The 107,747-nt window shown below is 53.2% G+C and overlaps 1 protein-coding gene across 1 annotated transcript; it reads left to right on the top strand.

Moving 5' to 3' along the window:
• The first annotated feature begins 7,925 nt into the window (after positions 1-7,925).
• PIK3R5 (phosphoinositide-3-kinase regulatory subunit 5) lies at positions 7,926-79,168 on the top strand. Its single transcript, XM_062216521.1, has 19 exons — positions 7,926-8,006; positions 56,439-56,554; positions 59,097-59,197; positions 62,478-62,546; positions 63,208-63,346; positions 69,871-69,940; positions 72,176-72,350; positions 72,815-72,968; positions 74,192-74,275; positions 74,495-75,218; positions 75,329-75,488; positions 75,748-75,873; positions 76,270-76,398; positions 76,554-76,647; positions 77,311-77,387; positions 77,631-77,724; positions 77,799-77,881; positions 78,596-78,708; positions 78,811-79,168. The coding sequence occupies exons 2-19, from the start codon at positions 56,452-56,454 to the stop codon at positions 78,956-78,958; spliced, it is 2,643 nt and encodes an 880-aa protein (XP_062072505.1). The 5' UTR covers positions 7,926-8,006; positions 56,439-56,451; the 3' UTR covers positions 78,959-79,168.
• The last annotated feature ends 28,579 nt before the right edge of the window (positions 79,169-107,747 follow it).

The following is a 107,747-nucleotide window of genomic DNA, read 5'->3' as shown; positions in this document are numbered from 1 at the left end:
GAAATCTTTTTGGAGTTACATCAAAAAGTTGCAAACGTGGTATCCCGTGAACCTTTTAGCCTCACCCTTTAATTCTAGCATCATACATTATTATTTTACATTATTACATACATATATTATTATACATTATTGAAATCAGGGGATTCCTACCGATATACTACTATTAACTCATCTGTAGATTTCATTCAAGTCTTGCCAATGGCTTCACGAACATCCTGTTTCTGGTCCAGGAGCCAATTGCATTGGCTCATCACACTGAAGTGTCGCACACCAGCATGTGCCTGTGTTTCCCTGATGATTCTGGAGAATGCAGCCCCCTCTGGCTTGGCCTGCAGTGGTCCCCGGGGGGAGGCTGAGGCTGGATCTGCTTGGCAGAAACACCACAGACATGGTGTGCCCTGCCCAATGCGTGCACGCACGGGCTGAATGGTGCGACTACACCGGGCTGGGATGACGGTGACTTTGTCCACGTGGTGAGGGAAGTGCCTGATTTCTATCTGCAGCTTCAATTTTCCTTTGTCACCAGAAAGTCCCTGGTGGGGAGCTACTGGGAGACCAAGCGAATATCCCGTTGGACTTAGCCTACTGGGGATGCTGTAACAAACATACCACATGCTGGGTGGTTTACACACCACAAACTCCACCTTCTGTTGGTGTTGGCAGCTGGGATAACCAAGATGAAGGTGCTGGTGGGTCTGACACATGGTGGGGGCCTGTGTCTCCAAGGTGGTGCCCTCCTGGGTCCTCCCATGGTGAGAGGCCAACCACAGGAGCTCTTTAACCAGGAAACCGATCCCATGCATGACCGGATTGCCCCCCAACACCCCACCTTCTAATGCAGCCACCATGTGGACTAGGTTTCAACGTGGCAGGCACTGTGCCCACAGCCCCGTGTGTCGTTGCTAATTGGGCCAGGGCATTTGGCATCACGGAAGTTCTTGCTGGCAACAAAGATTAGCACAATGTGAGCCAAGTGGTCACTTCCATCATTCCTTCCATGTGTGTTCACTGGAATCCTGCTGTAAGGAAGGTGATCTCCATTTCTCCATGTGTTTATTTACTCACTTATGTCTGTAGGGACTCGTGGTTTTTTTTTTTTTTTTAAGATTTTATTTATCTATTTGAGAGACAGAGTTACAGAGAGAGGAAGAGAGAAAGAAACATCTTCCACTCACTGGTTCACTCCCCAGATGGCTGCAATGACCAGAGCTGGGCCCATCTGAAGCCAGGAGCCAAGACATAAACTGGTGCCCATATGGGATGCCGGCACTGCAGGCAGAGGCTTAGCCTACTACACCACAGCGCCGGCCCTGGATATTTATTCTATAAGCTATAATTTGCCATTATGATTAATTACTGTGTTATTCAGTGTGTTCTGGATTGGAGGCACATTTGAGTTGGTTTCTGTGTCTTCTGACAAGGTTCAGTCATTTTTAAAAAGATGTATTTATTTATTTGAAAGACAGAGAGCATGGGGCTGGCACTGTGGCATAGTGGGTTAACACCCTGGCCTGAAGCACTGGCATCCCATATGGGCACCGGTTCTAGTTCCAGCTGCTCCTCTTCCTACCCAGTTCTCTGCTATGGCCTGGGAAAGCAGTAGAAGATGGCCCAAGTCCTTGGGCCTCTGCACCCACATGGGAGACCTGGAGGAAGCTCCTGGTTCCTGGCTTCAGATCAGCACAGCTCTGGCCATTGTGGCCATCTGGGGAGTGAACCAGCGGATGGAAGGCCCCCCTCCCCATAACTCTGCCTGTCAAATAAATAAAATAAATCTTTAAAAAAAGAAAAACAAAGGCAGAGAGTAGGAGGGAGGAAGAGAGAGGGAGAGGAGAGAGGGAGAGAGAGATCATCCATCTCCTGATTCACTCCCCAAATAGTTGTAACAGCTGGGACTGGTCTAGGCCAAAGCCAGGAGCCTGGAACTCCATCCCAGAGGCCATCATCTGCCACCTTCCCAGGCATGCTAGCCAGGCAGCTGGATCAGAAACAGAACAGCTGGGACCTGAACCAGGACTGATATGGGATGCTGGCATCATAAGCAGTGGCCTAACCCACTGCACCACACCACCAGCCTCAAGCCTCAGCCATTAAAAAGAAATTATTTGCTTATTTGAAAGACTGTGTGTGTGTGTATATATGAGAGAGAGAGAGAGAGAGAGAGAGAGAGAGAGAGAGAGAGAGAGAGAGAGGGAGAGAGGGAGAGAGGGAGAAAGAGAGAGAATATCTTCCACCCTCTGGTTCGCTGCCCAAATGGCCACAACAGCTGGGACTGGGCCAGGCTGAAGCCAGGATCCAGCATCTCCCATGTGGGTGGCAGGGACCCAGATACTTTGGGCCACCATGTGCTGCCTTCCAGGAACTTAGCCAGGGAGCTGAATCGGAAGCAGAGGGGCTGGAACTTGAACCAAGCAGTCTAATATGGGATGCGGGGCCCCCAAGTGGTGGCCTAACCCACTGCACCACAACACCACCCACTGGTCATTTTCTGAGCCCTTCTATCCTTTCCTGCACCACAAGATGCTCTAGATTCATTTGTTCGCCCCCTGACCCAGCCCCTCACCCACCCAATTCTCTAAGGTGCCCTGGCTCCTTTCACCAGTGAATAATTAGAAACCACGATCTGGGAGCTAAGTGTTCTCATTGCTAGTGGGCTATTAGTGTAGGAAGTACACACACACCACTATCTAGGCACCTGGAGATTCCATAGGCTGCCTGTGTCCCACACCATAGTACCAGCTCTGTCTGCTAATTCCAGCTCCTGCCAACGCAGACCCTGGGAGGCAGTGCTGATGGCTCAGGTAGCTGACTCCTTCCCGCGCACTTGGGAAACCTGGGTGGAGCTCTCAGCTCTGGGTTTTGGCCCAAAGAGGCTGTTGCAGGCATTTGGGAAATCTACTAGCAGATGAGAGCTCTCTGTCCCTTGTCTCTCTTCTCTCAAGCAAATGAATTAAAAATAAAAATTACAAACAAACCACAAGTGCATACCAACCCCTCTAATTCAGTCTACTACAATAAGATTAATCCTAGCCTTCCACTTTTCCTTATTTGTAACCGCTTCCACCAAAGCTGAGAAACCTGGCCTTTGCTACTTACAGTGTATTGACTTATTTGCTCAGTTTATGAATTGCTACATCATAGTCCTGTCAGAAACAAACTTGCCAAAATAGAGGGCAGACCCTCTAGCAGCAACACCAACACCAACACCACACATTCCCTTTCATCTTTAGATCTGCAGTAGGAAGTCAAAATAGGGTTTTCTGGGGGGTGGGTGTTCTGCCACCAGCTCAGGATGAGCAGGTTAATCCACCTGTATCCCGTGTCAGAGCGCCTGGGTTCCAGTCTCACCTCTGCTTCTGGGCCAGCCTCCTGCTACTCCATACCCTGGGCAGTAGTAGATGATGGTTCGAGTGCTTGGGCCCCCTGCCACCCATATGGGAGATCTAGATAGAGTTCCTGGCTCCTGGCTTTAACCTGGCCCAACCCTGGCTGTTGTGGGCATTTGGGGAGGGAACCAGCAGGTGGAAGATCTCTGTTTCTCTGCCTTTCAAAAAACAAAACCCAAAGAAATTTAAAAAAAAAAAAGAGGAAAAGAAACAAAATAAGGTTTTCCTAAGAGACTTGAGTTTGTTCTGTTACCACCCTTCTCAGTACTGTTATACCACTCACTTGCAACAGAGTTGGGTTCATTTGTGATGTTTGTCTTTCAGTTTGGGTTCCCACCATATCCTGATGGGTTTTAATGACTTATGTGGGGGGTTGGAGCCCGCTGGTGATATGTGAAACACGATCCTGGGTCTCAGGGTCAGAATTATAGAAAATAAGCACACCCAGAGAATTATCATTTCTCCCTTTCCTTCTGTCTCCACTCCGGTGCCTCCATTCTTTCCATCTCCATTTATCTACTATAGGGGACCAATCTTACTAGTTTTTATAAGTTGAGATATAGAGCTACAGAGCTATAGAGAGATACAGAGAAAGAGACATAGAGACAGATACAAAGAGAGAACTCCTATCCACTGGTTCCCTCCCCAGATGCCTGCATAGCTGAGGCTTGTTGAAGCCAGGAGCCAGGAATGCAATCCAGGTCTCCCACGTGGGTGGCAGGGACCCAATCCTTGAGTCATGGCTGCGGCCTCCCAGGGTCTGCAGCATAGGAAGCTGGAGTCAGGCACCAGGACCAGGCATCAAATCCATGCACTGTGGTTGACATTTCTACTACTCGGCTGAACTCTCGCCTTCTCCTCAATTCATTTATTCCTCCTGTATTTCTTCTTGCCCAAATGAACGAATGCATGCACATTTTCCTTCCGTTCCCTCTTTCTTACACAAAGCCCAACACAGTCTACTCTTCACTGCCGCCAGTTTTTAAAGCATCATGCAATTCTGTCCTCCGAAAATTTGATGGAAGTCATTACGGGCTTGTTCAGATGTGTCTTTTCTGAAGTCAGTTTTGGGTCCCTGACATCTCCCTAGGAAAGTTAAGATTTGAAGTTGTGGCTGGAAATCTGTGTTCAGAAGACAACGTGGGCTGCCACAGGCTTTGTCTCGGTCCCTGTCCTGGGTCTCCATGCTCCGGAGATCACCGCTTTTCCATCTTCCCCCTTTCTCTGAATCCTAGCGCACAATCTCCAGTTGTGCCCTCATTCGCACGCTCAGCTTCCCTCAGCTCCCTCTCCTCTGCTGGCCGTCTCCGTGGAGCTTTACGCTTTGCAAGCCAGAAATGCTGCTTCATCTTAGCTTGTAATTTCTTCTGTAAACAAAGTTGTATTTGCTTATTTGAGAGGCTGAGAGACAGAGAGAGCTCTTCTGTTCCATTGGTTCACACACCCACTGCTCCACCCACTCTTCTGGGTGCTGGGGCTGGGGGGCAAAGCTATGCTTCAGCCCTGCTGGCCAAACCTCACTTTATTCTTGGAGAGTGGCTGTCCTCTGGCCACAGCCATGCACCGGCCAGGGTCTGGGATAGGTCGTGGCTTCAGTTTGCTCTTTGTCGATGCCCGACGGATATTCAGCATCCTTTTGTATGGCTCATTGGCCTTTTGGATGTCTTCTTTTGTGGAGCTCATGGTTTTTGCCTGTTTTATTTATGTATTTATTTGACAGGTAGAGTTACAGACAGTGAGAAAGAGAGACAGAGAGGTCTTTCTTCCGTTGGTTCACTCCCCAAATGGCCACTATGGCCGGTGCTACACCAATCTGAAGCCAGGAGCCAGGTGTTTCCCCCTGGTCTCCCACATGGGTGCAGGGGCACAAGCACCTGGACCATCCTCCACTGCCCTCCCGGGCCACAGCAGAGAGCCAGACTGGCAGAGGAGCAACCGGGACTAGAACCCGGCACTCATATGGGATGCCAGCACCGCAGGTGGAGGATTAACCAAGTGAGCCATAGCGACAGCCCCCTTGCCTATTTTAAAATTACATGGTCTATCTTTATTATTTTAACCTGTAGGAGTTCTTTATTGTGGACATGAGTTCTTTGTATAGCGCATTTCCTAGTGTGAAACTGGGTGGACAGTGCAGCTGCCCACTGAGATAGGGAAGGCAAGAGATCAGATTTAAGGGCAAGGTGAGGAATTCATTTGGGGACCTGGAGAGATTGCGGTGCCTGTGCATTGATGACCCAGAGTTACAGACTTGGGAGGGATCAGCAGGGTGGGAACAGCTGAGATGGCCCAGGGAGAAGAGAAGCAGAAAAGAAAACCAGAAAAAGACAACAAAATCTTGGCCTGCCGGTTCAGCAGGCAAGGGGGGCATTTTCAGGGAAAGGTGAGTCAATGGGAAGGTAAGAAAACAGAACACTCGGGTTGACGTCTGGGGTTTTCCTGGTGACCTTATTTCAGAGCGTTGAGGAACAAACGCACGAGGAGGAAGTGGCGCTGGGGCAGACTTCTCTCTGAAAACATTAGGAGGGGAAAGGAGAATGATGACAGAGAGACGGGCAAACAGAAATCCTAACACAGCAGCAGAGCTGCAGGGCGCGGTGTGGAACAGGTGCCTGATGAGTGACAGGTGCTATGAGTCTTTGGTGCCGCTCTCAGGAGCGTGAGTGCGATCACCGTTGCTGGGAGGCTGTGGCTCTCCGTTCTGGCCAGCAGGTGTCTTGTGCCCATCAGCTCTGCCAATTAGGGTCAGGGAGGCACAGGTGGAGCTGTGCTGGAGGGCAGAATCACATGCAAACTTAACGCAGGCATTTGGCTACTTAAGATGCCAGTTAGGATCCCCCCCCCCCCCTCCCGCCCGCCCTGGAGTACCTGGGTTTGATACCTGGGTTTGATATCCCACTCCAGCTCCTGACTCCAGCTTCCTGCTAATTCAGACCCAAGGAGGCAGCAGGAGATGCCTCAAGTCATTGGTCTCCTGCCACCCACGTGGGACACTCAGCTGGAGTTCCCAGCTCCTGGAGTCAGCCTGGTCCAGTTCTGGCTGTTGCAGGCATTGGGGGGGGGGGGGGGAGTGAAGCAGTGGATGGCAGATCACCCTCGGTGTCTGCCTCTCAAATGAACGGAACACAACAAACATGCCAGCTCAATCTGACACTGCTGGTGGAGAAGGGAATGCCCATCTCTGAGTGGACCAAGCTGGCTCCTGGGATGCTCGGCTCCCTGGGGCTGAGCCACTTCGCTCCAGCAGCGTCTGTTAGCACCACCTGCATTGTTCCCATCTCTCAGTCCTTGACCCCCAACAGCTCCAGCTCTTCCTCCTCCTCTCCTTGGGAAGCCGCCTCTACTTCTCGCCACCCGTGCCAAGTGCTGTGACCTCAGGGGTGTCTCCCAGGACCCTAACTGCTCAGTGGTGGAGTGGGGGAGGGGCATGGTGGAGGACGAGCTGGTGCAGGCCCTGTGCACTCGCCCAGTGCTTTCTGTTTCCACCTTTTTGGAAGTTGCTTTTTCTTGGTACTTAGGAAATCAGGAAAAGAATCATCCGCCAATGCCTCAGGTGGGGCTGCCGCTTCTGCCGACCCCAACTACGATGCCGCGGCTGGTTCTGGCCGTCCCTAACAGGTGACAGTGGGATGGTAAAGGTGGAACTCTCAGCTCTGCCCCCTCGGTAGCCCTAAAACTACCCAGTCTTTCAGCACAAGGCCTGCTTGTGCTGCAATCAACCTTCAGACCCCTGTTTTGCAAGTGGGGAAACTGAGGCACAAGGCCTTCGCTTCTGGGATTCTCTGAGGCGTCTCTCCATTTCTAAGTGTCGGCTAGGAAGGCTGGGAGGGGAGGCAAGAATAGGGCCTCGGCCCTGGAGGCGGGGACCCCACCTGCTTCCCAGGGGAGGAGGGACCCAGCAGGGTGACAGCGAGTCTGGCGCCAGGTCGGACCGGAGGCTGCAGGAGCGGCACTCCCAGGAAGGTTCCTGCTTCAGGGTGAGGTTCAAGGTCCGCTCTGCCCAGCAGGGGTGCAGGCATTTTAAGGGTTAAGAGAACCCAAAGAAAATAGAAGTAGGAGGAGGAAGTGGGGCTCCGAGTCGCAGCGAGAGGAGGAAGCAGCTCGTCGGAGCTTCCCCTTTCTCCTCCTTCCCCGAAGCCCCCACCCCAAGCCTCCCCCGGCTCCGCCCACTCCTCCTGCGGGGGGCCAAAGCCGCGTTTCCGCCCTCACCTCCCACCCCTGCCCGGGAGCCGCTGAACCTCGCTTTATTCTTGGGGCATCGCTGGTGCCCGGCACTGGCGTCCACCGGCCATAGCCCTGCACCTGCCTGGGTCCGACAGGGCTCCGAGCCCGGGGCCGCCTTCCAGATGTTCTGCGGGCTCCGGGGCGGGATTCCTGGCACACCCGGGCGGGCCGGGCACCTGACTGACACGGCCCCTCCACCAGGTGGCGGCAGAGGCCGGAGAGCGACAGACCACGCCTCCTCAAGGCCCCGCCCATGGCGCCTCGCCCCACCCCCGAGCGACGGACGGGACTGATGCTGGGACTGGCCGCGCCGCTCCAGCCGGGGCGCGGTGGTCCCTACCCGAAGCGCAGGGAGTCGTCGCTGGAGAGGGGCTCGGCGCCCGGCGGGCACTGCAGGTGTGTGGGGTCGGGCGGCCGGGCTGGGCGGCGGTGGCAGAGCGGGAGCAGGCTCCGGGCCGTCGGGGAGAAGCCGCGGCAGCAGGTGGCCTGCACAGGTGCTGCTGCCTTCGGGCTCGGTGGATAGGGCCAGCACTAGCAGGTTCTCGGTCAGCCGGGACCCGGAAGGGGCATCCCGGAGACCGTCCATTGCCGTCCAGGTGGCCACTCCCGGACGCCTCTGCGCGGCTGGGCGCTCCCGCAGCCTCCTGCCTGCGTCGTGGGGTCCAGGAGCCAGCCCACCCCCACCCCCAGCTTGGGCTTAGCACCCTCTCCGGGGCGCACCGGAGTCAGAGGTCCTTGGCCACCAGGACGTGGAAGGCTTGGGTTGGAGGGGGGGCATGGAGCCTACTGCCCCTTGCTAGCGAGCCGGTCGTGCACGGTGGGTGCGGCAGGCAGGCTCTGTCCCTGAGGGTGTGGGTCTGCACTCTGGGCGTCCTCACAAGACGGCGCGGCGCGGGCACGTGTGTGCGTGCGCACCCGGAGCCATCCCAAGTCTGGGGGTACACACGCGAGAAATGGGGTTCGTAGGAGAAGGCAGGCGACATGAAAGCTACAGGATGTGGTGTGAAGTGAGCAGACTCCTGCGGGGGGGGGGGGGAGGAGGAGGAGGGTAGGCACAGGAGGAGGAGGAGGAGGAGGAGGAGGAGGAGGTGGTGGTGGTGGTGGTGGTAGTGGGTAGGCACAGGAGGACTTGAAAATAGGCCAAGTCAGTCTGGGAAGTCCCTTCCGATTACCGACCCCTGCCTCCCAGAAAGGGTCTTTGAAGAGGTCTCCGGAAATATGTCTTAGGGAAAAAACTATAAGCATGGATTTCAAAATATTTTTGCATCCAAACAAACCTACCTGATAATTCGGTTTTCTGAAAACGTGGAGGTCTGCTGCACGCTGTCCCTCCTCCTCCGTGGAGACCACCTGGGGCAGCCGGGGCTCCCACAGCTGCCAACACTTGCAGTGTTTGTGAAAACCCACATTCCCTAGGCTCCAGCCCGGCAGCAGTCCGGAATGGTAGTTGGGAGAAGTTTTCCTAGGCTCCTTAAGTGATGACGCCAGAGCCAGCACTTGGGAACCCCGCGTGGTGGGGAGGAGGGATGTGAGTCCCAGCCAGGCCAGGCTGTGTGACGGTCAGTCTCTTACTGCCCCTCTCTCAGCCCCCTGAGCTGTGAGATGGGCTCTGACCTTGCATGGCAAGGTCAATGGATGAGGGTGATGAGGGCAGGTGCACGTGGTGGATGCATGAATAGTTGTAGAACAATAGAGTGGGCATCCAGGGCTCCCTTGCTTCCTGAGCGTGGTGTGGGTCTCCAGTGAGGGGCCTATGGGAGACAAAGAAGACAGTTTTTTTGGGGGGGGATCCATTCGTCTTCCTGCTTTGGGCTACAGGAAGGCTTGAGAGTGCTGTGTGCTGCGGTTGTAAGAACCCCCATCCCCTTGTCTCCAGCTCAGATGGGGGATGCTTGTGGTCTCCCCCCCACCTCCCCTGATGCTGCAGGGGAAGCAGGAGTGCCTCTGCCTCCTCTTCCTCCCTCCCACACAGCACCTTTTGTTTTTTTCAAGAGTAATCCAATGGGCGCCAACCGGAGGTTCTGGGTGATGAGCGCGTTTGGAGTGGAGACTGCTCCTCCATCCCAGGGTAGCCGTGGACCCAAGCTCCTGCTGCAGCCAGAGAAGTGGGCCAGGAGGGCCCGAGTCTTTCCCCTAGGGTAGCGTGGAGTTTGGCAGCCCCAGCATGGGTGCAGCCGAGCGCTGGAGCTGAACCCACTTGGCCTCTGTTGAAAGAGCCTCATCCCAGGGGGCTGAGCCCTCTGGGACCCCTGTGAACCAGAGCCCTTTTTGGTCTCAGTTGATGGGGCTGAAAGCCTGAGTCAGTTTACCGTCAATCGGGAGGGCGGGGAAGAGTGATCCCCAGCAGGTGTGTGGGTGGTGGTGGTGGGGGTGTTTAGTTGGAGCTTCTGGACCAGAGGGGAGGTGGGGGGAGGCAGAAGGAGGAACCCAGCTCACTCTGTCCCAAAGAGAAGAGGATGCACCAGGCTGTTTCGTTGGTTTGGGGATGGATGTGTTCTCAGGTTTTAGGAGCGCTGACACCCAAAGTGTGTCTTACTCTTTCGTCTGACAGTTTGTCATCGGCAACAGTCTTTCCTTAAGGGGTACCTTTCTTTCTTTCTACCTTTTCTTTTCTTTTTTAATTTATTTGAGAGGCAGAATTACAGAGAGAGGGAGAGGCAGAAAGCTCTTCCAATTGCTGGTTCTCTCCCCAGATGGCCACAACGGCCGGAGCTGGGCTGATCGGAAGCCAAGAGCCAGGAGCTTCTTCTGGGTCTCCGACGTGGGTGCAGGGGCCCAAGCCCAAGCACTCGGGCCATCTTTGCTGCTTTCTCAGGCCACAGCAGAAAGCTGGATCGGAAGAGGAGCAGCTGGGATGCAAACCGATGCTGCAGGTGGAGGCTTACCCTACTACGACACAGCGCCAGCTCTTGGGGGCACCTGTCTTGTTGTTGGTGGCCTCTTAGATTCCATTTCACGCCCCGCGTTTCTTTCAGAGTGGGGGTGTGCTCTGGGGGTACACACAGACTGCTTCTGTTCTCATCCTGTGCACGCAGCGTTTTGCCCAGGTCTCGCTGCCAAGCGCTGGAACTTTCTGTCAGATCTGGTTTTAGAGGAGCTCTCTGTGAATTGGGCTGCTGGCCATCATGCACCTGCACCTGGGGTGTGACTGGGCCATCTCCTGACATGTTGGTGATTCTGGCGCGCCTTTGTCTTGTGCACCCTGGCTCTGCTCCAAGGAGATTTTTGGCGCTCTCTCTCATCTTTGTTTTTGGCCTTTTTCTCCCCTTGGCTGTGACTGCACGGTGTTGGGTACTAGGCTGAGAACTTCGTGTCTAATTTCACAGCTACATCAGCCTGCATTTTCAGTGCAAGGAAGCTGAGGGTTGGGGCCACACGGTTGGAAAGTGCTGGAATTGGGTTAACCCCACTTGAAAAAAGTCTCTCTTTTTTTAAAGATTTATTTATTTATTTATTTGAGAGGCAGAATTAGAGAGAGGCAGAGGCAGAGAGAGAGGCCTTCCAACTGCTGGTTCACTCCCCAAATGGCCACAAGGGCTGGAGCTGAGCTGATCTGAAGCCAGGAACTTTTTCTAGGTCTCCCATGTGGGCGCAGAGACCCAAGGACTTGGGCCATCTTCTGCTGCTTTCCCAGGTCATAGCAGAGAGCTGGATAGGAAGTGGAGCAGCCAGGACTCGAACCAGCGCCCATATGGGATATTCACACTGCAGGTGGCAGCTTTACCTGCTATGCCACCTGCCCCCTTCCCCCTCCTCCCCCCCCCCCCCCCGGTGTCTGCTCTTGACCCGAGATGACCAAGTCTAAGCGACAGCCTGCTCAGGTCGAGTGCTTGCCCTGCAGGGCACAGCTCTGGGCGTGAAGTGTGTTATGTGTCTGTTTCTGGACTCTGGATAGTTGAGGGAATCTGGCTTCTAGATAAGTGAGACAGCCACAGCGAGGTACACCCAGGAGGAGGCTGGGGCCAGCGAGGGTGGAGAAGTGGTGACTTTTGGGGCACAGCAGGTCCTCCTGGAGTCTGCCAACTGGGTTGCTAGACTATGGGCTACGGGGCATCCCTGGAAGACTCCTGTCCCCAGGCTCCGCCTCTGTCCTGCTGCCATGGTGATGTGAGATGACAAACCCAGTGACACCCCATCCCCCATTCACATGGGCAGCCAGATCCACCCCTCCTGCTTCCTCTGTGCCTTCGCGTGTTCTGTTCCTTCTTCCCAGATTGCCCTTCCCCTCTATGCCCAGCTCGAGCCCCATCCTCTGGAGCCCTCCTCAACCCCCTCCCTCCTCCAAAGCCTGAACACCCGCTCCTCTGTCCCCACTGTGCTTTCCGTGGCCCCCATGCAGGGTCTGCCCAGGCAGAGCACAGCTGTGGCCGGGTTGTGGCCAGGAAACCCCCAGGCACACCCGCAGTGGGAGCCGCCAGGACTCAGGACGTGGGGGTGGGGGGCGCTGGGGTGGGGTCAGGAGGGAGGGGTGTGCTTTTCATTTTCGTGTCCTCCTGAGCATGCCATGCCGTTGTTGACCTAGGCAAATGAGCTTGTGTGGTTTCCTCCCCAGGCGGGGCTGCAGCCTGAGGGCTGAAGGAGGCGTCCAGGCTTCTGTGTCCTGTGGACTGGCCTGACCCCTGCGCTCCTAGCCGTGGATGTTGGCAGAGCCACGGGCCTATCTGGGTGTCAGTTTTCCCATCTGTAGGTTGGGTGGGTGTGAGGCGCTGGTGCTTTCTGTGACCCCGCCTAGCCTCTACCATTCACCTCCTCCGCTCGGCATTTTTCCTTTTCACAGCTCACGCATTTGCTAGGGATCCTCTGCCTTTGTGCGTCTCCATCAACAGCTAAGGGAGTCCCCATCCGTGGAAAACTCCTTGCCTCTTAGGAGCCACTCCTCTTGGAGATCCTGGCATCCTGTGCCATCGTAGAAGCCCCTCATTCAGCTCCCAACACCGTCTTCCTCCCCGATCGGGGATGCCCCTACAGACACGTGCCTGAGCAGCTGCTCCCCAACGGTGTAGTGGTTTGGACCGTGGCCAGGTCTGTCTGCACACAGCTACCTCCATTCACCCTGGCCGGAAGAGCCAGCCTCCCCCGTGTGCTGTGTGCATCACTTAGGGTAGATCCACTAAGGCAGCTGTCCAGACACAGTGGACCCCTTCGAAAATGTGATGGAAGGGGCCGGCACCATGGCATAGTAGGCTAAGCATCTGCCTGTGGCGCCAGCACCTCATATGGGCTCCGGTTTGAGTCCCAGCTGCTCCACTTCTGATCCAGCTCCCTGCAAGTAGCCTGGGAAAGCAGTAGAAGATGGCCCAAGTGCTTGGGCCCCGGCACCTGCTTGGGGGACCTGGAAGAAGCTCCTGGCTTTGGATCAGTCCAGCTCTGACTATTGTGGCCACTCAGGGAGTGAACCAGCAGATGGAAGACCTCTCTCTCTCCGCCTCTTAAACTCTTTAAAAAAAAAAGAAAGAAAGAAAATGCATGAGCACCCGCGTGCGTGAGAACACGATGCGTACCTTCATGCTCTCTCACCCTCCCTGTTTCAAATGCTGCATAGAATTCCAGTGTCTTCTCCTACCCCTACAGTCCACCAATGAATCCTGGTTAGTGACTCCTGTTCTAGAAACTGCTCTGTCCAGCTGTTGTCAGAAGCAGGGGGCTGGGGGGAGGGTGATGAGAATCCCATGGTGGACACCCCTGGTGACTCGGTGGTGAGGACTCAGGGTGGTGCACTGGGCGCCTCGCTCCCTGACCCTGGGCCATGGCAATGGGCACACTTTCTGGATTGCTCATCAAGTTTGTATTTCAGTCTCTGGCCAAAGGGATGAGAGGGCCTTGCCTTTGCCAATGGAGTCTTCGGCCGTTCTCACCAACAGCAGAGGCTGAGCAGCAGCCTGGCAGCCTTGGCTGTTTGTTGGTGAGCTTGGTCGCCGTTCTGCAGAGCCGTGTCTTGAAGCGGAGTGCCTTGTGTGGAGGAAGTGCTCTTTAGTTCCTCATTTCTAAGGATCTTTAGAAGCATGAATGGATGCTAAGATTGCCCAATACCTCTTTTTTTTTTTTTTTTAAGTTTGTTTATTTATTTATTTGAAGGGCAGAATTACAGAGAGGCAGAGCCAGAGAGCCAGAGAGAGAGAGAGTTCTTCCATCTGCTGCTTCACTTCCCAAAATGGTCATAATGGCCGGGGCAGGGTCCATCCGCAGCCAAGAGCCAGAAACTTCTCTCGAGTCTCCCACATGGAGGCAGGGGCCCAAGGACCTGGGCCATCTTCCACTGCTTTCCCAGGCCATAGCAGAGAGCTGGGTCAGAAGTGGAGCAGCTGGCACTGGAACCAGCGCCCATATGGGATGCCGGCACTGCAGGCGGTGGCTTTACCCTCTATGCCACAGCACTGGGCCCCACCCAGTACTTTTTAAAGCATTTTCTAGGATATTCTTGGGTGGTTTTTTTTACCTCGAGATGAATGATGTGACACAGCCTGCTGTTGGTGTCCGTGGACTGAGCCCTCCTTAGAGCGTTTCTGGACTAAACTCAGTTCGGCCCAGGTGTTTTATTCTGTGACAGCATTCAGAATGTTTGCATCTCTGTGCGCAAGTCATTTCTCCCTGCGTTCCTCCTCTGTGTTGCCAGTTATTTTTTAAAAGATTTATTATTATTTATTTTATATGAATGAGAGAGGTTGATTTTCCGTCTGCTGGCTCATCCCCCAAATGACTGCAACAACAGGGGTTGGGCCAGGAGCCAGGAACTCCATCTGGGTCTCCCACGTGGGCAGCAGGGGCCCAAGCTCTTGGGCCATCCTCTGCTGCTTCCCCGGTGCATTAGCAGGGAGCTGGATGGGAAGTGGAGCAGCCGGGACTTGAACCAGCACTCTGATAGGGCGTGCCAGTATCTCAGGCTGCAGCTTAACCTGCTGCGCCACGATGCTGCCCCTGTGCCAGTTTCTGACAGGCTGGCTTTGCAAAGTGATCTGGGGAGTGCTTCGTATTCACCCTGGGCCAGCTTGCAGAGAAGGTGGACTTTCTGGAATGTTCCTGGAATGTTGAGAGAACAGCAGCTCTGGTGGGAGGGCCTCCGCTGCTGGAGTCTCAGCTCTCTACACCCCAAGCCATCTCCCCCCTCCCCAGTCCCTCCAGGTTCACCCCTAGAAACCACAGTGTCCCCACACGATGCCCGAGAGTCGTCTTTGACACGTGGCTTCCAACAGTCAGCTGCTGAGTCCCAGGAGTCCTTACTTTGTGTCCTGTGGCTGATGGGAAGGCCCCGGCTGCACTGAGCTGCACTGAGCTGCACTGAGCTGGGCAGATCCCTCCGGAACTGCCTGTATGGGGGATGCTGGTCAGCCCCTTATAATTTTTTTATAAAATCCATTTATTGGAGAAGCAGAGAATTGGAGAGAGAGAGAGAGACAGAGAGCACTCCCATCCACTGGTTCATTCCTCAGATGCCCACAACAAAGCCAGGAGCCGGGACCACGATCCAGGTCTCCCTCGTGGGTGGCAGGAACCCAGTTCCTTGAGCCATCACTGCTGCCTCCCAAGGTGTGCATGAGCAGGAAGCTGGAGTCCGGAGCCAGAGGCGGGCATCAAAGCCTGGTGCTCCCATGTGGGATGGGGGCATCTTTAAGTGATCTGCCTTCGGTCAACCACCTTAGACCTGGAGAAAGGGAGCAAGATGGTGGTGACATCTTATGAGACGATGAAAGGCGTGGAGACATCTTCCTCTAAGAAGAGGAGGCAGGAGCGAAGCTGTATCCATCTTTGGGTGTTTCAAGGCAGCGTCTTTTAGAAACAGTGAAGACCTTCGTGGGATCATCCTCCAGGAATGGGGATGTAAGGAAATGGACTCCAGCTCACAGTGGGGACATGGGGAGATCCTAGGGAAACTCGGAGCAGACCGACACTGGAACGCGTGGCTGTATTGTAGCGAGCGCCCCAGTGAGGGGGGTGTTTGCCGTGAGAATGGAGATGAGACAGCTCATTTCTAAATGTCTCTGGTTCTCCAAGTCGAGGTGGCTGTGGCTGAATGGTATGTTGGTCACTCAGAGAACATAGTTTGAGTGTAAGAAGTTCAGTATGTGGGGGAGGGGGGGCGTGGCATTGTGGCATAGTGGGTTAAGCTGCCACCCGTGATTCCATCATCCCACACAGGTGCCGGTTCGAGTCCCAGCTGCTCCACTTCTGATCCAGCTCCCCGTTAATGCACCTGGGAAAGCAGCAAAAGATGGCCTGAGTGCTTGGGCCCCATCCTGCCACCCACATGAGAGACCCAGATGGAGGTGCAGGCTCCTGGTTTCAGCCCAGCCCCAGCCATTGTGACCATTTGGAGAGTGAACAAGCAATGGAAGATATTTCTGTCTCTCTGTAACTCTGCCTTTTAAATAAATAATTGAATAAGAATTTAAAAACCCACTCCCCCAGAGCAGAGGCACCATGGCTGTTAGGAAGCCATAGCTGTCCATGGAGAGAGACGTTCAGCTCCTACTGGATGGAGATCTTCACTGGCATCCTATGCTGGGAGCCTGGGTTTTTCTGGGTGTCTCTCGCTCCTGGCTCCCTTTAACACTCAATGAGATACACAAGTTGAGCCATTTCCAAATCGCCGTCCTCTGTGGCTGTCTCAGACCAGCTGCTGGGGTGGAGCTGGGGATGGACAGGCTCTGCTCCTGCTGGTGTTTCCTGGGCCTTGGGTTTTGCATTCACTTCTGTAGACGTTTTGGGAGTTTCATTTTGAAACAGCTAGAAGCTGCGAGCTCTCCTGGGTCTATGAATGTGCACCAGGGCTGTGGTGCGATGGGCAGGCTGCAGCGGGAGAGGAGGGGGCTGCGGCCACTGCCCCTGTGCCTGCTCACTTCCTCATCTCTTGTGCCTCTTTCCCTCTGGGCCAAATGGAGGTAATGATGCTGACCCCCTCCTCCGCCCACCCCCTCCCCCACCTTGGGTTTTCAAAGCCTGCTCACTGAGTATAGCCTTTTCAGAGCCACTGTGACGGCTGCTTCCCTCCTGGGCACCCCAAGTCCCTGATACCGACACAGTGGCAGCAACCTCTCCTCCAGCCCACATTGCCGTGTTGGGCGGCTCTGCTCTGAGGCCACGGGTGGCTCTGTGCTGGCAAATCCCAGGGGTGTCTCACCAGCCTGCTGCTTCCTCTGTGACGTCCGTAGCACCTGAAGCTCAGTACTGTCACCTGTGGTCCCCTCTCCACTCGCACCTGCAGCCGTGCGCCTGTCGGCTCCTCTTCCTGCCGGCCCCGGAAGTGCTTGTCACCGAGGACCCACGCGGGCTGTTCTCCAGGGGGGCTGGGGGGGGGGTAGCCCTGGCTCAGCCTGCAGCCTCCTCGGCCGACTTCCCCACTTCTGTCCTTGTCCTTGCCAGGTCGGCCTCTGTCTCCCTTGCTCTCGAGCCACCCGCCCGTGCTGCTGGCTTCTTGGCCTTCCTCACTGTTCTCGTCCAATCCAGCTCAGACCCAAAGGGTGTCGCTGTCCCCCTCAACCTTCCTGGCGCAGAAGCTGTGCCCCCCACCCCACCAACTGCTTGGGTGGCTGAGGGCCTGGCGAGCTGGGCTGTCCCCGACCTGAGGTCTTTGTGGGGCTCCGTCATCTTGCCCACCACCCCCTGCCCTGGGGTCTGCACCCACCAACATCTTGCTGGCCTCCTGGGGCTGTCTGAAGGGGCTTCGGCCACCTGCGTCATTGCCATCCAGACGGGGACAAGGCTGATGTCCTCCACTTCGGGCCCCATGAGTCCCTGGCAAGGCCACGCGCCTTGGAAATCCGCTCACCCCGCTCCAGGGCAGTCGAATCCCAGAGGAGCAGTTCTCCAAGTCTGAGAGTCACGGAAGCCCTGGGTCACCTCCCCCTGCAGGGACAGCTTCTGCAGAGAGCCTGGAGAAGTGTCCCATTGGCAACACAGTGGTAGGGGTGACTTCCTATACTGCCTGCCGGGGTGGGAGGGACTTCCTGTCCTACCTGCCAGGCGGACTGTTGGGGGGAGGGGGCCTCCTGTCCTGCCTGCTGGGCAGTCTGTGGGATGGGAGGGACTTCCTGTCCCACTTGCCAGGTGCACTGTGGGGTGGGAGGGGCTTCCTTCCCACCTGCCAGGAAAACCGTGGGATAGGAGGGACTTCCTGTCCCACCTGCCAGGCGGACTGTGGAGCAGTCTGGAGCTGGGCTTTCAGGGTAGTGGGGCTAAGACGTGGCTGGGAGATTTCTGGAGATTCTGCAAATGACCCCAGGGTCTCCCTGGCACACCTGACCCTGGAGGGAGTCAATACTGATGACAAACTCGGGCTTTTAAGTTAGGAGCAAACGCAGTGTTACGAATAATTGTGATTCGTTTGCTTGCCATCCTGTATCGCTTGCACATACATGAAGCATTTTCCCTAAACGTGGAACCTGTTAGGGCAAAGGAAAACCTCAGCAGGAGGCATGGGGCGGAGTAAGAAAGACAAGGCTCTTTTGTTTTTCCTTAAAAAAAAAAAGTTTATTATTTATTTGAAAGGCAGAATTAGAGAGATCTTCCATCCACTGGTTCATTCTCCAGGTCGCAATGGCCAGGACTGGACCAGGCTGAAGCCAGGAGCCTGGAACTCCATCCTGGTCACTCACGAGGGTGGCAGGGGCCCAGGCACTTGGGCCATCTTCTGCTGCCTTCCCAGGAGCATTAGCAGGGAGCTGGATCAGAAGTGGAGCAGCCACTGACAGCCAGTAACTGCATTTCGCTTGGTAGACAACCATATGCCGACTGAAATACTCAACAGTGTAGCGGTTTGTGTGTCGTACTGAGTGATTCGAAATAGTGCTGGCTTCAACACGGCTAAGCTTTGTTCCCCTCTCATTTAACAGTCTCAGCAAAAGCAGGCAGACTTTACAGGTCAAGAATTAAAGTCCTTTTGTCTTGTTGCTCTGCCTTTCTCAACATGTAGCTTTTGATCTCATGGTCCATGGTGGCTGCTCTAGCATTTCCATTACATCTGCAGTCCAGCTAGAAGAGGAGGAAAAGGGGGGAAGGGGAGAGCATACTTACTCCTTTGAAAAGCGCAATTTGGAAATTGTACTTATCAATGGCTACTTGTATTTTGGTGCCCACACTTGGTTATAAGAGCATCTGGGAATGTAGTCTAAAATTCCTGAAAGTTATATTACAGTCGAGGAAGGGAGAGTGGACATGGGAGGGTGATGATCAGCCTCATCCACGTTCAAATGCTGCTCGCCTGAGATCTTTGTGAATCTTTACTGTCACATCCATGTTCCTAAGCCCTTCTGCCGTGGAATGAGAATGCTTTGTAAGCCCTATTGAAGATCATTCATAGAAGATACCATGCTAGACCAAGGGGTGGAATGAACCCACACGTTGGACTACTATTCCACCTTAGAGATGGATGAGATTGACACGTGTGGTGACGCGGATGAACTAAGAGTGCTAGGGCAGACACAGAAGGACAAGCAGGCTCCAACCCCACCCAGATGAGGTAGCGAGAGTTACCAGACTCACAGAGACAGGAAGTAGATTGGAGGGGGCCAGAGGCTGGGGGGGGAGCGGGGCTGGGGAGTTCCTGTTTGTGGGGTGCTTTAGTCTGGGAAGATGCACAAGTTCTGAAGGTGGACGGGGGTGCTGGATGCACAGCAGTGTGGGGCCACCTCCCGCCTCTGAACCGTACCCTTGTGAGTGTCTGCGGTGGTCTGTTGGAGATGCAGTAGATTTTCGCCAAAGCGGAGCTCTCTGGGAAGCTGAGTGGGCATCCTTGGGTGAGGGAGGCTGTGAAGCCACTGGTGAACCCCTGTGTGTTGTTATGTTGTTCACAGTTTATGTTGTCATGACATTCTGGCTAGACTCGCTGAATTTCAGATGGGCTGTTTTCGTGGCATATTCTTTCATCACCTGCTTGCATTTTTATTGATTGATTAATTAGAGAGAGAGAGAGAGAGATTTGGCCCAGTGAACCATTAGGATTCAATCCCAAATGCCTGCTAAGGCCAGGGCTGTAGGTCAGACCAAAGCCAGGAGCCGGGGATGCCGTCCAGGCCTCTTACGCGGGTGGCAGGGACCTGACTGTTTGAGCCATTGCTGCTTCCTGGGGGCTGCATTTGCAGGAAGCCTGAGTTGGGAGCCAGAGCTGGGTACTGAATCTCGGTTCTCCAGTGTGGGGTGTGAGCACCTTGACTGCTGGGCTGAGCGCCCACTCCTCATCCCCCGTGGAGTCGGTGGATGCATCCATCCCTCTGGCTGCTGCTGGCCCCGATCCTTCCCTGCGTGTTCATGAACAGCCCGCTAATCATGCGTGAGCACTCCCGCGGGGGCTGGCAGACAGATACCTGTCCCTGCATCCTATGCCTTTTCCATCCTCCAATTGAGGAGCCCCTCCCTCCCTCCCTCCCTCCCTCCCTCCCTCTCTCCCCCTCTCTCCCCCCTCTCCCCTCCCTCTCCCCTCCCTCCCCCCTCTCCCCCCTTTCCCCTCCCTCTCCCCTCCCTCTCCCCCTCTCTCCCCCCTCTCCCCTCCTTCTCCCTTCCCTCTCCCTTCCCTCTCCCCTGCCTCTCTCTTTCTCTCTCTCCCTCTCTTCGCTCTCTCTCCCTCTCTTCGCTCTTTCCTCTCTCCCCCCTCCTCCCCTCCCTCTCCCTCCCCCTCCCTCTCTTTCTCTCTTCCCCTCCCCTCTTTTCTCTCTCCCCCCTCTCCTCTCCTCCCCCTCCTCTCCTCCCCCTCCCCTCCTCCCCTCCCCTCCTCCCCTCCCCTCCTCCCCCCTCCTCCCCCTCCCCTCCTCCCCCCTCCTCCCCCTCCCCTCCCCTCCCCTCCCCTCCCCTCTCTGTTCTCACTCTCATTCTCGCTCTTGTATATACGTTTCCTTTCCTCCAGTTCTGCAGAGATTACAGGGGGCCATTCCCCACTGCCCAGCACTTTCTGACTCTGGGATGCACTTACCCTGCGCCCCAGAGCTCACCTTGAGCAGCAGGGCTCCCTCCATAGCAGACCCTTCTCCCCCCAGCCTCCCTCTCACCCTGGGGCTGGCGTGATGGTCTAAGCCCCAAAGCCCGTGTGTGTATTACTCCACCTCAGGATTCAGCAGTGGCTCCACAGGGCCCTGAGTAAGCCCCAAAGCACCAGGCATGTACACAGTCCACACCGCAGCCCCACGGCTCCACCTCCCAAGGCCACCACACACTCCGTCCTCCAGCTGGAGAGAGCAGCTGTCTTGCCCGAGGGAACCGGCTCCTGCCTCTGCCCTCTGTTCCCACCTGCCACGCCTGAATCTCATCTGGGTCAGCTTCTCCCTAGAGTTTGCCCATTCTGGAGAGGCTTTGCCAGCTGGTGCCCTCCCTCCTCCAAGCTCCTGCCTCACTGGACCCCTGCCGGGACTCCTCACCCACTGGGGAGTTTCTCCTTTGAGCGTGGTTTTGTGTGGTGCAGCCCGGAACTTCCCAGTGCATGTCCCTTGGGTGCCTATGTAGGAGTGGAGGTGCCAGCTTGTGGCACCTGCTACATCACCATCAGCAAAACGGTCCTCGCGGCGTCCAGTGCCACCTGCAGCCGCGGCTCCTGACCCTACTTCCCATCCTCACGGAGATGTGGTTTTAAATTTTCATTTCCCTTGGGACTAATCACACAGCAGCGGCCACTGGGATGTCCTCTTGGGCGAAGCACCCACTCAGGTCTTTCGCCTGCTTTCTATTGCGTCGTCTGCCCTTTTTTGGTGGTGTTCTGGTTGCTTGTGTCACGGTGCAGCGAGCACTCAGGAGCACTTCTGCCTGGCCCTGGGCTCCGTGAGGTTACCAGATCCTGGTACCTTTCTGTTGACCGAGCGGTCCATCTTGTCCGTTCTTTCCAGAAAGATGGCCATCATCCTGAAAAGGAAAGAAGACGCAGGCAAAATCAGGGAGGGCTGCTGCCCTCACTCAGCTGGCCAGATCCCTCCTGGTCTGGATTCCGGAAGGAGCGTCACAAGGCCCCTGTGTGATGTCCTCAGTGTTTTTCGGGAGCCTGGCTTTCATGACCTGCTTATCCTTGCTCTATCCATGTGTGTCCGGGGGACTCTGCTTTTGTCATCACAGCTCCCCAGGAAGCCATCCTGGCTCCTTTCACACCCCTCTCCCGTTCTCCCTCAGGGCACCCCTGACTGTGCCTGCACACTGCCATCATCTCTGGCTCCTGGCCTCCAGGAAATGTGCTTTGTCCAAGTCCCGCAGCTGGTGTCAGGCGTTTTCTTCCGGGATTACTACAGACCTGAGCGATGTGTTCTCCCTGTTTCCCTCTCACTTCTGTGTCTTGTTTTGTTTTTTAAAGGTATATTTATTTATTTGAAAGGCACAGTTACACAGAGGCAGAGGCAGAGAGAGAGAGAGAGAGGGGTCTTTCATCTGCAGGTTCATCCCCAGTTGGCTGCAATGGCCGGAGATGTGCTGATCTGAAGCCAGGAGCCAGGAACTTCTTGTGGGTCTTCCACGTGGGTACAGGGGCACAAGAACTCGGGCCATCTTCCACTGCTTTCCCAGGCCAGAGTAGAGAGCTGGATTGGAAGTGGAGCAGCAGAGTATTGAACAGGCTCCCATATGGGATGCTAGGACTGCAGGCAGCGGCTTTACCCACTACACCACAGCGCTGGCCCTTCTCACTTCTGTTTTACAAATGCTTCATGGTTCTGGGTCAGATAGAGACGGATGTTGGAAGAAGCACCTCCTGATTGCTCCCATGAGCCTCCCAGAGGTGACAGGAGCAGAAGAGGTGGCATTAACCCAGGGGCCTGGTTTAGCCTAGTTAGCAGAGTCCCCTGCCGTGCCGTGAGTTTGGCTCTGGGTCGATTTTATGACCACGTGAGAAAAGCAGCCCTGGCAAGGTGGGCACTGTGGCATGGTAACAAGAGCTGCTGCTTGCAATGCCTGTGTCAGGGCACCAGTTCAAGTCCCAGCTGCTCTATTTCTGATCCAGCTCCCTGCTAATGTACCTGAGAAAGCAGTGGAGGATGGCCCAAGTGCTTGGGCCCCTGCACCCACACAGGAAACCTGAAAGAAGCTCCTGGCTTCAGGCTGGCCCAGTCTTGGTTGTTGTGTCCAAAGAACCAGTGGGTGGAAGATCCATCTCTGTCAGTCTGTTTTTCAAATAAAACGAATGAATACATCCTGAAAACACAGAAGGATGAGTAGCCCTGGGCCAGGCGTGGGCAGTGCCACACACTCATGCCTTAGACCTCTCTGTTGCCTGCTCATTCATTCATTCATTCATGTAGCAACAATGCTCCAGCCACTCTTCAAAGCCTGCACGGAACCCAGGAGGGAGAAGCAGACGATACGAGTGCCCTAAGGAAGCCCAGGGCGTCAGCTGGAGATGGATATGCAGGAGCAGGTGCAGCAGTACGCTCCAGAGTCAGGGTTTGCCACGGTTGTAGGCCAAGGGGACGTCTGACATCTGCGAGCCCTCCAGGAAGAGGGAGCAGCAGGTGCACAGGTCCAGGGCTGGATGTGACGGCTTCCATGCTGGTGCCCATGTGGCACAGTATTTGGAGTAAAGGAAGCATATTCATCCTCGTTGTGTCCACCAGAGCAGTTTCTGGTGGCTTGAACTCAGGTGGCCACCCCTAAGGGCTATCCCCACTCTGACTCGCTGTGACGAGCTCACACACTCCAGGGATGGCACCATCTCTGAGTAGTTTTCCATCTGGGTTGTTCTGGCCACATGATCCTGTGGCTTCTGATTGCATGGCCTGCTAACAGGAGATGTGTACAGTCTAGGTACTCCTGCGGTGTGACAGATCCCCCTGCCTTGGGGTGGCCTGGGACTGCCACCAGCTGATGAGACTCGTGGGTTCTATGGCAGGACAGGGTGGCTTGTGTTGAGTGATGTCTGAGGCCTCCACTGGGAGACACCAACCGTGGAGACTGCACGTGGCTTGGGCTTCCTCACGTCATGACAAACCCCAGGGAGCTGGTCAGATTACCGAGGTGATGGCTCCTAGCTCCAAGTACAAGTAGTTGTCTATTTATTTGAAAGGTAGAGTTGCAGAGAGAGAGGGAGAGACAGAGAGAGAAGCCTTCCATCCACTGGTTCACTCCCCAGATAGCTGCAATGGACAGAGCCAAAGCCAGGAGAACTCTATCCAGATCTCCCCCTTGTGAGCACAGGGGTCCAAGCACTTGGGCCATCTTCTGCTGCTTTCCTAGGTGCATTAGCTGGGAGCTGGATGGAAGTGGAGCAGCTGGGACTTGAACTGGCACCCATATGGGATGCTCATGTCACAGGTTGCGGCTTTACCCGCTGCACCACAGTGCCAGCCCAGGACTGCAAGACTTCTTGCAAATGAAGTGGCAGCCGTGTGGCTGCTAATGAACCAGCCTTGGAAGCCACACTGCGTCTCCTCCTCTGTAGTCCATGGCGGAAGCGGTCAGGAACCCACTGAGGTTTTCAGAGAGGGGCGCTGGATTCCACCCCTTGACGGAAGAGCAATGAGGATGTGTCGCCAAGGAGGTGTGGGGTGGGTGGTGAGGAATGCTCATGTTGTGTCATCCCTGGGATGGCTGCGGTGGCTTCTCAGATGTCCTCTCAGCACCCCGTGCAGCCGAAATGCCCAGGGGAGGGCGGTTGCTAGGACGACTGGCCTTCCGCCACCCACCGCTCCCGCCAGGACGCTCTCGGGCTCCTCCCGGGTCAGCTGTGCAGCCTCCCTTCTGAATGAGGAGCCGCCGAGGAGCCAGGTGAAGGGAGCACAGCTCTGGGACTGGATTCTCATCCCCTGAGCTGCGCGAGTGTGTGAGTGTGTGTCTGTGGTTGGGATGACCTGCTGGTTTGTTAGACAACTCCTTGGAGCTGGTCCTCAACCAGCAAGCTTACCTGGCAAGCTTCCTAGGCACTGGCTGTGCGTGCCGAGTGGGTGGGAAGCCAGGGCCCGCCTGGTGTGAGCGTTCCTACAGCTGGGCAGGACCCCCAAGGGGTAGGGGCTGAGCCCGGCTTTGCAGGCTCAGTGGGCTGCAACCCAGCAGTTGCATGGTTGTCTGCACCCCAGGCACCTCGCTGTCCCTGGGGAGAAGAGCCTCCTCCATGCCCTGCCTGCTCTCAAGCCGATTCCGTTGCTGTGAACTTGCAGGCCTCGGAGGAGAGATTGTGGCGGTGACACACAGGGGTTCCGTGTAGACGCCTTTCCCCTGGGTGCGGTCACCCATGTGTTGCCGTGATGAGGCCCTTGGGTGCAGGGTTTCCAGGCACAGGAGGGCCCCACGTGTCGTGTTGGAGGGGACTGAGGAACTCCCCGGCTCCCTGTCCTGCTGCTTCTAGAATCACCCTTGTCCCTGCGCTGGCTGGGTGCCTTGGAAGCCTGCAGGCGAGTCTGGACAGCTGGGGTGGGGTCATGGGAGTGACCCCATGTTCTCGGGTCTCTGGGAAAAACGTGTCCCCCTCCCATTCTCCAAGGAAAGGAAAGCTCTGCCTGAATAATCCAGAATAAAACCGGGGGGCATGAGTGCCTTGAGGGGCTCATCCCCAGATTCCTGCAGTTGGTGCCCCCTCTCCGGATAAGGCCCCTGTGGAGAGGGGGCACAGAGCAGACACTTGGCCTTCATTCCCTGGGGTGCCGCAGGTGGACTCATGGAATCAGCGGCAGCTTGCTAGTTGTGGTTGTGGCGTGCTCAGGTTGGAGGCCGTCCTGACTGTTAAGAGATGGCGAGGGTGGTGTTTCCGTAGCGATTAGGACACTGCCTAGGACAGCTGCATCCCATGTGACAGTACTGTACCCAGGTTCGCGTCCTGGCTTCGCTTCCAATTCTAATTTTCTGCTGGTGCGTATCCTCGAGGCAGCAGGGGGTGGCTCAAGTACTGGGGTCCCTGACATCATGTGGGAGGCCTGGGTTGAGTTCCTGGCTCCTGGCTTTAGCCTGACCTCTCCCTTAGCTGTTGCAAGCATCTAAAGAGTGAACCAGCAGATGAGAGACCTCGCTTGTCTGTCGTTGTCTGCCTTTCAGATAATAACAACTTTAAAAGGAGAAATGTGTGTCGAGGTGTTAGAGTGAATTCTATACAATTGCTAAGACCTTTTCATGGTTCAAAGGGTTCAATCTAATATTTAGGGGATGTATGACAATGCGGGGTCTGCAGCCTGTGTCTCACTTTCAACAGGTTCAGCTAAGTGTGTGTGTGTGTGTGTGCACCTGTGGATATGAGCGTGTGGGCATGGGTGAATGTGTGTGAGGGTATGGGAATGTGTATGTGTTAGTACATGTGTGTGTGTGTGTCCGAGCATGTGAATGTGAGGATATGTGAGTGTGTGACAGTGTGTGACTGTGTATTTGAGTGTGTGTGAGCATGTGAGAGCATGGGTGTGAGGTGTGCACACATGTGCATGTGGGATAACATGTGCACATGTGTGGATGTGTGTACATGCACATAAATTTGAGATTGTGTATGCATGCATGTGTTATGTGTGAGCATGTGTGTGCACGCGTGTGTGGTTGTGTTTGCATGCATATGTATGTGTGAGCATGTGTGTGCACGTGTGTGCGGTTGTGTGCACACACACATGTGTATGTGAGTATGCCCTAATGCCATGGGAAGGGCTTGGGGAGGCTGTGGGGTGAGCTGGCTGGCAGATGGCAGAGGACGCAGGTGTGGCCGGGCAGTCCCCAGAGGGCTTGCAGCCTGCTCCTCTGGGGATGCTCAGGCTGCTGCCCCCGGGGCTGCCCTGCCACATCCTGTGCCCCAGAGGTGCCGGCTGCTCTCGAAGCACGGGCCAGATGTGCAAATTCTGCGGCTGTGCCCGGGCTGAGCGCAGCACAGCTTGCTTTTCTTGGAAATCATCGGCGATTTGTTAGAAAAACAGGAAACATTGGGGCTGCCGGTGTACATTTCGACTTTTCTTGTTTTTTGTTTTTGAACTCTTTTTATCTGTCTCAGTCTCGGGTGCTAGAAGGGTATTTCTGCACAGCCTTCTCCTGGGAGACTCCTCCTCTCATTCCTTCCCTTCTCTCTCTCCTCTCTCTCTCGGCTTCTGCCCCCTTGTCCACCCAGCCCAGGACATCCCTTGTCCCCTGATCCAGGAACCGTGGAAACACGATGATGTATGTCACTTTGGGCATGAGCTTCTGTAGAGTCTGAGTCCCTCACACCTGCCGTTCTCCTCTCTGTTCCCTACCCCCTGCCCCATCTTGGCTAGACAGGAAGCAAAGCCTCTGTTCACAGGAACCTGCTTGGAGTGGCCCCCAATTATCCTGCAGCTGACCAAGGGGGTGATGTGGCTGGAGTGGGAATCCCACGGGAGCTGGAGGACTCTCCAGGGGCCCAGATGGGAGGAGCCACAGCAAGGGGATGAGGCGGTCTGGGCCCAAGCTGCGGCTCTAAAATGCAGCAGGGTGGGTGCCATGGTTCTGTCAGGCACCGATGCTACTACTTCCGGGTGTCCCTTTGCTGGCTTTCCCAAGTCTCCTGTGGTGCGGGGTGAGCTCTGGGGGTGGTCCTCAAACTTTCAGCCCCGCACCCTACAGTGTGCCATGAAGGAGAGGCCCATCATCCAGCCTGTGGCTGCACAAGGTGAGGTCTGGACAAGTCACGTGACTTGACCATTGCCACTGGCCCCTCCCCCCCATCCTCACGCAGACTCTCAGTGGGTGAGAAGGGTGGTGTCTCCTGGCACGGGAGCTGCCCTGGCCCCCTTCCTGCTGTGCCCTGCCCCTGGGTTTTCACTCATTGCTGGGCCCCCTCTCCCAGGGGAACGGGGCTCAGCGGCTGCCCCACCGCAGTCATCTAAGAAGTCTGAGATGAGCGATTAGAAACTCCCTGTATCTCTCGGTGGTGGTGGTTGGGGGGGGGGGTGTTGTTTTAATCAGGAATTAAACTGCCTGGAGAGAGAGCATGTGTGAGACCATGTCAGATTGGGGACCGACATATGCTATATTTGAGGAACCGTGGACCAGGGCAGGGGAGTGGGCGGGAAGGGGACCCCTTCGCCCTGCAGAATGACAGTGACCACCCAGAGGCAGCAGCAGCCCAAGGGGAGGGGCGAGGAGGGGCCTCCCTCTGCCCCCCTGGCCCCTGACCCACCCCTCTGGTGCACGGCTTCTGGAGGAGCTGGGATCTCAGCCAGAGGACCGTGAACTTGAGTGGGCAGCGTGTGACGTCGTTGTTTTCACTTGCCTCTAACCGGGGTCTGTGGTGAACACAGACATCAAGCCACAGTCATCTCGGTCGCACCTGGGACTCCGTCACCAACAGAAATCCAGATGTTTTCTGATTGCTTTACAGCGGTTGCCTGAACCTCAAATGCCACTTGAGCTTTTGAATTTTTTGTTTCAAGCAGAGTTACCACTGGTCTTGTTTCTCACTATCGAGAAGAGCACATAGTATCATTTTGTAAGTCTGATGATTTAAGAATAGATTGACGACTGCTTTTCAATGTCATTTCCTTTGCAATCCTGTGCATTTTATTTTGTGCCTTTGAAACATTGTTCTCAGCTTACCACATGGGCCCCGGGCTGGCGCTGTGGGCGTAGCAGGTAAAGCTGCCACCTACAGTGCTGGCATCCCTTATGGGTGCCGGTTCGAGTCCCAGCTGCTCCACTTCCGATCCAGCTCTCTGCTATGGCCTGGGAAAATAGTAGAAGATGGCCCAAGTGCTTGGGCCCCTCCAACCACGTGGGAGACCCAGAGAAAGCTACCGACTTCAGATTGGATCAGCCTAGCTCCAGCCGTTGCGGCCATTTGGGGAGTGAACCAGTGGATGGACAACTTGCAGCTTTAAAAAAAATTGCAATCAGGCAAAGAATTCTAGGTGTCACCTGGCAGCTGAAGAAGGCTTTGGGGCCAGGCAGACCTGCTCTCACTGGCTGCCGGCCCTGGGAAAAGGGAGTTGATGGCGCAGAGCTGTGTTCCTCACATGCAGAGTGGAGATGAAGGGGTGCATGGTTAGCCTAATGGTTAAGACGCCCACATCCTGCATTGGAATGCATGGGTTCAACGCCTGGCTCTGGCGCCTGACTCCAGCTTCCTGCTAATGCATACTCTGGGAGGCAGCAGGTGATGGCCAAGTACATGGGTCCTTGTTATCCATGTGGGAGACCTGGATTGAGCTCCTGGCTCCTGGCTCCAGCCTTATCTCGGCCCTGGCTGTTGCATTTGGGAGCTGTCTTTGTCTGCCTCTGTGCCTCTAAAATAATAAAAATTATTTTTAGAAAGTTCATGGCAAGTTGTGTTAAAAGATAAATACGTTTTCATTTGCAATGGAGATGAAGACTTGTTCCCTGTGCAGGTGCCAAGCAGGCACGGTGAACACTATGGTGGGGGAAATTGCTGGTAGCGGTGGCACCAGTTTATCTAAGCCCGTGGGACTCCAGCAGGATTGTTGTTGTTGTTGTTTTTTGACAGGCAGAGTGGACAGTGAGAGAGAGAGAGAGAGAGAGACAGAGAGAAAGGTCTTCCTTTGCCGTTGGTTCACCCTCCAATGGCCGCCGCAGTAGCGCGCTGCGGCCGGCGCACCGCACTGATCCGATGGCAGGAGCCAGGTGCTTCTCCTGGTCTCCCATGGGGTGCAGGGCCCAAGCACTTGGGCCATCCTCCACTGCACTCCCTGGCCACAGCAGAGAGCTGGGCAGGATTGTTTTTTAACTACAGGAGGAACTCTGGGATAGCCTTATATCTTCTATTATGTACCCTTCTCCCTCAGAAGGGTAAACTTGAGTCATACCTGGATAATCTCTCTCATCTCCTTTTGCTCTGGGCTGGGAGCAGGATTCCCCCAGGGATCCAATATGAATCTTGATTCATAAATTCAGGTCTTCAAGGCATACTTGATATGTCCAGCATAGTGGAATAGTACGCAGTCATGAAAAAGGAATAAATACAGGTATATTCTCCAACCTGGGTGAAGCTGGCAAATATGCTATGTGGGAAAGGCCAGATGTGAAAGATCACCTTTTGTGTGAGTCCATCTGTAGGGAATGTCCAAAATAAGCAAATCATAGAAGACTATTCAGCGGAGAGGAGAGGGAAGAGTGGAGAATGGGTCTATAGAGGAGTAGAGAATGAGTTTCTTCCTGGAGTAATGGAAATGTTCTGGAATTAGCATGATGGTTAGACAATGAAAACCACTGAAGGGCTGAAACCACGATAAAATATTGAACTTGGTGTGATGTGAATTCTATCTTAATAAAAAAGTGAAGATCACTATCCAATGTTAAAAAGATAAAGGATGTTCTGAACAACTCTGTGCCCACAAGTTTGATAGATTCAGGTGGAACAGACCGATTCCCTATCTCTACTAAAACTCAGGGAGAAGTAGGTCATCTGAACAGGCCTAAATCTATTACAGAAATTGAATCAATCATGAGTGACCTTCCAGAACCGAAAGCATCAGTCTCAGGTGGTTTCATTGGTGAGTTCTACCAAACACTTAAGAAAAAGCGATACTGACTCATTCCTATCTATCTCAGAAAATAGAAGAGGGAACACCTCATTCTCTGAGGCCCGTATTGACTGGATGCCAAAACTAGACGGACATATTACAAGAAAGGGAAACTGCAGCTCACTGTGTCTCCTACATATCCATGCAGAAATCCTCAACAAAATATTAGCGAGTGGAATCCAGCAATGTGTAAAAAGAATTAGACGCATGACCAAGAGGTTGGTTTATCCTGATCGGCAAGGCTGATTCAACATCCGAAGATCAACTAATCTTGTCCGTTGTATTAGAGGCTAAAGAAGAAAAGTGGTTATATTAATAGACACAGGAAAAACATTTGAAACAAAATTCCAAAACACAGGGTCAGTACTGTGGCACAGCGGGTTAAGGACCACCCGCAATGCTGGCATCCCATATCAGAGCAACAGTTTGAGTCCTGGCTGTTCCACTTCTGATCCAGCTCCCTGCCAATGCACCTGAGAAAGCAACAGAATACGACCCAAGTGGTTGAACCCCAGCCACCCACATGGGAGACCCGGATGGAGTTCCTGATTCTTGACTTCTTCCTGGCTCAGCACCAGCCATTGCAGCTGTTCGGGGAGTGAACCAATGGATGGAAGATCTCTCTCTGTGTTTCAAATAAGTAAATACATCTTTTTTTTTTTAATCTAACACCCATTCATGATTAAAAGTATTCTCAGCAAACTAAGAATGGAGGAAACCACCTCAACTTGGTCGAAAGCATCTATCAAAAAAACTATCTAGCATCATTATCTTTGTTCTTTTCAAATCAATAGATCTTTTACTGCCTTACTAAAATGTCACAAAAAAGGCTTATATTCTGGATTCTTGTTTCTGTAGCCAGATGCCTTTTGGGTCTTGTTCGTCAGCCTGATGAACAAGGCTACCATCCTCCAGTTTTCTGATGTCCTTGTAGTTAACTGTTGTCACCTGTTGGAACAAAGCATGTGAATTTGAAACAAGTTCAGTGCCATTTCCATCAAGGGTTGATTCATCTTTCTGGGTTTAAGATACTGAACAAGCAACCCCTGGCTTCATTGGACCTGTTCGGATGTACCTTTCACCCAAGAAAGGGGGAAGAAATATTCACACAATGCATATCTGATAAAGGCCTTGTGTCCCAAATATACAGCAAACTCTTGAGACTAATAATAGCAAAATGAATCCAATCAGAAGGTAGGTAAAATATCTGAACAGCCACCTCACCAAAGAAGACAGATGGAAAACATTAGGCGAAAAGATGCCCAACATCATACATGCTTAGGGAGCTGCAAATTGAACGAGAAACCACCACACACCCATTCGAACGGCTGAAATCCAGAACACTGACAACATGAATGGCTGGGTGGGATACGGAGCCATTTGTGGCTGGTGGGAATGCTAAATGGTGCAACCACTTTGGGAGACGGTTTGGCCACTTCTTTAACAAAACTAAACATTCTTGACCATATGCTCCAGTAGTCATACTCCTAGTTGGCAAACATGTCCACACAGACACCTGTGCACAAATGTTTATAACAGTTTTATTCATGGTTTCCAAACATTGGAAGTATTCAAGATGACTTTTCTGAATAAGTGAGTGGATAAAAAGCTGGTCCAGCCATGCAATGGAATAGTATTCACTGGGAAAAGGAAACGAACTACCCTTGCATACGTCTAAGAGAAAGAAGCCAGGCTAAAAAGGCTACAGATGGGATCCTTCCAACTGTGTGACATCTTGGACAAGATAAAACTGTGGAGCCAGTTTAAAAAAGCAATAAGGCTGCCAGAGGTTGGAAGAAGATGAATAGAAGAAGTATAGGGGATTTTTTTTTTTTAGGGCAGTGAAAATATTCTGATTGATACTCTAATGGTGTGCACATGACATTATGTATTTGGCAGAAACCCATAGAACCGTACAACACAAGCAGTGAACCCTAAAACCAGGACGTGGATTAAGACAAATGTGTTCATATTGGGTCATCAGTTTTAACAGACGTGCTGCACTGATGGAAAATATTAATAATAGAGGAAACCGTGGGCAGGGACAGGGCGGGGAGAAGGATTCTATAGGAGCTCTCATGTGTCATGCCTTCTGTTCCATGTTTCTGTAAACCTAAACTGTTTTAAGAATTAAAATAGGGTTAAGCCGCCTACAATGCTGGCATCCCACGTGATCGCCAGTTCAAGTCCTGGCTGCTCTGTTTCTGATCCAGCTCCTTGCTAATGTGTCTGGGAAAGCAGCAGAAGATGACCCAAGTACCTGGGCCCCTGCCATCCATGTAGGAGGCCTGGATGAAGTTCCAGGCTCTTGGGTTCAGCCTGGCTCCTCCATGGCCATTTTGGCCATTTGGGGAGTAAACCAGAGGATGGAAGATCTCTCTCTCTCTCTCTCTCTCTCTCTCTCTCACTCTCACACTCTCACACTCTCACTCTGCCTTTCAAATAAATAAAATATTTTTTTTAAAAAAGAATTAAAATCTACAGGGACAGGCATTTAGCCTAGTGGGTAAGACATTGCTGAAGATGCCAGTGTCCCACATAGGAGCACCTGGGTATGATTCCTGGCTGTGGCACCTGACTCCAACTTCTTGCTAACGCAAGGAGGCAGCAGCGATGACGTAAGTCACTGGGTCTCTGCCACCCATGTGGGAGCCTCAGATGAAGTTCCCAGCTCTCAGCTTCCAGCCCAGCCCCAACCCCTGCAGACATTTGGGGCATGAACTAGCAGGTAGGAGTTGTCTCTGCTTCTCAAATAAATAGAAAATTCATTAGAGTTTATAAAAATAACCATCTATGTTCTTACATCAACACCGGAGTTCAGATCTGAGCCCCTGCTCTGAGGAGCTGTCCAGAATCTCAGAGTTGCTCACTTTTCTGATGTAAGCCTTCTCCAAGCTGTTGCCTTCCTAGCGTGGGGCTGGGGGAGGGAGAGAGAGAGACAGCACCACCACCCCTGTGTTCCCACTCTGTGACCTCAGGAGTGGATCCTTGGAAGTGTGGGTAGGAAGTGTGACCTGAAGCTTCCTTTGTGTGTGTGTGTGTGTGTGTTTGACAGGCAGAGTGGACAGAGAGAGAGACAGAGAGAAAGGTCTTCCTTTGCCGTTGGTTCACCCTCCAGTGGCCGCCGCGGTTGGCGTGCTGCGCTGATCCGATGGCAGGAGCCAGGTGCTTCTGGTCTCTCATGGGGTGCAGGGCCCAAGCACTTGGGCCATCCTCCACTTGCCTTCCCGGGCCACAGCAGAGAGCTGGCCTGGAAGAGGGGCAACCAGGACAGAATCCGGCGCCCCGACCGGGACTAGAACCCGGTATGCTGGCGCCGCAAGGTGGAGGATTAGCCTAGTGAGCCGCAGCACCGGCCTGAAGCTTCCTTTGGACCCTGAAAGAGGAACTAGAGAAGGAAGCAGATTTCCTGGGCCCCTTGCTCACCTGTGGGTGGCCCAATCGACACCTCTGAGGACTGACTCACGGGGACGTTACAGGAGACGTGGTTTCCCCTCACGGCTGAGGAATGTCCCCTGTTGCTCATGCACTCGTCACGTTGCGGGCACGTACTTGGGTGGGGCTTTGGTTTGCATGCTGGTGTCACTGTTTGGGGGAGACTCGGTCCCCAGTGCTATGCCAGGCACCAGGCTTAAAACCATTAACCTGGACCCCGGGCCACTGTTATGACCAAAGCCCAGGAGTCACAACAGGTAGTGACAACACAGGCCTCGGGGTGACAGAGAGGCTGTGGGAGCTGGGGTGGGGTGGTAGGGGAGGAGGAAGGGTGAGGCCCACCCAGCCTGGGGGTCAGCAAGCCTTCTCTGCAGAAGTGACCTTGGGACAGGAGACAGGAGAATGTGTGGCAGGATGGAGAGCAGAAGCAGAGGAAGCCGATGGGGCAGTGTCAGGGCACGCAGGGAGAGGAGAGGAGAGGGCAAGGGAGGGCCCAGCCCTCTCAGGGTCTCGTAGGATGTGTTAGGGGCTCGTGCTTTGTCCTAAGGCAATGAAATGCCCTGAGAGATGTCAGCAGGGTGGCGGTGGAGAGGGATAGTCAGTTATCCTGTGGTTTCTGCCCCGGGGTTGGACCCAGGACCACCCACGATACCAAAATCCATGGCTGCTCCAGTCATCTGTATCTGATGGTGACCTTGGGGCCAGCATCATGACACAGCCGGCTAAGCCGCCACCTGCAATGCTGGCCTCCCATATGGGCACCAGTTCAAGTCCCAGCTGCTCCACTTCTGATCTGTCTCTCTGCTGAGCACCTGGGAAGGCAGCAGAAGATGGCCCAGGTGCTTGGGCCCCTGCCATCCACGTGGGAGGCTTGGATAGAGTTTTTGGGTCCTAGCTTTGGCCTGGCCAAGCCCCGGTCATTTGGGAAGTGAACCAGCTCTCTAACTCTGCCTTTGTTTATCTTTAAAGATCTATTTTTTTTTTTATTTGAAAGGCAGAGTTACAGAGAGAGTTACAGAAGAGTTAGAGATCTTCCATCCACTGGTTCATTCCCCAAATAACCACAATGGCTGGACCTGGGCCGAACCAAAACCAGGAGCCAGGAGCTTCTTCCAGGTCTCCCATATGGGTGCAGGGGCCTAAATATTTGGGCCACCTTCCGCTGCTTTCCCAGGCCATTAACAGGGAGTTGGATTGGAAATGGAGCAGTTGGGTAATTGAACTGGAGCCCAAGTGGGATGCCGGTGCTCCAGGCAGTGGCTTAACCCAGTACGTCATAGTGCTGGCCCCATAAACAGATCTTTAATATGGTATAGTGTTTCCATATAACCTACCCACTTCCTCCTGTATACTTTAAGTGAGCTCTGGGTCACTTATAACACCTACTGATATGTGACTACTATGCCAGAATTTGCTACCCTGTACCCTCTAGGGACTAATCGGAAGATAAAGTATGTACGTGTACAGCACCGATCCATTTTTTTTTTCTATTTTTAATCCTTGGTTGGATCCAAAGAGGTGGGACTTTGGGATATGGACGGCCGACTGTGACCACACGCACTTCCCCTGAGACCGCTCTGCATAGGACAATGCCTGTGCTGTGAGCCTATTTATGTAGGACAGTGCATGGCTCTCTGAGAGACTCTCCAGAAGGCTAAGAAAAATGCACAGTAGGAAAAAATCTGCATGGATTGTCAAGTTCCTTTGCACCCAAATAAAATCATCTTTGAGTTTCTTATTTCCCCACCAAGTTTTTGAGGTGCCCTCATAGGTGTGTGTTGGAAGGGGCTACAGGGAGAAGAGCTCCCCCAGAGGGGAGGAACGTGTGGGTTCGCAAAGGCAAACCAGTGCTGGTAAATGAGCAGCCTGGGAAAGCGCCCAGGGCTGATTCTGCCCCCTCATGTGCACTGCAAAAATGTCTCTCGACGTGACATTTTCAGCAAAGAGGGTTTACACACAGTGACACACACAATCTGATGGCACGGTTTGATGAGTTACAAGAAATGTATACCCCAGGGTGGGCGTGTGGCCTGACAGTTAAGATGTTGGTTAAGACACCTGCGTTCCATGTTGGGGTGGCCCAGGTTCAAGTCTGGCTCCACTTCCAGTTCCAGCTTCCTGCCGAGGTGCACCCTGGGAGGCAGCAGTGGTATCTCAGATGGTTGTTCCCCTGCCCTCTGTTGACCTGGATTGGGTTCCTGGCTTCTGGCTTTGACCTAGCTCAGCCCTAGCCTTTGCAAGCATTTGGGAAGTGAACCAGTAGCTAGGAGATTCTCTCCCTCTCCTTCTCCCTCTCCCTCTGTACATCAAAAATAATATATAGTTATGTAACTCCTACTCCTATCAAGACATTGAATATTTCCATCACCCCACACAGTTTCCTCATGTTCACTCCTTGTCAACTCTTCCTGTACCATACAGAGGTGCCTGTGGTTTTCATGTACTTCACCCCTCATTGTTTTTGCCTGTTCTAGACCTTGTGCATGGACCCATGCGTGGAGAATCTATCTTGTCACATCCAGCTTCATTCACAAATGTTTTTGATTTTCTTCCATGCCTGTCTCATGCATTCATGGTTTGTTCTTTTAGATTCGTTGTCATGCTGAGTAGTAACCCATTGTATGAATATACCACATACTTTTATCACTTGCCATTGCTTCCAGTGTGAGGTTATTGTGAATAAAGCTCTCTGAACATTATTATACACATCCTTTTGGCCATATATGGCTTCACTTATTCTGGGTAAGAGCGTGGAATTATTGGGTCAAAAGGGTGAGTAATTATTGAACTTTGTGAAACTACCACACTGATTTTCAAAGTTGTATCATTGTATAATTCCACCAGTGATGGACGAGAACGGTTGCTCTACATCTTTACCGATTGGTATGGTCAGTCTTCTGAACTTTGGATATTCTAGCATATGTTTAACCTGGTATTTTGCTAATGATAACTAATGATAATAAGCATATTTTCTTGGCCACTTGGATTATCTTTTATGAAGTATCTGTCCAATTCTGGACTATAAATCATTTGTCAGATATGCACCTGTATATTGTAAGTCTTTTCTCCTATTCCGTGACTTGCTTCACTTTCTTCTTGGTATCTTTCAAGGAGCAAAAGTTTTAAATTTTTATGAAGTCCAATTTATCAATTTTTTTCTTCCATGTCTCCTCCTTGGTGTTCTAAGAAATCCTTACTGCAAGGTCATGAAGTTACTCTCCTTTGTTTCCTCCAGAAGCTTTCCAGTTTGGGCCTGTTGCATTTAGAACTGTAGTCTGTGTCACATGGAGATTTGTTTGTGGGTTGATACCTGGATTAAGTAAAGGTCGTCATTTCCCATGTGGCTATGCAGTTGTGCCAATTCCATTTGATGGAAGGTTTTCCTTTCCTGATGGAATTGTCTTGGTGCCTTTGCTGGGAATCAATGAACCACGTAAGTGGTGGCCCGCTTCTGAACCCCTGGGCTGATAGGCAGATCTGTTTGGCCTTAACATTGGTGGTACCACCCAGTCTTGATCACTGTCGCCCTGGAACAGCATCCATACTCCAACTTTGTCCTTCAGAACTGTTTACCCACTTACAAGTCTCTGGGTGGCATTTCCAAGCACATTTTACAGCCAGTTTACTATAGTTCATGTTTTTTCTTTAAAAAAAGATTTATTTATGTATTTGAAAGCTAGAGTGACAAAGAGGGGAGGGAAAGAGAGAGAGAGAGAGAGAGAGAGAGAGAGAGAGAGATCCTCCTGTCACTGGTTCGCTTCCCAAATAGTCACAATGGCTGGGACTGATCCTGGTCGAAGCCAGTAGCCTAGAGCTCTATCCGGGTCTCCCATGTGGATGGCAGGGGCCTAAGAACTTAGGTCTTCTTCTGCCTTCCCAGGTGCATTAGCAGGGAGCTGGATTGCAAGCAGAGCTGCCAGGACGGGAACCTGTGCTCCTGTGGGATGGTATTGTACATGGCTTCTCAACCCACTGCACCACAGCTCAGGCCTTTCCCAGTTTGTTGAACCATTAACCCGCAGAAGGACTTCTGGGTTGTTTCCAGTTTGGAGCTACTATACACACAGTTGCTGTAAGCGTGCATGGACAGGTTTTTGGATAAACATAAACTTTCATTTCTCTGAGATAAACGCCCCAGAGGCCAGTTGCTGACTCATGTGGTTATTTTGATGTATGGGTTTAGTGCTAAAAATTTCTCAGAAGTCTGTTAGCTATGTCCCACAAATTTTGATACATGGTGTAGTCATTTGTATCCTTTTAATGAATTTTTGGATTTCCCCCGAGACTTCCTTTCTGACCCATGAATTATTTAGAAGTGTGTTTAGTTTCCATGTGTTACACTGGTTTTTAGTTTGATTTCGTTATGGTCATAAAATGTACGCTGTGTGATTTCCGTTATTTTAAAAATAATTGAAATTGAGATGCTTTTTAAGGTCCAGAGAATTGAGTTTTATGACCAGGATCCTGTCTGTCTTGGTCCATGTTCCACAGGTATTTGAGAAAAGTGTGTACTTTGGTGTTAGTAGGTGGACAGTTCCATAAAGGTTGGTGAGGGGCCGGTGCTGTGGTGTAGTGAGCTAAGCCTCTGGCTGCAGCACCGGCATCCCATATGGACACTGGTTTGAGTCCCTGTTACTCCTCTTCTGATCCAGCTCTCTGCTGTGGCCTGGGAAAGGCAGTGGAAGATGGCCCAAGTGCTTGGGCCCCTGCACCCGTGTGGGAGATCCAGAAGAAGCTCCTGGCTTCAGATGGGCAAAGCTCCAGCTGTTGCAGCCATCTGGGGTGCGAACCAGCAGATGGAAGACCTTTCTCTCTGTCTCTCCCTCTCTCTGCAACTCTACTGCTCAAGTAAATAATTAAATACTAAAAAAGATTGGTGGGATGCCACTGGCTGATGGAGGTGTTGAGTTCTTTTGTATCCTTGATTTCTTTATAGTTCTCTCTATTGGGAGATGGAAGTTGATGCCACGTACTGTATTTATGGGGTTACCTCTGTCTGCTTTCTGTTCTCTCAGTTTTCGATTCACACATTTTGCAGCTCTGTTTGTTGCAAATACATTTAAGGTTGCTATGTTTTTTGTTTCTTGGTTTTTTTTTTGTTTGTTTGTTTGTTTTTTTTTTGGTGAGTTGGCCCTTTGGTCATTTTTCCTCCCCTTTCTAGTAGTTTTCTCTGCTCTGAAGTTAGTTTTCTTTTTCTAATATTAATATAGCCATTCCTGCTTTTGTGATTCGTGTTTGCATGATATAAAGTTTCCCATCTTTTTAATTTCTTTTTTTTTATTATTTTTAATTATTTTTTTATTTTTGACAGGCAGAGTGGACAGTGAGAGAGAGAGACAGAGAGAAAGGTCTTCCTTTGCCGTTGGTTCACCCTCCAATGGCCGCTGCGGCCGGCGATGGCAGGAGTCAGGTGCTTCTCCTGGTCTCCCATGTGGGTGCAGGGCCCAAGCACTTGGGCCATCCTCCACAGAGAGCTGGCCTGGAAGAGGGGCAACCGGGACAGAATCTGGCTCCCCGACCAGGACTAGAACCCGGTGTGCCGGCGCCGCAAGGCAGAGGATTAGCCTGTTGAGCCACGGCGCCAGCCCGACCCCTCTTTTTAATTTCTACTTGCTTACAACCTTATATTTGAATTGAATTTCAGATAGACAGCAAATGGACCATGGTTTGGCATTCACTGCCAACCTCCATCTTTTAAGTGTAATGTGGTTATTGATGCTCTAGAGCGGACGTTTGTGATCTTATTATTGGTTTTCTGGTTTTCTTTAATGTGTGTGTTTATTTTGTAGTTGTTTCTATTTTTTTTTCCATGGATTACTTGGACATTTTTAAGAGTTCATTTGGATTTTATCTGTATTTTTTTGGCTGTCTCTTTGTACAGGTTTTGAGTGGCTGCTCTAGTTGTTATATTGTATATATGTAAGTTATCACAGTGTCCCGGAGGTATTTTATTAGTTTTAGTGCAATATAGAAACACTACTCCCTTTATTTGCCTTTATATCCTCACTTGTAATGTAATTAAATATTTACTCTGCATACATTTAAAAAAATGCTTGCTTTCTTTTTTTTTTCCCTCTTCTCTGTCTCTTCCCTCCTCTCTTTTGTCTCTGTCTCTCTGAAAGGCAGAGCATCAGGGAGAGAAGCAGAGAGCCAGCTCTTCCACTGATTGTTTCACTCTGTAAGTGGCCACACTGGCCAGGGCTGCGCCAGCTGAAGCTAGGAACCAGAACTCCAGCCAGGTCTCCCACGTAGGTGGCAGGGCCGTCATTCACTGTCTTCCCGGGCTCGTTAGCAGGGAAGCAGCGTGGCTGGGACTTGAGCCTGCGCTCCAGCATGGGGTGCAGTGGTCACAGGCAGCAGCTTAACCTGCTGTGTACCTAGCCCTGGAGTTCTGATTTCGTATTCAACCATCACATACAGTTTAGCAAACCTAGTGGGAAAAGGAAAGTCTATCCTAATTACCTAGATTTATCCTTACCTTATTCTTTCACCCTGATGTCCTAAGATTTTTTTTCTTTTGTTATCTTCTCTGTTTAGAGAATTTCCTTTCCGTTCTCTGAGGATAGATGGAAGTTCTATTTTTTTTCCTTCATCAGAGAGTGTCTTGATTTCCTCTTCATTCCTGAAGGTTGTTGGTGGCTGTAGGATTTTGGATTTTTTTTTTTTTAAAGATTTACTTTATTTATTTGAAAGAGTTACAGAGAGATGTAGTGCCAGAAAGAGACAGTGGTCTTCCATCCTCTGGTTCACTCCCCAAATGGCCGCAATGGCCAGTGCTGAGCTGATCTGAAGCCAGGAGCTTCCTCTGGGTCTCCCACGCAGGTGCAGGGGCCCAAGGACTTGCGCCATCTTCTACTGCTTTCCCAGGCCATAGCAGAGAGCTGGATCAGAAATGGAGCCAGGTCTCGAACCGATACCCATATGGGATGCCAGCACTGCAAGCCAGGGCTTTAATCCACTGTGCCACAGCTTCAGCCCTGGATTTTGTATTCTTAGTTCTTTCTGTTCAGCACTTGAAAAACTGCTCCATTTCATTTCGGCCTTCGTGATTCCTGATGACAGATCAGGGTCATTCAAGTGATGTTTCCTCTAAGGTAGGCTGCTGTTTCCCTTGCAGCTTTCAGTATTTGTTCTTTGTCCTGGTGCGTATTCCTTTGCGTTTTCTTCTTTGTGGTTCACACTGCTTCTTGAATCTGCAGCTTTCCACATTTTCACAAATCTCCCAAGTTTTCCCACATTATTTCTTTGAGTCCTGTTTCAGCCCTACCTTCTCCATCCTCTCCCATGGCAACTACAAAGTGACACACAGGGTGGATCTTTCATCATAGTCCCACGGGTGCTGGGGTTCTGTTCATTCCCTTCAGCTGATTTTCTCTTCAGTGTTCAGATTACAGTGTTTTTTTTTTTTTTCCCCATCATTTTGTCTTCCTTACTCTTGTTTCTTGAATTGCTGTGTTTATTTTTTTTAAAGATTTTATTTCTTTATTTGAGAGCCAGAGTTACAAAGAGAGAGAGAGAGAGAGAGGTCTTCCATCTATTGGTTCACTTCCCAATTGGCTGCAATAGCCGGAGCTTCGCCGATCCAAAGCCAGGAGCCAGGAGCCTCTTCCAGGTCTCCCACACGGCTACAGGAGCCCAAGAACCTGGGCCATCTTCCTCTGCTTTCCCAGGTTGTAGCAGGGAGCTGGATCTGAAGTGAAGCAGCCGGGACGTGAACCGGCACCCATATGGGATGCCGGCATTGCAGGTGGGGGCTTTACCTGCTGCGCCACAGTGCTGGCCCCACCTCACTTGTTCTTGATGTGACATTTTTGCTCGAAACTTGCACAGTTTGGGTTTTATTAGAGTTGCCCAGCTCTGCATCTTATCTAAACCTCCTGTATTAGCCGGTTTTCTCTAACAGCGACGACCATGACCTCCTTCCTCCTGGGCAGTAGTGCGAGTTTTGGTTCTGCCCGGTGGCAGCCCAAGTCCAGTCCCAATGTCCACCGACACCATGGTGTCAGAGGCAAAGACTCTGGTCCATTCTTGGCTTTCTTGGGCACCACCCATGGCAGGGCAGGGCCGGGGGTGTGGGAGCCCATTGGAACCTGGCCAGTGTCGGGGTCCCGGCTTCTCCCTCGCCCTTTCCCTGGTTTCCTCTGTGGAGTGTAGCCGGAACAGAGCAGCCATGGTCTGAAAGTTGTCCATCTTCCTGAGCTACCTCTTGCCGCAGCCTTTGGCTAGAGACAGCAGGCTTTTGTCGAAACACCTTTTTTTTTTTTTTTTTTAAATCTGCACCCCTGTTTCCAGGTTGCTGGCTCTTTAGCTTATGTCTGGGGTATCTGAACCTAAAATGAGACACCCAGGCACTCACTGCCTTGCCATGCCTTGTTTCCAACATTGCTAGCAGCTCTGCCTACTCTCTGTCCTTCATCAACTCACGCTGGTATTATAGAGCGTGTCCAGGATTGGAGTCATATTTCCCAGGAGAAATAGGGAAACGTACATCTACTCCTTATTTATTTATCTATTTGAGAGGCAGAGAGAAAGAGATCATCTATCCACTGGTTCACTCCCCAGATGGCTTCAAAGGCTGGAGCTGCAGCAATCCAAAACCAGGAGCCAGGAGCTTCTTCCAGGTCTCCCACGCGGGTGCAGGGGCCCCAGGACTTGGGCCATCTTCTACTGCTTTCCCAGGCCACAGCAGAGAGCTGGATCAGAAGTGGAGCAGCCGGGACTCAAACCGGCACCCATATGGGATGGCGGTGCTGTAGGCGGTGGCTTCACCTGCTATGCCACAGCGCCGGCCCCCATCTACTCCACTTTGTTCTAGAGTTTATATGCTTCACACCTGTTGTTTGAGTGATTAAAAACAAAGCATAACATATGTATTATTATAAAAATAATTATAGAAAAAAATAAAAATTGTATCTCATTTTGCCTCTTGGAGATAGCTACTAACAACTTGCCATGTGACCGTATAGCTCTCCAGATGGAGCTGTAGATTTCTTTAACAGTCTGGAAAGCATCTTAAGGTTCTTTTGTCCACAACTACCAGAAACAAACTTGTGCTAGATTCAGAAAAGGAGGAGGATCTTGGGGCTGATGCTGTGGCGCAGCAGATTAAGGCCCTGGCCTGAAGCGCAGGCATCCCATATGGGTGCCAGTTGGAGTCCCGGCTGCTCCTCTTCTGATCCAGCTCTCTGCTGTGGCCTGGGAAAGCAGTGGAAGATGGCCCAAGTGCTTGGGTCCCAGCACCCACGTGGGAGACCCAGAAGAGGCTCCTGGCTCCTGGCTTCAGATCAGCACAGCTCTGGCCGTTGCAGCCATCTGGAGAGTGAACCAGCGGATAGAAGACCTCTCTTTCTGTCTCTGCCTCTCTCTGTAACTCTGGCTTTCAAATAAATAAAATAAAATAAAATTTAAAAAAAAAGGAGGAGGAACTTAACAGAGGGTTACCAGGGCATCTGACAAAACCTAGCGCTTCCAAGCAAAGGAGCTGTCTCTCTGTCACCTCCCTTTCTGTCTTCAGCCAGTGCATTGGGTCTTCTCGTTCTACACTTGTTCTTCTGTGATTACCAAGCCCTCTGTGTCACCAAATCCAGTGCTACTTCCTGGCCTTTGGGCGAGAGGTTTCGCAGCAGCATCCCTCGATGTTTCCATGACAGCCACACCCCCACCCCACTACATGTTCTCCTCTTGGCACCCGAGTCATTGCCCCAGTGACCCCGGGCCTCTGTCACCCAGCCCACTCCTTTGGGGTTAAAATGAGAGAGAGTAAAGCCACTGCTTTACAGCGCAGCTCTGGCCATTGCAGCCGTCTGGGGAGTAAACCACTGGATGGAAGACACCTCTCTCTCTCTCTCTCTCTCTCTCTCTCTCTCTCTCTCTCTCTCTCTGCCTCTCTCTCTCTGCCTCTCCTCCTCTCTCTGTGTAACTCTACCTTTCAAATAAATAAATAAATCTTTTTTTAAAAAATGGGAAAGAATTTTAGCAAAACAGAACTCTGTTTCTCTACCCACCTCTCCCCAGCTGTCCTGTGTCTGAACTTATCTATCTTGGAGAATGTAACCCATCTATCTTCATTAAAGGAAAAGACAAAAGAAGGCCAAATATCCACGCACAGTACCCACCAGCTCAGGACTGAACTTTATTAGGGCTCCACCTATCTTTTTTTTTTTTTTAACAAGATTCATCTATTTATTCATCTATTTATTTGAGAGAGTTACAGGAAAAGGAGAGATTGATTGATTGATTGATTCACTCCCTCCCCAGATGGCCACAATGGGCAGGGCTGGGCCAGACCAAAGCCAGGAGCCAGAAGCTTCTTCCAGGTCTCCCACGTGGGTGCAGGGCCCAAGCACTTGGACCATCTTCCACTGCTTTCCCAAGCGCATCAGCAGGAAGCTGGATTGGAAGTGGAACAGCCAGAACTCAAACTGGCGCCCATACAGCATGCCAGCGTCAAAGGTGGCGACTTAACCTGTTGTGCCATAGCGCCAGCCCCTCCGTCTACCTTCTGTAGAGATTTTGGCCTGGGCGAGAGCCTGCGTTTCCTTATTGCATTTTCATCTGACTTAAATGTCAACCCCCGATTCTGGCCTGTCCGAGTTTATTTTCGGTTTAGCTTGTTTGCATGTGTTCCTTTAAAAATCTATCATCTTTTGTGTTTGGTGAGAAGCTGGGAGAGACCATCTCAGTGCTTGGTGCCCCAGAGTCACAATGAGTGACCTCTTAAGTGCATTGAGACCACCGGACTGGGCCAAACAAGACTCTTAAAGTCTGTTTAATAAAAGGTTGTTAAAAAAAAAAAAAACCACACCTGGCCAAGTACAAAGAGGACTGTGTGATTTCAGTTCTGTCCGCAAGCCTTGATGGTTTCTTTTTCTTGTTGGAGAGACTTTGCCTGCTCTAATAAAGCCGCGCTCATGAATGGGATGGAGAGGGAGAGGACCGGAGATTTTTCTTCTATCATTGGGCACGAGTTTAAAGTTTGAAGGGGGCAGTAAAGAAGACGGAAGTGCCGTGGCCGAGAGCCGTGATCAGCTGTCGGATCCGTGGCGAGAAGGCAGGGTGGTAAACCGTTTATGGCTCCAGGAAGGAGCAAGAACTGTACAAAGCAAGAGATCACGGTTCAGAGCCATCTGTTCCCGGACCCGTTCTCCTGGTACAGCGTCTGGGAGTCATAGCACCCCAGAAAGAGCAGACTCTCCTTTGTCCCACACTGGCGAACATTCGCACCTGCTTCATGGACTGTAAATGACCGTCTCTGTGGCAAGTGCACAGCTTGTCATGAATGCGATTTGTCACAACTGCTGCAATCTTTTTTTTTTTTTTCACGTGCAGAAAAGACAGAAGACTGCCAACAAAGGTGCCACCGGCCTGAGCTGAATTTTACATTTGTTGCTTGCTTTCTCTGTAGTCCTTTGCTGAAAGACAACACAGCTGCTACATTGGAAAGGCAGAGGATCAAGCAGTCCCCAGTGCCAGGTGCCCAGGGTTTAGCTCGGGGGCCCGTAGACTTGGGTCTCTGCCTGGAGTTTAGACCTTGGTGAATTATTAGCACTTGCTGTTCATTCCCCGTCTTGATGGTGACTTGAGTGCACCCATCTCTAGCTCCACGGTAGCACATTTATGTACACAGGGAAGCTGCACGGCCTTGGGCATGCGTGGCTTAGTGCTGAGAGGGTGCACCATGCCTCAGTGTTCTCATCTGTAAAATGGAGTCCATTCGTAGGAAGCACTAATGCCTGGCACACAGTAAGCCCTCCACTAGCATCTGCTGGCCTTAGTATAATATGCAAAGGTGACACCATGCATTCTCTACATAGGTATGAGGGAATCATGTTAGTCCTGGGTTCCAGGTCTCCCCACGCTGCTCCTTAGCTGGGAGTGTTTGGGAAAGTTGTTCAGTCACCAGGAGATGTGTTGTTCGGAGTCCTAGGCTTGCTTGGAATAAACGCGATCCTGGGCCCAAGCCCAAAGCATGGTGTCTGGCCCCAGTAGGGTGCTGTGGGTGCATTGCCATCTATCCCCTCTCCAGCCTGGCTGCATTTCTCCTTGGCCCTAACCACTACCCTGGCCTCCTCAAGAATCCTGTGCCCTTGCCTTGGGAAAGAAGGGCTTGGGCAAAGTTGGGAAGTCGGGGAAGGCTCGTTTCTGGTCCCTTAGTGGGGGGTCCCTCCGTGCACACGTATGCGCCCCATCCCTCCCTTGCCATCACCACCTCCCTGTTCAAGTTTCTGGCCCTGGAGTCCTGCTGCTGCCCACTCGCCGCTGCCCCAGCTGCCACAGACTCGCTTGATGGCTCAGTGTCCCTCCAGGGACCTTAAATCTTGAAAAAGAAACAAAGACAAAGGACTCCCTCACTGTGGAAATGCAGGCGCTCTGTGTGCAAGAGGACTTTGCACTCAGCCCTTGCAGGGCTAGAACAGGGTAGAAGTGGTGTCTTAGAACGTGGTGCGGGAAACTCTGCCAGCTCGGGCCACGGGAACTCAGACTCTGCCTTCCTGAGCTGCAGGAACTGTGGATAATTACGGTTATGTCATGGGGTTACTATGGTCACGAAACGGGAATTCAGTGAAAACACACAGCCAAGTACCTTATATAGAACTGCCTCTCGGTGGTAGTCCACCTGCCCTGCCTCCCTCCCTCCCTCCCTTCCTTTAGAGAGCATAGGATGGAACTTATGAAAAATTGACTTTCCTATGTGAAATTATTAATTTGACTCTTAACGACTGGGGTGAAATCCATATAACATAAAATTAGCTGTTTTTACATACACACTTAAGGATTGCGAAGGACACTCACCTTGTGTGTACAACCAATCTTCAGCACTCTGTTCATCTTGCAGAATTAAAACTCTGTACCAGTTCAACAACTTCCCGTCCCTTCCTCCCCCAAGTCCCTGGAAACCATCTTTCTACTGTCTGTCTCTTATTTTCTGTTTTCATTTTTTTAAAGTCGTTGCTATTTAATGGGTTTGAGGTGGAACCTAATGGTGATTTTCATTTGCATTTCTCTAATTATTGGTGATGAGAAGTGTCTTTTCATGGGCTTGTTGGCTATCTGTGTGTCTTGCCAGGAGAAATAGCTGTTCAAGTCTTTGTCCATTTTTAAGTCGGATTCTTTATTTTCTTGTTGAGTTGTAGGAGCTCTTTATATATTCTGGATATTAAGCCCTTATCAAGTATGTATGATTTACAAGTTTTCTTTCTATTCTGTAGGTTGCTTTTTCACTGTGTTGATTGAGATCTTTGATAAACAGGGATTTAATTTTGATAAAGTCCAATTTATTTTTTCTTTTGTTTCCTGTGCTTTTGTTGTCAAACCCAAGAAATCATTGACAAGTCCAATGTGATGAAGGCGTTCCCCTAAGAGTTGTATGGTTTGAGTTATGTTTGGTTCTTTCATTCTTTTTGAATTAATTATTTATAATACTGAACCTACCTAACAGCAAGATACATATTTCCATCTACTTTGCCTTCTGTTCTGTCCCTCAGAAGTTTTCTCTATAGAAACCTTGCATATTGTTAAAAGCTTTTTGGGAAACTTAATCTTCTTGATGCCATTAAAAATGTGAGTTTTTTTCCCAATACAATTTTTTTATTCTTTTGTTTTTGTTTTTGTTTTGTTTTGTTTTGTTTTGTTTTGTTTTGTTTTGACAGGCAGAGTGGACAATGAGAGAGAGAGACAGAGAGAAAGGTCTTCCTTTTGCCATTGGTTCACCCTCCAACGGCTGCCGCGGCTGGCGCACTGCACTGATCCGAAGCCAGGAGCCAGGTGCTTCTGGTCTCCCATGTGGGTGCAAGGCCCAAGAACTTGGGCCATCCTCCACTGCCATCCCAGGCCACAGCAGAGAGCTGGCCTGGAAGAGGAGCAACCGGAATAGAATCTGGTGCCCCAACCAGGACTAGAACCCAGTGTGCCAGTGCCACAGGCAGAGGATTAGCCTATTGAGCCGCAGCGCCTGCCCAATTTTTTTATTCTTTTTTTTTTTTTTTTTTTTTTTGACAGGCAGAGTGGATAGTGAGAGAGAGAGACAGAGAGAAAGGTCTTCCTTTTTGCCGTTGGTTCATCCTCCAATGGCCGCTGCGGCCGACGCATCTCGCTGATCCGAAGCCAGGAGCCAGGTGCTTCTCCTGGTCTCCCATGTGGGTGCAGGGCCCAAGGACTTGGGCCATCCTCCACTGCCTTCCTGGGCCATAGCAGAGAGCTGGCCTGGAAGAGGAGCAAGCGGGACTGAATCCGGCGCCCCCACCGGGACTAGAACCCAGTGTGCCGGTGCCGCAAGGCGGAGGATTAGCCTGTTAAGCCACGGCGCCGGCCCCAATTTTTTTATTCTTATAATTAGTAATATTAGTTTCTGTTTTAATTTGTACCCAATTGCCTCACCCAACTCTGTTTTGTGGTAGCCGTTTTTTCAGTTGATTATGGTTTTTATAATAATTTCGAGGGTGAAAATTATGAATTCTGCCAACTCTATAATTGGCAGAGCTATAATTCATGAGCCTCAATGAGTGACAGAAAAAGTCTTAGAAAGTACCCCACCCACACACCAATCCTGAAATTACTCAAAGTACTCTAGCTGAGCAAGAAATGAATCAAAATAAGAGACTCATAGATAGGGATGGCAGGGCACCAACACCAACAAAACAGTGAGTAGTGGAATAAGTCAAGTTTGAAGCCGCATCTGAGAAAACTGCCATCATCCTGCCTATTAATATTCAGTCAACATAAATGTCCCCAACAATTGTGTGATGTATCACAAGACTGTGATGTAATATAAAGACCTTTGACACAAAACTGGATTTGCATTTTTTACAAGAAAACATAATGTTACAAAATTACATGAGGCTACAACCACAGATTCTGAAATATTTGTGAAAATTATGCAGGGATTCCTGGTCCTTGCTAACACAGTTTATGATCTTGATGAAAATCATGTTGTCAAAAAACCCAACTTCATGGAGTTGACGCCTGAAGAAAACGAATACCTAAGTAGACTCACACAGCTCCGGAAGGAATTTGCAGAATGATTCCTAAAAGCACCAGGAGGAGAAGAGCGAGGTTTTGCTGTGGGGCAGCTGAGTACCATCCCCACGGTCCCCATCGAAGCGAGAGAATCCCAGGACCGGGCTCAGATTGCAGGCATGGACTTGCCGTTGTTGCTCTGGGCAAGGCCCTCCACGGCTCCCAGCCTCTGTCCTCCCGCCTGCAGTGTGGGAGGGTTGTGCTTTGCGGTCTCTCCATTACCTCCCTCGACTGTGTGCCAGCGACACAGAAGACACTGCTCTCCAAGCCCAGGTGTGCATCAGAAGCACACAGGGCGTGTGTCGCTCCAAAGACAGCTGGAGCTGGGTGGCAGGAGGATGAGTGTAAGGAAAGCACCTGACTGTAGAGAGGGCATTTATTGAGTGCCTCTTGTGTGCCTGGTGTTACTCTAAACCCTTTCTATTTATTGGCTCCTTGTGCCCAACCCTGACCTTTCCCAGACCCCAAGCACACACCTGACAAACCCAACACCATGGAAGACAGGTGTTACAATACAGGAAGGGAATACCAGAAGCTAAAAACATTGGTTAGCATCCAGGGGTGGGGTGGGGTGGGAAGGATGGAGGGATGCAGGGGGTGGGGGTGAGGATACCTACAGGTATAGCTTTTTTTTTTTTTTTTTGAACTTGAGAGGCAGAGCAAGAGAGAGCAAGTGCGTGTACTCCCATCCACTGGTTCTCTCCCCACATGGCCACATTGGCTGGAGCTGGGCCAATCCGAAGCCAGGAGCATCTTCCAGGTCTCCCACGTGGGTATAGGGTCCTAGCACTCTGGGCCATCTTCCACTGCTTTCCCAGGCCATCATCAGGAAGCTGGATCAGAAGAGGAGCAGCCGGCACTCGAACCAGTGTCCACATGGGATGCCAACACCATAGGTGGAGGCTTAGCCCACTATGCCACAGTGCTGGCCCCTACAGGCTGATTTTTAAGTTGATAATTCTGTATGGCATTTGAATTATGTAAATATCCAAATGGCCCTTGGCAGAAAAAAGATTCCCTACCCCTGCTGGCTAAATGCCTACCCTATAGATTTGATTTTTAGAAAACAGTATTTGTATATAGTTCTTTTTTTTTTTTAATTTGTCTTTAGTCTTAAAATAGTCAAGATTCTAGCTTCTCTGAGAAGATCATGGAAAATGCATACTGTGAAAAAGCTATGCTTGGATTTCAAACATTTTTCTCTTTATTTTTGCTTACTTGAAGGGAAGAATCTCTCTCTCTCTCTCTCTCTCTCTCTCTCTCTCTCTCTCTCTCTCTCTCTCTCTTCTCGCTCATACACACACATACCTGGAGACCTTCTTTCATCCACTGGCTCATTGCCCAGATGCCCACATCAGCGAGGGCTGGGCCAGCTTAGTCCAAAGCCAGGAGCCCGGAACTCCACCTGGGTCTCCTCCATGGGTACCAGGGACTCAGCTGCTTGAGTCATCCCTGCTGCCTCCCAGGATGCTCATGAGCAGGATGGCACATAGGAAGCAGAGTGGGGACAGGAATCAGACAGCCTCCCTCCCCCCGAGATGTGGACCCTCAAGTTCAGCCTTCAGCACTGTTGGAGAACCACTCCAAGCCAAGAAGCTCTCCTGGGCCCTGTGTTGTGGCTCTGTGGGTTAAACTGCCACCTGCCATGCCCATATCCCATGGGAGCGCTGGTTCGAATCCCCGCTGCTCCACTTCACATCCAGCTCCCTGCTAATGCACCTGAGAAAGCAGCAGAGGATGGCCCAAGTGTATGGATCCTTGCCATTCAGATGGGAGACCAGGATGGGATTTCTGGCTCTTGGCTTCAGCCTGCATATTGCAGCCATTTGAAGAGTGAACCAAAGAATGGAAGATATACTCTCCGCGCATACATGTTCTCTCGTTCTCTCTCGCTCGCTCACTCTGCCTTTCAAATACATCTTTTTTTAAAGATTTATTTATTTATTTATTTGAAAGGCAGAGTTAGAGAGTGACAGAGAGAGAGACAGAGAGAAAGGTCTTCCATCCTCTGATTCACTCCCCAAATGGCCACAACAAACTTGGAGCTGTGCTGATCCAAAGCCAGGAGCCAGGAGCTTCTTCCTGATCTGCCACGTGGGTGCAGGTGCCCAAGGACTTGGGCCATCTTCCACTGCTTTCCCAGGCCATAGCAGAGAGCTGGATCAGAAGTGGAGCAGCCAAGACTGGAACTGGTGCCTGTATGGGATGCCAGCACTGCAGGTGGGGGCTTTTCCCACCATGCTGCAGTGCAGCCCCTCAAATAAATAAATAAATCTTTAAAAAAAGAAAAAAGCTCTCCCCCTTCCCCACAGTCGGGGCCACCAGAGGAAGCTGCACCTGTGCGGACCCCGGCCCCTCCTGCATCACCGGTCACGTCCGCATGAGCTGGGGGGCGGGTGGACGCAAGGCTGCCTTCTCTGTGCCCTCTTGGGTTGCCGCCTGCCCAGCCCCAACCCCAGGCCTCTGTGCCCTGCCCAGGGTCAACAGTGAGGAGTCCATTGGTCTCTGCTGGCGCAGAAGGGGAACTCGAGTTCTGTTGTTGGTGTTTCGCCATCACCAGTCCCGGGGAGCAGGGGGTGTTCCCGCCAGCGGTGGGATTTCACAATGTGTGTGTCTCTGTCTCCAGACGCGGCAGGGAGGGCCCCGGAGGGGGCTGCTGGGGGATCCAGGCCGCCTGTGCCACGCTTGGGAAAGGCAGCTTCCTACGAAGGGAAGGGTGCTGCCCTCATTCCCCTTGCCCCCACCCCAAAGCGGCGCGGAGAGGGGGGCGGGCCGTGTCCGAGAAGTCACAAGAGCCAGCTGATGACTGCCTGACCCAGCGGAGGAAGTGAGTGTGCCCAGGTCAGCTCTGCTGAGGGTCCCTGCGGCCTGGCTTCTCCTGCCCCCTCCCTCGGACTCCCAGGGCCCAGGCCTGGGGCACGTCTTGCTTTTAAAGACTTGAAGCAAGCTTCTGACAGCTCATCCAATGCCAAGGAGCCTGGCACACCAGGAGCTCTGCCCAGGGCGCGAGGTAGCCCATCCTTCCTCCACAATGCCTCCAAGGGGACGCCGAGGCAGGAGATGGGGCCCCAGGAAGGGAGGGAGGAGCCAGGGGTGGCAGGTGTTGCTGGCGCGCTGGGGTCAATGCTGAGCCCTCCAGGAGGCTCCTTGGCAGCAGTACCAGGGTCCCCTTAAGAACAGGGTTGCAGCTGAGGCGCTGACCAAGAAGGTTCATTTTCAGCTTGCGTTTGCATCCATAACAGCACAGGACACGCAGGGTGGTGACTCAGTCCTGCCTCATGGCATGACCAGCTGGTCCCATCCACTGCAGCAGGGGGAGGGGTGGAGGGCGTGTCTTAAAACTCAGTTCCCCGGGGCAGGTGCTTGGCCTAACAGCAAAGCCGCTGGTTAGGACACCTGTGTCCCCTAGGGGAGTACCTGGGTTGGATTCCCAGCACCAGTTCCTGACTGCCCACTCCCAGTGTAGACTCTAGGAGGCAGCAAGTGATGGCTCAAATACCTGGGCCCCTGGGCCCCTGGACCCCTGGGCCCCCGGACCCCCATGTGGGAGAACCCGATGGAGTTCCTGGCTTCAGTCTGGTCCAGCTCCAGCTGTTGCAGGCATTTGGGGAGTGAACCAGTGGATGCAAGCTCTCCTCTTTCTTTGTCTCTCACATAAAACAGGAAGGGAAGCAGGGGCGGGCATACAGACCCCAGCTCTGGTGGTTGTGCCCGTGCTCCAGGCTGGAGATGGCTGGACCGTGATCATTGTCCAGTGGACCCCACTCCAGCCGCTGCTCCTGCGAGCTCTGCTCCTCTCTCTGGAGGAGGCAGGGTTGTGCTGGGCACCGGGTGTAGACAGACAGGGCAGTACCTGGCAACTCAGAGTCTCAATCTCATATCCAGCTCCTGGGAACTAACTCTCCACGTGTTGGTTTAGAAACAGAATTTGATTTTATTATTTTTTAAAAGGTTTATTTATTTATTTGAAAGGCAGAGTTACAGAGAGGCAGAGAGAGAGAGAGAGAGAGAGAGAGAGAGAGAGAGAGAGAGAGGGGGAGAGAGAGGGGTGTCTTCCATCTGCTGGTTCACTCCCCAAATGGCCACAACTGCCAGAGCTGTGCCGATCCGAAACCAGGAGCCAGGAGTCTCCTCCAGGTCTCCCACATGAGTGCAGGGGACCAAGGACTTGGGCCATCTTCTGCTTTCCTAGGCCATAGCAGAGAGCTGGATCTGAAGTGGAGCAGCTGAGACTTGAACTGGCACCCATATGGGATGTAGGCACTGCAGGTGGTGGCTTTACCTGCTGTGTCACAGCGCCGGCCCCATGAGTTGGTTTTATTTTTCTTGTGGTAGCTGCACCTGGTTGTTCCAAAGGCAGAGCGCTATGGTGGTCAAAGCCTAGACTTCCCCCAGCCATGCCCTGGATTTGCCACCTCCCGACTGTGTGACTTCAGCGAAGTCGTTTTACTTCTCTGTGCCATGGAGTTCCCGTCTCCGCATCTTGGGATTCTGGAACACAGGGCACTTAGCACCTTTGGCCTTGAGCCACAATTCGGGCATGCAGAGACGTCCTGCTCGGTACACGTGTCCGTGAATGGCGGGGTTCGCTCTGCCCAGCCCCGATCCTCTCTGGAGCTGAACCTCTCTCTAGATGAAATGAAGGAGCTACAGGGAGAGGTGTGGGCTCCTTCCAGAACCCTGCCCTGGGACAGACCAGGGAGGAACCCACCGGTGAGGGCAAAGATGGGCTGATGGTACCTTGCTCATGTGCTCCTGTGTGTGCTGCCTGTGAACTCGTGACATCGGGGCAGGGCACACGTGCCCCCTTGCCAGCCCGATGAAGGCGCCCGGTGTTCTGGCCCCTGCAGCAGGTGCTGGGAGTCCTGACTCTGGGTAGGGCCATGCCTGTGATGCTCTCGTCTTTGGGTTGCCATAGAAGCAGAAGGGGAAGCCTCAACGTGGGTGTTACTGTACGGGGGCTCATCTGCACCAGGTTCCAGCATGATCCAGAGGGGGGGAGGGGCTGAGCCAGCCCCAGAAACCTGCCCCATCTGAAAGTCCCGAAAGTTGGGGCTGGCATTGTGGTACAGCAGGTTACACCGCCACTGGCATCCTGTATTGCAGTGGAGAACTGGTTCGAGTCCCAGCCGCTCTGCCTCTCATCCAGCTCCCTGCTAATGTGCCTGGGAAACAGCAGAGGATGGCCCACATGCTTGGGTCCCCAGACCCATGTGGGAGACCCAGGTGGAGTTCCAGGCTCCTGGCTTTGGCTTGGCCCAACCCTAGCTGTTGCAGCCATTTGGGAAGTGAACCAGAACAAGCAGATGGAAGATCAGTTGATCTCTCTCTCTCTCTCTTTCCCCTCTTTCTGTAACTCTGCCTTTAAAATCAGTTAATGAGAGAAAGTCCCAAAGGTGATTGCAAAAGTTACATGGGTCTTTGGAGAATGGAAATGCCCAAGTCCCATGGCCCCTGAAAGTTTTTCTAAACTTGGTTCATGACTTCCACAGCCATAGGCGTGGGACCTGGGAAGTTAGGCTGTGTCCGAGGCTGGCCCAGGACCCTGGCCTGTGCTCCACAATCTAGGTCTAATTCTGCACCCAGGCCTTGACACCTGCTACCTCCTCTTTCTAGAATGTTCTCCCTCCCTTTTCTTCTGGCTTCCTCCTCCAGCTTCAATGTCCCTGCTTCAGAAAGACCTCCCCAGGGATGGGCATTTGGCTCAGCAGTGAAGACACTGGTTAGGATGCCTGAGTCCCATATCCGAGTGCCTGAGTTCCCTGAGTTCAAATCCCAGCTCCGGCTGCTGACCCCAGCGTCTTGCTAATACTGACCCTGGAAGATGGTAGTATTGACTCAAGTTGTTGGTTCCCTGCCATCCATACAGGAGACCTGCATTGATATATATATTTTTTTTTTTTTGGTGGGGGGAGCCTCCTGGCTTTGACCTGGTCCAATCCAGGCCATTGTGTGCATTGGAGAAATCCACCAGCAGGCAGAAGCCCTCTCTCCACCTCCCCAGTGAAACAAAAGACCTCCCTGGCCCCCAACCACCTGGAGTGGGTTTTCCATTCATCTCTCTCCAAACACGTGTCAACATGCATCACCTTCAGGGATTATCTCCCTATTTTTTTTTAAAAAAAGATTATTTATTTATTTCAAAAGAGGAGAGAACACATACTCCCATCTGCTGGTTCACTCCCCAGATGCCCACAGCAGCTGAGACTGGAACAAAGCCAGGAGCTCCATCCAGGTCACCCACGTGGGTGGCAGGGACCTAGTACTTGAGCCACCACCTGTCGCCGCTCAGGGTGTGCATCACCGGGAAGCTGGGATCCAGAGTGGAGCCAGGTTGGAAGTCCAGGCAACTCCAGGGTGGGCTGTGGGCAGCTGAAGTGGTGGCTGACCTGCTGAGCCAAACCCTCACCCCTTTTCTTCTTTTTTATGTTGACATCTCATAACTGTGCCCATTTATGGGTGCTGTGTAATCATTTGGTACCCGTATATATACATAGTGGATGAAATCAGGGTAATTAGCATACTCAACAGCTCAAATATGTCATTTCTTTGCAGTGAAACATTCAAAGTCCTGTCTAGCTGTTTTGAAATATGTAATATATTGTTGATGACTACTATCACCTGACTGTGCAAAGATAACCAGAACGTACTCTTCTTACCGAACTATAACTTAGTATCCATTGGCCAAGTGTCTCTGTTCAGTTTTTCAGAGTCTGTATCTCATGCCTGTTGCACCCTTGCTGTATGCTGTATGCCTAGTGCCTGGCACCCAGTAGGTCGTTAGTAGATCAGTGACAGAATGGATGCATGTGTGCCACCCATCACCATGCCATCCCAGCTTCGTAACACCTGGGCTCCAAGGGACATCAGTGAAGTGATGTTGGACAGCTCCCAAAGGGCTGACTTTTTCCCTGGACACCTGGCTTCCTCCAGGCTGGGGAAGTGGGAGGATTTGCCTAGGGGGAGCTCTGTGAGTCCCCCAGGACTCTCTGCAGCTGGGCTCCAGCTGGGAGTTCCTGTCTCTTTGCATGTCATTTGCATGGCTCAGCTTTGTGCTCCGAGCTTCCTCTTCTGGTTTCCTGGTCCATCCCCAGATCCCCAGAGCTGGACCGCCACTTCCTTGGCTTTCCCCGTGAGCTTGACCCGGCTGGCCAGTGACAGGATCTGTCCAGAAGCGGCGGATGGATGCATTGAAATTACCCTAGGCAAGAGCGATAACCTTTCAGACTGTAGCAGTGTGTCTGTCAGCCCCGTTCCCCGCTCCCCCCGTGTTGCAGATAAGTAAACGGAGGTTTGGAAAAATCCCAGAAGTTGCTAAAATCACAAGGCTAGCGAATAGCAGGGTCTAGATTTGCATCCAGTTGGATGCCACAGCCGGGCTGAATCACTGTGCCAGACTGCTTGTCGTGGCTTCCCGGGGAGGGGGGCACAGGGCACTGTCACACAGGATCAAGACGGCGGAGAGGCCTTGCAGGAGCCTCTTACGATCCTTCTGCAATCGGTCTCCCAGCTGAGCTAAGCAGCCTCTGCGCTCTCCTAGATCCGACCAGGAAAAGTGACCAGGCAGGGCCTTGGGGTAACTGGCTGTGTGGCCAAGTCTCAGAGAAAGGAAAGAGAGGATGGCGGAAGTGGAGGGCAGGGCAGGGGAGAAGCAGGTGCATGTGACCGGGCAGAGGCTGTGGCAGGAGGGGCGGGGGACGTGTGAGGACAAGCTCCCCTCCTCCCCCTGCACTTGACAGTTGGAGCACCCAGCACACTGAGCCAGAGATTTCTGCTCCAGTCCCGGGCAGGAGGGAGATACATGCCTGGAAATCCAAAAAAAAAATCCCCCCAATGATTCTGGTTTTCCCCCCTTGGGGTCTTCCTGCCCAGTCCCCTGGGGTCTGGCCGCTCCCTGGGCATTTCTGGGGCACTCCCTGGGCACTTGACGACACTCCCAGGCTGGGCTGCTGCCCCTGAGCCCTCGCGCCCTGCAGCTGTGCGCCCCGAGCCGGGCGCGCTCCAGGCTGAGCTGTGTCTGTGCTCCGTGCAGGCGATGACTCAGGATGCAGCCGGGGGCCACGACGTGCACGGAGGACCGTATCCAGCACGCCCTGGACCGCTGCTTGCATGGACTCAGCCTGGGCCGCCGCTCCACCTCCTGGTCAGGTAGGTCTGGGCCGGGGGGGGGGGGGGGGGCAGGGAAGCCACAGGGGCCAGGCTGGGCACTGGGTCAGGCGTGGAAGCGGGGACTGTGCTTCCAACCCCGACTGCGCGACTTGAACAAGAGCCTGGATTTTTCCTCGCGCAGGCGCCCAGCCCAGCACCTGTAAGTCCTTGGTGCGTGGCGTCACCTCCCTTCCCCCTGGGAAATCTTCCACCTCCTATACATGTGCTAGAAACCCAGCTCCTTTAATCTGTTGAGAAATTCCACAGCCGGGGGGTTCCAGGCAACAGCTGAGAATGCACAGGGCACACTCCCCAGCATCCTCCTGTTTACTAACCCCCCACCCCCACCCCAGGACCCCAGCCTCCTCCCCCGAGAGAACAAGCGGGAAGCTCCACAGAGCTTCAGGGAGCAGGAGGCCTTGAAAGTGTTCCGAGTTCCCCAGGGTGGCGAAATACGCTACGTATGTGCAGGCTGGGGCAGCCCGTGCCTGCCTCTTTGCAATCATTCCATATACTGGAAAAGATTTGTCACATCCCCTGTCTCACTTCCTCCCTAAGTACTCAGTGAGCTCAAAACCCACTGTGCCACGGCCCAGCCCGACTCCTTCCTACCCCAGGACCTTTGTGCTTGCTGCCTGGAACTCTTGCTTTGGGAGTGCCCGGAGCTGGCTTCTCCTCAGCCAAGTCTCAGCTCCACTATCCCCTCCTCTGAGAGCTCTCTTGGGGATTCGGCAGATCTGGATCGAAACTGTCTCTCACCTGTACAGCATTGTGAAAGCCACCTGCTCTCTCAGGGCCCCGCTTGCCTGGTCTGTAAAATGGGTGCAATAAGAACCACCTGCCCGAGGGAAAGGTGGGAGACTGGATAGAGAAAACGTACGCAAAAGCCAAGTGCCTTGTGGGCCGTCGTAGGAGGCCAGTGATGGTGGTTCCCCTTCCTGCCTCCCCCTTGGGCTCTGAAGGGGCCCAGGCTCGCAGAGCTGGGAAGAGGAGGACGTGGTCAAGGTAAGGAATGCAGAGGTCCCTGCGTTTTGCAAGACCTACAGAAGCTTAGGAGCGCGGGAGCGCAGTTCAAGGGCAGGTTCCAGACACGAGGGGACCTGCAGCCTGAGCTCATAAAATTCCTGGCCAGCCCTCTTCGATCCGTCCTGCGGTCGCTCCTCACTCCACACACACGCTCACACACACGTCACACACATTCGCACAAGTCACAGTCACCCACACATTACTATGCACACACACTCATACTCCACACACACAGTCACACACAGCACTCACACACACAAAGTCACACACATTTGCACAAATCACAGTCACACCACATTACTACGCATACACACACTCCACACACACACACACAACACTCACACTCCACACACATGCAAGTCACAGTCACCCACACATTACTACACACACACACACACTCATACTTCACACAGTCACACACAGCACTCGCACTCCACACACATGCTCACACACACGTCACACGCATTCGCACAAGTCAGTCACCCACACATTACTATGTACACACACTCACACTCCACACACACAGTCACACACAGCACTCACACTCCACACACATGCTCACACACATGTCACACACATTCGCACAAGTCAGTCACCCACACCACATTACTATGCACACACACACTCCACACACAGTCACACACAACACTCACACTTCACACACACACAAGTCACACACATTCGCACAAGTCAGTCACCCACACCACATTACTATGCACACAGTCACACCCCACACACACAGTCACAACACTCACACACACATTCACACATACCCAGTTACACACACACATACACGCATACACTCAACACCCACCCACACTCACTCCCACACACTCCACATACACAGTCACATACACACATTCACACATATACCACTCACACACACTCGTGCACATACACACTTGTACACACCCAGGCACACACAGTCATACACATACTTGCCCACTCACACTCAGACACACTTGCATGCACTCGCACCCCTCCTTTACGTTTTAGGGGTTGGCCCTGGCCAGTTTCAGGGGAAAGGAGACTGACAACCTAAGGCAGGCTGGGGAAGCCACAGAGTGGCGAAGGGCCCACTGCTGCTCTCCAAGGGTAAATGAGCGTAGCCCGTCCCGGAAGCCCCGTGGCGGCCGCAGACTTGGACTTGATCTTGGGGTGGAGCTCTCTCTATCCTGCCAGCTGTGTCTGCATCACACGGGCACCAGCGCCCACTACAGGAGACCAGGGCCGGGGAGGCTGGGGGAGAACCGGGGCTCCCCCGAGGGTGCCAAGTTCATGGGCCTTTAAAGAGGATCCCGGCCAGATCTGCCACCCCTGTGCCTCTCAAGCCTGCTGCAGGTGCAGGAATAGAAAGCCGGTCCTAAAGTCTTCATGCGGCACTGGAGGGTCGAGTGTTGGTCCACCGTCTTCTCCGAGACACACTCCCTTTGGAAAGGAATGTTCTGGGCCAGTGCCCTCTCTCTACAATGACAGCCGGAGGGCGGCCAGAGCTGACCGCCCTCGTTCTTTCCAGCTGGGCTGTGTCTGAATTGTTGGAGCCTCCAGGAGCTGGTGAGCAGGGACCCCGGCCACTTCCTTATCCTGCTGGAGCAGATCCTGCAGAAAACCCGAGAGGTGAGGGCGCACCCGGGCTGAAGGGCAGGGCTGGGGGCGACTCGGGGCTGCCTGTGGGCAGCTGTGATCTCCAGGGAGGGGTAAGTTCTCTGTCAGGGGAACGCACAGTAGGGGAAGCAGGATCCTAGGAGGCCCAGCTGTTCCTGAGCACAGATGTGGCTCGTGAGTGAGCGGAGCTGCTGACCAGGAGGGAAACTTCTCTGAATTCCTTTGTTCCAAAAGATTCTCAGCCACATTGGCAGAGTAGACTGACGGCTCAAGAACTGGGCTGTTGTGAATGCGAGGAGGAGTGTGGCTGGTTGGGCTCTCACCTGCTGGTTCGCCGCTCAAATGCCCACAGCTCAGTCCGGGTCTCCCGTGTAGCAGCAGGAACCCAATGACATGAGCTGCCACCTGCTGCCTCTTGGGATCTGCCCGCACAGGCAGCTGGAGCCAGGAGCAGAACCAGGACCCCCTGATGCAGGATGCTGGGGTCTTAACCACCAGGCCAAATGCCCACCTCTGAGCAGTATGTTTAATCCTGCTCGGGCTGGTGTTCCGGAATGCCTGTACATCCCAAAAGAAGATTCTAGCTCTTTTTTTTTTTTTTAATTTATTTATTTGAAAGTCAGAGTTACACAAAGAGAGGAAAGGCAGAGAGAGGTTGTCCATCCACTGGTTCACTCCCCAGTTGGCTGCAAATGGCCGGAACTGCGCCGATCCGAAGCGAGGAGCCAGGAGCTTCTTCCAGGTCTCCCACGTGGGTGCAGGGGCCCAAGGACTTGGGCCATCTTCCATTGCTTTCCCAGACCATAGCAGAGAGCTGGATCAGAAGTGAAGCAGCCAGGATTCAAACGGGTGCCCATATGGGATGTCAGCACTGTAGGCTGTGGCTTTACCTGCTACACCACAGCACCTGGCCCTAATTTTTTAATTAAAAAATTTGTTTTAATTAAAACAGCAGTTTGAGGAAAAATAAAATTAAAAGCTAAGTTTATCTTGGTGCAAAATTTTTTTTTGAAATCCATGATATGCATTTCCATGAACTTTTTGAAGACTCTTTGTATGCAGATTGCAGAATTTTCTGTTCTAGACTACACTTAGCTTTTACTTCCATTTTCCATGAACTTTCTGAAGGCCCTCATGTGTCATACGGCAGGCTCTATCAAATGATTCACGAAAGGAGAAATGGAACTCGTAAACAGGAAGACAAATGCTGCCTCCGGCTTAAGAAAATGAACACAAATTGCACCCATAAGGAGGCAGGCCTTTGCCTAGCCAATGAGCAAAAAACGAAAATAAAACCACCTGCAACAACTAGTGTGGGAAGAGTGTGGTGAGACAGACATCATTCATGGCCAAGATAATATAAAAATCCTTTTGGAAAGTGGCTTGGTAGTACATCTCAAATGGGAGGTGACTTGAGAAATTCCACGGAACGTGGGATTTGGAGGTGGCTTTTGGTACAGGGGTGAAGTCGCTGCTTGGGACACCTGCATCCCACATTGGAGTGCCTGGTTCGAGCCCGGCTCCTCCAACTTCCTGTTCCTTGCATCCTGGGAGGCTGCAGCCCACGGCTAAACTACCTGGGTTCCTCCCGCCAATATGGGAGACCCAGACTGCGTTCCCGGCTCCAGCCTGGCCCAGCCCTGGCTGCTGCAGGCATTTGAGGGTGTAACCCAGTGAATGGGAGATGTCTCTTCATCTTTCTCTCTCTCTCTCTGCCTTTCAAGTAAACTGAAAATAAGTAAGTAAAAATTTAAATAAATTTTGGGGCCGGCACTGTGCTGCAGTGGGTTAAAACCCTGACCTGCAGCACCTGCATCTCTTACGGGCGCCAGTTCAAGTCCTGGCTGCTCCATTTCCAATCCAGCTCCCTGCTGATGTGCCTAGGAAAGCAATAGAGGATGGGCCAGGTGCTTGGTCCCCATGTGGGAGACCCAGAGGAAGCTCCTGGCTCCTGGCTCCTGGTTCCTGCCTACTGGCTTTGGATCGGCTCAACTCTGGCCATTGCGGCCATTTGGGGAGTGAGCCAGCAAATGGAAGACCTCTCTCTCTCTCTCTCTCTCTCTCTCTCTCTCTCTCTTCTCTGCCTCTCTCTATAATGTTGTCTTCCAAATAAATAAAATAAATGTTTTTTAAAAATTAAATGAATTTTAAAAAGATAATCTTATTTTGGTCCCAAAAAAGTGGAAATCCATGCATACTTTAAAAATGACATGTGTGGATGTTTTGGAGACTGCTTGTAAGTTTATAGCATTTGATCCATTGACTCCACCTTATCCTAGATGCATGGTCCGAGTTCTAGAAAAACGAACGTGCACAATGATGTTCACTGCAAAGTTATGCAAAACCCCAAGAAAAGAATCTCAATCCCTGCAGTAAAATGAATGAGTTGTTAGCATATCACGCAGCCAGTAAAGTGATGACATCCGCTGGAAGACAAAGACAATTTAATACGTGATGACGTTATATCAGTCAGATTTTTATGTGGCTTAAGGGGAACCAACTGAGTATTTAGAAAAATACAGAGTGAGATGCCCAACTTCCCAACATTTAGTAGATGAACCTGTAGGTAGATTAAAGATTTACATTTAAGAAAATGAAGCTTCGAAGAAAGGAAGAAAAAAATATATGGATACTGATGAAATGCTTGTATGGAAAAGCAAAAATGAATACAGGAGAATGAACTTGTATTCATGTAAATGGCACACAACAAGCTAAAAAACGTACTCACAGCACAAATAGTAGGTAAATGTGCAACTGGGACAGGCTGGTCTGAGAGACCAGGTAGTTACACAGAAATTCACCTCTTATACTATATGTAACAGATGCTAAGGGCAAAATAGACACTTGTGATTGTAATAACTTTAATATAATTTATGCATATTGTGATTATAATGTACCAGAATATCTATAATCTACCATGATATAATCTAATTAAGAGTAAACACAATACTATGATTATGTTTTTAGTAATCTAGGGGGAAATTGGGTAAGAAGGGCATGGACACATTAGCTGCGTTTGTCTTACAGTAGAGACAACGCTGCCAGGAGATGTGCGTCTTGTGGAACATTCCAGGATATTGAGGGAATATTGAGAGTTTTTGTTTTGTTTTGTTTTGTTTTGTTTTGTTTTGTTTTAACTTCTGTCATCCAAATTGTTTGCCTTGTGGTTACATTGCTCTTCACTGAGAGGGAGCGGGAGAGAGGGAACAGACTAGCGTGAGAACGCCCTGCAGGGCTGTGGCCCAGGGAGCCCAGCCCCCTGTGGCTGAACCCCCTCCGTGTCCTCTCACAGGTCCAAGAGAAGGGCACCTATGACCTCCTGGCACCGCTGGCCCTGCTGTTCTACTCCACCGTCCTCTGTGTAAGTCCAGGGGGCCAGGCTGGGGGAGGAAGGGCAGGAGCGAGCCCCAGGCATCTCACAACCCTCACACCTCCAAGGATAAACACACAGAGACATGGTCAGGCAAGGACGTAGATGTGATGGCTTCCAAGCCACCATCTTGGAGGCCTCCCATCCTCCACCCCGTGGCTGCCATGGCGTCTGGCATCTCTGAGCTCCCGTGGAGGAACTGCTGTCGCCAGCCGGCACAAAGCCACACGAGAGAGTCCATTGAGATTTTACATCTCCCTCATGTTTGGACCCCAGGGGTCACCCACCGTGCCCACCACACCGGAGGCAGCAGGTGACTCCATGTGTGTCGAGTGCATCCGTTCAACATGCAAATGACCTTGGCCTTTAGGGAGGATATTTAAACAGAGGTGTCTCAGCACTGAAGGCGATGGCCCCAAACAAGTGGCAGCGATGGCACCACATAGAATAACCTCAAAGAGGCTCTCTCAACTGTTGGATAAACCATGCTCTATTTGGTGAGCACAAGGTCTTACAGTAGAGACAACGCTGCCTGGAGATGCATGTCTTTTGTGGAACATTCCAGAAAGGGAGCAGAAGCTGGTCTGGAATATCCGTGAGCTTTCTGTCACCCAGACCCCTCTGCGTGCTGCCCCCTCCCCCTCTATTGCAGACACCACACTTCCCACCTGACTCGGACCTCCTCCTGAAGGCGGCCAGAACCTACCACCGGTTCCTGACCTGGCCCATTCCCTATTGCAGCATCTGCCAGGAGCTGCTCACCTTCATCGACGCTGAACTCAAGGCCCCAGGTGAGCACCGAGGCACCCAGGGCAGGGCTCAGGTGGGTGGGGTGCTCCCAGCTCTCCTGCACCTGTTCCTTGGCCACGACTCTCTTCACGTTGCAGCCTTCGGTTCCTCTCTCCCCATGTCCCGGGTCAAAACCTGGGAGACTGCTTCTCACGGTGGAGGCAGCAGCAGGTGGTTGAGCCAACACAAGCTGGGAGCAGTAAATATGGGAGGGAACTCAGGGAGGAAGTCTTGGGGAAGCTGAGCAGGCGTTCGGGACAAAGCGAGCCCACCAGTTAGCCTGTGCCTATCTTTGGTTAGCATGGGGGGGTCTCTGAGGCTGCCCAGGTCAGACAGAGAAGCCCCCAGAATAGGGACCCTTGCTTGTTCTCTTTGCCCCAGGAGCAAATAGGTGGTTGTGTGTGTGGGAGTTGATTCAGTCCTAGCTGGGAAAGGAGGCCGGTGGCAGGTGGATGGCCGCCACAAGGGCTTGGTACTCTCTAAGTTTCCACACGTGAGGTCTGAAAAGCAGGAGTTCTTGAGAGATTACAGGTGCTGTTATCGACCTGGCAAGGAAGTTTGGGAAAACATGATAGAGCAAGGTCAAGTATGATGTGCTGGGTAGCAAACCTCAGAGTAATTACCATCAGAATAGCCACACCAACATCTCAGTAGACGCCTCCAAGACACTCAGCGTCCTAGCTCCTCAAACAATGGAAAGTGCTCATCAAGAAGTGCTTTTAACACAGCAACAGCCCAAGGTGGACTGCTAGAGGCATTTCCATTCAAGTCAAGTCAATAGTCTCTTTTTTTTTTTTTTTTTTTTTTGCTTAGAGGGATTTTGTCAATGTAAAAAAGAGAAAAATAAAGAATACTTCCTCTTTGAGAGAAGATAAACTTGTCATTATTTGGAGTTCAAACCATTGTTTATCTGTAGTGAGCCACCCGAAAAGAACTGTCAGAAATAGATGGCTGGTCCCTAGGAGTTTTTCTTTTTTCTTTTTTAAGATTTATTTGATTTACTTGAAAGACAGTGTCACAGAGAGAGGTAGAGGCAGAGAGAGAGGTAGAGACAAAGACAGAGGTCTTCCATCTGCTGGTTCACTCCCCAGATGGTTGCAACAGCCGGAGCTGCGCCGATCCAAAGCCAGGAGCCAGGAGCTTCCTCCAGGTCTTCCATGCAGGTACAGGGACCCAAGGACTTGGGCATCTTCTACTGCTTTCCCAGGCCACAGCAGAGAGCTGGATCGGAAGAGAAGCAGCTGGGACACGAACCAGCACCCATATGGGATGCCAGTGCTTCAGGGCAGGGCTTTAACCCACTGCACCACAGCGCTGGCCCCTCTAGGGGTTTTCCTATTCCCCAGCGTCAACCAGTAAGACAGCAGGATGAGTGAAGAAAAGCAACAATTTACAACAGCAACTAAAATACAAGCTACATTTTAAAATGTGAATAACCTACCTAGAGAAAATGAGCTTTACTGAAGGATAAATAATTAAAGAGATACCAAGGGTTATGAAAATCAGTGTAATCTCAATCAGGATACCAACCATACCCTTTTAAAATTTAAAGAAAAATCTACTTGAAAGAATAAATTCTCTACAGTAGCATTTCTTTTTAAAGATTTATTTATTTTTATTTGAAAGAGTTACAGAGAGAGGTCTTCCATCTGCTGGTTCACTCCCCAAATGGCTGCAATGGTGGGAGCTGGGCCAGGTGGAAGCCAGGAACCAGGAGCTTCATCCAGGTCTCCCACATAGATGCAGGGGCCCAAGCTCTTGGGCCATCTTCTGCTGCTTTCCCAGGTGCATAAGCGGGGAGCTGGATCAGAAGTGGAGCAGCTGAGACTCGAACCAGTGCCCATATGGAGTGCCAGCATTGCAGGCAGCTGTTTAACTCACTACACCACAATGCCAGCCCCTACAGTAGCATTTCTTTATGTATTATGTCTTTATTTATGTACTCTTAAAGGAGAGTAAAGATGAGGGGCCGGCACTGTGGCGTGGTGGGTAGAGCTGCCGCCTGCAGTGCCGGCATACCATTTGAGCGCTGGTTCAAGTCCTGGCTACTCCACTTCTGATCCAGATCTCTGCTATGGCCTGGGAAAGCAGTGGATGATGGCCCAAGTCCCTGGGCCTCTGCACCAAAGTGGGAGACCTGGAGGAGGCTCCTGGCTCCTGGCTTCGGACTGGCACAGCTCCGGCTGTAGTGGCCAATTGGGGAGTGAACCAGCGGATAGAAGATCTTTCTCTCTCTGCCTCTCCTTCTCTCTCTGTGTAGCTCTGACTTTCAAATAAAAATAAATCTTTTTTTTTTTTTAAAGGAGAGTAATGAAGAAATGTTTTCCCTTAATGTTACCGGAGAAATTGCAGGGTTCTTGTCTTCGCGCAAGAAAGAATTCAGGCGTGAGACAGAGAGTAGTGGGAGGTAAAACAGCAAGGTTTATTAGGAAGGAACATCTGTAAGGACGGATGGGCACCTCTCCAGACAGAGCCTGAGAGACTGGGGGGGGGGGGGGAGGAAGGAGGGAGGTTACATGTTGAGTGGAGAGATTACACCTGACCAGGCCAGGCGGGCCGCTCAGCAAAGATGCAGAGAGCTGAGCGCACAGTCCAGTTGAGGCTGGGGGTTTTTAAGGAGATGGGTCCTGCTTCCCCACCTCTGCTCCTCTTGGAACAAAGGGCTTTTTGGATGTAAATAGAAAAACTTCTCTTGAAGGTCTGAAACAAAGGACTTTATGGATGCAAATGTTATCAGACCGGAGGAAGGGAGCAGGGTGTTTGAGATGCAGATACTAGGCTGCACCTGGGAGATTGTGGAAGGCAGAAGGGGGGCAGGGCAGGATGCGAGGGACAGGCTGCCCCTGAAACCTTATGGGGATGACTTTGAGATGCAGATGCATATGCTGGACATAGATGTCTTCTCTTTAGGCCTGTTACACACACATAAGCTCATAACTGACTTCCTACCTAACATTACTAGGTAAAGTATGTAGGGCTATAGCTATTTTTTTTTTTTTTTGACAGGCAGAGTTAGATAGTGAGAGAGAGAGACAGAAAGAAAGGTCTTCCTTCCGTTGGTTCGCCCCCCAAATGGCTGCTACCAACAGCGCGCTGTGCCGATCCGAAGCCAGGAGCCAGGTGCTTCTCCTGGTCTCCCATGCGGGTGCAGGGCCCAAGGACTTGGGCCATCCTCCACTGCCTTCCCGGGCCACAGCAGAGAGCTGGACTGGAAGAGGGGCAAGCGGGACAGAATCCGGCGCCCCGACCGGGACTAGAACCCCGTGTGCCGGCGCTGCAGGCGGAGGATTAGCCTATTGAGCTACGGCGGCGCTGGCCAGACTTCTCTGTTTTTAGCACAGTCTTGCTGGGAATGAGAATGGCTTCGGATTGGCGCAGCGTGCTGACCGTAGTGGCCATTTGAGGGGTGAACCAAGTGTCTCTCTCTCTCTCTCTCAGTGTCTATCTCTGCCTGTCCCAAAAAAAAAAAAAAAAAAAATCATGGTAAAAACTCAAAGCTTTCATATAGTAAAACCCACTGTAAATGAGAGGTAAAGGACACAATAAGAAAAATATTTGCAACAGAATATTAATATATTAAGCTTTGGGAGAGTAATTTTTGAGTCGGTTAGAAAATAAGCAGACGCACCAGTGGAAGTATGAATGAAGCCATGATTCAAGTGCACCTTAAACAGGGCTTTGAATGGTGAGCGGTAACCCCCAAATCACCCTCACTAGTAGCAAAAAAGCTCAAGAGAAAGGCACTTCTCCCCCTAACAATTTGGCAAAAACTAAGGAATAAGAATTCCAGTGTTGCATAAGAGGTGGCCACATTGGCTAAGTCCTCAGGTAGTAGACTCTTCCACCCAGCAATCTCGTTCCTAGAAATTGATCCTGGTGAATAATTATGGATGTGCAAGGATTTAGCCGCAAGGATGTTCATCAATGCATCTGTTCTAATGTTCAGCCAATGCTGGAAAAAAAAAAGTTGAACACGGTTGGGTCCACTGTGGCAGCGTCATTTGGTGGAATGCTGTTCAACTATTTGAATGTAGAAAGAGAGTTACTAAAGTCAAAAGATGTTGGCTAACTTGTTTGGTAAAAATGCAGGTTACAAAATATCATGTGTGTTGTAATCCAAGTTTTGTGCATCCAATCCTGGTGTACACCTGCACCAGGCCCTTTCATTCTCATTGTATCCATCACACACACACAGACAGCAGTACCAGGTCTTACTCCCAACTGCTCATGAGCCCCAGAAATCCTAGCATGAGACTTTGTAAATTCCTTTTCAGGGCTAACTGACTTCCTTCCCCAACCAGTCAGCTGATCTGCCTTCTCCCAACCAATCAGCATCTCCTTCCTCCTCCCAGCCAATCAGTTGCCTTTGCCTCCTCCCATTCAATCAGTTGATCTGCCCCCCCAACCAATCAGCTGACCTGTCCCCAACCAGTCAATCTCCCCCACATGTACCCAGTTGTGTATTGTCACAGATGAGCAGGGCAGGGTTGGCCAGCCTTAAGGTCCACCTCTAAGCCAGTCCTTACCTCACGGGGGAGGCCGTGGGGGTGGTGGTAGCACAAGAGACGGGTGCCGGCAGCATCACAGGGCCCTCTACCCATGGCACCTTAGGGACCAGTTGCCATGGAGACCGTGGCTGCTGGCAGAGGAAGTGGGCTGGTTATCAAGACCGGGGGCACCCTCTTCTTCCTGACTGTGCCTCCGATAGGGCCGCCTACAGCCCGCACCCTGGGGGTGGCAGGAAATCTCCCCTCAGTGCCGCTGGGGCTCAGCCCGCGTGTTTATTGAGGATTTACTCTGTGCTGGCACGGCCGTGCAGACCGCGATAGTCACCCCCTAGGCTGGTGTCTGTAAAGCTGCCGGTGCGTGGTGAGCGGCGTATGTGCTAGTCACTCTGCAGCATTCAAAACACACAGCCTCGAGGGGTGCAAGGGAAGTAATGGTATTCTCACTTCTTACATGAGAAGTCCAGTGGCCCTTGTCCACGCTGTCTGTACTTTGTCACTTATTAGCTGATGACCTTAGACAAGTTCCCGAAGCTCTCTGTCATTGCTGCTAACTGCTGTAGACGGCAGCGACGTGATGGTACTGAAAAGTACATCCAATCCTGCACTGCCAGGGGTCGGTTGCACCTGTCCCCGGGACCCTCTCTCTGGGCAGCTACTTTTAGTCCCATCTTTTCAGAGGTGAAACTGAGGATTTGACAGGTAAGTAGTCACACAGCTAACAGGAGGTCTAGCAGTTGGGATCAAGTCTGTTCGGATTCTAAAACCATAGCATATCCTCCTCCCGAGTGCACACCGACAACGTTTTTCTCTGTAGTACACGAGAGCAGCCGCCAGGTGGTGCTCCACTCCTCACAGTAATCGCCCACCTCAAGACTTTGAGGGGCTTTTCCCTAGCGAAGTGGCCTCGGAGTAGCGCCTAAACAAGCAACAATTATATAATTCCACAAAAGGCCGGCAGTCAAAGCTGTTAGGTCTCCAAGTGGCATCATTTGGTGATTCCCTGCTTTTTACCAAACAAAAAATTATGGCCTTCCTCTTGCTAGCTATGACGTTGCAACCCCAGTCTTGCCTTGCGTTTGACACAAGGGATGCCATTTTAGCACCCCAGCTCAACCCCACTCCAGGGATGCCCCAGTGACTGCTCCTAAGCTCTGACCAGAAGGTTCCCACCCCCCATCCCCAAGTCCCCAGCCCTGCCTCAGTTTACCCCATCCATAGGCAGCTGCACTGTTGGCAAACCTCCTCCCCAGGGCTGACATGGAACCAAGTGCCCATTGGGAAGGGACCCTTTCCAGCCACAGAATGTGTCAGGGAGCAGGGCCAGGGGGAGACGTGTGGCCAACTTCTCAGTGTGTGGAGGTCAGAGGGGCCCTGGGCGAGGCTGTAGAGGAAGGGGCCTGGGGTCAGACACCCTGCAGAAGAGACCACATGGGCAAGGGGGCAGGCCCTGAGGGGCCGCGGGCTGCCGGGTGAGGGGGGAGCCTGAGGGCTCGCTGCCTGGCTGGAGTGAGGCTGAGCAAGGGGGCCTGACACAGCCACTATGAACAGGCACCCAGAGTGGCCGGGAAGGGAGCAGCGACAAGGACATGGGGACGACTGGGCAGCCAGGCACGCGAGCTGCCCCCATATGGGAGAAACTGAGACCCAGCAGGAAAGAGGCCACCACACAGGCGATCAGCCTGGAGCTCAGACTTCTCTCCCCCAGGCTCTCACCCTGTGGCCCCTTTTCTCCCACCAGGCTGCCCCCAAGGTGGGGGCTGGGGCTGGGCAGGGTGATCGGAAGAGGGAGGGCAGTGGGGGCGGCTGGGGAGTGGGTGGCGGAGGTCCCGAGGTGTCAGCGGGAGACGGGAGCACAGGGCCAGGCACCCAGGAAGGCCCGGGCAGCATTCTTGTTCTCATGGACCTCCTTTGGGACCTTCCAGCCCAGCTGGCCAGGGGCTGGCTTGCCGCGACCCAAGGCTGTGACTGGTGTGAGACGAGAGATGGCCTTGAACTCTTTCTTTGTTGTTGGCCCGTAGGAATCTCCTACCAGCGACTGGTGAGAGCTGAGCAGGGTCTGCCCGTCAGGAGCCACCGCAGTTCCACCGTGTGAGTGTCCTGGGTGGGGCGCGAGACCCCTGCCTTCTCACCATCACCTCCCCTCCCCAATCCAACATGCCTTCCACACCCCTGTACACACACACGCACCACTGTTGCCCAGGGAAGCCCTTGGGGTTCCTGGTGGCTGGTTCTGTGCAGAGTTCATGTTTCTGGGCTGAGGGTCTATCTGTGGCATTGTCACAGGGCCTGGCTCCGTCCTGCCAGGCACTGGGCACGCGTGACCTCGCGCCATCCCGACTTTCCCAAGCAGGAAGTTGGAAGTCAGAGAAGGCGAGTAGCTTGCCCAAGGTCACACAGCTAGCAGGGCTCTGAGCCAGGGTTTGAACCTCAGGCTACTTCAAAGGCCTGTTGGCCGCAGTGTCTTTCTGTCCTGTTTTGTATGACATATGTTTTGTATGACAACCTTAAAAACACACACACACACACACAGCTGGATCAAGTTCCATGACACCAAACTTACTCGTTACTCCACACGCGCCATGAGACCACTTGGTAAAATAAGGACTTGGAGCAATAGCCAGGGCTGGGCCAAGCTAAAACCAGGAGCCTGGAGCTCCACCCAGGTCTCCCATGTGGGTGGCAGGGGCCCAAGTATATGGGCCACCGTCCACCGCCTTCCCAGGTGTGTTAGCAGGGAGGTGGATTGGAAGCGGAGCAGCTGGGACTCGAACTAGCGCTCACATGGGATGCTGGTGTCGCAGGTGGCAGCTTAACCCGCTATACCACAACGCCAGCCCCAGAGTGCTGTGGAATTTAGAACTTAAGAGTGGTTTATTTCTGGAATTTTGCACATAGTATTTTTCAGAGTGGATGGCCGAGGGTGATAGCTGTAGTTTAGTATGTAAATGAGACACCTCCAGGGGCTGCTGAGCAACCACCAGCAACTCCCAGCACCCCCTGGGCTCTGTGCACCGTTCCAGTCATCTCTCCCCCTGTTCATGCATTAGCTCGTTCATTCCTCGGGCTCATGCTGGGAGGTGACAGTTTTCAAACAAGGGAACCCAGGCACAGAGCAGCGAGGGGGAAGAACCCTTGGGCAGAGAAATCACGCAAGCCCATGATTCCTGCACCCAGTGGTGCTCAGCCCATGGCTGTGGGAAGAATGGCCAAGGCCACAACATAGGAGAAGGGCCCAGTAAGAAGGCTTGGGATAGCCTGGGCCCTGGAAGAGGGCTTGGGATAGCCTGGACTCAGTAAGAGGATTTGGGATAGCCTGGGCCCTGGAAGAGGGCTTGGGATAGCCTGGGCTCAGTAAGCGTGCTTCCTTTTTCCCACGGAGGGAGAAGTCAAAAGCAACTTCTCCCCGGATGATGAGGGCTCTGCCCTGTCTCTGTGTCTTCACCCCAGACGCCCAGCTCTGGGACCGTCGTCCCTAGAACGTGGAGGGAACCCAGCCTGCACGGTGCTTCCTTGCACATGGTTTGAACTGGCGTGGAATAGTGAGAGAGCACAAACTGAAGCGCTTATGGGTACAACTCCGTGATGGCCCAGATCCACCCTGAGATGCCACAGGCACGGAGGGATTGATGCTGGGGCAAGTGATGGCGACTGGGCCTGGAGACCCATGCTTCTCTCAATGTTTGAGCCTGTTGCAAAGTTTGCTTCATAGAGAAATGCAAATATTGGCATCGACGGGGAACTTGGGTGTGCGGTGGGCAGGGAGATGGAGGTGGCCGGGCACACACTCCCCTCCCTGCCCCGTGCTGGTCGTCATGACAACCTTGGGTGTTAGGAAAGGTGTCTCCCACCAGCAGGGGGATCAGAGGCAGCCCGCCGTGTCACCTCATTCCAGGGGACTCTTGAGCCCCACTAGTCCCCCGTCACACTGCCCGGCAGCACGTGAGCTACCCTGTTCCCCACAAACTGCTGAAATGCAGTCCCCTCCCCCTAAAAATACGACTCCCTTTGAGTAATCCTGAGTCTACTCAGATGTCGCCTTGGAGAAAGGGTTATGCAAAAAGTAAGATAAAATATATTTTAAAAAGTTAAGCTCAGTTCTGGAAAGTTCAGCTTTAAAAAAACCCTCAAAAGTAGACCACACTTCTTCCCCTTGGAACAGGGACCCTGGAGTCCTCAGCCTCCCTCCTGGCCACCTGCTGGCCCCGGCTCCAGCCCTACCTGGGCTGGGGGGAGGTCCAGGCCTTGGGGGCGCTGAGTCCTGGCAGGCGGGGGCCGTGTGGCTGCCCATGGCCAGGTGCGATCGCCAATGCTCTGTGCCCCCAGCACCGTGCTGCTGCTGAACCCCGTGGAGGTGCAGGCCGAGTTCCTCGCCGTAGCCAACAAGCTGAGCGCACCCGGGCACTCGCCCCACAGCACCTACACTACCCTGCTCCTGCACGCCTTCCAGGCCACCTTCGGGGCCCACTGCGACCTCCCGGGCCTGCACTGCAGCTTGCAGGTAAGGGCCCCGGGGCTCTGTTGAGCACGTCCCTAGAGAGGCAGAGCCCCACCTGCTCCATCTCGGCTACAGTCTTTGGGGTACACTGGTGTTACCCCGCCCTGAGTGACATGGCAGAGCAGCGGCTGGAGGGCTGGTCGGGTTCTCTTGGAGCCTGGCAGCACCTGGGCACTGGGCAGGGTGCTGATACTTTGTGCCTTGGAAGATGGCGCCTGTCCCGAGATTGGGAGTGAGCTTCGGACTGGTTTCTGGTCCTGGCCCTGTGACCAGTCAGCTGTGTCGCTCTGGGCAGCTCCTTCCCCTCTCTGGTGTTCAGAGGGGAGTCCGGAGGCCCTCCCAGCTCTGTAGTGTTCTGCTCTGGACCTGAGAATGGAGGCAGGGCGAGGCCTGGCTCCCTGACCCGCTGGGAGTAGAGGCGGGCCAAGGGACCAGAGCAGACCCTGTCTCCTCTCTTGGGGTTTCAGTCCAAGACCTTAGCCGAGCTTGAAGACATCTTCACGGAGACCGCAGAGGCGCAGGAGCTGGCATCTGGCATTGGGGATGCAGCCGAGGCACGGCAGTGGCTCAGGACCAAGCTGCAGGCGGTGGGAGAAAAGGCCGGCTTCCCTGCCGTCTTGGGTGAGGTTCTTGGGAGAGGGGCCCCATCTGCTGTTCCAGTTCCCGAGGCTCACGGGCCAGCTTGGCCTGGGGACTGTGCTCCACGTAGCCATTCAGGGGCCCAAGGTTTCCAGCACTTTGTTGCTCCATCCCCGGGACATCTTCCAGTCCACAGGGTCAGGGCTGGGTGGCTTGTGGAATAAGGAAGGGTGCTCATTGAGGACCAGAGACGTGGGGTTTTTGTTGAAGCTACACGGGCAGGCGCTGTGGCATCTGCATCCCATTTCTAGTCCCAGTTCCTCCACTTCCCATGCAGCTTCCTGAAAATGCACCTGGTAGGCAGCGGGTGATGGTCCAAGTACTTGGATCCCTGCCACCGCGGCCAGAGACCTGGTTGGAGTTCCTGGATCCTGGGTTCAGCCTGGCCTAGCCTTGGCTATTGCAGGTGCCTGGGGGAATGAACCAGAGGAGGAAGATCTCTTTCCCTCTGTCTTTGTCACTCTGCCTTTCAAACAAGCAAAATTTCTTAAAAGATGCTACAGAAGCTGTGCACATCATTCTACACAGGCCTCTTAGAGCCCAGTTGAGGCACATGGCCACATAGCGCCTCAAAGAAAGTGTGTCTTAGGAGAAGGGAACGCAGGTCAGTGTTTTCTTTATACTGCTAAATATTTGTTTATGTTTAAAAAGCAGAGTGACAGAGAGAGACAAAGGCAGACAGAGATCTTCCATCTACTGGTTCACTCCCCAAATAACCACAACAGCCAGGTCTGAGCCAGGCCAAAGCCAGGAGCCAGGAACTCCATGTGGGTAGCAGGAATCCAAGCACTTGGGCCATCCTCTGCTGCCTTCCCAGGCGCATTAGCAGGGAGCTGGATCAGAAGTGGAGCAGCCTGGACTTGAACTTGTGCCCATATGGGATGCTGACATCACAGGTGGTAGTTTAAACCCCCTGTGCCACAATGCCGGCTCTGGAGCACGGGTTTTAAGGAGCACTTAGCAGTTCCCATTGTAGAATTCCTTGTAAAAATCTTAGGAGATGGTACAGTTTTTTCCCCCATGTGGGCATGGTGGAATGAGGCACGCACATCCGCCCTGCTGGCCAAGGCCTGAGAGCCAGGCATCCTCTGTCTCGCTGCCTCTACCCCTCCCGCTCTGGTCCGTTCCCCAAGACAGGAGCACGGGCCTGGCCAATCTCCAGGGCTCCTCGCCAGCGCCCGTGCCCTGCCCTCCTGTTCTCACAGACACTCCCAGAGCCGGCAAGCTGCACACCATCCCACTCCCTGTCGCCAGGTGCTACACCTACAGCTGGAACCAGGACAGCTTTGGTAAGGGGCCGGCAGGGGCACCCTTCCCCCCGACACACACACACACACACACACACCAAACTTGCTTTCTGCTCCTGCCCTGTGCCACTGCCTCCCACCTCTCACCAGCCCCCCTACCTGAGCCGGCTCAGGCCAGCACTCAGGTCAAGTCTCGCGAGGGTGGTCAGCCCGCTGAGGACGTGCAAGGCCCAAACCCTACTGCCCTCTGCTTCCATGCAGACATCCTGCAGGAAGTCCTGCTTAAGGAGCAGGAGCTGCTCCAACCAGGGATCCTGGGGGACGATGAAGAGGAAGAAGAAGAAGACGACGAGGAGGAGGAAGAGGAGGAGGACTTGGATGGGCATTCTGCAGAGAGGGACTCTCTGCTGTCCACCAGCTCTTTGGCCTCCCGCGACTCCACCCTGTCCCTTGCCTCCTGCCAGGCCTCAGGGCCAGCCCTCTCCCAGCACCTGCTGACTTCCTTTGTGGCCGGCCTCTCGGACGGCATGGACAGCGGCTACGTGGAAGACAGTGAGGAGAGCGCCTCCGAGTGGCCCAAGAGGCCCGGCCGCCAGGAGCGCCGGGGCCACCGCAGGCCCGGGCAGAAGTTTAACAGGATCTACAAACTCTTCAAGAGCACTAGCCAGCTGGTGTTGCGGAAGGACTCCCGGGGCCTGGAGGGCAGCCCGGACTCGGCCCTGCCCCTGCGGCGGGCAGGGAGCCTCTGCAGCCCCCTGGACGGCCCGGCCTCACCCCCGTCCCGGGCCCAGCGCTCCCGCTCCCTGCCCCAGCCCAAGCTCAGCACCCAGCTGCCCAGCTGGCTGCTGGCCCCCGCCACACGCCCCCAGCGCCGCCGCCCCTTCCTGAGTGGGGACGAGGACCCCAAGGCTTCCACGCTCCGTGTTGTGGTCTTCGGCTCTGATCGGATTTCAGGGAAGGTGGCTCGGGCATACAGCAACCTCCGGTGAGGGCCGTGATGGATATGTGGCCCTGCCCGGGGGATGGATCCAGGACCAGGGTCTTGGGATCCACGGGGGACTCCGGGGCTCCCTCTCATCATCATCTTCTCACCAGGACGCTAGAGAGCAGCCGCCCACTCCTCACGCGCTTCTTCAAGCTCCAGTTCTTCTATGTGCCTGTGAAGCGAACCGGAACCGGCTCCAGCGCCTGTCTGGCCCCTCAGAGCCAGACGCCCCCACTCCCTACAGACTCCCCGAGGCACCCCAGCCCTGTAGTAGGTCCCCAGCCCTGGGCCCAGTGGGGGTGGGGGACAGCTAGTGGACCTGAGTGAGACACAGTCTCCCCAGGAGGCTGTTAGGGGCACCTGTGTGTAGGGGGCACCTCGTCTTGCTCCGACCTCACTCCCAGGTCCCTGCCTGCTCCTGGGTGGGAGGACAAACGCTGAAAGTTGTCAGACTCCCCCAGGGGCAGCGAGGGGCTCAGCTTGGGGCTGCAGGTGCTGTCGTGGGAATGATGCTCACCCCTCCCCACAGGAGCTGGGCTCCGCCCCGTGGGAGGAGAGCACCAATGACATCTCCCACTACCTCGGCATGCTCGACCCCTGGTATGAGCGCAACGTGCTAGGCCTCATGCACCTGCCCCCGGAAGTCCTATGCCAGGTAGGTGGCCCCTGGGGTGGGGGTGGGGTCGCTGCCCAGCCTCACGCAGAAGGCTCCAGGTGTTGGGGGGAACCGAACTCAAGACCTTGGGAAAGAGCAGAGAATGTGGGTGAGAAGCGGGACTGAACCTGAATCTGGGGAGGGACCCAGAAGGAGAGGGAGAGTCCCCAGAAAGGGGAGCCAGGATTTCACCTCCCTTCTTCAGTTCCCAACTTGTGCAGCTCTGCCAGGGCCGTTACCCGGTGAGGGAGGCGTGGAGGCTGGGCCAGGGCCTCCCTGCCTCCTGCTTCCTCCTCATGTGTCCCCTGCTGCCTGTCTCCCTCGGCCCCGGCCCCTCTCCCTCCGTGCGTCTCCCTGCCTCTGTTTCCCTCCCGCCGCCCTCCACCTGGGCCGCAGCAGTCCCTGAAGGCTGAACCCCGGCCCCTGGAGGGCTCCCCAGCCCCGCTGCCCATCCTGGCTGACATGCTACTCTACTACTGCCGCTTTGCCGCCCGGCCGGTGCTGCTGCAGGTCTATCAGACAGAGGTAAAGCCCCAGCCCACCCCATGCACTGCCTCCTTCCCCACGCTCCCGGCCCGCCCTGGGCAGCGCTGTGCAGGTGCCGTCCTAGGCCCCGCCCCCAGGCAGAGCCGGTGGGCAGCCAGGGAGGGCCGCACTGATGTACCCTCGTGCCTCTCCAGCTGACCTTCATCACGGGGGAGAAGACCACGGAGATCTTTATCCAGTCCCTGGAGCTGGGTCACTCTGCTGCCACGCGGGCCATCAAGGCTTCTGGTGGGTACTGCCTGAGCCCAGGCGGAGATAGGCGGGGGGGGGTGGGGCTGGGGAGGCGGGGCCTTGGAGGAGGAGCCCAGGGGGCGGGGCCCTGGGAGACAGGGCCTGGGAGAAAGAGCCTGGGGAGGCAGGGCCAGGAGAGGAGGCTGGCCTAGAGAGGCTGGGTCTTGGAGGAAGAGCCGAAAGGGGCCTGGGGAGGGGTGGCCTAGGGAGGCGGGGCCTGGGAGGAGGAGCCTTAGGAGGTGGTGCCCAGGGAGGAAGGGCCTAGGGAGGCAGGGCCTGGGAGGAGGAACCTAGAGAGGTGGGGCCTGGGAGGAGGAGCCTAAGGAGGCGGGGACCAGGGAGGAGGAGACTAGGGAGGCAGGCCCAGGGAGGAGGAGCCCAGAGAGGTGGGGCCTTGGAGGAGGAGCCTAAGGAGGCGGGGACCAGGGAGGAGGGCCTAGGAAGGCAGGGTCTGGGAGGAGGAACCCAGAGAGGTAGGGCCTTGGAGGAGGAGCCTGAGGAGGTGGGATTTGGGGAGGAGAGCCTATGGAGGCGGGGTTGGGGAGGAGGGTTCTAGGGAGTCGGGGCCTGGGGAAGCCAGGCACAGGGGGCGGGGGCGCGTGGAGATGGAGCCACAGAGTCCATGCATGGCTTTGAAGGATGTGTCTGTGTATGGCACAGGCCCCGGAAGCAAGCGGCTGGGCATTGATGACGACCGGGAGGCCATCCCTCTAACACTACAGATTATTTACAGCAAGGTAAGACTGCCTTGGGCCCTTCCCCTCTCTTGCCCTGTGGCTGAGCCTTCCTCCACGAGAGCCAGGCTCGTGTGCCTGCATCCCAGACTTCAGGCTGCAGCAGGCTCCTCGGGCCCCCCTCGTTGCTGAGGGAAGGTGGCAGAGGGACGGAGTGGACAGCTCCCTCCCTCGGGCTCTGGAGCCACCTGAGGCAGCGGGCCTGGGGGCTCTGGGCTGAGCGGGTGGGCTGTACTGCATTTCCAGGGGGCCATCAGTGGGCGAAGTCGCTGGAGCAACCTGGAGAAGGTCTGTACCTCTGTCAACCTCAACAAGGCCTGCCGGCAGCAGGAGGAGCTGGGTGAGTCTGGCGGGCCGGGCGGGGGCCGGGCGGGGAGGGGTTCTGAGCTGGCCTCAGCTCACCTTGCCCTTCAGACTCCAGCATGGAGGCCCTGACGCTACACCTGACGGAAGTGGTGAAAAGGCAGAACCCCAAATCCAAGAAGAGCTTTAACCAGGTGAGGGCCCCCCCCGCAGGGGACTCGCAGGAGTATGTGTGCACGTGTGCATGTGTGTGGTTGTGCGCATGTACATGTGTGTGGCTGTGCATGTGTGGATTGCACACACAATGTGTGTACCCATGCACCTGGATGGGTGCACCGTGTTCACGCTCATGCATGTGAACATGCATGTTTGGGTGTGTTCACATATGTGTGCGTGTGAGAGGGAAACAGAGGTGTCCACGGTGGGACCTGTGGTAGGCGAGGAGAAGCAGGGTGAGGGGTGAAGTTTGGGGTGTAGGTGGGTGTGGAGTGTTGTGGGTGTTGACCAGGGAGGGGGCCCTGTGAGAGGGGGTGTGTGTTGGGGTCCAGGGGAAGGCTGTGTGATGGGTGCGAGGAGAGAGCCCCGAGTTGAGGCAGAGGGGGCTGTGTGTCAGGGAGCCCCCAGACTCTCACAGTGATAGATGGGCTGGGCAGTCTCCCTGGGGGCAGGGGGTACTTGCTTTTTCCAAACTTGGAGAAGGGCAGGGGCCAGAGAGGAGGCAGGGCCTGCTAGAAGCCTCAGCACGCGTGCGCGCGCACATACACACCAATCTGACCATTAACCCTGGAGATCTGCCAATGAAACCCCTGCCTGTGCCCCCATTAGAACTCCCCCCACAGCCATCAGCTCCGAGGGCTGGCAGCGCCGCGTGCCCAGGCCTCCGCGGCTGACGTGGGCCTCCCTTACAGATTAGCACGTCCCAGATCAAAGTGGACAAGGTGCAGATCGTCGGCTCCAGCAGCTGCCCCTTCGCCGTGTGTCTGGACCAGGACGAGAGGAAGATCCTGCAGAGCGTGGTCAGGTCGGGAGCGGGGGTCCCAGGGGGTGGGGCAGCCTCCCCACTCAGACATCTCCAAAGATCTGGAGAGATGGGCACCTGCCCTTACCCTGCTGTGCCCCCTAGGTGTGAGGTCTCTCCCTGCTACAAGCCGGAGAAGAGCAGCCTCAGCCCACCGGCCCAGACGCCCCCCGACCTGCCGGCCCGGGCAGCCCCTGACCTCTGCTCCCTCCTCTGCCTGCCCATCATGACCTTCAGCGGGGCCCTGCCCTAGCCCGGCCCTGGCTGCACGCTGGATGGGAGCTCGGAGGCAGCTTCTGCTGTTCACCCGCTCTCTGAGGAGCCCTGTGCTGGGGCGGGCTCCTCCTGTGCACCCTACCTCAGGCAGGGGGCAGGGGCTGGATGGTTTCTGGGGCCTCCGGGATCTGGGAAAGAAACAGGCCTTAGGGACAGAGGGGCCTGGCCACGTAGCCACTCAGATAGAAAGGAGTGGCCGAGCTGGTCTGGACCCCTTCCCAGTAGGGAGACCGGAAGCTGCAGGCTCTGGGCTGGGCTGGGCCCACCTCACTTTGTTCAACACACGTGGGGATCCCTTTGTGTCTGGCGCTCAGTCCTCCCTATCCTGGGGCTCCCGTGGTAGAGACCGGGGCCAGATGCTTCCTTCCTGACCTGTAGTCCCATCCCCTGCACGCTCGCCTCCTCCCGAGTTCCCTGGGCAGCAGCACGAACGCTCGGCCTGGTGACTATGAGGACCTGGTGCGGACCCCCTCTGGAGCCCCTGTCTGGGTCTCAGATCCTAGGGAGATGACACTGGCTGCTCAGCTAGCTTCTGGCTAAATGCCCGGAGGACAGCTGTGACCTTCGGTAAGCGTCTGGAAGGGAAGACCTCCTCCGTGGGTGGCAAAGAAGTGGTTTGCTGAACGCCTGGCCTGGGGGAGGGGCTTGGGAAAGGTCAGCACCTTGCTGTCTGTCTCAGGCCATGGGGGTTCTCTCGCTGTCCCCGGCTGCTCCTCGGTCACTCATTCCCAAGCCACGCTTGGGGCACTAAGAGGCTGTCAAGGGAGTCTTCCAAGGGAGGCCTTGTCTTGGTCAAGGCCAGAGGAGTGTGGCTCGGGCACCCCACCCTCCATGGCCTGCCCTGTCTCCACCTCTGGGCTGTGGCCCCCGCGTGCACACTCCTGCATCCCTACATGTTCAGTGGTGCTGTCTGGACCAGTGGAGTGGAGGACGGGGTGACTAGGCTCATAGACTTAATGCTTGACCTGGAGGTGGGTGCGGGGGAGGACATGGGACCTGGGCATGGAAGAAGTGGGCAGAGCCACCGTGTCGCCCCCCACGCCCCATCCCAGCTCCAGGCTCTGGAAGAGAGGCTGACCACAGGCCTTCAGTGCCTTTTACTGTGTGAGTGGTTGTCCTACGGTGATCGGTAGATGGACCTAATGCGTGGAATGCATGATTGTCAAATAAAATCTCGATTTGTTCTGTAGCTCGTGGCCTATGGTTATCTTGCTGTATGCCGATGAACTGTTTGTTGCACGATTGACACGAATCATTTCGTGTATAGCAGAAATAAGGCTTTGGGGGAGGATTGTTGAATGGTTTGTAATTTTACACTCCATAGGATATATATTTGAGCTAAAATGTCTCCTGTGGGCCCTCATGATGCGTACCCACAAACAAAATATCCTCTACCAAAGAACTCAGCTGGGCTGCCTGAGGAATCCGAGCTCCTATGTCCAGTTGCTCCCTGTACCCCAGGCCCCAGGGAGGGGATGGGCCCAAGGCTGTTGTTGCTGGTAGGCGGGTACAGAAGACTGCAGACCTACTGTGCAGCTAACAGGAAGGGAAGAGAGCTCGCATAATGGCCCTCTGGACCTGGGGCCGCTTTGTGACTTGGATCATAAGGAGAGAGAGAAGAGGAGGTGATGGGTGGTGGAGGACGCCTGTGACTCTGGGAGAGGTAGGTGAGCACCAGGCTCCCAGGACAATGGCCTGGGATGGGCACAGGAGGAACCGTGCGATGCTCCAGCCTGCCCCAGCCAGCTAGGGCATATAGCTACAGTCCAGTGCATTAAAACAGTGGCGATCTATTCTTGCTCAAGCATAGACAAGACGGCAATGGATGAGCTCAGAGTTGGCTGGATTCGAGCTGCAGGTTGGACTCCCATCTGCTCTGCGGGTCTCTCAGGCACCTTGGCCCAGCGTGCCAGCACAAGAGGGGACAAGCAGGGACGTGAGGATCTTCCTAGGGCTGGGGCAAGAACAGGATCTTCTCTGCCAATACTCACGTGGCCAAAATCAACGAAGCTCATCACCCCATGGATCTGATAAGCTCAGCAGCAAATCCTACACAAGATAAAACAAAATCCCTCTCTGACAGTCTTTGCGTGACCCTGGTCTAACGATGGAACATTCTATCAGATAGCCCAGCCAGCCTTCCTCTAAGCTGTCAGCGTCACAGAAACTCAGGACAGACAGCAGCAGCGGGGTAGCCTGGATTAGAACCTCCACCAGGCAGAAGGCATTCATGGAAGAACCAGTGAAATCCCAATCAAAGTTTAAAGGCGGCCAGTGCCGCGGCTCAATAGGCTAATCCTCTGCCTGTGATGCCGGTACCCCGGGTTCTAGTCCCGGTCGGGGTGCCGGATTCTGTCCTGGTTACTCCTCTTCGAGTCCAGCTCTCTGCCTTGGCCTGGGAAGGCAGTGGAGGATGGCCCAGATGCTTGGGCCCTGCACCCGCATGGGAGACCAGGAGGAAGCACCTGGCTCCTGGCTTTGGATCGGCGCAGCGCCGGCCATAGCGGCCATTTGTGGGGGGTGAACCAATGGAAGGAAGACCTTTCTCTCTCTCTCTCTCTCTCTCACTGTCTAACTCTGGCTGTCAAAAAAACAAACAAACAAAAACCCTTAAAGGCATCTGCAGAAGACAATGCACTCTGTCTTCAAGGTATCAGCAATGAAACTGACAGCTCGCTTCTCAACAGAAACCACGGAAGTCATGGGACAGCAAAGTGACATTTTTAAAGTGGTAAAAAAAAAATCCTGCCAACCTAGAACTCCATACTCAGAATGAGCTGACATTGTCTTTGTCATTGTAAATTATTTTATTTATTTGAAAGAGAAGTACACAGAGAAAGGGAAAGGTAGAAAGAGGTCTTCCATCTGCTGGTTCATTCCCTCAAATGGCTACAACAGCCAGGGCTGGGCCAGGCTGAAGCCCGGAGCCTGGAGCTCCATCTGGGTCTCCCACGTGGGTGGCAGGGGCCCAAGCATTTGGGCCATCTTCTGTTCACATAACCAGGGAGCTGGATCAGAAGTAGAGCTCCAGCACTCAAACTGGTGCCCGTATGGGATGCTGATGTCACAGACGGTGGCTTAACCCAGCGTGCCACAACGCCAACAGTATTCTAAAAAAACTCCTGTGTGGTTCACTAGAGACATCCTTAAAATACAAGACTGCAGAAAGGTTAAAAGCCAAATGGTAGAAAGGATAACATGTAAAAAAAAAAAAAAAGATGCCATTGCACTCATGGCCAAAGCCTTTAAGAAGTATTGTAGAGGGTAAAGAGGAGCCACTCACAAGGCTCAAGGAGCCAGTTCACAGAAGAAATCATAATTGTGAAGGTGCACCTGTAACAACGTAAAGCGATGTCAAGCAGAGTTGGCAGGATTGGAACTCTCTGCAACCATAGTGGGAGATTGAGATTCTGTTATACCTCTCCCAGTAGCTGTTAGAACAGACAAAAAAATATATATATATTATATATATATATGTAGACAATCTGCACAACATAATGAACAAATTTGCTCTCATTGAAACAGAACGTCATGCCTAAGAGTAGCAGAATTCACATTGTTAAGTGCAACTGAACGTCACATTTCAAACAATTGAATTTAGAGAATATTCTAACTACAATATAATTAAGCTTTCTATCATAAAAATATTACTGAAAATTCCCAGTTGTCCAGCACTATGCTTCTAAATGACCCATGGCTTAGAAAAACAAGTGAAAAGGAAACTAGAAGATTTTTTTAAATTTTAAAAATATTTATTTGAGAGAATGACAGAATGAGAGATTTTCCATTCACTGGTTCAGTCCCCAAATGGCTGCAACAGTCAGGTCTGGGCCAGGCTGAAGCCAGCAGCTGAGAACTCCATCCAGGTCTCCATATAGGTGGAAGGGGCCCAAGTCCTTAGGCCATCTTCTGCTGCCTTCCTTGGAGCATTAGCCGGGAGCTGGATCAGAAGCGGGGCAGCCAGGACTCAAACTAGCACTGAGAGACGTGGGATGTCAACATTATAGGCCGTGGTTTAACACACTGTGCCATAGTGCCCATCCCTAGAAAACACACTGAATTGTCTGAAAATGAAAATGTAGGGGCCGGCGCTGTGGCGCAGCAGATTAACACCCTGGCCTGAAGCGCCAGCATCCCATATGGGCACTGGTTCTAGTCCTGGCTGCTCCACTTCCGATCCAGCTCTCTGCTATGGCCTGGGAAAGCAGTAGAAGATGGCCCAAGTCCTTGGGCCCCTGCACCCACATGGGAGACCCGGAAGAAGTTCCTGGCTCCTGGCTTCGGATAGGCACAGTTCCAGTTGTTGCGGCCAATTGGGGGAGTGAACCAGTGGATGGAAGACCTCTCTTTCTCTCTGTCTCTCCTTTCTCTGTGTAACTCTGACTTTCAAATAAATAAATCTTTAAATTCTTAAAAAAAAGAAAAGAAAGATGTAGCATGGGAATTTGTGAGACACCAAACCAATGCCCAGGAGGAAACATGTTGACATACAAAGCAAAACTTATAAATGAATAAAAACTAAAAATTATGTACATCTCAACAGACTAGAAAAAGAGCAGTGACTCAATTAAAGGAAAGTAGAAGAATGGAAATAAATGTAACAGCAGAAATCATTGACTTAGAAAGCTAGCATACTGGGGCCGGCACTGTGGTGTAGCTGGTAAAGCCACCACCTACAGTGCTGGCATCCCATATGGGTGCTGGTTTGAGTCCCGGCTGCTCCACTTCTGATCCAGCTCTCTGCTATGGCCTGGGAAAGCAGTAGAGGATGGCCCTTAGACCCCTGCACTCATGTGGGAGACCCGGAAGAAGCTCCTGGCTTCAGACTGGCACAGCTCCAGCCATTGCGGCCATCTGGGATGGAAGACTCTCTCTGCCTCTGCCTCTACCACTGCCTCTCTGTAACTCTGACTTTCAGATGAATAATAAAAAAAGAGCTAGTATACTAACTGATAAAGCCATTGGCAAGAATGGTAAGCGGGGGGAAGCGGGGACAGAGAGTAGAGGGAGAACCAATTACCAGCAACAGAGGCCCTCATCCTACAGACATTAAAGAGATAGCCGGATGTCATGAATAACTGCACACAGAAGTTTGATAATCTGAATAAAATAGAGAAGTGGATTTTTTTAAAATACAATTTGCTAATCTGACAGAAGAAATGGAAATTCTGAGTGATTTTCATGCTTGCTTCCCCCTTGGGTTTATTATAGGAATTTTTTTTTTTTTTTTGACAGATAGAGTTAGACAGTGAGAGAGAGAGAGACAGAGAGAAAGGTCTTCCTTCTGTTGGTTCACTCCCCAAATGGCCTCTATGGCCAGCACGCTGCGCCAATCCGAAGCCAGGAGCCAGATGCTTCTTCCTGGTCTCCTGTGCGGGTACAGGGGCCCAAGCACTTGAGCCATCCTCCACTGCCCTCCCGGGCCACAGCAGAGAGCTGGCCTGGAAGAGGAGCAGCCAGGACTAGAACCTGGCGCCCATATGCCGCAGGCGCAGGATTAGCCAAGTGAGCCACGGCGCCGGCCCCTATTACAGGGTTTCCTATACTGGGTTTTCTGCAGTCAGAGAGGGCGTGTGTAGGTACAGATGCTTTGCTATTTGTCCTGCTTGCTGTTTCAGAGCTTCCTGGATCTGTGGTTGGTGTCGCTCATTTCGGGGACTTCTCAGTCACTGTGGCTTCAATGCTGCTTCTGTTCCTTTCTCTCCTCCTTCTCCTTCTGGTGTTCTCATTACAGGTATAAAACACTTAAAAAAAAAGATTTATTTATTTGAAAGGCAGGGTTACACAGAGGCAGAGAGACAGAGAGAGAAGTCTTCCTTCCACTGGTTCACTCCCCAGATGGCCGCAATGGCCAGAGCTGGGCTGATCCGAAGCCAGGAGCCAGGAGCTTCTGGGTCTCCCACACAGGTGCAGGGGTCCAAGCACTTGGGCCATCTTCTACTGCTTTCCCAGGCCACAGCAGAGAGCTGGATCGGAAGTGGAGCACCGGTATTCGAACTGGCACCTATGTGGGATGTTGGCACTGCAGGCGGTGGCTTTACCCACTATGCCACAGCACCAGCCCCATGTTTTGTTTGTTCATTTGCATTTCAGTTTTGGAAGTTTCCATTGATATTTCTTTGAAGTCCCAAATTCTTTGCTTGGTGATAATTAGCCCATCAAAGGCATTCTGCATTTCTATTACTGTGTGTGTGTATGTGTGTTTAAAGATTTATTTCATTTGAAAGGCAGAGTTAGAAAGGGAGAGAAAGCTTCCATCTGCTCGTTCACTCCCCAAATGGCTGCAACAGCCATGGCTAAGTCAGATCGAAGCCAGGAGCCAGGAACTCCATCCAGGTCTCCCATATGGGTGGCAGGGACTCAAGCACTTGGGCCATCTTCTACTGGGTACATTAGCAGAGAGCTGGATCAGAAGTGGAGCAGCCGAGTGCAAACTGGCACTCATATTGGATATCAACATTGCAGATGGCGGCTTAACCCAGTGTGCCACAATGCCAAGCCTTATTAGTGTTTTTTTTTTTTTTTTATTTCCTTTTGAATCTTTCTTGCAGTTCCCATCTCTTTGCTTGTGTTACCCTACGTGTTTTTGCACGCTGTCTGCTTTTTCCCTATTTAAATAATTACTTCAAGGACCCACTCTGATCAGTCCAACATCCCTGCCATATTCTAGTCTGGTTCCAATGCTCATTTTATCCCCTCGAACTGGGTTTTTAGTTGGGGGATGGGGCCGTCTTTTAGGATGCTCTGTTGAAAGCCAGCCTGTTGCACGCTTTGATAGAAGCGGAGTTGAATCGGCTTTTAGCGTCGGCTGTTGGCTGGCACCGTGGCTGTCCAGGGCTGCCGGTGGCACAGGAGCCAGTGGTAGGGTGGGGGATGTGGGGGAAGGGCAGCGTTCTGTCATCTGCTGGCTGGGTCTCGGGTTTTCCGAGGGCGGGGGCGCCTGCACTGTGGCCTGCCCGGGTGCTGCTCAGCCTGGGCTCCCGTGGGTGGGTCAGGATGGCTCAGGGAGACTACAGCAGGGCAGCAGGTTCTCGGGCAGGATCCCAGCTGGTTAGGCTCGGACGCAGCAGCCTGTGGGCAGGCCCTGTGGGGGAGGACAGGGCCCGGAGCGTGGGTCAGAGTCCCTGCTTCCCTGCTGTTTGCCTTTGGAGCAGGAAGGGGTTTTTCTCTGCTCGCAGGACAAAAGTGTGAGGCCTGCGATGACCGGTCCATCCGGGCTATTTCACCCCCAGCCTTGTCCACATGGAGCTTCCAGTGGTGTGGCGCCTACCGTGTGGGTCTTGTGACCCTGGCACCGGCTCCCATGGGGGTTTCTGTTCTCGGGCTTCTCCATACCCGCCTGTGTGTCTCGCTCAGTTTTGAAGCAGCAAGTTTGTCCTGCACCCACAGATCTTGGCTGAATCTAAGAAGAGTAGTGCCTTTGGGGGGATTTGGGGCTTGGCTCTGCGTTTTCTTTTTCATGGTATTAAGATGGGAATGACAACCACCAAGCTCCTTGCAGGCAGGACTGGGAACTGAAAGTCAAACTAATTTTTCTTAAAGTTTTATTCGTGTTTTGAAAGAGTTACAGAGACACAGAAAAAGTTTCTATTCACTAGTTCACTCCCCAGGGGGCTGCAACAGCCAGGGCTGGGCCAGACAGAAGCCAGGAGCCAGGAGATTCTTCCAGGTCTCCCATGTGGGTAGCAGGGGCCCAAGCACTTGGGCCATCCTCCACTGATTTTCCCACTCCATTAGCAGGGAGCTGGATCAGAAGTGGAGCAGCCAGGATAGGTGCTGGCACCCATATGCAGTGGCTTTACCCGCTGTGCCACAGTGCCAGCCCCCAAGCTATAATATTTTAACTAAAATTCACACATATGCACGCACACACAAGAAAACTGCAGGCTCAGATAGAGTTAATGAAGTCCTCCTATAAAAAATAACTCCTATCTTACATAAAGTCTTTTAGAGAATACAAAGGATGGGATGCGTTCCAGCGCTGTGCAAAACTTTTATTCACCTATTTGCTTTTAATTTGGAAGGCAAAGAGATGAGAGAGGGAGAGGGGAGAGGGAGAGGGGACAGACTACCCACTGGTTCACTCTCCAAATGCCTGCAACAGCCAGGGCTGAGCCAAGCCGAAACCAGGAGCCAGGAACTCCATTCTGGTCTCCTACGTGTGTGGCAGGGACTAAAGTACTTGAGCCATCACCTGCCGTCCCTCAGAGTGTGGTTAGCAAGGAGCTGAAATTGGGCAAGGAGCCAGCACCTGAACCTCAGTACTCTGAACGGAAGCAGGTGTCTTAACCAGCGCATTAACCACTAGGCCAGATGCATGCGGCAGGCCAGCATAACCTTCATATTAAAGCATTCTAGGGGCCGGCGCTGTGGTTCAGCAGGTTAACACGCTGGCCTGAAGCACCGGCATCCCATATGGGTGCCAGTTTGAGATCTGACTGCTCTACTTCTGGTCCAGCTCTCTGCTATGGCCTGGGAGAGCAGTAGAAGATGGCCCGAGTCCTTGGGCCCCTGTACCCACGTGGGAGACCCGGAAGAAGCTCCTGGCTCCTGGCTTTGGATTGGCTCAGCTCTGGCCGTTGTGGCCAATTGGGGAGTGAATCAGCAGATGGAAGATCTCTCTCTCTCTGTAACTCTGACTTTCAAATAAATAAATAAATCTTTTTTTTAAAAAAAAAGCATTCTAACAGTTTTGCTAGAAAAGAAGATTATTGATCAAGCTTTCTCAAAAACTCAGATGCAAAAATTCTTAATAAAAATGAGCATATTGACACCAATTATATGTAAACAGGATAAATATATCAAAATCAAATAATATTTACTCCAGGCCAAAAAAAAAAAAAAAAGAAGGAGGATGGTTTAACCTTCAAAAGTAAGTCATCCCTCTGGTATGATGAAATGAAATTGTTGACAAATCCTCACCAAAAAGAAAAGCTGAACGAATTATGCAGATAGAAGTTTAAAATCAACAGGGGAATCATAATGAGACACTGGAAATATTATTTAACACAAAGCAGTTAAAAAGCAGCAGGGGAGGGGGCTGGTGCTGTGGCACAGTGGATAAAGCCACCGCCTGCAATGCCAGCATCCAGTATGGGCATTGGTTCGAGTCCTGGCTGCTCCACTTTTGATCCAGCTCTCTGCTGTGGCCTGGGAGAGCAGTGGAAGATGGCCCAAGTCCTTGGGCCCCTGCACCTGTGTGGGAGACCTGGAAGAAGCTCCTGGCTTCGGATCGGTGCAGCTGTCCATTGCAGACATTTGGGGAATGAACCAGCAGATGGAAGACCTCTCTCTCTTCTCTGTAACTCTTCCTTTCAAATAAATAAAGAATAGGCCGGTGCTGCAGCTCACTCGGCTAATCCTCCACCTGTGGTGCTGGCATCCCAGGTTCTAGTCCCGGTTGGGGCGCCGGTAGAAGACGGCTCAAGTCCTTGGGCCTCTACACCTGTGTGGGAGACCTGGAAGAAGCTCTTGCCCCCTGGCTATAGATCGGCTCAGCTCCAGCCACTGCTGCCATTTGGGGAGTGAACTAGCAGATGGACGATTTCTCTCTCTCTCTTTCTCTCTCTCTCTCTTTCTCTCTCTCTCTCTCTCTCTCTCCATTTCTCTCTGTAACTCTGCCTTTCAAATAATTAAGTAAATATCTTTTAAAAAGTGTATTATTTGCAAGGCAGAGAGACAGAGTGCTCCCATCTGCTGGCTCCTATCCCACATGCCTTCAATGGCTAAGACTGGGCCAGGCTGAAGTCAGGAGCTGGGAAATTCAATCCAGATTTCCCACATGGGTGACAGGGACCCAGCTCCCTGGGTCTGCATTAGCAGGAAGCTGGAATTGGGGGCTGGAGTCGAGATTCGAACCAACACACTCTCATGTAGAGTATAGGCGTCCTATCTACTAAGCCACATGCCCACTGGGTTGAGTCTTTGATTTTTCTCTCTGATGTCCTTGTTGACCCCCAGCCTTCTTAACCTGACCCTCTGCCTGGTGTGAATTATTTTGTGAGAGGGAAACAGTGTAACACATGGCTCTGTGTGTGTGTGTGTTAGACTTATTAATGTCATTTGAGTGGCAGAATGATAGACTCAAAAGGAGACAGACAGAGAGCTCTCCCACTGTCTGGTTCACTCACCAAATGGCCTCAACAGCCAGAGCTGGACCAGGCCAAAGCCAGGAACAGGAGCTGCATCCAGGCCTCCCATGAGGGTGGGAGCCTTCACCTGAGCGATGCCCTGCTGCCTCCCAGGTGCGTGGCAGCAGGGAGCTGGGTGGGCAGTGTGCACTTGCACGGCATGCAGGTATCCCAAGCATTGGTGTAACACACTGTGCCACAGCTCCCAGCCCAGGGTGCGTGTTTTACCCAGCAGCTCGCAAACAGCTTCTGCAGCAAGAGCTTGCCCAGGGAGGAAGCTGCTAAGCTGGGGAAGTTGAAGCCACGGGGCTGGGGCTGGGGCTGGGGCTGGGGCTGGGGCATGGGAGGAGGATGCACTTGGCCGCCATTAGAAGGGGAAGTAAGAGGAGCCCAGGCCTTCCACACAGGAGAACCCCAAGTTCTCTCCCTCCCCACACCAGAGCAGGTTGAGGGTACCGAGGAGCGAGGGGGCAGTGGCACCTGAAAAAAGTTAGCCTTGCGAGGGAGGAGGTGCCAGGGTTTGCTTCCCCAAACTGAGGGGTCGCTTTCTGCAGGAGTGGGCACACTTGCTCTGTGCCTTTCCCACTGCGAACCATGTGACTGTGTTCCCAGTCCCAAAAAAATGGTGCATTTTAATTTTGAGAGAAGGATGTGGCCGACGTTTGTGTGCAGTTCCACGAAGACCTCCGAGCAAAGGAAGCAAGCCGAAGAAGAGTTCGTGGGATGGAAGCTCACACCTGCCAGTGGTGTTAATCACTGGCGGGGAGGGGCAAGGAAATTAGGAAGAGGGAGGGAAGGGGGATTCTTTCTCTTTTCAAATTTGTATTTATTTGAGAACTAGAGAGAGTCCCCACCCAGCTCATTCACTGATGCACTCCCCCAAAGTTTATTGCACAACAAAGCTTGGAGCTGGGAACTCAACCCAGGTCTCCCATGTGGGCGGTGGGAACCCAATTACTTGAGCCATCACTGCTGCCTCCCAGGGTCTTCACCGGCTGAAGCCTGCAGTAGGGAGTCAGAGGCGGGTTCTGGCAAAGTCCCCGGATGGAGTGGTCCTGGGTTCAAGGTTCAAGTCCCACCTCTACCATAATCAGACCCAACTCCAGTGGCGATTGTGGCAAAATGTCACTAGGTAACAGCTATGTTCTGCCTTTTTTTTTTTTAAAAGATCCATTTATTTATTTGAAAGGCAGAGTTACAGAGAGGCAGAGAGAGAGAGAAAGAGAAGTCTTTCATCGCTGGTTCAACCCCAGTTGGCCACAATGGCCAGAGCTGTGCACTCCCCAAATAACCCCAACAGCTGGAGCTGCACCAATCAGTAGCCAGGAGCCAGGAGCTTCCCCTGGGTCTCCCACGTGGGTGCAGGGGCCCAAGGACTTGGGCCATCTTCTACTGCTCTTCCAGGCCATAGCAGAGAGCTGGATTGGAAGTGGAGCAGCTGGGACTCAAACAGGCACTGCCGGCGGCTGCCTTACCTGCTATGCCACAGCGCCGGCTCCACGTTTTTTTTTACCAACTTTCCAACCAATGTGAGCGCCATCGGGATTTCGGGTGGTGGTAGTGAGTTTGGGGTTGGTTACATGGGAACTGAAGGGCTCTGAATGCACTTCAGAGGGAACTTGGACCTGTCTGGAAAAATCTGGGAGGGAGGAGCCAGGAGCTGGTGAGTCAGGGTCACCTGGGGAGGAGAATGAAGCCCCACCCTGTCCCAGGCCATCCAGGCCAATGGCATGGCACGGAGGAGGGGCATCTGTCTGGACAATAGGAATATCCATATCTGTGTTACAGTAGAAATATTCTAAAAGTGGAGTGGGTGTCTAGTGGGTAAAAGACCTTCACAATGGCCCTGTCCTATGTCAGAGGGCCTGGGTTAGAGTCCCACCTCTGCTCTTGACTGCAGCTTCCTGCCACGGCTTGCACACCCTGGAAGGCAACAGGTGATAGCTCAGGTAGTTGGGTTCTGCTACTCACACGAGAGACCTGGATTGAGCTCCTGGCCCCAGCCAGGTGCTGTTGAAGGCATTTGAAGAGTGAACCAGTGGACGGAAGACATCTCCGTCTATCTCTCTGCCTCTCAGATAAACACATTAATTAAAAAGAGATGGGTTGTGTGCATTCCCTTCATCCTTCCAATAGAATCGTGAATAAAGTCTGTATTGCATACCAGTGATTTGTGAGTTGTTTCCTTGGAAAACCAAGAGATGGGGCCAGTGCTGTGGCATAAAAAGTTAAGCCTCCACCTGGAGTGCTGGCATCCCATATGGGCGCCGGTTCGAGTCCCAGTTGCTCCACTTCCAATCCAGCTCTCTGCTATGGCCTGGGGAAGCAGTAGAAGATGGCCCAAGTCCTTGGGCCCCTGTAACCACCTAGGAGACCCGGCAGAAGCTCCTGGCTTCTGATGGGTGCAGCTCCAGCTGTTGGAGCCATTTGGGAGTGAACCAGCAGATGGAAAGCCCTTCTCTCTCTTTCCATCTCTCTCTCTCTCTCTCTAACTCTACCTCTCAGATTAATAGATAAATTTTAAAAAAGAAAGAAAGAAAGAAAACTTAGAATGACGAGTTCTGTGTTTGATGCTGATGATTTCAGAGGTAGCACCCACAGCCGGCGGAGCTGGGCCCAGGTGCAGGGAGCCCTGGGTTTCCTGTAACCAAGCGAATCGCTCTTGCCTGACTCCGGGACCCTGTCCTGCAGAGCTCACAATGCCAGCCCGTGTCCCCCCTCCATCTGTGGCTTTGATCACCATTGTAAGAGGATTTCTTTTCCATGAAAGCCCTCAGCTGCTGTGTCATGGGTAGGAAAATAGATGAGAGATCATTTTCGTGCCTCAAAGAGCTGGGAGGGTTCTTCTGGAAAGAATGAGGTGGAAGGAAACCGATCCTCTACAGAAAACCAGGTGAGTTGTGTGGGGTGCAGTAGACAAAGGTGAGAAACCGCCACAGCCCCGCCCCCTGGGGGGTGGGGTAACGGGGAGTGGAGGAGGGGCTCCTTTGGCAGAGGGAGGAGAAGGCAGAGCAGGAGGGATGACAGGCAATGAGCCTTTTGCTTTTGCATCTGGCCTCCGTCACTCAAAGGCAGCATTGCTCCCGCAAGTGGACCTGGTCATCTGGACCTAGGGCAACAAGTGCGAGGCACCCCAGCTTTCTCACGTCTGAGGCTGCCGGACTCCTGCCTCTGCCTGGCTGGGGAGAGAGGGGGCTGCCCCTAGGAGGCTGGAAAACCCAGATTACACAAACCCTGGGAGCAGCAGTGCTGGGAGAGGAAGTCACTGGGCTTGGTGAAAGGGGCAGCACCCTCTGGCCTTGGAGTTGGCAGGGGCGGGGCACGGAGGGCAGGTTCGCTGCCTTGGTCCCTCCTGTCTCCATCTCCTCCTCTCTCTCTGTCCTTTGCTCCAGGCTGGCTGGCAGCGGTGAGTCCTCAAAAGGAAGGCTCCACAGCCCCTCCTGGCAAGGGACAGCACAGTCTAGAATGACCTGGATGTCCCCTCGTGGATGCCACACCCAGTGCTCGTGCAGCCCCAGGAGGCCAGCCTCAGCTCCGACTTCCGATGCAGTGACAGTGACACTGATAAGCAGAGGAGCTGCCCACGGAGGCCACATGCCCTGCAGCTGCTGAGCCTTGAACCCCCAGGGGCTCAGCCTTGCTCCTTTATCCTCTCTCAGGCTTAATCATCTCATTCATGCGTTCTCTCAGTCACTCGTTCATTCGCTTTATTTAAGGAACCAAGCTTTCTCTCTCTCTCTCTCTCTCTTTTTTTTTTTTTTTTTTACAGGCAGAGTGGACAGTGAGAGAGAGAGAGAGACAGAGAGAAAGGTCTTCCTTTGCCGTTGGTTCACCTTCCAACGTGCCGCGGCCAGCGCACCGTGCTGATCCAAAGCCAGGAGCCAGGTGCTTCTCCTGGTCTCCCATGCGGGTGCAGGGCCCAAGCACTTGGGCCATTCCCCACTGCACTCCTGGACCACAGCAGAGAGCTGGCCTGGAAGAGGGGCAACCGGGACAGAATCCAGCGCCCCGACCGGGACTAGAACCCGGTGTGCCGGCGCCGCAGGCGGAGGATTAGCCTATTGAGCCGGGGCGCCGGCCCAAGCTTTCTCTTAAAATGCTCTCATCCTGCGACGCATAGACTACAGAGTGAGAACTAGCCCCGGCTGGCCTGAACTGATCCGGGTGGGGGAGGGGAGGGGAGGCAGACGTGGGACCTAAGAACTCAAAGTGGCAAGGTGGAACGCGGAGCCAGTGATGGACTTTTCTGGTCTTTTAACCTGAAATGGTTTCCTCTGCAGAATGAGGGGCTGGAACAGAACATAGTCAAGCCCTGGCAGAAAAAAAATAAAAAGTGCAGTGACTTCATGGACCCAAGGCTCATTCGGTTGCAGGTGGCAGAAACCCAATGCAAACAGGCTTCATTCAACAGGGGTGGAGTGTGTGCAGGTCACATAGTGGGCAGATGAGGCGTCGGGGTTCCAGGCAGAACTACAGCAAGGCGCTCGCTCAGACACGGCTGGTGGCCATCCGTCCCTCTTCAGAGCCATCTACCCGTAGGGTGAGAACATCGAGTCTGGGGGGGATTTCAAAGATGTAGAAAGGTGTTGGAGAATCCTCCAGATAATCCTGGACTTCAAAATGTGAACAAAGCAAAAGTGACAACGACCCAGCCTCCATGTCATCTCGCAGTGGATCTGCCTCCCCCGGTACTGCTCTCTCCTGACTGTGAGGTGCGCAGGTGCTTCGTGGTTCTCTGCATCGCGCCACAATCTTTGATATCATTGCCTCCTCCTTAGCTCTCAATCTCCTCCTCCCCCAGATTTCCTTCCACCCTTTATTGCCCCCCCCCCATCTTCTCTGCTGAATGGATGATGGTGGAAGAGCCAGGAGGACTGGGAATAGAATCCCACAGACTGGCTCATTGACGAGGGGCCCTGAAGAAGGGGAAAATGCAGGGGGCTGGAGGTTACGAAGGTGCAGGGTCAAGAAAAGCCTCCCAAGTTACAGTGGGGAGTGTGGCCCTTCTCTTGAAAGTAATAGGGAGCCATTGAAGGTTGCAGTAGGGGGGGAGGGCTGTGAGGGGATCAGATTTGCATTTCACTGTCAGAAAAGAGCTTTGGCTGTGCAGTGGAGGCAAGAATAGAGGGAGGTGGCATTTCAGGAGAAAGATCCTGGCGAGGGGTGAGTGGCTTGGCAGCGAAAGCTTCTGCTTGAGATGCCCATGTCCCACATTGCAGTGTCTTGTGTTCAAGTCCCTGCTCCACTCTGCCTTCCAGCTTCCTGTCCAGGCAGACCTGGGAGGCAGCCGGTGATGGTTCACATAGCTGAGTTCCTGACACACACATGGGAGACCTGGCCCAGCCTCAGATGTTGCAGGCATTTGGGGAGTAAACCAGCAACAATGGGAGGTCTTTCCTCTTGGTCTTTCTCTTCCCCACCCTTCTTTCTCTCCACCTGTGAAGTTAACAAATGGGTCATGGTGGCCTGGGTGAAGCGGTGACACCCTGGAGGATGGATGCCATGGATGCTTGCGACATCGTGGCAGGACTTGACGTAGCTCAGATGCACTGAGTGAAGAAGAGTGTGGGGTTCAGACGACACCCAGGTTTCTGTTCCGAGAGGAGAGAGTGAGAAGCAGGCTTGGGGGGAGGTGTGGATAATGAACTTGCCTGGGACTTGGTGAGTTGCAAGCGCCTGGGGGACATCGGGCTGACAGTGTCTGGGGAGGAGGGTAGTGTGTGAGCCTGGAGCTCTGGAGAGTTCAGAGCTCCTGCATCACTGGCCAGAGCAGCACCAGAGGGGGAGGGGTCCCGAGGCGGTGCCCCCTCCCTCCCAACACCGCTGGCTGCACCAGATGAGAATACAGAAGCACCGGTGACCCGGTGGTGACCGCAGACTCTTCTGTAGAAAGGGCCTCGCGGCAGGATGTGTCTGGGAGGAGCTTCGAGGGCCTTGGGGAAGGGGAAGGAAGAGGAGGGACAGAGCTCACCCGAGTGGTGCTCGGCCAAGTCCTCTGCAGAGCTGGAGGCTGGAGTGGAGACCAAAGCCACCCTGTGTCCCTGGGGGCCGGTGGCCTCGCCCGAGCAGGTCCGCGGGGGAGCTAATCGCTGCAGGACTTGGGAGCTGAGCAGCTGCAGCCGAGCCGAGGTGGGTGCTGGCTGGGAGAGACAGGGCTGAGCCGAGCGGATGGAGGGGCTGGGAGGGGAAACCCTGGGGGAGGGGCACCAAGGACCCCCTGGCTCTTAGGAATCCAAGTCTTGGTGGGCTGTGGGGCCGGCCATCCTGACAAGGGTCACCCCAGGGCGGCTGTTGGACCATCTGCCGAGGTCAGACCGTCCTGCCCATTTTCTTCAGATGAGACAATGTGGGACCCTCTTCCCGTATCTTCTCAGATCTTGCACCTGCTGACGGTGATAGGACTGATAATTCAAGGGGGCTGCAAGAACTTCGGGGAAAGTGGAATTAAAAGATAGATGATGTGGGGGCCAAAAAGCATTGCAATCCATGCACAAGAGGGCAGAGCCGCTGCTGTAAAGGACACGCAGAGAGAGCTGATAATGAGCCCATTGTTAAGCCGGAAGACTGAGGCTTGGGGAGATGAAGCAACTCTCCAAAGACTGAACAGAAGGTCTGGGGGGAGCAAGACTAATCAGCGTCCTGTCCATCTGTCTGTCACCTGGTCTGGCCGATTCTCCCCCACATTCCTGAATCCAGCCTCTTCCCCAGGTGCGGCTCCTCAGACCAGAGTCCGACCAGAGCCTGGGCTCCGGGCTGGGAGGAGCTCATTCCGGAAGTGGAGATACAGCTGCAGGGGACTGGCAGAGAGAGGGGGAGAGACGCCAGGGGAGGCCGTGTGCACGGGAGAGAGGCCCGTGGGCGTGGGACCAGGATGGGCGCAGGGGAGGCGGCCCCTGAGCTGTGGCTGCAGGGGAGAGCCTGCAGAGGGGAGCTAAGGGCGGGAAGCCACAGAGAGAAGGTGGGTGCTGAACCCAGGACCTGCGCGGGGCTGCGTGCCGGGCCGCTCCAGCGCAGAGGGCGTGGCGCGGCGGTCCGGGCCCGGGGGACATGTGGCGTCTCTTCCTTCAGCTCCAAGCGGTTTCCCAGTTTCCTCTCGTTTGGCTGCCGTGAGGACCCTGCGAGGTCCCCGGCATGCGAGGGCTTCCAGCGACCCGCCCGGGCATCGCTGGTGACGCGGAGGCGGGGAGCGCCCTGCCCTGCCGCTGTGGCCTCTGCTCACCTCCATGCCGGCCCCGGGGAACAATACCCACCCCCTCCAATCCAGGTGCTTCCTTCCCAGTCGGGGGCGGAACAGCTGAGGAAGCAGGCCTGTCCGTCCCTGCAGCGCCCGCCAGGAAGACGGGGTCCTCACTCACCAGTCCCTGGGGTTGGGGGAGCCTGAGAGAGCCCTCAGGGGCCTCTCGGATTGGGTGCTGAGGGTTGAGGGAGACCCCTCCCATCTCGGAGCTCCGCCTTCTCGCTTCTCCCCTCCCCCACTCGCGACCGGCAGTCCACTAATCATAGGCTCTGAACCCCTAAACCAGGCCTGTGGTGTGGCAGGGGTCTGCACCCAGGCCCTGGGGCCGCTGTGGTGGGAGGAGAGAGAGGCAGGTGCGTGGGCTCTGCAGGTCCCGACCCTTTGTCCTATCACAGAGGGGAGGGGGGAGGAGAACAGATCCCTGTCTTTCTTCCCGGGGTTCTGTCCTGCAGGTCTGGCGCTGCAGGATGCTAGGCCAGGGATGTGGGGAGGGGCGCGGGGGTGGCCTGCAGGGGTGCAGCAGACCTAGAGCTTTCATCCCCAGACGCTGGTCCCTGGCCAGGCTTCCTCAGCTCCTCCCCTAAATCCTCTTCCTTCATTTCCCTCGCATAGCTGGGAAGTTTGCTGAACAGCATCGCCTAGCAGGCTCCCTCCCCTTTCTTTCCATTTATTTGAAAGTCGCAGTTAGAGAGAAAGTCTTCCATCCACTGGTTCACTCCCCAAATGGCCACAAGGGCTGGGGCTGGGCCAGGCCAAAGCCAGGAGCCAGGAGCTTCTTCCAGGTTCTTCTGCATGGGTGGCAGGGGCCCAAGCACTTGGGCCATCTTCCACTGCTTTCCCAGGAGCATTAGCAGAGAGCTGGATTGGAAGTGGAGCAGCCGGGACTCGAACCGGTGCCCATACGGGATGCGGGTGTCACAGTGCTGCCATGCTGGCCCACATCCAAACGCCTCCAAGGTCAGTCCTTGGGCCTATTTTGCCTCAAGCCGTGACCAGCCATGTGTGTGCACCTGCCCAGGAGACCGTTCACTGCTCATGTTCTGTGTTTAAGGAATCCCATTTCATTCATTCCTACATTTGTTCATCTATTCTTCACGTCCAGTCTTACCCCTCTGTCAGAATTGTGAAGGATCTTAGATGTGTATCCTACTTAGAACTAGCACATGAGCCTGCCAGTTTTGTGGATGCTGGCAGAATATTTGAGACTCCCAACTCAGAGACAAAGGACTTTATTACTCATAGCACAACAAGCAACGTGAGTGTCGTAGTCATCAGTTCCTTTGTCCCTAAGTCTCATGGGGCAGCAGAGAGGCCAATCCAAGCGGATGCTGTGCATTGCAGCCAAGGAACCCCGACCTCAGGAGACCCCAGTTTCATGGTGGGCTGCACGCAAAGCTGCCCCAGCTTTGCCCTGAAAGGGGACATGATTGTTATCACGTTGGACAGCAAACAGATCTGCCCTCTGCCCTGCAGGGAGCATCTCTAATTTCCTAGGCTGTTTAATATGCCAGAGCCGAACCTCCCATGCACAGACACCCTGCACCTCTCGTCTTGTCCCCTGGCCTGCTGCACCCCACCATGCTAGCCCTGGGAAACACCAGGCACCCTCCCTCTGGGCCCTTTGTCTCCACTATTTTGTTTGCTCGGGCCATGTTTCCTGCATAGCTGGCTCTCTGTCTCCTTCAGGTTTCCCCCCAAAGGTCATCTCCTCAGGAGACTCCTAAAGTTGCCTCTTATTTATTTATTGTTTAAGATTTATTATCTATTTGAGAGGTAGAGTTACAGAGAAAGAGAGAGACAGAGAAAGGTCTCCCATGCTCTGGTTCACTCCCTTAGTGGTCGCAACAGCTGGAGCTGGGCTGCTCCAAAGCCAGGAGCCGGGAGCTTCTTCCAGGCCTCCCATGTGGGTGCAGGGACCCAAGCACTTGGGCCATCTTCTGCTTTCCCAGGCACATAAGCAGGGAGCTGGATCAGAAGTAGAGCAACCAGGACTCGAACCAGTGCCCATATGGGATGCCAACACTGTAGGCATCAGCTTTACCTGCTATGCCACAGTGCCAGCTCCTGAATTCTATTTTAGTAGCACACATCATCTAATATAAAAGTTTTTTAGTGTACTGCCTAACCCCTCCATTCCCAACAAGCCCACCATGATGCAAACTTCATGAGAGACATTTTAAATTGTATTTATTGGAGAGGGAGGTGGAGAGAGCTCCCTCCCCAAATGCTTGCAGTGGCAGAGGCTGGGCTGAGGCCAGGAGCCGTGAACTCCATATCCAGGTCTCCCTTGTGGGTAGCAGGGACCCAGACACTTGAGCCATCACCTGCAGCCTCCTAGGGTGCGCATTAGCAGGGAGCTGGCATCAGGAGCCAGAGCTGGGTGTTGAAGCCACATCTCACCTGCTCAACTAAATGCCTGCCTATTTCTTTCTCTCTCTTTTTTTTAAGATTTATTTATTTGAAAGTCAGAGTTACACAGAGAGAGGAGAGAGAGAGAGAGAGAGAGAGAGAGAGAGAGAGGTCTTCCGAGAGAGGTCTTCCTTCCGATGGTTCACTCCCCAGTTGGCCGCAAGGGCCAGAGCTGGGCCATCTTCTACTGCTTTCCCAGGCCATAGCAGAGAGCTGAATCGGAAGTGGAGCAGCTGGGTCTCGAACCAGCTCCCATATGGGTTGCCAGCGCTCCAGGCCAGGGCATTAACCCACTGCGCCACAGCGCCAGTTCCAATGCCTGCCTATCCCCATTTGCTCCCATAGCACTAGGACCTTGAGCAGTGTCTGACATACAAATGGCACTCAATAAATGCTCACCGAATAAGTGGATCCATCTGTTTACTTAGGTCTTCAGTTGAACACCTGGTTCTCCGCCTTGTGGGACAGGGCTTGGCATAGGGGAGAGGACTTTAAAACCTTCACAGAAAAAAATGGAATTAAAAGTTTATTTTGATGCAAACAGTTTTAAAATATATACATAATTTTTTTCATAATTTGCATTTTCCACGAACTTTTTGAAGTCCCCTCCTACTCGTAGTAGATGCCCAAGGACTGTTGAAAAGGTGGAAGAATGAACGCTTGTGGCGGGTAGTGGGTAGCAGGAGGCGAGAGGCCCTGTGGTGGGTGGTGGTGGAGCTTCTCCCAAGGGGCTGGTGGGCTGGCAGGTGGTGTTCCTGCACTTCCTGGGAACCCGAGAAGGGGCGGGGCAGTGTGAGATGAGCTCTGATTGGTTGGTCAGCACCTTGCACCTTATTTTGTGGCACAGAAGCCACAGTCAAACATCGCAGCCTGGGTTGACCAAGATAGGGCCCGAGACGGGTCAGCCGCCGTAGGTGGCGGAAGCGGCGTGGGCGCGCGCGATGTCCTTCTCACTGTCATGTCGGCCCCTCGCTTCCTGGAGGACTTCTGTCTGTCTGCTTTGACAGTGCTCTGAGCGTCAGTGTCGTCTGTTTCCTGTGCTATCTGTTGCATCAACTGTGCACAGCAGTTTCCATCCTTGCCTGAGAGCAGCTGAAGGGACAGTGACCGTCTTCCTACGAGTGCCTGGCACCCATCAATCCACCAATAGTTACCAAAGGCCTTTTACATGTTGTAAATAACATCAGCTAATGGGGACCCAGCAGACATCAAGACAGAGTCCTTGGGGTAGGCATTTGCCCTATTGGCTAAGACCCTGAGTAACCCGGCGGCATCCCACAGTGGAGTATCCTGAAGATGAAACCCAGCTCTGGCTCCTGACTCCAGCTCTCTGCCAATGCAGACCCTGGGTGGCAGCATTGATGGCGCAAGAGATTGGGTACCTGTTACCCACCTAGGAGACCTGGATTGAGCTCCCGGCTCCCAATTTCAGCTCCAACAGGAGACTGTTGTGGACCTTTGGGGATGAACCAATAAATGGGAGTGCTCGCTCACTCTCGCTCTCTCATAAATAAACCAGGCAGTTAACAAGCACAATAGCATGCCACAGGTGCTATGGAGAAGTGCTGGGACGCACCATGGTGTTTGTTGAGTGACTTGTGGGCACTGTAGGACAACCCTAATGCCCATTTCATAGCAGGCTCTCTGTAGTTAATCTTTCTCTTTGGGATCTAGGAGTTGACCCGCATACAAGAGTACTGCCGAAAGTTCATGGAAAATATTAGATGTTTATTTTGGTCTAAGAATCGTTTTTGGAATCCATGCATAGTTTTCTCATAGTGTACATTTCCATGAATTATATAGCTGATGGGTCCCCAGTGTGTCTGCCTTCAAGGGCCGGGCAGGTGACATAAATGATGGTACAAAATGGATAGTGCAGGCACGGTGGCTGCTGGCACCTGCCTGCGTTCTCTGTGATGGAAGTCGAAGGCACCGAGGCCCCTACCACAGGAGCAGGTGCGCCCCACTGCCAGCTATGGTAGCCCTGCAGAATCGCAAGCCCCGTGTTCCCAGATCTTTCAGTGTTCTGAAATCTGGAAGTCTTTGTTTTGATGTGAAGTCTGACTTTTAAATATTGATCACAGGCTCAGTGTTCCCCCTTCTTCGGAGCGGGGGGAGAAACTGATGGGCTGGGCGATGGGCAAGAGTGATGCTTGCGTTTTGCTGTATAATGCCTTTTGGATTTTTTAAAAGATTTATTTATTCAAAAGGCAGGGTGACAAGCAGGGAAAGAGAGAAGGGGGCGGGGAGAAGGTCTTCCATCCACTGGATCACTCCCCAAATAGCCACACAGCCAGGTCTGGGCCACACCAAATCCAGGAGCCAGGAGCTCCATCTAGGTCTTCCACCCAGGTGGCAGGGTCCCAAGCTCCTGGGTCATCTTCCCCTGCTTTCCCAGGCATATTAGCAGGGAGCTGGATTGGAAGTGAGGCAGCTGGGACTCCAATATGAGGTACAGGTGTGCCAAGTGGAGGTTTAACCCACTGCACCAAAATACCCATGCCCCTTTACAGATTTTTTAACCATACATGTGATTTTTAATGTGAAAAGCGAATCTTAACAAACACTGCACAGAGCACTGTCTCCAGGGTCCCCCTGTGTGAAATAGCTAGGAGTCTTGTTATGTCCATGCATAGTATTTTTGTAGCATGCATTTTCCAGACCTCATAGATAGATGATGGTGATGCTGCTTAAGACAGATGATGGAGAGGTATAGCAGGTAGAGATGTATCTGGAAGGGCTGCTCTGTATGACTGTGGAGGCTGACAAGTCTCACTACAAACAGTCTGCATGCCAGAGGCCGGGAAAGCTGGCGGTGTGGCTCAAGTCTGAGTGTGAAGTCCTGGGCACCCGTGGAGCCCAGGGTGTCAGTCTCCAAACATGTCCCAAGGTTCAAGGTCCAGGACAGGAGTAGGTGGCTGTTTGTTGGGAGCGGAGAGAGCAAACTTGCCTTTCTTGTGCCTTTTTGTTCTGTTCAGTGACTGTTCACTGGGCCCCCCCGGGGGCGAATCAAGCCACATGGGACAGGCACACCGCACGTTCCAAGGGACGAGGGCGGGGGTCTCATTCACTCATCTCTAAACTCTCGGGTCTTGCACGCGTTCCGCCACGTGGATGGTCCCTCATTGACTCGGCCACCTCAAGTACTTCCAGGAGACGGCCAGCGAGCGCACAGGGCCCCCCGAGGCCGCAGGTCCATGGCTGGGAGTTTGCGGTTCCTTTGCAAGATGGCACCTGCGGCTTTGGTTCCGTGGTTACTGCGCAAGGCGAGCGAGGACGTGCGCTTGTCTGGGCTTCCAGGCTTCGCAAGCCGGCAGCTGGACGGAGGAGCCGAGAGGACTGGGCAGGGGCAGCAGCTCCCGCAGGAGGTGCCCCTGTTGGAATATAAAGAGGAACAGCTTCTCAGCACACGAGCTACTTGGATGGACTGATGGATGGATGGACAGCTGGACGGACGGATGACAAAACCTCGCCCTCCCTGGCTGGCGGCACTCGCCTCCCTGTGCAGGGCACAGCTAAGGAGGACTAGGCCAGGGGAACACACAGCAGGAAGCGAGTGTGGGAGGGAGGCTGCCCTCACCCCTAGCGGCGCCCGGGGTGTGGTGTGTGCCATCAGCGCCCGCCAGGGTTCCTTGGGAAAATGTCCTGCCAGGACCAGCTACATCTCCCAGGAGGTTTAGGCCAGCCCTGAAGTGGAGACAGATGAGACGTTGACGCATTTTAAGAATGGGCTGGGTTCTGTCGTTTTCATTTCCTGTCTAGGTGAAGGCTTGTCCCCTGGGGGCTGTTCCCCCACTCTGCTGTGGTCAGCAGCCCCCGAGGACGGGAAGAGCTGACGGAGAGCCGCGCTGGGAGGACCCAGCACCTGCGCGACCTACATAAATGTCTGATGACTGAACGAATGAATGAATGAATGAATGAGGAGAGTTCTGGCAGAAATCATTAAAGCTTTCTAGAATTTTCTCTTCAGTTGAAAATCAGAGGGCAGGCATTTGGCCTCGTGGCAGTGTGAGTCCTGGCTCCACTTCCTATTCTGCAACCCCTGTGGGAGACCCGGATTAAGTTCTTGGCTCTCTTGGTTTCTCTCTCTAATCAGCTCCTCAAAAAAAAAAAGAAAAAAAAAAAAAAAAGACAAATACACCACCCAGAGACTTCTCAGCTCTCCACAGCACCTGCTTGGCTGTACAATTCTCTTTTCGTTTTTATTTGTGTGGTTCCTTTCCTTCAAGGCCTTCTATGGAGAGAAGCTTGCCTGTGTGGTCAGTGTATTTCACTAGAGCAGAGGGGCTTGGTGAGGGGCAGGAAGGGTTGCAAAGGCAGGGGAGGTGACCATGACCCTGCACTTGGAGCTGAGAGCTGAGCTCTAGCCCTGGTGGCTTTTGGCGAGACCCTTCCACTTCATTTGTTCATCAGATATTTCTAAAGATGTATTCCTCGTCCACTGGGTGTGGTGCTGCCCTATGAGCCGGGCACGATGGAGGGAATGAGACACACCAGGAGCCAGCGTGTGGGGGTCTCATGTTCTGAGCAGTAGCCGAGAAAGCCAGTCACGACATGGGCAAATTTCCCATGAGGTGTGTGCTCCAGCGTGATTGGGATGGCTGTTTTACTTAGAAGGGTCAGGAGGGCCAGGTGAGGTTCAAAATGAGACCTGAACACTGAGGAGCCAGCTCTGGGGAAAGCTGGGGGAGGGTGCTCCAGGCAGAGACGTGCAAAGGCCCTGCGGTAGGGACCTTGTGTGACCTACATATCATACATAGGATCAGGATACAGAGCGTTTCTTTCTTTTCTTTCTTTTTTTTTTTTTTTGAGATTTATTTATTTGAAAGAGATACACAGAGAGAGAAGGAGAGAGAAAGAGAGGTCTTCCTTCCACAGGTTCACTCTAATTGGCCCCCTCTCCCTGAAAAAAAAAGCCTTAAGCCTTCAAGGATCACCTGGGGAGAGTGTGCGTCTTCCTCTTGGCCTTTGTCACAGCCACCATCATCCCACCTCCGTGACAGCGAAAGCCACTTGGAACTGATGCACGGGTGAGATCAGAACTGCCCCAACTTCTCCCCCATGGAGAAGGTTACAGCAGGGTCTTCCCAGGACAAGCGGAGTTGATGGGCGCAGGAATTTGATCAGAAACACAGAAGCACTCAACTGAAGAGGCTCAGGAAGTCAGACGAGCTACCAGGAACACACTCTTATTTTGTTCATGTCCTGTTAGACACTTAAACATCAAATACTGAAAGTCTTCCTCCTGGGGCAGCGCTGTGACGTAGTAGGTAAAGCTGCCGCCTGCAGCACTGGCATCCCCTATCAGCGTCAGTCCGAGTCCCGGCTGCTCCACTTTCAATCCAGCTCTCTGCTGTGGCCTGGGAAAGCAGCACAAGATGGCTCAAGTGCTTGGGCCCCTGCACCCATGTGGGAGACCCAGAAAAAGCTCCTGGCTCCTGGCTTCGGATCGGCGCAGCTCCAGCTGTTGCGGCCATTTGGGGAGTGAACCAGAAGATGGAAGACCTCTCTGCCTCTGTCTTTCAAATAAATAAATACATATTTTTAAAAAGACAAAAAAAAAAAAAAAAACCACAGCCAGAGCTGTGCCAATCTGAAGCCAGGAGCCAGGAGCTTCTTCCAGGTCTCCCACGTGGGTGCAGGGGCCCAAGGACTTGGGCCATCCTCCACTGCCTTCCCAGGCCACAGCAGAGAGCTAGATCAGAAGTGGAGCAGCTGGGTCTTGAACCAGTGCCCATATGGGATGCCAGCACTGCAGGCAGCGGCTCTACCCACTGCACCACCGCACCGGCCCCCAGAGCATTTTCCTCACCCCCTCTGTAGTCACCCACTCAACCCCTTACAACACTGCTCTGCCCTCTGACTGTATCGTGTCTCCTTTTCTAGAATGTTGTATCCCTGGCAGCGTACAACATGTAACCTTTCGATTCTTGTTGTTCTTACTCAGCATAATGTCTTTGAGGTACATGCGTGTTGTTGCATGTAGTTTTCTCTTTCTATTTCTGGGTACAGTAGCCCATTGTGGATATGTCAGTTTGCTTATCCATTCACTCGTGGAAGGCATCGGGGTTGCCAGTTTGGGGCACTTACAAATAGAGCTGCAGCCCATATCTAGGAACAGATGTTTTTGTGAATGTAAATTTCTATTTTTTAAAGATTTTTAAAAAGATTTATTTATTTGAAAGGTAGAATTATGGAGAGAGAGGGAGAGACAGAGATAGAGGTCTTCCATCTGCTGGTTCACTCCCCAAATGGCCGCAATGGGCTGATCCAAAGCCAGGAACCAGGAGCTTCTTCTGGGTCTCCCATGTGGGTGCAGGGGACCAAGGACTTGGGCCATCTTCTACTGCTTTCCCAGGCCATTAGCAGGGAGCTGGATCAGAAGTGGAGCAGCCGGGACTCGAACCGAAGCCCATATGGGATGCTGGTGACAAAGGCAGAGACTTTTAGCCTACTAGGCCACAGCGCCAGCCCGTTTTCATTTTTCTAGAAGAAATAGCTGCAGGTTGGAGAGCAGGATCCCACAGGAAACGTGGCTTAGCTTGGTGAGAAGTTGTTTTCCAGCCATGCCACTCTGCGTTCCCACCAGCCGAGTGTGGGCATTCCACTTCCTCCACACACTCCCCAGAACTCTCTCCTGTCCGTTTAAAATGTCTAGTCATTTAGTAGGGTTAGCTCATGGTGTATCCAAGGTGGCTGGTCTTCAAAAATTCCTGGAAAGTGTATACTGGGAAAAACTATGCATGGATTTCAAAAATGTTTTTATTTTTTTATTTTTTGACAGGCAGAGTTAGACAGTGAGAGAGAGAGACAGAGAGAAAGGTCTTCCTTCCGTTGGTTCACTCCCCTAATGGGTGCTACAGCTGGCGCTGCGCCGATCCAAAGCCAGGAGCTGGGTGCTTCCTCTCGGTCTCCCATGCAGGTGCCGGGCCCAAGCACTTGGGCCATCCTCCACTGACCTCCCGGGCCACAGCAGAGAGCTGGACTGGAAGAGGAGCAACTGGGACTAGAACCGGGACTAGAACCCGGGGTGCCGGCGCCGCAGGTGGAGGATTAGCCAAGTGAGCCACAGGCGCCGGCCTTCAAAAATTTTTTGCACCAAAACTACCTTGTTGGGACATGTCCAGACAAGATCTAGTCTGAAGCAAAAAGGAGGAGACACAGTTTCAAAGGATCCCAGATCAGAACAAAATGAATTCTGCTGAGAATAAAGCAAGAATGAGCATCAGATTGGTGAGGCTTGGGTGAAAGAATGTGAAACCAGAGATGTTTTCCCAAAAGTTCATGGGGCAATGGATAACTTGCTTACTTATTTTTATGTATTTATTTGAAAGGAAGAGGGAGAGAGAGAGAGAGAGAGAGAGAGAGAGAGAGAGAGAGAGATCTTCCATCCACTGGTTCATTCCCCAAATGCCTGCAACAACTAGGATTGGGCCAAACTGAAGCCAGAAAGCTGGAACTCCATCCAGGTCTCCCATGTCGATGGCAGGGGCTCAAATACTTGAGCCATCCACTGCCACCTACCAGGGTGCAGGAAGCAGAGCCAGGACTCGAAGTCAAATACTCGGATGTGGGATGTGGGCGTCTCACGCTGCACCTTAACTGCTGTGCCAAATGCCCCACCCCACCCCAGATAACTCATTTTTTTTTAAAGATTTTGCTTACTTATTTGAAAGTCAGAGATAGAGATCTTTCATCCACTGATTCACTCCCCAAATGGCCACCATGGTAGGAGCTGGGCCAGGCTGAAGCCAGGAGCCAGGAGCTTTTTCCGGGTCTCCTATGTGGGTACAGGGGCCCAAGCACTTGGGACATTCCTCTGCTGTTTTCCCAGGAGCATTAGCAGGGAGCTGGATTGGAAGTGGAGCAACCGGGACTTGAACCAATGCCCATATGGGAAGCTGATGCCATAGGCAGCAGCTTAACTTGCTACACACAGCACTGGCCCCCAGATAACTCATTTTAAGAAGACACAAGACATTGTTGAAGATGCAGCCTGCTGGGGCAGACTATCTGTGTCAATTTTCAGGGAAAAAACTAAACTTGTCCTTGCACTAATTGAAGAGGATTGGGATTAACAGTACAAACAGCAGCCAACACCACACAAGGAGACTTCAGGAACTTAGTGGGAAAATGGAACTAAAAATATGAGTTTATTTTAGTGTAAAAAACCTTTTTGATGCAAAATATTTTTTTTCACAATACTAGAAAATATAAATAAACTCATGCTTTTAATTCATTCTTCTATGAACTTTTTGAAATACCCTCATAGAGACATCTCAGTTGGCTGACCTTTTACCATTCTGACTGAAATTTTATTTTCTGGGCCAGCACTGTGGTGTAGCAAGTGAGGCCTGCAGTGCCAGCTTCCCGTATGGGCACTGGTTGCAGTCCCGGCTGCTCCACTTCCAATCCAGCTCCTTGCTAATGGCCTGAGAAAGCAGTGGAAGGCCGGCGCCACAGCTTAATAGGCTAATCCTCTGCCTGCAGCGCCGGCACACTGGGTTCTAGTCCCGGTCGGGGCGCTGGATTCTGTCCCGGTTGCCCCTCTTCCAGGCCAGCTCTCTGCTATGGCCCAGGAGTGCAGTGGAGGATGGCCCAAGTGCTTGGGCCCTGCACCCACATGGGAGACCAGGAGAAGCACCTGGCTCCTGCCTTCAGATCAGTGCGGTGCGCCGGCCACAGCGCACCGGCCGTGGCGGCCATTGGAGGGTGAACCAACGGCAAAAAGGAAGACCTTTCTCTCTGTCTCTCTCTCTCTCTCACTATCTAACTCTGCCTGTCAAAAATAAAAAGAAAATTTTAAAAATTAAAAAAAAAAAGAAAGCAGTGGAAGGTGGCCCAAGTCTTTAGGCCCCTGCACCTGTATGTGAGACCCAGAAGAGGCTTCTGGCTCCTGGCTTGGGCCTGGCCCAGCTCCAGCCCTTGTGGGCCATCTGGAGAGTGAAACAGGTATTGGAAGACCTCTCTCTCTCTCTCTCTCTCTGAAA

This window comes from Lepus europaeus, chromosome 18 (assembly GCF_033115175.1).
Source record: "Lepus europaeus isolate LE1 chromosome 18, mLepTim1.pri, whole genome shotgun sequence".
NCBI classification, from domain to species: domain Eukaryota; kingdom Metazoa; phylum Chordata; class Mammalia; order Lagomorpha; family Leporidae; genus Lepus; species Lepus europaeus.
This window is presented reverse-complemented; position numbering and strand designations above follow the sequence as displayed.

Coding starts and splice junctions, on each gene's coding strand:
- PIK3R5 (XM_062216521.1), top strand. CDS start 56,452: ATGCAGCCGGGGGCCACGACGTGCACGGAGGACCGTATCCAGCACGCC. Junction 59,198..62,477: donor TCCTGCAGAAAACCCGAGAG/GTGAGGGCGCAC, acceptor GTCCTCTCACAG/GTCCAAGAGAAGGGCACCTA. Junction 77,882..78,595: donor CCAAGAAGAGCTTTAACCAG/GTGAGGGCCCCC, acceptor CCTCCCTTACAG/ATTAGCACGTCCCAGATCAA.